The 111,210-nt window shown below is 38.5% G+C and overlaps 2 protein-coding genes across 4 annotated transcripts; one reads left to right on the top strand and one right to left on the bottom strand.

The window, feature by feature from the left end:
* Positions 1-34,226: 34,226 nt before the first annotated feature.
* Positions 34,227-56,590, bottom strand: ZNF567 (zinc finger protein 567; the record flags this gene model as incomplete). The annotated part of the gene is made up of 4 exons (XM_079118681.1): positions 34,227-37,321; positions 40,513-40,599; positions 40,858-40,984; positions 56,378-56,590. Coding segments are annotated over 4 exons (2,148 nt in total), but the record flags the coding sequence as incomplete, so codon positions are not given.
* Positions 56,591-63,965: 7,375 nt separating this feature from the next.
* LOC306649173 (zinc finger protein 461-like) lies at positions 63,966-108,270 on the top strand. 3 transcript variants are annotated; one of them, XM_079119954.1, is made up of 5 exons: positions 63,966-64,118; positions 65,294-65,382; positions 68,141-68,267; positions 69,325-69,420; positions 88,266-90,177. In XM_079119954.1, exons 2-5 carry the CDS (start codon positions 65,374-65,376, stop codon positions 89,636-89,638), a joined length of 1,605 nt encoding a protein of 534 aa, XP_078976080.1. In that variant the 5' UTR covers positions 63,966-64,118; positions 65,294-65,373; the 3' UTR covers positions 89,639-90,177. The 3 variants fall into 3 exon arrangements, with proteins under 3 accessions (XP_078976080.1, XP_078976082.1, XP_078976081.1); XM_079119956.1 differs by lacking the exon at positions 88,266-90,177 and adding an exon at positions 108,145-108,270 and having other exon boundaries at positions 63,970-64,118; XM_079119955.1 differs by having other exon boundaries at positions 63,983-64,055.
* Positions 108,271-111,210: the final 2,940 nt, after the last annotated feature.

Below are 111,210 nucleotides of genomic sequence, written 5' to 3'. Positions count from 1 at the left end.
GGAAATACAGATCAACAACATTAAGTAAAAATTCTGTAGTCCTTAATATGAATTGGAAGTATATTATTTTGAACTCAAGCTCTATTTTATCTTTCACTATATATTATACAGGTTAAGAGATTTAGAGATATTATTTAGTCTCATACATAGACCTCATCTAGATCCTAATTTAAACAAACAGAAAAATACACATATATAATTATGCATTTGGGGAAACAGGAAATTGATTGGTATTTGATTTTACGTAGTCTGTGAATTTTTTTTTTTTTTGGGGGGGTGCTGGGGATCAAACCCAGAGCCCTGTGCTTGTAAGGCAAGTACTTTACCAACTGAGCTATCTCCCCAGCCCCATCTGTGAATATTTAGATATGGATATGATTATTATTATACTTTTGCAAAAAGTTCTTGTCTTAGAGATTCATGCTGAAATATTTACAGACGAAATATGATGCCTGGAATTTGCTTCAGTATAATCTGTGGAGTTGGCTATGATGAGTGGATGGATAAGATTGTCCTCAACTGGGTGCAGTGGCACAAGCCTATAATCCCAGCAGCTCTGGAGTCTGAGGCAGGATAATCGAGAGTTCAAAGCCAGCCTTAGCAAAAGCAAGGCACTAGACAACTCAGTAAGACCTTGTCTTTAAATAAAATACAAAATAGGGCTGGGGATGTGGCTCAGTGTTCAAGTGCCTGTGAGTTCAATCCCCGGTTACCCCCCCACACACAACAAAAAAAAAAGTGTCCTTAAGTTGATAATTGTTGAAGCTCAGTGTTATATTGGTTTTTCCTCCTTTCTTAAGGTTTTCTGTGGTGACCTATTTTAAATCTGAAAAAAAACTAGGAACTCAGTGAGGCAATGTGTGAATGGTGAGGAGAGATAACTGGTGTTAACTTTACGTAGCCCCTCTAATCTGTTATAATGCTCTGTGGGGAACGGGCATGTAGTTTTCTAGGAAGTCCACATATAGTGGTCTTAGAAAGGAGGGAAAAGGAGACTTTGAGAATGGGCATGAGAAACTATAGAAGGAAGACTGAATAATACTACACATTCATGAAAAGGCACCTCACTACAGTGGTTGAAATAAGGGTTAAAAGATAATTATGACTTTATATAAGTGGCAGTGATAGAGGTATATGGATGGATGGTTGGGTATATATATCATATTTTCATTTGCATCATTTAGTAATTTAGCTTTAGTTTAATCTACGTTTAGTTTTGATTTTTTTTTTAGTCTGCAAGAGATGAAGTAAAGAGCACATATCTTGTGAGTGATGTGGGAGAAATTAAACAGGAACACATGGTCAGAACTATTCTGTAATTGTGAGCACAGATGATTACAATAAATTTATATTTTATTTTATTTTAATTTTATTTTATGGTACTGGTGATTGAACCTGGGTGTGCTTAACCACTGAGTCACACCCCCAGCCCTTTTTTTGGGGGGGTGGCGGGTACCAGGGATTGAACTAAGGGCACTCAACCACTGAGCCACATCCTCACCCCTATTTTGTACTTTATTTAGAGACAGGAGTTACTTAGTGCATCGCTGTTGCTGAGGATGGCTTTGAACTTGAGATCCTCCTGCCTCAGTATACTGAGCTGCTGGGATTACAGGCATGCACCACTGTACTTGATCTTTTTTAAAGTTTGAGACAGTGTCTCACTGAGTTGCTTAGGTCCTTGCTTAATTGCTGAGGCTGGCTTTGAACTTGCGATTGTTCTTTATAATCAAGATGTTAGTAATTCTAGTAATTCTGTGTCTAGTGAAACAACCAAACCATTTTCCCTCTTTTTTTTTTTTTTTTTTTTTTTTTTTTTTTTTTTTTTTGTGGGCCTGGGAATTAAACCCAGGGACTCATGAATGCTTGAATGCTAGGCAAGTGCTTTATGACTGATCTACATTCCCAGCCATAGTCATTGTTCTTGCTCTTTAAGATAAATAAAAGGTTACATATCAACAAATTAATGATTGTAAGATTTTCATTTTTATTATTTATTTGAACCCAGAAGTGATTCACATTTGAGTCACATTTCCAGCCCTTTTAACTTTTTTTATTTTGAAACAATAGTTTTGCTGAATTGCTGAGGGGCTTGCTGAGTTGCTGAGGCTGGTCTTGAACTTGTAATCCTCATGCCTTAGCCTCTCAAGTTGTGGGGACTGCAGGGATTGCAGTTGTGTGCCACTATTCCTGGAGATTGTGTGATTTTTAAATCCAGAAAATTGCAATAAGAGAGAAGATACTTAGATTAGATAGAGAATAAAGTGATGAACTTAGTTAGTTAGTCTAGCCTAGACTTTCTAAGGAAATAACTTTTCATCTGAGACATGAGATGAAACCAGCCAGGCAAAGAACTTGGTTTAGAGAATTTCCAGCAAATTGAACAGTTGATGGAAAACTTTGGAAAGGTAAAAGACTTGGCTTATTTCAGATGTTTGAAGAATAATATTTGGTCTATAATGAACAGTGGGGAAAGCAAGTCAAGAAATGTTGGATAAGATTTTGACTGGGATATGCTGAAAGGAAAGGTTATGGACAATATCATAAATTATGGTAGTGTTTGGATTTTATTCCAAGTGCACAGAGTACCTAAATAGTCTGGCTATTGCACACAGCCTCTGCCAGCAAAACCTTGAGTCCAACTGTGCCTATGTATCCAGATATAGGACTATACTGATGACTTTCTTAGGTTAGGAGACTCACTAGATACCGACATAGTACAGATTACTTATCACTGTACTTATTTCTGCAGTAGTCTTTGAGAACCTCTACTTTTATTGTTGAGTCCACCCTTGGGCAGCTTCTCATCACTCCTTGTAGCAGCAGATAGGTTTATCTGTTTATCCATTGTCCCCTCACTCATCCTTCCTTACTGACAGCTCCAATTTTAATTGAGACATCCACATTCCCGACTAGAGTATATTTCCTTACATAACAGTCTGGCCAGTGAGAGGGAAACCAACATGCTATGTGCAACTTCCAGAAAGGTCCCTCAAAGTGAACACTTTGCCCTGATCACCACCTGCTGCCTTTGTGAAATAAGGAAACGAAAGCCTGAACTCCACCTTGGGCCATGAGGTGACCTTGGGAACACAAGCCTCACAATAAGTGTGGCAAATAGGAGTGGGGGCCCTGATGCTCACCAAGAAAAAGCCCACCTTCAGAATTCTTATGTGCAGGAAGAACAGGCCCTTGTATTTTAAGCAATGCACGTCAGGGGGGTTTGTGTGTCTGTATCCATTCCTAACCTTGCGTATCCTGACCCTGTGCCTGGCCCTCTGGCAAACTCTGTGTGGGCATCACTGCAGATTCCCTGAGCATGTTCAATGGAGTCAGGACTTTTATTAGCCAATTTTGCAAATGAGACCTCAACACAGGAAGTCCCCTGCCTAAGGTGATTCAAATAGGGCAATGTTCTGACCACTAAGTCAGTGATTCTCAGTTCTGGCTGCACATTAGAATTTCCCAGAGAGTCATACTAAGTTATTTGGAAGTGTGGTGAACATAAAAATATATACCCAGTCTCAGAGAAGACTCCCTTACCTTAAGATGCTTAGAAAGGGGAAAAAGAGACTTTGCAGTGAAGTCTGGCAGACACCCCCTTAACCTAGAGCTCCACATGAACACCAGTCATGGGTGACATAGGATGCTGCAAGTACACAGCCCTCCTGTGGTGTTCCTGCCAAAGATGCAAGACCTCACCTACCTATGAGGAAACAGTGGAAAAATAGATGGAAGAAATACAATAGTACTCAAATGGGATCTCCATATGTATATGGAAAGAGATAGTTCACACAGATGAACTATCTTTTAAACAAAATATCTCAAGTCAAACCATGGAGGCCAGAAAGAAGTGGCACATTTTTTGAGTACTGAAAAAGAACATTTTCCATCCCAAATCCTATATCCAGCAAGAATAGTCTTCAAGAATGAAGCAGACCTACACTGTTAATTATTAGGGGACAGGCAAATCAAAATCACAGTTACTACTTTACACCTATAAAAATGGCCATAATAATAATTTACCATGCGTTGTGGTGTGTATCTGTAATCCCAGTGACCTAGAATACTGAGGGAGGAGGATTGCAAGTTCAAGGCCAGTCTCAGCAACATAGTGAGACCCTGTCTCATAAACAAACACAAAAACAGAAAATGTGAGGGCAAGGATGTGGAAATTTGAAACTTGGTGCATTGGGACAGAATATAATAAGCTGCCATGGGAAACAGTATGGTGGTTACTAAATAAATCAAGTGTAATCACCATATGATGCAGCTCCAGATAGTTTTATAAGAAACTGCTTCACAAATTTTCTAGGCAAAGGACATCTTAAAGCTTAGAACTGTAGCTGGGGACTGTGGCACATGCCTGTAATCCTAGTGACTTGGGAGGTGAGGCAGGAGGATCTCAAGTTCAAAGCCAGCCTTAGCAACTTAGCAAAATCCTGTCTCAAAACAGAAAATTTAAAAAAATGGCTGGGTTGTGGCTCAGTGGTAAAGTGCCCCTGATTTAATCCCTGGTACAAAAACAAACAAAACAAAAAATAAGACCAAACAAAAAAACTTTAAACTATAGGTATATGAGCTGGGGTTGTAGCTCAGTTATAGAGAACTTGCCTAGCAGTGTGATGCCCTGGGTTCAATTCTCAGCACTGCATATAATTAAATAAATAAAATAAAGGTCCATCAACAACTAAAAAATTTTTTTAAAACTATGGGCATTTTAAAAAATGATGATTACTACAGAAATACTTTTTGTTTACATAACCTATTGTGGGTGTTCTCTTAGAGAAGACATCCTCAGTCATCTCTGAGCTCACCGTTGGTTCATCAGTGCACCGCACCTTCTAGTTCTTCATATTAATGTTATAATAAAAATAAAATGAACATGATACAATGTTTTACTTGAAGAGAACATGTTTATATCATTATATAATCAGTAAATGAGGAGGCAGGGTAGTACACACAAGGATGCCATGAATACATTTATATTTCTGTGGCAGCCCCTGAAATGTTTGGGAAAGCAGAAACAAGGACGAGTAGAGTGTCCAAGCAAATGAGACTCCATTTTCCGAGACCTTTGGTGGATTGAGAGAACATTGTTGGACCATCCTCTCCACTTGCTACTCACCTAGGAAACCAAGGCAGGCTTGGGTCCCTGCTTGAGTGCACAATTCTTTTATTAGTCACCACTGTTAGCATATAACAGTATTTATTAACCTACAAGTAAAGTTACTTTAGACTTAATCCCTAGGTCCTCATGTGTCTGAACAGAAGTTCTATAACCTTATCTAACCTGTTCCAGTTATTTTACTCTAAAGTTTATCCTGAATGTAGTCTAAAAACCAACCAAACAAAAAGCGAAGAAATTAAGCATAATTATTCAAGGCTACATTTCACAAAGTTCTGTTCAGATAAGGCCTGATATATTTTACTTTTATGCCCCTTTCAAGTTTAGATTTTTTTTTTATCATGTCTTTTCCCTCATCACCCAATACTTTTTTTTGCTCTGAAAGTATCTGCAAGTTCAGGACTGACAAGTATGATTACATGTACTGTCAACTAGCAACAGCTGTCCCTTTCTGCAGGCCAGAGGGGCTGCTTAATGTTTTCAGTGTCAGATGCTTGAACCATGAACTGTTTACCTGGCTACTCCTATGTTCAATGAGTAAAAAGGCTTTTAAAAATTTCTGAATTTTATTAGACTTCATACGTATAGTAAACGCTACTTATAAGTACTCCTTCCCAAGAAGGATCTAACATGGTTCAGATTGGCTATTGAGCTTCATATGTTCATGGATAAGATGCTATAACAGTTACTATCTTGGTAGATTTCTGATTCTCAAATATAAAAATCTTTCCAGTGATTTATCTTGTTTTTTTTCAGAGAACCACATTTCCTTTGAGATAGGTTAAGGTATAAGAGGGTTATTTTATATGAAAAATATTTTTCATAATTCTCTCTACTGTGATTACTGAATTCTCAAGTTCTACTCACCTGTTTCTCTAACATCCCGTTCTCCTGTGTGAATTCTTTGATGTTAAAAGTGTCCCTAAAATCATGACATCTATAGTATTCACCTGTAATTTGAATTTTTTTTTTGTAGGACTTGAGCAACAAAAGACCTTGCTACATTTACTGCATTCACACAGACAAAACAGCCTCTCACTATTATTAAATTATAAGGTTTTTATTTTTATTTTGTTTTAGCAAAAATTCTCTATTTTAATGACTACTAAAAACTTTTCTACATTGACTGTTGAAAAAGGTCTCAAATGTTTAGCAATATCTCCCATAACTGAAAAGACTTAAGATATTCTCCTAGACAAAATAATTCCAGTGTTGAATATACACCAAAAACATAACAAGAATAATTATGGCATTATTTTTATTATAACACAAAATTACAAAAATACAAATATCCATCAATAGGATAAATAGCAGTATATGCTTAAAATGGAATAGTATACAGAACGTATACTACTGCCACATGGAATACTATACCAATCTTAAAATGTTCAGTAAAACAAAGCAGAACCTGAATTCATGGTGTCTAAATAAAAAATATGTAAATAAGATTTGGAAGCATGCATAAACTAATTTAATGAGGCTATAAGCCAGGGAAGTGGTAATGTTCTTTTTTTTTTTTTTTCTTTTTTTTCTTTCTTTTTTGTAGAAGTGGTAATCTTTGGGGAAGTAAAAACTACTTTTTATTATATAGACTGAAAAAAGAATTCATATTTTTAAAAATTTTAATGGAGATCAATGCTGATACCATTTTGTAATTTACTTCTACATGTATTGTATTTTTAAATAAAGCCTTTGAGTCAGCAGGTAGGTACAGTTACAAACTAGAAATGTCAGAGATGACAACCCGATAACAATGATCACACTCATTTCTTTTGCTAGTAAACAGTAGATTTGTGGTGTGGAACTTTAAAGACTGTTATTACATTTGTGATTAAAATTACATCAACATGTTTAAGCATGCTTTTCTTTTTAAAACTAAAGGTTATGTTAACTTGGCACGACTTCATAAAGAAACCACTTTATTTATTGCATTTCCATGTTTTCTCCCCTATGCATTCTCTGATGGACAATGAGGCTTCTCCTGTAACTAAAGGACTTACCACACTCATTACAAATATAGGGTTTCTCCCCTGGGTGAGTTCTTTGATGTACAATAAGATTTGTCTTCTGGCGGAAGTACTTTCCACATTCATTACATTTATATGGTTTTTCTCCCGTGTGAGTTCTTTGATGATGAATGAGATAAGACTTCCTGCTAAAGGCTTTATCGCATTGAGGACATTCATAGGATTTCTGACCTGTGTGTATTTTCTGATGTAGTCAGGCTTGCTTTCTGGCAAAAGGACTTCCACATTCATTACAGATGTAGGGTTTCTCTCCAGTATGAATTCTCTGGTGTAGATTGAGATTTGTCTTCTGACTAAATGATTTCCCACATTCATTACATTCATATAGTTTTGCCCCTGTGTGAGTTCTGTGATGATCAATGAGGTATGATTTCATTCTAAAAGCTTTCCCACAGTGAGGACATTCATAAGCTTTCTCTCCTGTATGTATTCTTTGATGCACTACAAGGGTTGTCTTCTGGCGGAAAGACTTTCCACATTCATTACAAATATAAGGTTTCTCCTCGTTGTGAGTTTTCTCATGAAGAGCAAGGGTAGTCTTCTGGGAGAAGGATTTACCACATTCATTACAAATATAGGGCTTCTCCCCTGTATGAGTTCTCTGATGTACAGTAAGGTTTGCCTTCTGGTGAAAGGACTTTTCACATTCTTTACAAATATAAGGTTTCTCCCCTGTATGAATTCTCTGACGTAGAGAGTTACCTTCTGGCGGAAGGACTTTCCACAGTCGTTACACTTACATGGTTTCTCTCCTGTGTGAGTTCTCTGATGACGAATGAGGTGTGGCTTCAATCTGAAGGTATTTCTACATTGTGGACATTCATATGACTTCTCTCCTGTATGTGTTCTCTGATGATCAGTGAGTGCTGTCTTTAGGCGGAAGGACTTACCACACTCATTACAAACAAAGGGTTTCTCTCCTGTGTGAGTTCTCTGATGATCAGTAAGATAGGACTTCCTTCTGAATGCATTCCCACACTGATGGCCACACTGATAGGGTTTTTCCTCTATGTGAATTCCCTGATGCAAAATCAAAACTGACTTTCTGCAGAAGTATTTCCCACATTCAGCGCATGTATGCTTTTTTTCAACATTGGCTGCTCTTCTCTCTTTATTATGCACAGGTGGGGTTTCCCCTTTGTACACTCTATTGATTATGGGATTTGATTTCAGCAGGGACTGTTTCTTGTTTATTATTAAGGAGTGATTTCCCATATCCATTGTACTTATTAAGTCTCTTTCTTACAGGACTTAGATTACTGATAATTAATACTGAAACATTTTCCAAAATCTTCCCATGAGTGTCATATTCAGGAGGTAAATTCTTTGAATCAACAGATTTTTTGACTAGATCAAATGTTTTCTCATATATGCCATTCTTCTCCTTGATAAATCTTTTGTGGTTAATGCACACAACTGATCTAGAATACTTATCTTGGTGTTCCTTGAATTTCATTAGCAAGTCTTCAGCTTTCCAGTTTTCTTCTAATAAAAATAACTTGAGACTTTACAAATTTGCTAGGGAAAGGGTCGACTGAATTCTAACATGAGGATATGAGACTGTAGAAAAGACCCAGGACAAATTATTCCCTGCCTGGGGAAGAGATATGGAACCTAAATAAAATCTCTGCTTCAGTGTGCTTCAGCTGGCTGTGGTGGCACCCACTTGCAGTCCCAGAGGCTCAGGAGGCTGAGGCAGGAGGATGGCAAGTTCAAAGCCTGCCTCAGCAACTTAGTGAGGTCCTAAGCAACTCAGTGAGACCCTATCTCTAAATAAAATACAAAGATAGGGCTGGGGAGGTGGCTCAGTGGTAGAGAGCCCCTGTGTTCAATTCCCAGTACAAAAACAACACCAACTCTGCTTCAATGTGGTAAAGAGTGAAAAAAACAAATGAGCAATGAACACTGTTATTAATACCTTTTACATCCTGCAGAACTTCATAGACAAAGTAAAAGAGAGAATGGTGGAAAAAGGGATTGATAGAAAAATAGATTCACAGACAATGAAGTAAGTGTATAAAGGGCATTATACTTTAAGCAAAATGGATAAGAAAGTATTTGTAGAAATATTTGTTCAGGGAAAATATTAAAGAAGGATTATTTTTGCAGGAGACAGATCACCGATACTTTAATATAGGCAATTAATGAAATAACTACTGAACACCTGACATGTTATATAATTCAGCAAAGATTAAACAGAAGGTCTTTTATTTGGAAGAAAAGAATCCTTAAGCATAAATCATATACATGCAGACTTCAAATTATATGATTGTATTCAGGAATTGTGTGTGTGTGTGTGTGTTCTAAAGAGTAGGCAGCACAGGAATTCAGATAAGAGGAAGGTAGATCTGATGTGAAGTAATGAAGGAATAGTTCATGGAAAAGGAATATAGCATATGGAAGGGAATACATAACATCAATAAAAGTACCTATGTGATGACAAATTCTCCATTTATGGAAAAACCTTACAGCCTAATTAAAAAAAAAAAAAAAAAGACAGTTTTGTGTGTGTGTGTGTGTCTTTGCCAGGGTTTGAGCCCAGGGGCACTCAATCCCTGAGCCACATCCACAGACCTTTTTATTTTTTATTTTGAGGCAGGGTCTAAGTTGCTTAGGGCCTCACTAAGTTGCTGAGGCTGGCTTTGAACTTGCAATCCTTCTGCCTCAGCCTCCTGAGCTGTTGGGATTACAGGCAGCAGCAGTGTACCTGGCTGGAAACTGATTTTTTATCCATGCACTTTATAAAGATGAGTAAGAATTCTGGCTGGGGACATAGCTCAGTTGGTGGAGTGCTTGCCTTGCATGCACAAGGCCCTGAGTTCAATCCCTTGCACCACAAAAAAAAAAAAAAAAAAAGAAAAGAAAAAAGAAAAAAAAATTTAAAATAAAATTCTGTATGAGAGAAAAGTTGAAAAGACTAGATGAAGGCTTATTGAGGTAGTCAAAGAAGAGAACTTCCTATTTCAATAAGTAATGGCATATCTTGTTAGGAAAGTAATAATATAAATTGAATGAACTGGGACAAAAGTTATAACGAAGGCAAACTGTACTTGAAAGTAATGAAGAGATGACATATGAATTTTCATTTTGCATATCAGTGAGAAATGAAGAGTATAACAGAAAGTTAATATATTTCACAGGCTGATAAACAACTGTGAAGAGATCCAGAAGAAATGATGACAGAGAGAAGACTCAGGCTGATATGATGGCAAGAGTAAAATAACTAAGAAATAATAGAAAAGAATTTGAGAGCTGAGAAGTCGATAATTTTCATTTCTGACATGCTGTAACAAAACAGGTGAGAGGACAGACTACAGTACTTTAGAGGGACTGGAGTGGAGGTGGGAGAACATGCGAGTAGCTGACGCCAGAGCCAGCTACAGAAAATGAACAGCTGAAGTTCTGAGAATGGAGGAGTTGGCATGATTTAAAGGCAGATCCCTTGAAGATAAATTAGAGAATGAAAACTAAGAGTACAGTGAAACAGTATATATTTATTCTTTTAAACATGTGTGACTTTTATGCGTTAGGCACTGTTAGGAAGTATGGACATACTGGTGAAGAAAAGAGACTAAGTTCTAAAATAATCACTCAAGAAATCAGGATAAGAATGAGTTAGTGTTATTTACCCAAACCAAGGGTTGATTTTAGGAATGATGATCAGCCACATAAAATGAACCACAGAGATTTAATGGAGAACAACTGTAAGTAAGGAAAGTCTAAGCAGAAGCCAAGTGAGTTTTAAAGGTAACAGATTTGTAGTGAGAATGGGAACTAAAGCTTAGTGCAGGAAACAACCCTGAGGTATTATGAAGGAAAAAAACAACAGTCAAGTAAGACTACTTGCTGAGAATTTTCTCTTCTTAAAGGATAGATTTACTTATTTATTTAGGTACTGGGGATTGAACCTAGGGGTCCTTAATCAGTGAGCCACATGTCCAGCCCTTTTTATTTTAAGAGGGTCTTGCTAAGTTGCTTAGGGCCTTGCTAAGTTTCTGAGGCTGACCTTGAACTTGCAATCCTCTTGCCTCAGCCTCCCAAACTCACTGGGATTACAGGTGTGCACCACCATACCCCTCTTAAAAAACAGACTTAAGAATGCCTGAAAGAGATCTATCACAATGGAAAGGACTGAAAATGCTGGAGAGACAGAAATGAAAAAAGCAAAAAGAAAAATCTCACAGCACACTTTAAGGAGTAATATTAAACATACTAGAAAAAAAACTATTTTGAAAGAATGATAGAAGTTTGTTTTTTGGTTTTAGTTGTTTCGTTGGTTTTCTTAAAAATATATTTCTAGTCTTTAGGGTTTTATATGTATATATTTTTAGCTGTAGGTGGACAGAATACCTTTATTTTATTTTTATGTGATGCTGAGAATCAAAACCAGGGTCTTAGGCACAAAGTAGGTGAGTGCGCTATCACTGAACCACAACCCGAGCCCCGTTGATTGTTTTTTCTGAGGTGAGTCTTACTATGTTGCCTGGGCCAGCCTCAAACTTTTAGACTCTAGTGATTCTCCTGCCTCAGGCTCCCACACAGCTGGGATCATAGGAATGCAGTGCTGGGCCCAGCTCAGAAATCTGGTTTTAAGTTTTATGGACACAAAGGTCATTTTGAAAGTCAGGAGTCTTTAAAGAGATACTCCTAAGACATTCCAAAAGTACACCCAACACCTGATTCCTTTAAAATTTACTTTCCACTTTTCATCTGCTTATAACAATGACTTACCTAAGCAGGCTTGTCCTGCAAATGAGGTCCAGGGCTCTTCTCCTTGTTCTAATTTGAGGATCACATCAGGTTTGGTCATGTCACATCCTGATAAGGGAAAAGAAGACTTGCGTTGGTTGGGCTTCAATGCCTTTGAAAGATAAAGATGTATGTTCAATATTGCAAATTAAGGCTCTCATTCATGTAACAGTAAACTGAGAACCTTGCAACAGGCAAGGGAGACACAGTCACCCTTTCAATGAACCAAATTCATCACCTCTTTCTCTTGAAATTCAAGATTATACACTTTACGTGCTTTGAGGTGAAATATATGCTCATAACATTTTCAAAGAGTTTTTCTTACCCACGGAGATGAGGTGGCAATAGTTTTCTAACATCATATCCATGTATAGAGTCTTCTGAGGAGAATCTAGGTGCTGCCACTCCTCCTACAGAAGTCCACAGTCACATCTTTGAATGACACCGATTCCTGTACTGCATTGAAATTGTGATCACAACAGATTAATGAAATATTGAGGCCTACTCGGTCTTGCTTTTTTGTGTTATTCACAGGAAAACTTGTTAAAAAGAGTGTAATTTTTCCTGTTTTGTGATTTTCCTTCTAGGGAAACAAAACCCTCTGAACTTCTAAATGCCTTGTACAAACCTTGTAAAAACAATTACTGTGAAGGCGGTTTGTATCCCAAACCTGTATTGGTTTATTAGGAGACCAAAACAAAGAAAACATTGTTGCTGCTGAAGAGAAAGTAGAGCCTCAGACAAGAAAGTAACTGAACTTCACAAACTATAAATGCATATACTCATATGGATTTATGAATATGTCAAAATGAACCCTATTATGTTAAAGTATAATGCACTAACAAAATATTTTTTTAAAAAGAAAGTATTTGTGAACACAAATCTCCAATGTGTTCCAAGTACAGCATAGAAGTATATCACAAAGGCAGAACTAATTTCTCATTTTTCACTAAGGTAAACTTTTTCACCTTAACAATGAATGTTTTGGGCTGGGGTTGTGGCGCAGTGGTAGAGTGCCTGCCTAGCTCACATGAGGCACTGGGTTTGATCCCCAGCACCACATGAAAAACTAAGTTAGCAAAATAAAGGTATTGTGTCCATTGACAAATAAAAAACTTTTTTTAAATGAATGTTTTGGGCCTGGAGTTACAGCTCAGTGGTACAGCATTTGCCTTGCATGTGTTGAGGCACTGTGTTCCATTCTCAGCACCACATATAAATACATAAAACAAAGGTCCATTGACAACTTAAAAATTTGTTTTTAAATGAATGTTTTATGCAGGAAGAAAATGGTTCTAAGGTGCATAGTGGGATTTTCAATATCCAGCAATAAAGAGTAAACTGCTCAGGAAAACATTTTCTCAGACAGTAGTTATAAAATCTGTTCAAAATATGTAATAAACAACTAAAACAAAGTACTGGAAATTAATTTTATGACTTTTATGGGAATGCCTAAGACCCTATAGCCCTCCAGGCAGAAAAGCATCACTTCCCCAATCATGACAGAACAGAATTCAGGGCTGGTGAATGAGGTGGAAACTTAATTCTGAAAGTGAGAGAACTATACAAAGGATGAGACTCAATAACTGAGTGTAAACTCTGCTAAATTCCCTGGCTAACAGTTATATGATGGATGTGTTGGAGACATCACAGAGGGCTTAGCAAAAGCAGACAGAAAACCAAAACCAAAACCAAAAGAATCTTGAAAATCAGAAGTGTACCTAGTGATAGTTTAAGATTTCTGCTTTTGTGACTGGTGGTATTCCACAACCTGCTCACAAATCAAGCAAAAGAAAACTGAAGCTTTATTGGATTGAAGTGGGCTTAGGGTTAACAAAGCAAGAGGTAGTATTAGGGATATGGAAAACAGAATCCCAAAGATCTGGAGGTCAATTTCAAAGTAATCCAACACAGATAGAATTGGCATGACTGCTTCAAGTGGTGCTTGGTGACCCTTTTCTACTATTTTGGCATGAAAACAGCCACATACAATATTGTGTTTCCTTTCCCTCCCTCCCCATCCCCCTTCTTCCCTTCTTTCCCTTCTTCCCTTTCTTGCCTTTCCTTCTTCCCTTTCCTTCCTTCCTTCCTTCCTTCCTTCCTTCCTTCCTTCCTACCTTCCTTCTTTCCTCCCCTCCCTCCCTCCCTCCCTCCCTTCCTTCCTTTCTTGTACTGGGGATTAAACCCGGGAACATTCTACTGAATTATATACCTAGCCCTTTTTATTTACTTATTTATTTTTTAATTTTGAGACAGAGTTTTGCTAAGTTGTTGAGGCTGACCTTGAACTTGGAATCCTTCAGTTTCAGCCCGCAGAGTAGCTGAGATTACAGGCATGTGCCACCACACTCCATTTTGAAAATATTTTTGTTTCAGTAAAACTTACTTATGGATGCTGAAATTAGAATTTTATGGAATTTTCATATGTTGGGAATAGTTTTTTGAATTTTTCCAAACATTTTAAACATAAAAACTATTCTTAAGGTCTGGGCATGCAGCTCAGTGATATGAGTACTTGCTAATCATGTGTGGCCTTGGTTCAGTACCAGTACAGCCAAACAAAACAAAACAAACAAAAAACAAGCAATCTAAAAAAATCTTAGCTCATACTCTACAAAAACAGGAAGCTGGGCTGGGGTTGTGGCTCAGTGACAGAGCACTTGACTGGCATGTATGAGGCCCTGGGTTCAATTCTCAGTACCACATATAAATAACTAAATTAAATAAAGGTCCATGGACAACTAAAAAGATATACATTTAAAAAAAAAAAACAGGAAGCTGTTTGAATATCATTTATCACATACATGGCATATAGACCAAAGATTGGGGGGGGGCGGGAATCAGTAAATAAAACTAAAATGTTGCAAGATTGGTGCATTTTATCTTAAATAACTTAATATTAACCTTAAGTAAACCTTGGTAAGTTAAAGACTGCATACTTTAATGTTCAAGTAACCATTAAAAATGAAGATACAGCTGGGTGCAGTGGAGCACACCTGTAATCCCAGCAGCTTGGGAGGCTGAGGCAGGAGGATGGAGAGTTCAAAGCCAGCCTCAACAAAAGTGAGGTCCTAAGCAACTCAGTGAGACTTTTTCTCTAAATACAATACAAAATAGGGCTGGGGATGTGGCTCAGTGGTCGAGTGACCCTGAATTCAATCCATAGTACCCCTGCCAAAATGCAGATATAACTAAAATGTCAATAAAGGAATTAAAATTAATTATAGCAATGGAGTTAACACAAAATACAACAGGATATAGGAATAGATCACCAAAAGCTGGTTAGAAGAAACTAAATGCACATTACTAAGTGGAAGAAGCCAATCTGGAAAGGCTACCTTATGGATGATTCCAATGATATGACATTCCACAAAAGGCAAAATTTTGGAGTGGTTGCCAGGGGTCACAGGAAAAAGGATAATTTTTTTTTTTATTTTTTACCTTTTCAGTGCTGGGGATTGAACCCAGGCCTCATACATACCAGCTACACCCCCAGCCCAAGAGAAATATTTTATTTCAGAAAATTAACATGTATTTTAACTAAACATTACAATGAACTTCCTAAATCCTCAAAAGGCATTTGACAATATTGTATACTAACTCTATAATACAACAGTAATAATGAAAATAAATAGGAATCAATGTATAATTCCTTAACGATTGATACAGTGTGTACACACAAAGTCAATTTTCTTCCAAAGTTCAATGTTAAGGAAAGTTAAGCCTAATATTTTTTCTTTCCACACTTTTTTATTGGTGCATTAGAGTTGCATATAATGATGGGATTTGTTGTTGTATATTCGTACATGCACACAATATAACAATATAATTTGGCCAATGTAACTCCCCAGCACTCCCGGCCACCTGCCATCCCTTTCCTCCATTGATCTTCCTTTGATTTTCTTGAGATCCCAGCCCCCCACTTTCTTTTCCTCTTTCCTCCCTAGCTTCCACATGAGCGAAAACATGCAACGCTTGACCTTCTGAGTTTGTCTTATTTCATTTAACATAATAATCTTTAGTTCCATCCATTTTCCTAAAAAATGACATGATTTCATTTTTCCTTATGACTGAATAAAACTCCACTGTGTGTAGATACTAATTTTCTTTATCCATTCATTCACTGACAAATACCCAGACTGGTTCCATAGTTTGACTAGTGAGAACTCTGCTGGTATAAACAGGTGTGTGCATGTGTCACTATAGTATGGTGACTTTCACTCTTTAGGATAAATACTAAGGAGTGGTAGAGCTGGGTCATATGGTGGTTCCATGCCTAGTCTTTTGGAGATCCAAAAGACTAAGATTTCCCTGCTGGTTGTACTAATTTCCAGTGCCATCAACAGTGTAAAAGTATTCCTTTTTCTCCACTCAGAATGAATATTTTAAATACCAAAGATGCAAACAGACAAAAGGTAAAAGGATGAAAAAAGATATAATACACAAATACATATATGGGAAATACAGTGGGGAAAGATGAATTGATTATGGTAATCAAAAGACAAAATAGATGTTGAGTTGAAGAATATTATTAGATACAAGGGGCATTTCATGGTAATAAAAGAGTAAACATATCAGGAAAATAAAATCACAAATGTGTATGCATTGAGTTGCAAAATTTGACAAAATTTCAACAAGATTTTTTTTTGGGGGGTACTGGGATTGAACACAGAGGTGCTTAACCACTGAGCCACATCCGCTCCTCTTTAAAAAAAAATTTTTTTTAGTTGTCTTTTATTTCACTTATTTATATGTGATGCTGAGTATCGAACCCAGGGCCTCACACATGCCAGGCAAGCGCTCTACCACCGAGCCACAACTCCAGCCCCATATCATCTAAAGCATTGGTTGGTATTCATGTCAGTATGTGACACTTTCTGATGCTCTTAGTCAGAGGTATGGTGGGACACAGAATTCAAAGAGATCTGAGATCTTGCCAGGAAATCAGAGAGACATTAATATCAACAAAAGGTGCCAATTGTTAGCTGTTCCACGGCCGAAGGACCTACACTTTGTCCAAGAAAATAGGAGCTAGGGAGCACGCCCACGAAGCATTCTTTCCATTCAAACTGATGGAATTAACTGAAAGTAGCTTACACAAAACACAAGGAAAATGAACAGCCCACAAAAACCCCAACTTTTCCATATTATAAATCTGGAGGGAGTCACTGCAGCCTGCTGCAGCCTCTCAGTGACCTCACAAAGGACTGCTGTGATGTGAAACACTCTGGGCTGCCATCCTAGTGCCTTGTGTTACAGGAAGGTCACAGGATGTGGTGACTGAGCCCGAGGAGTGTGGAGAGCCTGAAAGCACTTGGCTTCAGTCACACTTCCTAACACATTTCCTCCCATCCCTCAGGCTGCCAGCTCAGCTTTCTCGTTCCTGATGACCACTTCCCTGGAGTGCCCTTTTGCACCTTTTCCATCAAAAATGCCTCCTCAGATTTCATCCCTCACATGTGTGTGTGCTTCAGCACTTGCTGATGCTCAGGAGTGCGGCCGTGGATTCCTCTCGGGAGTGGGAGAGCCTGGACCAGGGACAGCGGAATTCGTACAGCCCTGGTGCTGGAGAGCCAGAGCCACCTCATCTCCCTGGGTGAGCATCACAATTTGAACTTAGGAATTCCTGCTTGCTGGTACTCTCAACTTTTGGATTGTCTTTAAATATCTAGATGTATTGCTTTTTAAAACAATCTTTGAGTCATAGATAGACATATAATTTTATTTCATTTATTTATTTTATGTGGTGCAGAGGATGGAACTCAATGCCTCACACGTACTAGGCTAGTGCTCTGCCCTTGAGCCACAGCCCAGCCCTGGTTTGTGTTTTACTGGCAGCCCACATCATCCTCGGTGACCCAACTTCTCCATCCTTCAGGAATCTTGTGTGCCTTTTTCTTGTCCTGTCACTGTTTCTCTTCCTTAACAACCAAGGTTCCAGAGGGAAATTTTATTCATGTGACCATGTTTTAATATTTTGACTTCTGGGCAGGGCTGTGCATATCTCCGCCAGATGTGCTCTTATTGGAAAAAGGCCAAGAGCCCTGGATGGTTTTGAAGGATGAAGTAAGAGGACCTTACCCAGGTGAGCATGGGCAGAAGCGGCACCAGCCAGCCATCGTCACACATGATAGCTCGGCTGCTTGGTGAGGCAGCAGCACCCCTGGAATATCCAGCTGGAATATCACTTCACTGGCCAAAAATCTCTACTGAAGGCCTGCAAAACACACACACAGCCTTTTGCAAGAGAACTTTGTCTTCATTCCAGACGACTCTCCATTTCTATGCTCTCATTATCCCCTTGTGTTACAAAATGGAAAATGCCCTTCTATTTTTCTAGTGGTACTTATTTTATGGATGGTGTGGGTAAGCTCCTTTCTCTACCTTTTTCATGTATGTATTCGTTAATTTCTTCATTCTCTAAAACAAATTGTGCTTTTGCTTTTTATTTTACCTCTACCTCTTGAGGTCTTCCTATATTACCTACTTTTTCCTTGCTGTGTTTTTCCTGCACTCATTAATTCATGCTTTCATCTGACATTCTTTTATCTGATTTTTAAATTTTGTTTTGGTTTAGAAGAGTTAACAAAGAGTGTAAGATGTATTAAAAAAGATTTTATGCTTTCCTATGACAAGAACATGGCCACAAATCTGCATAATCGATTCTATAGTAAGAAAACACCCAATAGCCTGTGGTTTGAAATCACGATAAAACAGTGAAAACAGTTCTGGCCAGTAAGGAGGAAGGGACACAAGCGAGGTTAAAGCTGATGGAGGACAACCAGGGGAACACAGTGCAGAAGAGACAGCTGGTTTGTCCAGGTCCCAGGCCCCTGGATTCTCCATTTACTCCTCTAATGATGATGATGATTTCTTACTAGTTGTTGAGGACTTATTTTGTGCCAGGTGCTTCCTGGAAATAATGTATGTATTCCCTCAAAAGAAACTCTGAGAAAAGATATCTTATCCTCAATCATCATATAGAATATATGAAGAAAAGCGCTGCCAAGCTCACTGATTCTCTCAACACCAAAAGATGGTATCAGTAAAATAAAATAATCTGAAACCATGGTCTGTTTTCTTTCTGCTGTGTTTCACTGCTCATACCTTGTGACTGAACTGCTTTTGAACTCCGTTGCTTGTTGCTTGAGTCCATGCTCAGCTCCTAAGAAATTCTGTCCCAAGATAAACTCCCAAGTTCAGAAGAAAAATCATAGCACAAACAAATGCCATTTTTACTGAATCCTAGTTACATATGAAAAATTAGTCTCTAAAGAGTTAAGACTTTTACTTTATTTCTACCTCGTGCCAGATTCATGTTGCTTCAACAGAATTCTCAAATAATTTTCCTGTCTGAAATATCACCCATAACTAACTCCATCACTGTAAATAGAACATACCCGTGTTTTGGAGTTCCTCATATAGTGGTGATTCTGGACTACATTGCTTTCCATGTATCAGACTGATGCTCTGTTGTTTCCAACCTTTCTGTATTTTAGCTTAGAATTATATAAGATGTTCATCATAGGGTCTTACACATTACTTGCAGATTTGTAGGTATTTTATGAAATACTTTCCTTGGCCTTGTCTAGAAGGGATAAAGAAGATGTGGGGATGGCTTTGAAAGCATACAACAGCCACATTTTCTATCAAATGGATGAGCAATACTATGATTTAAAGAATAAATAAAGCACTCTGGGTGGAATTATATGACAAAAAGTGGTTTGGCTCGCAAGTGGAAGAAATGAGCAAGGTTCAGTATTTACATGTAGAATGACAAAAGGAGAATGAGAAGGCCTGATCACATTCCTTCACATTTATCTGTGACTACTTATGGCCTGGGTGTGCCTTTGTCTCCTGTTTACACAAGGCTTGGGGGAGCACCATGTGTAACAGTTTCCATAGAGATGGAAGGGGTGAAATGGTGAGACAGGTCACATGATGAGACTACTCCATTGGTGGACTTGGTCCCTAGTTTTGTAATGGCATCCTCTACTCCATCCTTTGTACCACTCACACTCCTTTTTTCTTGTAATGTGTTTATTCTAATTATATTCTAATGACTCACATGTGCTAAATATTCATGAGCATACTATCTGAAACACAGCCTTAGGTCTTTAGTTTCTTATGCTGTTTTTGAAGGGATATGCTGACAATCATTGTTGATCAAACTCCTGAGATGAAGATGACCAAAACAAAAGATTTTCTCTCATCACCTGCCTGAATTTTTATTACCACTTAAAAAGCTTGACTTCTTTCTGGCCCTTTTGTTGAGACTGCAGAGAATTTTTGAATTTTAAAACTCATTTCCTTCCCCTGAATCTTAGGATTTACTCTGTACCATTTCCTATCTCCTGCAAAAGCAGTTTCCAAATTGCACATGGGCATTAAAATTATGACCTTGGAGTGAAGGGCACAAGCGAGATTTGGGAGTGTTATGGCTTAGATGTTAGTTGTCCCCCAAAAGCTCGTGTGAGACAATGCAAGAAGGTTGAGAGGTGAAATGATTGGGTCATGAGGGCCTTAAACCGATCAGTGAATTAACACCATGGTAGGGATGAATGAATGGGAGTTTAGGCAAGGTAGGGTGTGGCTGGAGGAGGTAGGTCAATGGGGCAGACTTTGGGGAGTCTATTTTGTGAATTGAGCCCAGTTTCCCTGCCTCCTGATCGTCATGTCCTGAGGCACTTTTCTCCACCACACACATCTGCCATGATGTTCTCCCTCCTCTCAGGCCCCAAGGAATGGAGAGCTGACTGTCAATGGACTGACACCTCTTGTGTTTTATAAGCCCACAAATAAAATGTTTCTCCTTAGATTGTTCTTGTCAGGTCTTTTGGTCACATTGGCAAAAGAGCTGAATCAAATGGAAAATTATGTATTATCAAGAGATAACTCCCAATAATAGTTGAGAATTCATTTGATCCTGTTTGTGGAACCTTTCTACTCGCATCATTTCACCTCTGTTAGCCCTGCTGTGTCCTATACCCAGGAAGCCCCTGGGCAGAGAGTGAACCTGGGGTTGAAGCAATGCTTAAATCAACAGAAGCCCTTCATGAAATCGGTATGAAGCTGCTGCTGGAGGCCGCCTTCCACTTGCACCTCATTCCTGCTCCTGGGAGCACACATGCTCTTGTACTGAGCACAGGCCCTAAGGTTCCCTTAGGACAAATAGGAAACTGTTGCTGCAAGAAAGCGGAATTCCTTAGGGTCACATGGAAATTCATGTTTGTAATTAGCCTTGGAACCACTGTACAGCTTCTAATTAATTTTCCCGTCAACAAGCAGTTTCCAAATTGTACATCGGTTTAAAATCTGAGACAGTGGCCTAAAGGTCAAGGGAGTTATGCAAAGATCATTGTTTATCAAGGTGTGTCTCCCAAAGAGAGGATTGTGAATTCAGGCTGATTCTGCCTTTGCAATCTTGCTACTGGTACATTTTGTCTGTGTTCTTCTAGTTGTTTTTCTAAAGCAGATACTCAGACCAGTTGTGCAATACACCTACTAAGTTTCTAGATAGAAAAAGAACCTGGGGTTGACAGAAGAGTAAACTCAGATCCCTTGGTGAATTAAATTGGAAACTGCCTGTGGGAGAGGCTGCCATTTGTATTCCACTACTTCTCACATAAGCCTTCTTTAAACTTAATTTTCAAATCTGTTTGTTCCTCTTAGATATACATGACAGTAGGGAACTCGAGACCTCTAAATTTCCTACCCTCCTACAGAGGCACGCTTGATCTGTCTTTGCTAATATGATTACCCACCCTAAGTGCCAGAAATAAAGGGACCACTATTAAATAAACACAGAGGTTATGCCAATAAGAAGGTATTTTACAAAATTCAGGTGGCATTAGATATCTTAAGTACAACTTATGGGAACATCTGGGACATTATACAAACTAAATGCTGCAGTTACATTCCTGACAACTCTGGCAATGTAACTAATATCCTTAAAGATTCCCATTCCCATTAGAGGCAATGTCCTCACAGGCCTTGTCATGGTAACAACTTCTTAGCACTTGGTCATCCGACATCTCCTGGTGAAAAATATGCTGGTCTCTACCATCATCACCATCATCATCACCATCATCATCATCACCATCATCATCACCATCATCAACATCATTATCATCATCATCATCATCATCATCATCATGTTCATTGACGTGTTCAGATGCTGGGACATTTATTGTTGTATTAACCTCATTCCAGAACTCCTGTTTTCTTTTTTTCTTGTACAGCACCTTCCTCCCAGGTGACTTAACCTGTTTTCTCCAAACTAGACTCACCCCTCAGACTCATCAACACACCCACGACATTTCTAAAAGGGAAACCAAAGTGCTTGTCCCATGTCACCCTATCTCAGCCTGAAGCAGCCAGAGCAGTCCTTGCCCATTTCACCTTTCAGAACTGAGGGCGCCCTTACTCAGAGGGGGAACGAGACAGGAAAAAAAGACAGAGAGTAAATGATCAGGTGGGAAAGACGAGGAGGGTTATAAAAGAATAAGAAATGGGCCGCTGCAGTTGCAATTCCTACTGAACCACTTGCTCACACCTCCCAGATCTGCACTTTCCAACACAAATGATCACACCCTGGGCTGCTTCTTCCTGACATCATCCTGTACACAGGGAAGAAAAGGAAGGTGGGGAAGGAGAGGAAACCTGGGATCTATAAAAACATAAGACACACCACCTGCATGGGCACCCAGCTGTGGTCTACTATTTCCCTCTGGATACGTCTGCCACCTCTGTTCTCTTCCATTAAAAAAAAAAAAAAGAAAGAAAGAAAAAGAAAAAGTTGTTTTCTATGCTTGTGTTATGGTTTGGATATGAGGTATTCCCCAAAAGCATGTGTGAGACAGTAAAAGAAGGTTCACAGCAGACGTGATGGGGTGATAAGAGCCTTAATCCAAGCAGCGAATCCCTGGCTGAGAGCTAACTGAGAGTGGGCAGGGTCTGATGGAGGAGGGGGGTCATTGGGGGTGTGCCGTGGGTATATATTTGGTATCTGGAGAAAGGAGTGTCTGCTTCCTGGTCATCATGGGAGCTGCTTTCTTCTGCCATACTCTTGTGCCATGATGATCTGCCTCATCTGCAGCCCTGGGTGGGACATGGAAGCAGCTGTCTATAGAGACTAGACCTCTGAACTTGGGAGCCCCTAAGTAAACATTTCCTCCTCTAAAATTGTTCTATAGGAACTTTAAATCACAGCAGGGAAAAGGGTGACTACAACAGCTTGCCTCACCATTACTCAGGTGTTAATGTTGAAACAGGTGGAACGAGGAACCTATCCTGATTTCCAAGGTGGGTGTCAGAGCTTTATCCCTTCTCTGAAGCTCTTACTGTATTTACATTGTGTACACTTCTCACCTGACCTACTAGAAGAGTCTACATTACTTTCCATCCCCATCTTTCCTAATTATTTCCTTAATTAACAGGATTAACAGGATTATCTAAGAACTGAGAAATCTTGACTTTTTTCTTACAAAATCTTTGATGATTGAAATTTCCTTGCATAATACTTCTCTAGGCCAGCTGGCAAACCTTTGACCTCTTCCAACGTTCCCTCCCAAACCACCCTCAGCTTCTTCTCCACACTCCCTGTGTGTTGTATTTCTGTCCCAATGGGCTGTAGGGATGCACCAGATTCTATCACATTTGTCTCTCTTCTCTTTCCTCCTCTGGGAAGTCCTTATTCCTTCACAGGTTTGGAAACCCACGCACAGTACGAACTCAGCTTCCTTCATGACACCTTGGATGTGTTCCCAGCTAAAGATAATTCTCCTTTCTTCTACCCTTCAAATGGAGAAAATTCATAGATGAGACATGGAAAAAGGTTAACCCTCCAATCCAAATCCATTTCAGGATCATGTTGATGTTAGAGGTAATTTAGGATTCAATAAAGCAAACAAATGAGGGTAAAGAAAATAAATATTTATTGACTCATGTGTGCTTTTTAAACTGTTTAACTTTTTAAAGAATAAAAATCAAATATAAATTAAAACAAACTAATAAAACTATCAACTGAGTATAATGAGAAAATGTTTTTTTTTTTTTTTTGCAACAATACATGTATTTATATTTTAAACTAAGGGTTATTTTAACAGAATCAAAATGTCAAAAAACTTTCAAAGTAAATATGCTATAGTAACCTGGAGTTATGTTATTAATAAAATGAATTTTTTAAAGTAAAAGAATTAGCTCTTGTAACTGAAAAGTCAATATTTGAGCTGTTGAACACAGTGCTGGGGTAACTGTCCTTAAGGATCTCTCTTCCATTTGATGTCTGCTCTCATGTCCTTTGTGTTCATCACAGTCTCAAGGAAACCCTCCACCGAAGTATGGTGGAAAAGCAGTTCTCTGCAACCCCAGAATTTCACCGTGTGTATAGTCGTTGAGTCAGAGAGAGCCAAATTGTCATTTGCAGCAGTCAGCCAGTTGTGTAATGTCCATAGGAAGTATGTCTCCACCTTGAGACCGGTGTTCCCTTGCAGAAGTCTGAGTTATTTGCATGGCCAGTCTACATGGTAAGCTGACTCCTAAGGCATAGGAAGTGTGGCCACCTAATGAGAAGGGAAAAAAAAAACAAAACTAATTTAGAGTCAGAAAGGCACTTCCAGGAACAGTACATTTGGTTCCTTGTCAGGTCTGTTGGGTGCTTTCATCTTGCCCTCACTCAGAGTTAGCCACTCATGTGTGTCTCATGCTTAAGTCTAAGCTCGTTGAGGGCAAGCATCAAGAGAGGTTCAACCAGTCGGAGCCTAAGCAACAACAGTTAGCTGTGTGAAGAACCTTCATGGACAGGATGAGTGAAACAGAAACCAAGGTCAGCATGTACTTAAAGTAATGTTCTTTCAGGCCTTTCCAAACTCCATGAATGAAACTTGATATTTTTCAACAATTTAGGGAAATTGAACATCCCTTAAATGAAGAGACAGTGTTACTTCTTAAAATACAATCAGGAAAGGAAGGGATAGGGGCAAGATTTAAGATGCAACCAACTAATTTGAAATTTCTGACCCCAAATGAAGCTAGGATCCTACTAACATTAAGAACAAGAAGTTAAAAATTTTTCCTCATCAAAATTGTTGTATTTGGAAAGAAAACCTTGTTTTAATGTTTCGGCATTGCTAAGTGCAAACAGGACTTAAAGCTTGCATTTTTAAAACTGATCCCAATTTGGAAATGAATTTCCCTTTAAGGTCTTAAGAAGTATGCACCCTGCCAAGAGTTTTAAATCTTCAAAATGGATTACTAAAGAATATTTTCTTTTAAAATTTTCTTTCCTGAGTAATTTTCAATAATCCGTGAAAATATCCCTGCTTTGCATTTTATCCTCTCAATAGATTGGTTGATTTATTCCAACTAGTTATTTTATGGTCACAGTACTATAATACAGATGGCTCAAGGGATCACCACATGGATGGTGCCTAATTACTGATGTTTCCTATAACAGACTCTTTGTATGGAAGATTGTAAGCTTCTGTTCTCCAAGTCCATGTTGTAGAGTCTGTTTAGTATACAGGTTCATTATTATGGACTCAAATGAGATTTAAAATCCTATGCAATCACTTCTGCTCACTCTTATCACTGGGATCTTGGAAAAGGAATCAGCGTCCATTCAGCTCATTTTACAAACCTAAAATGGGGCTCATAATATGTGGTTCAGAGAATTGTGAAACTTGCAGAAAATGATGTGATGATTTGCACAGAGCATAAGACACACTATAAAGGCTAAAAGAATACAAGGACTCTTGGCAAAAGAGTGATTTTTATGCTAAAATTGGTATTCATTCTCTTGAGAAACAAAAACTGGATTTTCCTGTTGGAAGAACAGTCGATCAGTCATAGTTGAGTATTCCTGTGTAAAATGAAAAGTGTCGCTGTGTGGATGTAAATGACAGAACAGAGCAGGGCCCTCATTTCCCGGATGTGCAATGCTCTGCTCACGTGTGATGGGCTGAAGCCTCTGCTGCTTACCTCCCTAAGGGCACCTGGTATGTTTCCTGACAAATATCCCCACGTGGGGGTCCCTAGGCCAGACCCAGTGTGACTTCTCATCTCCCACATGATAGAAATATCTTACTCCAATTCAGACTCAATGTCATCTTTTTGAGCAAAGCAAAGCTGCTCTACTCCAGGCCTCTGAAATTAAAGAATGTGAAGACAAACAAGGCATAGTGTATGGGGAATCTCAGTGGGCACCTCAGGGATCTCACCAGGCCACACCTCATGGCACTGTGTCATGGTCAAAGTCAGGGTGCTGTCAGACTCTTGAGGACTTACATAACTTCATTGCTGGCTGGAGAAAATTGATTGAGTGCCTCTTCATGAGAATTATTTTGAGTTGCTAGGATGAGTTACCAACTTTTCACATTTTGTCACATATCAATTATCATTGACTCTTTTCCTAATTCCATTTTTCTGAACATTTTGAGAAGAATATTTGTGTCTCATACCCCTAACCCTTTAATTCCTTTACTGTGCTGTGACTTTTCTAGGAAACACATTGTCTCTCCTAACTCTGGAACATTTCTAAATTCAGGAAACTAACATAGATACCTTCCTCCAATGTCTAGCCCAGGTTTGTTATTTTGCATCCTCCATACTTGGTTTAAGTCCAGGGTCACCAAATTCCTACACTTGTCACATCTCTTTAGTCTCTTGATAGTCTTAGAAAATTTTCAAGTTTGCATAATTCTGAAATATAGAGTCAAAGACTGTGGCATTCCTCTGTGTGTGTGTGTGTGTGTGTGTGGTGGGTGTTTGTGTGTGCGGGTGTGTGTGCATGCAAAATGCTACCTTGGTGATTCTACGTCCAGCTATTATGTCAAAAACCCAGATTGGCAAAGCTCATTTCACCTCCAAAGTCACGCTGGGAGCAATCGGAATATCCAACACGTGCCACCAGGCCTGCGATCTAGAACTAGCTGTCAACGTGTGTGCCATGCTTACCAAATGGAGTGAGTATGAGAGCTTGGCAGGCAGGAGGTGACTAGAAGAGGACCGCCCACGAAGGAGGGGTGGTATCCATGGGTTCTTCGCGGGAGGCCTTGGAGGCTGAAGGGGCAGAGGCCCTGTGTGCCGGGGTGGAGGCCAGTGAATGCTTGACAAGTGGCAGCACGAGAAGCCTGGGGGCGTTGGCAGAGGCTCTGTTCTGTTGAGGGTTCCTGGATACAGGCTGAGGGGTGGGCTGTAGGACAACACCAGGGTAGAGATTGGAGTTGGGGTGGCTGACCTGAGGCACCAGGGGTCCAGTGGAGACAGCTGCGTGAGCTGGCTGCCTGTTCTTCCTCCGGCCATGGCCCTTGGGGTGAGGGCAGGAGTTGCCCCAGGAATCAGAAGATTGGAAAATCACTGCCATCGATTGAGGGGTTGTGTCCATGTGAATGTCCTCAGGCTTCAGAGTGGCATGGCCAGCAAGGGGAGCCGATGACTTGGCTATGCTGGTGGCAGAGATGCTGGTAGCAGGTCCATTGTGGCCCTGGCAATGGAGGTTGCAGGTGCAAGGGAGGAGAGTAGGGCTTGGGAAGGAATGGGGAGGAGGAGGAAGAGGAGCAGCGGGAGGAGCAGGAGGAGCAGCCCAAGGAGAAGGGGGATTAGGTTGAGGAAGAGCAGGAGGAGGAGGATAAGGAAGAGGAGGCAGAGGAGGATGAAGAGGAGGAGGAGGGAGAGGATGAGGAAGAGGAGCAGAAGGAGGAGCAGCCCAAGGAGAAGGGGCATTAGGAGGAGGAAGAGCAGGAGGAGGAGGATAAAGAGGAGGAGGATAAAGAGGAGGAGGCAGAGGAGGATGAAGAGGAGGAGGAGGTAGAGGATGAGGAAGAGGAGCAGCAGGAGGAGCAGCAGGAGCAGCCCAAGGAGAAGGGGCATTAGGAGGAGGAAGAGCAGGAGGAGGAGGATAAAGAAGAGGAGGTGGAGGAGGAGGGAGAGGAGGAGAAGGAGGAGGGAGAGGAGGAGGATAAAGAGGAGGAAAAGGGGGAGGAGCAAGAGCAGCCCAGTGAGAAGGGGCATTAGGAGGAGGAAGAGCAGGAGGAGGAGGAGCATAAAGAGAAGGAAGAGTTGGATGAAATGGAGGAGGAGGAGGAGGAGAGAGAGGAGGAGGAGGAGATGGGGGAGGAGGAAGACCAGGGGCAGGAGGAGGGGGAGGAGGAAGAGGAGGAGGAGAAGGGGAATCAATACACATGGGGATGGGGGAGATGGATCTGCAGTGGGTAGGAGAAGGTAGAGCAGGAGCAGGAGGAGGATAAAGATGTGAAAGAAGAGGTGGATGAAATGGAGGAGAAGGAGGGTAGGGAGGAGGAGTGGGAGGAGGAGAATCAATACACATGGGGATGGGGGAGATGGATCTGCAGCGGGTCGGGTTGGAGGGGAAAGGGACCTGGATAAGAGGTGTGGGGAGGTGGGAATTGGGAGGTGCCACAGGTCTTGGCTGGTGTGTAGGTGGGTGACAGTCATTGGGGTTAACTCCCACATTGCTTCCCTCTTTGCTCCAAGCAGGAGGAGTGTGAGTGGGAAGAGGCAGAGGAATTGAACTGAGGCTTTCCCCCTCATCTTTCTTTGGCACGGGGGAAGGTAGAGGGCCAGATGGGTTCAGGGGTTCAGCAAGCTGGAATTGGATCTGGTGGCTGGAAAGAATATGGGGCATCTGGGAGGGGTGACTGGGCGGGCTGACTGAGTGTGCCTTGTGGGCAGGCACTTCCACTCGGAAGAAGGAGTGGAGCGACTGAGTGGTGCGGGGGCCCCTCAGAGCCCCCCTTCTACCTGCCAAGGCCTGTGCATCCTCCCCCCTTTTCCTCCTTGCAGCCTGAGCTTCCCTCCTCAGGCTGCCTGAGTCCTCCTGGAAGCACAGACGTGGCCGCTTGGCAGGTGGGGGCAGCTCTTCCTCAGGCCAGGGCACCAAGAGTGGCAGGGCCGTTACCATGGGCAATTTTCTCTTCCTGGGCCTCCAGGTAGCAGCCCCTTGTGAGGGAGAGCAATGGGGTGGAGCCCAGGAAGATGTTTCGCTCGGAAGCCCCTTGATGGAGGCCCGAGGGCCTGGAGAGATTGTCCGGTGGTGTTCGTCTCGCCTCCCCTTGCTCCCTTCCTTTGGCAGTGAGCAGCAGCCCTGGTGTGGCTCGGGCCACACTGCTGCCTGGGCCTCGGCTGTAACCGGGACGCCCTGAGCAGGGCGCTGGGAGCAGCAGGTGGCAGGGCTCCCACCAGACGAGTGCTGTGGAGACACCTGGGCCCTGTCTGGATTGCTGTTGGTCTCCAGGGGCCCAGGGCTGGGCTCCAGGGCACTGAGATTTCCCTGAGCCTCCGCAGACTTTGCTGCTCTTGCTGCCCCTTGGCTCAGGGGCCCCGTATCCAGCTCCTCAGGCCTCCCTCGTGGCTCACCACTCTCTCCCTGGACCTCCTCCTCCTCGTCCTCCTCGTCCTCCTCCTCCTCATTGTCCTCGTCCTCCTCTTCCTCCTCTGGCTCCTCCTCCACAGGCTCCTCCTCCTTGTGCTCCTTCTCCTCGTCCTCCTCCTGTATGTTCTCCGCCTCCTCCTCCGGCTGCTCCTCCTTGTGCTCCACGTCCTCGTCCTCCTCCTCCTCCACGTCCCCCTCCTCCTCCTCCTGCTCCTCCTCCACGCCTTCCTCCAGATGTTCCTGGGCCCTGGGCTCTACTTCTTCCGAAGGAGCTCCAGGGCCCGGAGCCGGTGTCATGGGCTCCTCAGCCTGGTGGACTGGCTGACCAAGTGAAGGCGGGAGGACAGGTCTGTTCCGAGTTGGAGGAGGGATCCTCAGAGTTGTGAAGGGGCCCAAGATCCTCAGGGACCGAGATGTTAGCGCTGGTTTTGGGCCGGAGGCCCCCCAGGCCTGCGGCGGCAGGAACCCCATGGTGGCGCCCACTGCCTGCAGGACTGGGCCTCTCAAGCAGCCAGCTGTGGGAGGCGCCGGACGTCCGGGGTCTTGCTGGACGTTCCTGCAGGCAGTCCGGACAGGAGCTGCAGGGTGCTCCCTGTGACAAGAGGGAGCTTCGAGGCAGAGGCGGATGGGCGCCTGATGGGCACACGCCAGGCGGCGAGGTCCGCGCCCCCGTTTGCTAGAGCAGGTGCCCATTCTGGGCACCTGGTGTACTTGGATCCGAAACGAGTCCCTCGACCAGAGGAGCTCGGCCAACACATCAGCTCCTTGGAGACAAAGTGTACACCGTTGAGTTGAGCCCCTGTGACGTGGGGCTGGAACGCGTGACGGAGGAAGGACCGCGGGCCAAGCAGGGTGGGCAGAGGAAGGCCGCCCCACCCCCACCCGCACTGCTGCTCTCAGCCTAACGCTCCTCTGGACGCTGCTGCAGCTTTTCCCACACCGGCCACACCATTGTTCCCACCGCTTCAGGGTGTCCTTCTGAGGCTGCTTGCCTTCTGCTTATTCAGGCAGCCCTTCTCCATGGCTCCCAAGACTATCTGTATGGCTTCTGCTTGACAGGACTCCACCCACCTAGAGTGAAACCACCACCCATTGCCCCCAAATAGCTCTAGTTGATTCTTCCTCCATGGTTTCCCACCATACTATCAATTTAGAAAACCAGGAGAATGGCCCTGGAAGTGTCCCACGGGATTCTTTCTTTTTTTTTTTTTTTTCAGGAAGATTCTTACTAAGTTGCCCAGGCTAGCAGCAAACTTGCAATCCTCTTGCCTCAGCCTCCACAATCACTGGGGTTATAGACCTGTGCTTTATTTTTTTTGACCTTTTTTTTTTTTTTTTTTCATTCTTTAATTTTACTAACTCGCATCTGGAGCCTCAATTTTTCTTACATAATCTGTAACTTCTGCTTCAGGAGAGTTGCAGTTTTTAATTTATTTTTATTTATTTTTTTCTTCAGTTGTAGATGAACAGAATGCCTTTAAAAAAAAAAAAATTTAGGTAGTGCTAAGGATGGAACCCAGTGCCTCACAAATGCGAGGCAAGCAACAACCCCAAATGGACCTAGTGTTACCAAGGGAACCTTTATAGGAGCGTGGTGGTCTGATCCCCCTTGGCACATTGTGATTTTGCAGGAAGCCTATAAAATGTATATCTGTTCTCAAAACAAATGAGTTTTTAGTCTGCTCTCCACAAGCCTGCTTCCACCCAACTCCCGGAGTCTGGATTCTTGACTCCATGCCCTTACCTGCGTCTGAGCTAGCCTGGCACAACTACACATTGGGTAATGCCATCCCCTGAGGGTAAGTGAGACCTGTGCACTGCTTCTAACCAACGGAATATGGGAAAAGTTGTGGAATATCACTTTTTTTTTATGTTTTTTCATAGGAAAGTTGACGAAGATGACACCAAGCAGCAAAGATCCTCCCTCTGTTACACTGTTCAATGCTTTGAAACATTCAAGAAACAAACTGCCATGAATTCTATAGCCATAAAGAAATTATTTAATGCCAACCACCTGAACGCTGGAAGCAAATCCTTTCCTCCATGAGAACGGCTAACACCTTCACTTTGTAAGACTCTGGGGAGAGGACGCAGCAAACTGTACCCAGAGAGCAGGCTCTCTGCACCCTAAGAATCTGCCTCCTGTCCTTGGCACTGATGGATGCTGCCTCTTACCCTAGAGCTTGCCCACCACCAGGGAGGACAGAGACAGGTGGGATACTGTGACCTCCAGGACAGCACAGTTCTCCTTTCTCTTCCCACCCAGGCTCTACTCATCCTGCCACGGCCTGAGTGGGACGTAGAATCCAGGACAACTGGTGAATTGTTCCTAGTGGAGATGTGAGTATCCTGTGAACAGGTGACCTTGGAGCAGCTCAGGCCTACGGCCACCTCGCCAGCAATGAGCCTGTGGACAAGGTGTTCTCCCAGCCTGCAGCCTTCAGCCAGTTGCTCTCCGAGGCCCTGTCCCTGGTGGCTGTCAGTCTTCCTGGGTGAGGAGGTCCTGGAGATGCTGACTGAGGTGGAAGGAGGAACTTCTCCCTTCTTGTAATTTCTGGCTTAACTGAGCTAGTTCTTCAGACCAGGAAATAATATTTCCTAGGACCGGACAGAAGAAATTTTCAGAGTGGGAATGGTGTAATGATAGGTGATGAGGACTTTGAGAGATTCCTGTGAGAATATCGCCCAATGCCTTCCAAATGTAATTCTGGCTCATTTTTGGCTGAAATCTGACTTTTTCTTGTTACATTTGTGCTAAGTCAGTGATTCTCAGTTCTGCCCGCACATTAGAATTTCCCATAGAGCCATACTAAGACTAGTTATTTGGAAGTGTGGTGAACAGAAAAATATATACCCAGTCTCAGAGAAGACTCCCATACCTTAAGATACTTAGAAAGGGGAAAAAGAGACTTTGCAGTGAAGTCTGGCAGACACCCCCTTAACCTAGAGCTCCACGTGAACACCAGTCATGGGTGACATAGGATGCTGCAAGTACACAGCCCTCCTGTGGTGTTCCTGCCAAAGATGCAAGACCTCACCTACCTATGAGGAAACAGTGGGAAAATAGATGGAAGAAATAGAATAGTACTCAAATGGGATCCCCATATGCATATGGAAAGAGATAGTTCACACAGATGAAGAAAATACTGTCTTTTAAACAAAATATCTCAAGTCAAACCATGGAGGCCAGAAAGAAGTGGCACATTTTTTGAGTACTGAAAACACTTTCTATCCCAAGTCCTATATCCAGCAAGAATATTCTTCAAGAATGAAGCAGACCTACACTGTTAATTATTAGGGGACAGGCAAATCAAAATCACAGTTACTTCTTTACATCTATAAAAATGGCCATTATAATAATTTGTCATGCGTTGTGTGTATCTGTAATCCCAGTGACCCAGAATACTGAGACAGGAGGATTGCAAGTTCAAGGCCAGTCTCAACAACATAGTGGGACTCTGTCTCATAAACAAACAAAACAGAAAATGTGAGGCAAGGATGCAGAAATTTGAAACTTGGTGCATTGTGACAGAATATAATAAGCTGCCATGGGAAACAGTATGGTGGTTACTAAATAAAACAAGTGTAATCACCATATGATGCAGTTCCAGATAGTTTTTTAAGAAACTGCTTCACAAATTTTCTAGGCAAAGATCATCTTAAAACTTAAAACTGTAGCTGGGGACTGTGGCACATGCCTGTAATCCCAGCAGTTTGGGAGGTGAAGCAGGAGGATCATAAGTTCAAAGCCAGCCTTACCAACTTAGCAAAATCCTGTCTCAAAACAGAAAATTTTAAAAAATGGCTGGGTTGTGGCTCAGTGGTAAAGTACCCCTGGTTTAATCCCTGGTACAAAAACAAAACAAAACACAACAAAAAATAAGACCAAACAAAAAATAAGACCAAACAAAAAAACCACAAAAACTTTAAACTATAGATATATGAGCTGGGGTTGTAGCTCAGTTGTAGAGCACTTGCGTAGCAGTGTGATGCCCTGGGTTCAATTCTCAGCACTGCATATAATTAAATAAATAAAATAAAGGTCCATTAACAACTAAAAAAAATTTATAAACTATGGGCATTTTAAAAAAATTATGGAGGCATGTTCAATGATTGCTACAGAAATGTTATAATAAAAATAAAATGAACATATGATACAATGTTTTACTTGAACAGAACATGGTTATAATATAATCAGTAAATGAGGAGGCAGGGTAGTACACACAAGGATGCCATGAATACATTTATATTTCTGTGGCAGCCCCTGAAATGTTTGGGAAAGCAGAAACAAGGACGAGTAGAGTGTCCAAGCAAATGAGACTCCATATTCCGAGACCTTTGGTGGAATGAGAGTAGAACATTGTTAGACTAACCTCTCCACTTGCTACTCACCTAGGAAACGAAGGCAGGCTTGCGTCCCTGCTTGAGTGCACAATTCTTTTGTTAGTCATCACTGTTAGCATATAACAGTATTTATTAACCTACAAGTAAATTCACTTTAGACCTAATCCCTAGGTCCTCATGTGTCTGAACAGAAGTTCTGTAACCTTATCTAACCTGTTCCAGTTATTTTACTCTAACATTTATCCTGAATGTAGTCTAAAAACCAAGCAAACAAAAAGCAAAGAAACTAAGCATAATTATTCAAGGCTACATTTCACAAAGTTCTGTTCAGACAAGGCATGACATATTTTACTTTTATGCCCCTTTTAAGTTTAAAAATTTTTTTTTTATCATGTCCTTTCCCTCATCACCCAATATTTTTTTTGCTCTGAAAGTATCTGCAAGTTCAGGACTGACAACTATGATTACACGTACTGTCAACTGCTGTCCCTTTCTGCAGGCCAGAGGGACTGCTTAATGTTTTCAGTGTCAGATGCTTGAACCATGAACTGTTTACCTGGCTACTCCTATGTTCAATAAGTAAAAAGGCTTTTAAATTTTTCTGAATTTTATTAGACTTCATACATATAGTAAATGCTACTTATAAGTACTCCTTCCCAAGAAGGATCTAACATGGTTCAGATTGCTATTGAGCTTCATATGTTCATGGATAAGATGCTGTAAAAGTTACTATCTTAGTAGATTTCTGATTCTCAAATATAAAAATCTTTCCAGTGATTGATCTTGGATTTTTCAGAGAACCACATTTCCTTTGAGATAGGTTAAGGTATAAGAGGGTTATTTTATATGAAAAATATTTTTCATAATTCTCTCTACTGTGATTACTGAATTCTCAAGTTCTACTCACCTGTTTCTCTAACATCCCGTTCTCCTGTGTGAATTCTTTGATGTTAAAAGTGTCCCTAAAATCATGACATCTATAGTATTCACCTACAATTTGAATTTTTTTTTTTTGTAGGACTTGAGCAACAAAAGGCCTTGCTACATTTACTGCATTCACACAGACAAAATAGCCTCTATTATTAAATTATGAGGTTTTTATTTTTATCTTTTTTAGCAAAAATTCTCTATTTGAATGACTGCTAAACACTTTTCTACATTGACTGTTGAAAAAGGTGTCAAATGTTTAGCAATATCTCCCATAACTGAAAAGACTTAAGATATTCTCCTAGACAAAATAATTCCAGTGTTGAATATACACCAAAAACATAAACAAAGAATAATTATGGCAGTATTTTTATTATAACACAAAATTATAAAAAATACAAATATCCATCAATTGGATAAATAGCAGTATATTCTTAAAATGGAATAGTATACAAAATGAATATATACTACTGCCACACGAAATACTATATCAATCTTAAAATGTTCAGTAAAAGAAAGCAGAACATAAATTCATGGTGTCTAAATAAAAAATATATAAATAAAATTTGAAAGCATGCATGAACTAGTTTAATGAGGTTATAAGCCAGGGGAGTGGAAATGTTTTTTGTTTTTGTTTTTTTTTTTTTTTTTGGTAGAAGTGGTAATCTTTGGGGAAGTAAAAACTACTTTTTATTATATAGACTGAAAAAATTCATATTTTTAAAAATTTTAATGGAGATCAATGCTGATACCATTTTGTAATTTACTTCTACATGTATTGTATTTTTAAATAAAGCCTTTGAGTCAGCAGGTAGGTACAGTTAGAAACTAAAAATGAGTGTCAGCTGACTACCCAATAACAATGATCACACCCATTTCTTTTGCCAGTAAACAGTAGATTTGTGGTGTGGAACTTTAAAGACTGTTATTACATTTGTGATTAAAATTACATCAACATGTTTAAGCATGCTTTTCTTTTTAAAACTAAAGGTTTATGTTAATGTGGAAACACTTCATAAAGAAACCACTTTATTTATTGCATTTCCATGTTTTCTCCCCTATGCGTTCTCTGATGGACAATGAGGCTTCTCCTGTAACTAAAGGACTTACCACACTCATTACAAATATAGGGTTTCTCCCCTGTGTGAGTTCTTTGATGTACAATAAGATTTGTCTTCTGGCGGAAGTACTTTCCACATTCATTACATTTATATGGTTTTTCTCCCGTGTGAGTTCTTTGATGATGAATGAGATAAGACTTCCTGCTAAAGGCTTTCCCACATTGAGGACATTCATAGGATTTCTGACCTGTGTGTATTTTCTGATGTACAGTCAGGGTTGCTTTCTGGCGAAAGGACTTCCCACATTCATTACAGATATAGGGTTTCTCTCCTGTATGAATTCTCTGGTGTAGATTGAGATTTGTCTTCTGACTAAATGATTTCCCACATTCATTACATTCATATGGTTTTTCTCCTGTGTGAGTTCTGTGATGATCAATGAGGTATGATTTCATTCTAAAAGCTTTCCCACAGTGAGGACATTCATAAGATTTCTCCCCTGTATGTGTTCTTTGATGCGCTACAAGGGTTGTCTTCTGGCGGAAAGACTTTCCACATTCATTACAAATATAAGGTTTCTCCTCGTTGTGAGTTTTCTCATGAAGAGCAAGGGTAGTCTTCTGGGAGAAGGATTTACCACATTCATTACAAATATAGGGCTTCTCCCCTGTATGAGTTCTCTGATGTACAGTAAGGTTTGCCTTCTGGTGAAAGGACTTTCCACATTCTTTACAAATATAAGGTTTCTCCCCTGTATGAATTCTCTGATGTAGAGAGAGCGTTACCTTCTGGCGGAAGGACTTTCCACAGTCATTACACTTATATGGTTTCTCTCCTGTGTGAGTTCTCTGATGACGAATGAGGTGTGACTTCAATCTGAAGGCATTTCTACATTGTGGACATTCATATGACTTCTCTCCTGTATGTGTTCTCTGATGATCAGTGAGTGCTGTCTTTAGGCGGAAGGACTTACCACACTCATTACAAACAAAGGGTTTCTCTCCTGTGTGAGTTCTCTGATGATCAATAAGATAGGACTTCCTTCTGAATGCATTCCCACACTGATGGCATTGATAGGGTTTTTCCTCTGTGTGAATTCCCTGATGCAGAATCAAAACTGACTTTCTGCAGAAGGATTTCCCACATTCAGCGCATGTATGCTTTTTTTCAACATTGGCTGCTCTTCTCTTTTTATTATGCACAGGTGGGGTTTCCCCTTTGTACACTCTATTGTGTGTGATTAAGCCCCCCTTTTTAAGGAATGAATTCTCACACTCATTGTATCCAAATGACTGTGCTGGAGTTACCATCTTCTGAAACTGCATGAGCACATCATTATGATGGAAGGTCCTATCACTTTGATTATGGGATTTGATTTCAGCAGGGACTGTTTCTTGCTTTTTTTTAAGGAGGGATTTCCCATATCCATTGTACTCATTAAGTCTCTTTCTTGCAGGATTTAGATTACTGATAATTAATCCTGAAACATTTTCCAAAATCTTCCCATGAGTGTCATATTCAGGAGGTAAATTCTTTGAATCAACAGATTTTTTTACTAGATCAAATGTTTTCTCATATATGCCATTCTTCTCCTTGATAAATCTTTTGTGGTTAATGCACACAATTGATCTAGAATACTTTTCTTGGTGTTCCTTGAATGTCATTAATAAGTCTTCAGCTTTCCAGTTTTCTTCTAAAAAAAAATAACTTGTGACTTTACAAATTTGCTAGGAAAAGGGTCTACTGAATTCTAACATGAGGATATGAGACTGTAGAAAAGACCCAGGACAAATTATTCCCTGCCTGGGGAACACATATAGAACCTAAATAAAATCTCTGCTTCAACCTGCTTCAGCTGGCTGTGGTGGCACCCACTTGCAGTCCCAGAGGCTCAGGAGGCTGAGGCAGAAGGATGGCAAGTTCAAAGCCTGCCTCAGCAACTTAGTGAGGTCCTAAGCAACTCAGTGAGACCCTGTCTCTAAATAAAATACAAAAATGGGGCTGGGGATGTGGCTCAGTGGTAGAGAGCCCCTGGGTTCAATTCCCAGTCCAAAAACAACAACAACAACTCTGCTTCAATGTGGTAAAGAGTGAAAAAAACAAATGAGCAATGAACACTATTAATACCTTTTACATCCTGCAGAACTTCATAGACAAAGTAAAAGAGAGAATGGTGAAAAAAGGGATTGATAGAAAAATAGATTCACAGACAATGAAGTAAGTGTATAAAGGGCATTATACTTTAAGCAAAATGGATAAGAAAGAATTTGTAGAAATATTTGTTCAGGGAAAATACTAAGAGAAGGATTATTTTTGCAGGAGACAGATCACCTATACTTTAATATAGGCAATTAATGAAATAACTACTGAACACCTAACATGTTATATAATTCAGCAAAGATTAAACAGAAGGTCTTTTATTTGGAAGAAAAGAATCCTTAAGCATAAATCATATACATTCAGACTTCAAATTATATGATTGTATTCAGGAATTGTGTGTGTGTGTTCTAAAGAGTAGGCAGCACAGGAATTCAGATAAGAGGAAGGTAGATCTGATGTGAAGTAATGAAGGAATAGTTCATGGAAAAGGAATATAGCATATGGAAGGGAATACATAACATCAATAAAAGTACCGATGTGATGACAAATCCATTTATGGAAAAACCTTAGAGCCTAAGTCAAATGGAAACATTTGTGTGTGTGTGTCTTTGCCAGGGTTTGAATGCAGGGGCACTCAATCCCTGAGCCACATCCCCAGACCTTTTTATTTTTTATTTTGAGGCAGGGTCTTAGGGCCTCACTAAGTTGCTGAGGCTGGCTTTGAACTTGCAATCCTTCTGCCTCAGCCTCCTGAGCTGCTGGGATTACAGGCAGCACCAGTGTGCTTGGCTGGAAACTGACTTTTTATCCATGCATTTTAGAAAGATGAGTAAGAATTCTGGCTGCGGACATAGCTCAGTTGGTAGAGTGCTTGCCTTGCATGCACAAGGCCCTGGGTTCAATCCCTTGCACCACAAAAAAAAAAAAAAAAAAAAAATGAAATTCTGTATGAGAGAAAAGTTGAAAAGACTAGATGAAGGCTTACTGAGGTAGTCAAAGAAGAGAACTTTCTATTTCAATAAGTAATGGCATATCTTGTTAGGAAAGTAATAATATAAATTGAATGAACTGGGACAAAAGTTATAACAAAGGCAAACTGTACTTAAAAGTAATGAAGAGATGACATATGAATTTTCATTTTGCATATCAGTGAGAAATGAAGAGTATAACAGAATGTTAATATATTTCACAGGCTGATAAACAACTGTGAAGAGATCCAGAAGAAATGGTGACAGAGAGAAGACTCAGGCTGATATCATGGCAAGAGTAAAATAACTAAGAAATAATAGAAAAGAATTTGAGAGCTGAGAAGTCGATAATTTTCATTTCTGACATGCTGTAACAAAACAGGTGAGAGGACAGACTACAGTACTTTGGAGGGACTGGAGTGGAGGTGGGAGAACATGTGAGTAGCTGATGCCAGAGCCAGCTACAGAAAATGAACAGCTAAAGTTCTGAGAATGAAGGAGTTGGCATGATTGAAAGGCAGATCCCTTGAAGATAAATTAGAAAATGAAAACTAAGAGTACAGTGAGACAGTGTATATTTATTCTTTTAAACATATGTGATTCTTACGTGTTAGGTGCTGTTAGGAAGTATGGACACACTGGTGAAGAAAAGAGACTAAGTTATAAAATAATCACTCAAGAAATCAGGATAAGAATGAGTTAGTGTTGTTTACCCAAACCAAGGGTTGATTTTAGGAATGATGATCAGCCACATAAAATGAACCACAGAGATTTGAGAACAACTGTAACTAAGGAAAGTCTAAGTAGAAGCCAAGTGAGTTTTAAAGTTAACAGATTTGTAGTGAGAATGGGAACTAAAGCTTAGTGCAGGAAACCCTGAGGTATTATGAAGGAAAAAAACATCAGTAAAGTAAGACTACTTACTGAGAATTTTCTCTTTTTAAAGGATAGATTTACTTATCTATTTAGGTACTGGGGATTGAACCTAGGGGTCCTTAATCAGTGAGCCACATGTCCACCCCTTTTTATTTTAAGACAGGGTCTTGGTAAGTTGCTTAGGGCCTTGCTAACTTGCTAAGGCTGGCCTTGAACTTGCAATCCTCTTGCCTCAGCCTCCCAAACTCACCGTTGATTACAGGTGTGCACCACCACACCCCTCTTATAGAACAGATTTAAGAATGCCTGAAAGAGATCTATCACAATGGAAAGGACTGAAAATGCTGGAGAGACAGAAATGAAAAAAGCAAAAAGAAAAAACAGACAGCACACTTTAAGGAGTAATATCAAACAAACTAGAAAAAAAAAAAAACTATTTGGAAAGAATGGAAGAAGTTTGTTTTTTGGTTTTGGTTGTTTTGTTGTTTTTTTTAAAATTATATTTCTAGTCTTTAGGGTTTTATATGTATATATTTTTAGCTGTAGGTGAACACAATCCCTTTATTTTATTTTTATGTGATGCTGAGGATCAAACCCAGGGTCTTAGGCGCGAAGTAGGTGAGTGCGCTATCACTGAACCACAACCCGAGCCCCGTTGATTGTTTTTTCTGAGGTGAGTCTTACTATGTTGCCTGGGCCAGCCTCAAACTCCTGGGCTCAAGTGATTCTCCTGCCTCAGGCTCCCACACAGCTGGGATCGTAGGAATGCAGTGCTGGGCCCAGCTCAGAAATCTGGTTTTAAGTTTTATGGACACAAAGGTCATTTTGAAAGTTAGGAGTCTTTAAAAAGATACTCCTAAGACATTCCAAAAGTACACCCAACACCTGATTCCTTTAAAATTTACTTTCCACTTTTCATCTGCTTATAACAATGACTTACCTAAGCAGGCTTGTCCTGCAAATGAGGTCCAGGGCTCTTCTCCTCGTTCTAATTTGAGGATCACATCAGGTTTGGTCATGTCACATCCTGGTAAGGGAAAAGAAGACTTACGTTGGTTGGGCTTCAGTGCCTTTGATAGATAAAGATGTATGTTCAATACTGCAAATTAAGGTTCTCATTCATGTAACAGTAAACTGAGAACCTTGCAACAGGCAAGGAAGACATAGTCATCCTTTCAGTGAACCAAATTCATCACCTCTTTCCCTTGAAATTCAAGATTATACACTTTACGTACTTTGAGGTGAAATCTATGCTCCTAACAGTTTCAAAGAGAGTGTTTCTTACCCACGGAGATGAGGTGGCAATAGTTTTCTAACATCACGTCCATGTATAGAGTCTTCTGAGCAGAATCTAGGTGCTGCCACTCCTCCTGACTGAAGTCCACAGTCACATCTTTGAATGACACTGATTCCTATAATGCATTGAAATTGTGGTCACAACAGATTAACGATATATTGAAGCCTACTCGGTCCTGCTTTTTTGTGTTATTCACAGGAAAACTTGTTAAGAAAGACTCATTTTTCCTGTTTTGTGATTTTCCTTATAGGGAAACAAAAACCCTCTGAACTTGTAAATGCCTTGTAAAAACAATTACTATGAAGTTGGTTTATATCCAAAACCTGTATTGGTTTATTAGGAGACCAAAACAAAGAAAACACTGTTGCTGCTTAAGAGAAATTAGAGCCTCAGACCAAGAAAGTAACTGAACTGTAACAAACTATAAGTGCACATACTCATATGAATTTATGAATATGTCAAAATGAACCCTATTATGTTAAAGTATAATGCACTAACAAAATATTTTTTAAAAAAGAAAGTATTTGTGAACACAAATCTCCAATGTGTTACAAATATAGCATAGAAGTATATCACAAAGGTAGAACTAATTTCTCAGGTTTCACTAAGGTAAATTTTTTCACCTTAAAAAATGAATGTTTTGGCTGGGGTTGTGGCTCAGTGGTAGAGTGCTTGCCTAGCTCACATGAGGCACTGGGTTTGATCCCCAGCACCACATAAAAAAACTAAGTTAACAAAATAAAGGTATTGAGTCCATGTACAAATAATTTTTTTTTTTAAATGAATGTTTTGGGCCTGGAGTTACGGCTCAGTGGTACAGCGTTTGCCGTGCATGTGTTGAGGCACTGTGTTTGATTCTCGGCACCACATATAAATAAAAAAAATAAAGGTCCATTGACAACTTAAAAAATTGTTTTTAAATGAATGTTTTATGCAGGAAAAAAATGGTTCTAAGGTGCATAGTGGGATTTTTCAATATCCAGCAATAAAAGAGTAAACTTCTCAGGAAAACACTTTCTCAGACAGTAGTTATAAAATCTGGACAAAATATGTAATAAACAACTAAAGCAAAGTACTGGAAATTAATTTTATGACTTTTTTGAGAATGCCTAAGATCCTGTAGCTCTCCAGGCAGAAAAGCATCACTTCCCCAGTCATGACAGAACAGAATCAGGGCTGGTCAATGAGCTGGAAACTTAATTCTGAAAGTGAGAGAACTATAGGAAGGATGAGACTCAATAACTGAGTGTAAACTCTGCTAAATTCCCTGGTTAACAGTTATAGTATGTGTGTCTTGGAGACATCACAGAGTGCTTAGCAAAAAGCAGACAGAAAAACAAAAACAAAAGAACCTTGAAAATCAGAAGTGTACCTAGTGATAGTTTAAGATTTCTGCTTTTGTGACTGGTGGTATTCCACAACCTGCTCACAAATCAAGCAAAAGAAAACTGAAGCTTTATTGGATTGAAGTGGGCTTAGGGTTAACAAAGCAAGAGAAAGTATTAGGGATATAGAAAACAGAATCACAAAGATCAGGAGGTCAATTTCAAAGTAATCCAACACAGATAGAATTGGCATGACTGCTTCAGGTGGTGCTTGGTGACCCTTTTCTACTATTTTGGCATGAAAACAGCCACATACAATATTGTGTTTCCTTTCCCTCCCTCTCCATCCTCCTTCTTCCCTTCCTTCCCTTCTTCCCTTTCCTTCCTTTCTTTTCCTTCCTTCCTTCCTTCCCTCCCTCCCTTCCTTACTTACTTTTACTGGGGATTAAACCCAGGAACATTCTATTGAATTACATCCCTAGCCCTTTTTATTTACTTATTTATTTTTTAATTTTGAGACAGGGTTTTGCTAAGTTGTTGAGACTGACCTTGAACTTGGAATCCTTGTTTCAGCCTGCAGAGTAGCTGAGATTACAGGCATGTGCCACCACACTCCATTTTGAAAATATTTTTGTTTCAGTAAAACTTACTTATGGATGCTAAAATTAGAATTTTATGGAATTTTCATATGTTGGGAATATTTTTCTTTTGAATTTTTCCAAACATTTTAATCATAAAAACTATTCTTAAGGTCTGGGCATGCAGCTCAGTGATAAGAGAACTTGCTAATCATGTGTGGCCTTGGTTCAATACCCAGTACAGCCAAACAAAACAAAACAAACAAAAAACAAGAAATCTAAAAAATATCTTAGCTCATACTCTACAGAAACAGGAAGCTGGGGCTGGGGTTGTGGCTCAGTGATAGAGCACTTGACTGGCATGTATGAGGCCCTGGGTTTAATTCTCAGTACCACATATAAATAAGAAAATTAAATAAAGGTCCATGGACAACTCAAAAAATATACATTTAATAAAAAAACAGGAACCTGTTTGAATTTCATTTATCACATACATGGCATATAGACCAAAGATGGGGGATCAGTAAATAAAACTGAAATGTTGCAAGATTGATGCATTTTATCTTAAATAACTTAATATTAACCTTAAGTAAACCTTGAAAAGTTAAAGACTACATACTTTAATGTTAAAGTAACCATTAAAAATGAAGATATAGGGCTAGGGAGATAGCTCAGTTGGTAGAGTGCTTACCTTACAAGCACAAGGACCTGAGTTCGATCCCCAGTACCGAAAAAAAAAAGAAAAAAAAAAAATGAAGATATAGCTGGGTGCGGTGGAGCACACCTGTAATCCCAGCAGCTCGGGAGGCTGAGGCAGGAGGATCGAGAGTTCAAAGCCAGCCTCAGCAAAAGTGAGGTCCTAAGCAACTCAGTGAGATCTTTTCTCTAAATACAATACAAAATAGGGCTCGGGATTTGGCTCAGTGGTCAAGTGACCCTGAGTTCAATCCGTAGTACCCCTGCCAAAATGCAGATAGAACTAAAATGTCAATAAAGGAATTAAAATTGATTACAGCAATGGACTTGACACAAAATACAACAGGATGTAGGAATAGATCACCAAAAGCTGGTTAGAAGGAACTAAATACACATTACTAAGTGAAAGAAGCCAATCTGAAAAGGCTACCGACTGAATGATTCCAATGATATGACATTCCACAAAAGGCAAAATTTTGGAGTGGTTGCCAGGGGTCACAGGAAAAAGGATAATTTTTTTTTTTTTTTTTTTTTTTACCTTTTCAGTGCTGGGGATTGAACCCAGGCCTCATACATACCAGCTACACCCCTAGCCCAAGAGGAATATTTTATTTCAGAAAATTAACATGTATTTTAACTAAACATTACAATGAACTTCCTAAATCCTCAAAAGGCATTTGACAATATTGTATACTAACTCTATAATACAACAGTAATAATGAAAATAAATAGGAATCAATGTATAATTCCTTAACGATTGATACAGTGTGCACACACAAAGTCAATTTTCTTCCAAAGTTCAATGTTAAGGAAAGTTAAGCCTAATAATTTTTCTTTCCACACTTTTTTATTGGTGCATTAGAGTTGCATATAATGATGGGATTTTTGTTGTATATTTGTACATGCACACAATATAACAATATAATTTGGTCAATGTAACTCCCCAGCACTCCCGGCCACCTGCCATCCCTTTCCTCCATTGATCTCCCTTTGATTTTCTTGAGATCCCAGCCCCCCACTTTCTTTTCCTCTTTCCTCCCTAGCTTCCACATGAGCGAAAACATGCAACGCTTGGCCTTCTGAGTTTGTCTTATTTCATTTAACATAATAATCTTTAGTTCCATCCATTTTCCTAAAAAAATGACATAATTTCATTTTTCATTATGACCGAATAAAACTCCACTGTGTATATATACTAATTTTCTTTATCCATTCATTCACTGACAGATACCCAGACTGGTTCCATAGTTTGACTACTGAGAACTCTGCTGGTATAAACAGGTGTATGCATGTATCACTATAGTATGGTGACCTTCATTCTTTAGGATAAATACTAAGGAGTGGTAGAGCTGGGTCATATGGTGGCTCCATGCCTAGTCTTTTGGAGATCCAAAAGACTATGATTTCCCTGCTGGTTGTACTAATTTCCAGTGCCATCAACAGTGTAAAAGCATTCCTTTTTCTCCACTCAGAATGAATATTTTAAATACCAACGATGCAAACAGACGAAAGGTAAAAGGATGAAAAAAGATATAATACACAAATACATATATGGGAAATACAGTGGGGAAAGATGAATTGATTATGGTAATCAAAAGACAAAATAGATGTTGAGTTGAAGAATATTATTATTAGATACAAGGAGCATTTCATAATAAAGAGTAAACATCTGGAAAATAAAATCACAAATGTATATGCATAGAGTTGCAAAATTTGACAAAATTTCAACAAGATTCTTTTTTGGTACTGGGGATTGAACGCAGAGGTGCTTAACCACTGAGCAACATCCCCTCCCCTTTTAAAAAAAATTTTTTTAAGTTGTCAATGGATCTTTTATTTTATTTATTTATATGTGTATCGAACCCAGGGCCTCACACATGCCAGGCTCTACCACTGAGCCACAACTCCAGCCCATAAAGCAATTTTTTTGTGTGTGGTGGTGCTGGGGATTGAACCCAGGGCCTTATGCATGCGAGGTAAGCACTCTACCAACTGAGCTATATCCCCCCACCTCGTTTTTTATATTTTATTTAGAGACAGGGTCTCACTGAGTTGCTTAAGGTCTCACTAAACTGCTGAAACTGGCTTTGACTCACAATCCTCCTGCCTCAGCCTCCCAAACCAATGGAATTACAGACCAGTGCCATGGCATCTGGCTAAACAAGGTTTTTTTAAAGGTCCAAAACTGTGACTGATGCTAATATGTTTGTTGGTACCCAAAAGAATAAAGACTAAGGGAGAAAAATATGTAAGGATTTAGATTATCTAAAAAATACAATCAATCATCTAAACTCATTTGACAATGATAGAAAACTACTTTCAGTAATTCCTCAACATATTTCTCTTAAGAGCAAGTAGATCATTCACTAAATAATTCTCAATATAATAAAGATTAATTACATGTATTTTCTCTGACAAAAATGGAACGAAATTAGTGTTAGTCAGCTTTTCGTTGCTGTGATCAAAAGACCTGACAGGAACAACTTAGAGGAGGAAAAGTTTATTTTGGCTCATGGTTCCAGAGGATTCAGTCCATGGTTGTCTGACTCTCAGGCAGAACCATCATGGTGGAAGGATGCAGTAGAGGAAAGCTGCTCAGCTCATGGTAGCCAGGAAGCAGATGGGAAGGGGCTAGGAGAAAATAAACTCTTCCAGGATACACACCAGTGACCCCACATCCTCCAGCTAAGTCCTCACCTCCCATTGTCCATTTGGCTATCAATGGATTAACCCACTGATGAGGTCAGAACCCTTATGATCCAGTCACTTCCCAAATGCCACAACCTATGGACACTGCTGCACTGGGGATGATATTTTCAACACATGAGCCTTTGAGGGACATGCCAGATCTAAGCCATAACAATTAGTTGTTATTTTTTTTTTAAAGAAGATACATCTAGAAGTTCCAAACTTAAGACATCAAATGATATAACTAACCAACAGAGTGAAAGAATGACCAAAATGAAATTTTTATAATGTTTTGAACAAACTAAAACTAGATCAATTTGCAGATAAATTTAAAGCAGGCTCAGAAACTTATGTTTAAATGCTTATATTAGAAAATAAGAATCCTCTAAAATGAGTAATTTAAACTTCTATTTTGAGGCTGGGATTGTGGCTCAGTGGTAGAGCACTTGCCTAGCATGTGTGAAGCCTTGGGTTTGATTCTCAGCACCACATATGTATAAAATAAAGGTCTATCAACATCTAAAAAATATTTTTTAAAAAATATAACTTCTATTTTAAGAGGCTTGAAAAAAGTAAATTAAACTCAAAGCAAGAATAAGGAAATAGTCAAGGTAAAGGCAAAAATCACTCAAATGGAAAACAAATAATAGGGAAGAAAAACAGTAAAACCTGATGCCAAAACCTTCAAAACACTATTGCAATTAAAAAACCTCTAGTTAGATGGATAAGAAATAAAAGAGGTTGTAAAAATAGATCACTACTAAATCCTGCATCCCCAGCTCTTTTTAGTAATTTATTAGAGACAGGGTCAGGCTGAGTTGCTTAGGACCTCAATAAATTGCTGAGGTAGGCTTTGAACTCATGATCCTCCTGAGTTGCTGGAATTACAGGCATGCACCACTGTGCCCGGCCCTAGCCCCTTTTTTGTTTTGAGACAAGGTCTCACTAAGTTGCTTAGGGCCTTAGCCTCCTGGGTTGCTGGGATTATAGGTGTGTGCTGCCGCACCTGTGAACACCAAGCATATCTAAAACAAGTTTAAAAAAGGCAAAGCTGGAAGATCACATTACCTGATTAGCTACACTGATTAAGACTGTGGTATTGGTGAAAGAACAGTTGTACTGACTTATGAAACACTACTGACATATATTTTCATGTAGATAGCTAATGGTCAACAAAGGCTCCAGAATAATTCAATAGAAAAAAAAAAACTTTTTACAGATGATTCTGGAAAAGCTGAATATTCATTTAAAATAGTAATAATGATAAGGAACTTCAACTTTTACCTTATTACACAAAATTAATCAAAATGAATTGTACACTTAAATGGAAAATCTAAAACCATAATACTTATATATTAAGAATAAAATATGCAGAAACTTGGGGTATGCAAAGATTTCTGAGGTAAGCCACAAAAGTCAAGAACCATAAAATTTTTACAAAAACTGATCAATTGGATTTCTTCAAAATTTAAGATGTTAGCTCTGAAAGACAATTAAAAAATAAAATATCTGGGCTGGGGATATAGCTCAGTTGGTAGAGTGCTTGCCTCGCAAGCACAAGGCCCTGGGTTCAATCCCCAGTACCGCAAAAAAAAAAAAAAAAAGAAAATCATAGACTCAGAGATGATATACACACACTTTTATCTTATAGGACATGTATCTAGGAATATATCACACAACAGCACAAGAATTAGACAAACAATCCTTTAATTAAAAATTTCTGGAGGTGGGATTGTGGCTCAGTGGTGGAGAACTTCCCTAGCATGTGTGAAGCACTGGGTTCGATTCTCAGCACCACATGAAAATAAATAAAATGAAGGTCCATCAAAAACTAAAAAAGTAGGTGAAAAATCTGAACAAATTCTGAGACAATATATACCTTGGCAACTTAGTGAGACCCTGTCTCAAAATAAATAAAAACAGTGGTAGAGTGCCATTGGATTCAATATCCTGTACTACAAAAAAATTAAACTATGTATTTATATACATGGGGATAATAAGGGAAAAATAGCAATTTTTTAAACACCATTTTTAGTCATATCAGGGAAATGAAAATTAAAACAATGATGTAACACATTACACACCTGTCAGAATATTAAAATTAAAAAGTGACAAGTGTTGGTAAGGATACAGAGCTACCAGAACTTTCATAAGTTGATGGTAGAAGTACTGTATTGTATAAATTTGGCAGTTTCTTATAAAGTTAAACATACTTTCTATTACAATCCACAGATACCACACCTAGGCTATTTACCCCAAAGAAATAAAAATATAAGTGCAACACAAATATTTCTACACCATCTCAAAACAGTCAAAAACTGTTATAAAAAACACCTATTGAGGGCGGGGGATATAGCTCAGTTGGTAGAGTGCCTGCCTTGCAAGCACAAGGCCCTGGGTTCAAGCCCCAGCACCGCAAAACATAAACAAAAAACAAAACAAAACACCTGTTGAAAAGCAACTAGACAAATTGTGATATATGTACACACTGATATATGATTCAGAAACACACACGTGCTGATACACAGAACAACTATGAAAGAACAAAACATAATGTTGAGTTAAATAAGTCAACCCCCAAAGTGCACTTGCAGTAGTCCCTCCTCATCCACAGTTTTACTTTCTGTGGGTTTAGTTACCCACATGGTCAACTGTAGTACAAAAATAATAGATGCAAAATTCCAGAAATAAATGATCCATAAGTTTTAAACTGTGCATCATTTTGAACAGTATGATTAAATCTTAGTGTCCCATTCCATTCCACCCAGGACATGAATCAACCATTTGTTCAGTGTATTCACGCTTTATACACTACCTTAGTCACCTAGTAGCCATCTTGGTTTCCGGATCCATTACAGGCCTCACACTACTTGTTTGAGTAACCATTATTTTAATTAATATGACCCCAAAGTACAAGAGTACTAATGCTGGTAGACATGCCAAAGAGAAGCCATAAAGTGTTTCCTATAAGTGAAAAGGTGAAAAGTTCTCAACTTTATAAAGAAAGAAAAAATCATGCTGAGGTTGCTAACATCTAAGGTAGGAGCTAATCTACCAGTGAAATTGTGAAGAAAAGAAATTTGTGCTATTTTTGCTGTTGTACCTCAAAGTGCAAAAGTTAATATCAATGTGTGATAATATTAAGATGGAAAAATCATAAAGTTTGTGCATGTGTATATAGGGAAAACATGGTATACATAGGATTCAGAGTACTATCTGGTTTCAAGCATCCACTGGGGGGTCTTAGAAGATATTCCTAGAAATAGGGGCTATCTACTATATTCCAGGATTCATAATATGAAATTCTAGAAGAGAAAAATCTAAATTATAGTGACAGCACAGGAAAGAACACAAACAGAGCCAAGGAGCCTCCCTCAGTTGAAGAAACAAATTAGAGTCTGGAGAATTGAAGATGTCTAGAACTGCTATACTGAAAAGGAGAAAGCAAAATGAGGAAGAGCTCCAGATATTTGTAGGTTGTCCTCTTGAATCTATGGTAGAATATCAACCTGCAAATTTGTGGGAATGAAACTCTATGAAGTCAGGAAAAGAATCAGAGGAAAGTAATCCTCAGACCTCAAAGAGGCCCAGGAACAGCTGCATTTCTACCAGCCGTAACAGAAAGATCTGATAATACACAGGTTTGGGGTAGAACAGGGGTTGGGTAACTTTTTCTGAAAAGGGTCAGACAATTAGTATTTTAGGTTCCCTGGGTCAAACAGTCTCCATCACAATTACTTTGCATCTGTATTGTAATGTAGTTCATTTACATAGACAGCATGTAAATGAGCTTGGCTATTCTAATACTTACAAAACAGGCAGAGGCTAGATTTGGACCTCAGGGTCTATAGGTTGTTGACCTTAGTAATGGGACTAAATTAGCACTAGACCAAATGCTACTCGCAATACACACTAAAAAAGCTTAAAGGCAAGTCTCAAATATGTAAAAATTATCAGAAGTAACTTAATTCTTTGAAGGAACATACCAGAATCCAGCATCTGGTAATTTAAAATTTAAGTAATAAATATCCAAGCATGCAAGGAAGCAGAAAAACAGGCTCTCCCTCAGTGAATTGAAAACCCCTTATAAAAAAAGGTTTCACTCAATTTGGATCATTTGCACTTCTACTTCCCTCTGGAGGATGAAGCAGCAAGGCACCATATTCAAACCAGAAAGCAGCCCTTACCAGTCAACAAAGCTTACCAGCATCTGATTTTGAACTATAAGACATTAAATTTTGTTCTTTATAAATTACCACTCTCAGGTATTCTGCTAAAGCAGCACAAATAGGCTAAGACACCATACAACTGTAGTAAAATTAGAATAGCTATAAAAATATTAAGATAGACTTCTAAAATAAAAAATTATCTAGAATTAAGTTAGGCACTTTATAATGACAGAAGGGGTCAATTCATGAGGACATTAACAATCTCAAATACCAATGCACCTAAAAACAACTTCAAAATACATGAAGTAAAAACTGATAGAACTGAAAGGAAAATGGACAAAGCTACAATTATAACAAGTTTTCAACTTTCTTATTTCAATCACTGCTATAATAAGAACACAGCAAATCAATAAGGTTATAGAACTTACCAACCCAATCAACCAATTTGACCTCAATGATATTTAGAGAATATACCCAATCAAAACAAAATATAGATTCTTAACAAAAGCATACAGAGCATTCACCAAGTAAAACTATATTGTGTGCTATAAAAGAAGCTTCCATAAACTTAGGAAGATTGAAATCATATAGCGCATACAATGTGGTTGCAAGAGAATTAAACAGAAATCAGTAATAAAGCTATGTGAAAAACTCCCCAAATATGTGGAAATTAAACACTTCTAAACAATCAATGGGTCAAAAAAATCACAAAGGAAGTGAGAAAAAAAAAAAACTATATGTATGTGGATATGTGTGTGTATGTGTATGTTTTAGCTGTAGAGGGACACAATACCTTTCTTTCATTTATTTATCTTTATGTGGTGCTGAGGATCGAATCCAGGCCTCACATGTGCTATGCAAGCACTCTACCAATGAGCTACTACCCCAGCCCAAAAGAAAATATTTTCAACATTTGAATGAAAATAAAAATGCAATGCATCAAAATTTGTTGGAGGCCAATTAGGGACAATGAAAAACTACTGAGGGAGTAGTTCACTATAACACTTGCCTATCATTCAAAAGGCCCTGGGATTCAATTCCCAGCACTACATAAAGAAAGAAACACAAAAATAAAAACAAACATGCATGCACGCACACACATGCATGCGTGCGCACACCCACACACCAATTGAAAACAAAACAAAAATCCTTTAGTTACTATCACTTCTTTTCTTTTAATTAAAAAAAAATGTTTTTGTAGTTGTAGATGGACAGAATGCCTTTATTTTATTTGTTTTTCTGCAGTGCTAAGGATCAAACCCAGTGTCTCACATGTGCCAGGCAAGTGCTCTGCCACTGAGCTACAGCCCCAGTCCTACTATCACTTCTTAAAGTAGGCCCAAATGAAAGACTGAATGTTTTTTACTTATGTCACACATAAGGCAAAAATGTCTGTTCTTCCAACTTCTATTCAACATTGTACTGGAAGTTCTGACAACACAGTAAGGCAAAAAAGAAATTTAAAAATTTCCAGAATGAGAGGATTTAGAAAGGTTGCAGGTCAATATACCAAAAAAAATAATAGCATTTCATATGCTAGCAATAATAAAATAGAAAGTTGAAAGAAAAATTAATATCGTTTATGGTAGCATTTAAAAAAGAAATATCTAAGGAGTAATATAAAAAATATTTGCAGGACTAGGGTTGTGCCTCAGTGGTGGAGTGCTTGCCTAGCATGTGTGAGGCACTGGGTTCGATTCTCAGCAACACAGATAAATCAATAAAATAAAGGTCCATCAACAACTTAAAAAAAAAATTTGCAAGACAGTTACACTGAAAATAACAAATAATTAATGAGAGACTTTTCCCCCTTTCTTTCCTTCTTTTCTTGTGCCAGGGACAGAATACAGGGCCTTGTGCATGCATGTTAAGCAACTGCTCTACCACTGAGCTACATTTACTGCCACTCAGAGAATTTAAAGATGACCTAAATAGAATGAGATGTGCATCATGTACATGAATTAGAAAACTGGTTTATCATTAATGATTATTTGTTCTTGATTTAAACTACTGAGCATTTTAATATTTTCCTCTCTTCAAATGAATTATCTACATGTATTCCATTAGGGTGTTTTGTACCTGATGTTTTAAGCATAAAATAAGGAGTGTTACTGGTACAAGTTTGCCTATTTGTTGCCTGTTCTGGAAATAGTGGCAATAGTTATACAACAGTGAGAATGTAATGAATGGCACCAAATTACACACTTAAAAATAATTAAAATGTAAATTTTATGCTTTATATATTTTAACACAATAAGAAGTTAAATGAAAAAGCATAAGAAACAAGATATGCAAGCAAGCATTGGGGTGGGCACTTGGGGAACTGAAAAAGCAATGAAGATGTTAAATGGGAAGACAGTTAGCTAAGACTATGAGAGACGCACCCAAATAAAAATGGTATCATTGGGGAAGGAGGGAACTGTGGTATGATGAACAGAATTTGCCATGAAATGGTTTTGTAGTAGGAGACTCCTATCAGCTGTATTAGCAGGTGGGTAGAGGCTGAGGCACAAGCAGTTTGGAAAAACAAAAATGACAGGATAGGCAGGGAAAGTAATAAGGTAATTCAGACATGTGCATGAAGTATCTGTGGGACAGGCAGGCGATATGTATATAGTTTTGATTCTCAGGACAGAAGGGTAAGATAAACTTTATTTGAGTGGGCTGGGTTGTGGCTCAGCAGTAGCAGTCTCGCCTAGTATGCCTGAGGCCTTGGGTTCAATCCCCAGCACCACATAAAAATAAAGGTATTTTGTCCAGCTACAACTAAAAATAAATTATTAAAAAAATCATTTGAGCATCATTAAAATATGGTTCATTATGAATAAGGAACAGGAAACAAAAGAGAAGGAAATCAGCATATAATCTGGAGAATATCAGTATTTAAGAGAGGTCAAGACATAAAGGCAAATTCTCTGAATGAAACAGGAAAGGTTAGTGTCTTTGAAACAAAGAGCAGAATATTTTAAGAGTTACACACCTAGTTCAGTTGGTGGTCTATGCACTTACTTCTGTATTCAAATACAAAATTAGAAGAAATTTTAAAATAGGAATAAATCTATAACACCATCAGTATTTTAGAAATGGTGTTATTAGAGGACCAGAGGTTCTTCCTTCTGTGTTGAAGGATTTACAAGAGAAACACAGGATTCTCAGTTCTTTGTACAATTTGCCAATCATCTCCATCCTCAAAGCCTCAAGATGTCAGTGATTTCATTCCACTTACTGATACCAATTTTAACTCCATCTTTACTCAGATCTGTGAATGTGACAAAGATTTATATCTTTTTAAAAAAATCTGGAGCTGGGGTTGTGGCTCAGTGGTAAAGCACTCACCTAGCATGTATGAAGCACTGGGTTGGGTTCAATTCTTAGCACCACATATAAATAAATAAAAATAAAGGTCCATCAACAACTAAAAAATATTGTTAAAAAAATCTAGATAAGACACAGGTTCATTCACTAATATATTCTTATTAATTCAAGGAAATGCACTTCTGTCCCTGTACATCCTCTGGAATAATACTGAAAAAGGAGGAAATGGGGACCAGTTTCCTAAGAGGGAAGACAATTTAGGACAAGAAATATCCTTTGACAGGCTGGGGTTGTGGCTCAATGGTAGAATACTTGCCATGCCTGTGTGAGGCACTGGGTTTGATTCTCAGCACCGCATATAAATAAATAAAAATAAAGGTCCATCAACAACTAAAAAAAAAAAAAAAAATATATATATATATATATATATATGAAATATCCTTTGAAATAACAAAAAAATTTTCAGAACCATCATCTCACCTGAGCCATGGTTTTGAGATCTGCAAGAGAAGACCAATCTTTCCTTTGCACTCCTCTTTAGAAAATGGACAATTTCTAAAACAGCAAAGCTAAGAAAGGGGGGGAAAAAGCCACATTGAGACTACACATGCTTAGCAGCTCCCTATACTTACAAATCAGTTAAAATTACTTCCATTTTTTGTTTCTTGTCCACTCTGCACATCCTACATTGTTCATTTTTAACAGGATGGTAACTTAGAAATCTTTCTGCCTCAGTCTCAGCTGATATTCCAAAGATGGTGAGTGAAACAAAATTCTGAGTCCTTAATTCTAAAATACCATTTTCTAAAGCTTCTGACTATAATGTTTTGCTACCATTAATGTAACTTCTACCACAAGGGTCTGGAGGAGCTGAGAGGAATATGTCTTTAAAAGATTAAATTATAAGGAATTAAATTATTTTTAGAATACTTTTCCAGGGGGGGAAAAAGTGGGTGCTTTTCCCTCATAACAAACAAGGGTCTCCCACATTCAGATGCCATTAGAAACTGAAGTGGTGAGAAATTGTTAGCAAAAGTGTGCATATTTCCAGGATTTGTGAGGGCAAATAACTGAGGTGGATAATTCTCACCTTAGCACTAGATGAGAAATGGATGGAGGCTGCCTTGGGTTGTCCTGGATCCTATGCAGGAAGACTATGGACAATCAGGATCCACCACAGCAGGTGGACCATTGCATGCTCAAAGGAAGCACCAAGGCAGCAGCTGGAGAAGAGGCTGTGCCTATGAGAGGGAATTGTATCTGGAGGTTTCAGAAGCAGGTTCTCTCAAAAGGCAAGAGATGACTTACGCTAAATTTTCATGGCCTCATCTTGTCTTTGACTTTTTTCGTTCCCAGCTCCCATTCCATTGGAGCTGGAGAATACTCACCTAAGGGAATAAAGTGGAGAGACAAAACAGAGGTTGGAAAATTAGAGAATAAAACTTGGTCATGAACCTTTTCACACTGCAGGCTTCCATCACGTGGAAGAAAGTTTTTGCTCTTAAAACAAGTTTGAAGTTTGATTTTTAGTTTATTTAGCTAAATGACTATTATGAGATTGAGCTTGTGTGTAAATGTTTGACAGATTTTTTTTATTATCCTAAGAATATTTAAAATAATTCTTGAACCTTCCAGGAATTCATAGAGAAGGAAAAACAAATTCAGTCAAATAGAAATTTTGAGAGGACAGGTATGGGAGAAAGGTGTTTTCTTCTGTTTTGTTTTTTAAAGTTTGTGTTCCCAGGCTGGGGATATAGCTCAGTTGGTAGAGTGCTTGCCTTGCAAGCACAGAGCCCTGGATTCAACCCCCAGCACTGCAAAAAAAAAAAAAAAAAAAAAAAAAAAAGTGTGTTCAATGGTGTTCTACTCATTCCAACCTATCAGTCGTTGATCAATAGGGGGTTTCCTAACATACTGTCCTACTATCTCAAAATTATTTTATCTCCTCTTCATTTAAAAAAATCTCTACTTATTATACTTGTCTAATTGCCACAGTGTCAAAATCTACAGACATATAAATCTAAAGAGAATCTAAAGAGTGCACAGTCAGTACTCACTTTCTAAAGTACTCCATCTCAGTTACACAATAAGTCACATTCTTAGTCACCATGGGTTGTGTACACAAAATACTTCAGAAATTATACATATTATCCACTGCACAGTCATAATCTTCTAGGTCCCCTGTCATGTGCAGTCTGAAGCTGTAACATACTTCTATACAAAGTAACAAAATTTCACTCACAAAGGAGCACGCTCTTTGAAACACGAATCGACTCGCATCTGATTTAAAAGTTAGACATGTAGAGATCCCATCACTTTCACAAATAATCGGTTCCACACCACTGATACATTGCAACACACCCTCCCCGCCCCTGCCCACAAGAATAAGCATAAAAACCACAAACTGAATGCCAGTTGTGTGTCAAGCTGTTTCAGGCGCTCGGGTTTCCTGGCGGAGAGGGGAGGAATTAAAAAAAAAAAAAAAAAAAGGAGAATTCCTGCCCCTGCTGAGCTTACACCAGCTACCGGTTCGGTTCCTTCTTTTACATAGGTTCTCGCTTCCCTCCCGTCTTCTCCGGGGCCTGGACTCTTGCTTTCCTCCCTGGTCTCCTCGGCCCTGGTCCCTTTTTCCTTCCTTCCTTTCACCACCCTGAGCTCCCACCTTCCCTTCTCGACCCGCCAAAAGGTCCCCACCATCACCCGCCCCCTTCGCAGCCCGAGGACCTACTAGCCTCACCTTCGGCCACTGGCCAGCAGCCTGCGCCTGCGTATTTCTGCGCGCTGTTTCCCAGGGGTCTCCGCAGCGCGTTCCTCTGGGCCTCAGGCTAAGCGCGCCTTCTCGACATCCGGGCTTTTCCGGTCTTGAACTACATTTCCCACAGACCTCCCGGGCCACTTTCAAACTTTGAGCACAGACTCCTCTTCCAAGTCTAGTAGTTGTCTGTCGCAGAGAGGTGACCTGAGTCTGGGTGAGGGAGACGCTCCGGTTGAGGAAGTCAGCAGCTCCCTGGGCGCGAACAGACATGCGGAGCATGGAACTCATGCCTCTGAATGAGGGTGTGTGCGCGTGTCCGTGAGGAGGAAAGTGCAGTGAGGGGTTGACAGGTACGTGTTTGTGCTCGTGTCTATCTGCTCCGACGAGGGACCTTTTGGGTGACTTTTTATTTATAATGTGGGATGTGTGACACTGTGGGATTTAAAACTGTCCTTCATATGATAGTGCTGCTGTGACCTACTTGTGATATTGACTGTGTAACGGGGTAGAACTTCATTTTTGCAGTTCTAAGTATAATTTTTGGACAAAGGGGTTTGTTGAAAGAAGATTCCCGAGACGATGTTTGTGCCAGTGAAGAAAGACTACAGCCGTTCACAGGTTGAAGAAAGTAGTTTTGCAAGTAAGCATGGCCAGTCCACCCCTGCTTCCAGAGCTCATCCTGGTGTTTAACAGACAGGGTATCCGTGACTGCCCGCCTAGGAACCGGTTTTAGATTTGTTTCTTGGGATCAGTATCTCGAGTTCCTTGCTGCTTCTTTCCCCTCCAACTTTACAGCCATGTGGACTCCAGCTGCAGATATATGGTCATCAAAACGGGAGTCAGATATTTGAGTGGCAGACTATGAGACTTCAGAAACAAAGCCTCAGGAGGACTTGCAGCTTTTGCCCTTGCCCTCTTCCTGCCTTGAGTCCACCAAGGACTGAAAGCTAAGAACAGCTTGGAAAAAACCAATCATTTGAAAGTGAAGTCCATTTGGCAGCAACAAGTGCCAGAATCCCAGGGAAACAATCTTGACTCATCCGACCTCCACCAAGCTGACGACTGCTATCACATGAGTATGATCAGCAGAACCACTAAGGCATGCCAAGCTCAAACTGCCAGCCCCCAGAATAATGAGCTAATTGTTTTAAAAATACAAACTTTACATTCCCTTCCAGGACCTTATTGGGCACATGGGTGCCTGTCATTTCAGGAGGATGCAGACTCAGAAATGTGGCATTGACTTCTAGATGAAATACAGATGAGTCACTTCACTCCAGGTGTGATACAGGGACCTAAACATATATTAATTTTAACTTTAGTTGGGTCTCCTTGATTGCAATATCTCTTTCCCCTTTCTAATTCAAATTCTGCATTAGTTTCTTCATTGTGACTCATTAGGGAAACTTAACAGTGCTTAGCTAATTTTCTGATGGATTAAGATTCCTAGAACTGGAATTTCTAAAGTGTTATTTCTAAGGTGTCATCACTCACATCCATCAGAATATTTTCTCAACTTCCTTTCTGCCTGATGATTATGGGAGTGGTATCAGTTTTTGCACAGCTATGTCAGGCCTAAATTCCATTTCTTCTCCTTATTAGTATTAATAATAAGGTTTCTCTAAGGCTAATTATTAATTACTTCATTAATTATCTATTTTCAAGTCATATGTGATTTCCTTTTTGGGGCAAGGCTGGTGGAGAGGTCGTTTAGTAGGATAAATGAAAGGCAGCTGATAAAAGGAATCCACTGTGTTTAAAGTCTTGGTTTCTAGATTTAGGACCATCAAAGTAGTATTTGATTAATTACTCCGAAATGTCTGTGAAGAAAGTTTGAGCCTTTGCAGCAGAATTCAAACTGCTTCAATACTGTACTCCATGTTTCATACACATATCTCTTTGTATTGCTTTTTCTACTTTTATGGAACAGCAACATTTTCTCATTGTAAAATGAGGAAATTCAGAAATTTATAGAGTGCAAAAAAGCTTAAAATAAGGTTCACTTGGAAATAGTTATTTTGAAGATTTTTTTGTCAAATTATTCACCTGTTTTTCTTTAAGCACCTGGATGTAAGCATATAAGATTTTTTTTTTCAGTCACAACAGTGTATTTTGTGCATGTGCAACTTTCCCGTTTTTAATAATAGTTTTGTATAACAGAACACAAATCTTAAAATCGTGTTTGATGTTTTTTTAAATAAACCTATCCAATCAATATTAGATAAAGACATAGAAAGGAAGAGTCCTTCCTCTTACCAATCAGTACACCTCAAAGTTAATTATTTCTTTGACCTTCATCAAAATAGTTCAGTTTTGTCTGGTTTTGAACTTCATATAAATAGGGCACTTAAGTTGTTTCCAGTTTGGGGCTTTTATCAGTAAAACCACTATGAACTTTCTCATACCAGTCTCTTGATGTATGTATGAATTTAGTTATACTTTGGTTACGTACCAAATAGATATTTAACTTTAAATAGACATTGCAAAATAGTTTTTGAAAGTGATTATTCCATTTTGCAATCCCATCTGCCACATGAGAATTCCAGTTACTCTGCATCACTGGCAACATTATTCAGTCTTAAATTTTAGTCATTCTAGTGGGCATGAAGTGCTACACTGTAGATTTAATTTGCCTTTCCTTTATGACTAATATGCAGCAAACATCAATTCCAAGGGATTGGAAGAATTGCAGTTTGAGTCCAAGGGCAGTCTGTTGACACAATTTTCATTGTCCAGGGCGGTTAGAAATACTTCCTTTGTTTTATTAAGGAACTTCAGTTGATTGAAAGAGGCCTACCTCCTTATGGAGGATCTACATTATTCAAAGCAATTTAATTGTTTATTAGCAATTAAAATGTTAATCTCATTCAAAAATTGCCATCACAGAAACATCTAGAATGATGTTTGACCAAATATCTGAGCAAGGTGGCCCAGCCAAGTTGATACAGAACATTCACCACCACAAATCCACTTTTATGAACTTGGCACCCATAGCTATCTTCCAAAACTATACTTAGTCACTGAATACAGAAACAGGGAGTAACAAAGTAATAAGCAAGGTCATACTTCTGCTAATATGATAAAATTAGCCTGCATAAAACAAAAAATGTGCTAACCACTTTCCCAAGAGAGGATGTAAAGTCTGGGTAATAGTTACCTTTCATTTTGATATCCCATAACTTAAAAATGTCAAATGAATACTTAAATACTATGATATAAAGTCAATAATACATCTTAGGTTATGGTAAAGTGATGAGAGGGAAGAAAATAAAGTGTTGTTGTACACACATATTTATAACAAAATAAGGAAGAAATAATCATGACAATTATAGTTCTTGTTTCTATAACTGGTTACATGGTTGTAGTTGGCATTTATAACTACCTTCTCTCACTACCAACTGCACATATTTCCTTTGCCCTCACCTAGTCTTGATTCTTTACCTGGAAGGGTGACCTAAACCTTCATTCTTGGTGTAGGTGGTAGTTGTGGTAGAAGCTCTTCGTGTAAGGAACTCAAATCCATATCCATGTCTATTTCAGTAAGAAAACAATGCTGCTTCTCCCATAATGAGAGCAGTCCAATGTACTTGTCACTAGGGAATGGTGCCATCCTGGGGACTCAATTTTGATCGCTGCTGTTCGAGGCTCAGCAGCACTGGCTGTACTCAGGCTGGCCTTGGGTAATGAAATTCCATGCTGTTAAGCCTAGTGCAACCTCCATCACTGCATCATGGTCAGTCTGTTCGTGAGACAAATGGATGACAGAAGCGGGTGGCTGGGGAAAACAGCCTGACTGGTATCCACACAAGTGGTCATTCTCTTGGTTATTAAATCATTTTCTGATGAGGCCACAATTTGTGTTCATTCACATAAGACACAAATATCTTTGTATTTTTCCCCATTCAGAGATCTATACCTCTTCCTCAGACTTCCTTGTCACATTTTCCAGTTATGCTCCTTGCAAGCCCCTGACCATTTAGCCAAATCACTGGCCACAATGCCTGAATCTGGATATAATTTTATATCTAGCCATTCCTCCTTCAAAGAAAACCAACCAACCAGGTACACTGCTTGAAGTGTTGGCCACAGAGAGGAGTTTCCTTTACCACTATTCTTCAGGGATGTCCCAGAAAGGGACAATAATGCTGCAACTGTCTACTTTGAGAAAGTACCTGCTTATCATGTAACACCATCTGTGAAAATGGGCCCAAGTCTTCTTTTCCTCTGTTAACTGACTATAGAAAATCATGAGGCCACAGGTATAGGCTAGGAGAGACAAAGTAGTGTTGCAAGAGTGAGGACCATGGGCATTTTAGCAAATTCTTCATGTAACTTCTTTCTGCCTTCAGTTCTTACTCAGGCCTGATCACATATATACCACTTCCATTCAATGGTAGAGTGCTGTTGTGCAGGTAACTATTGTTTGGTGAGTCAGAAAACACCCAGTTCATAATGAGCAATAGTAACTTGGTCCACAGTTAAGTGTTCAGTCTCTATTAAGGCTCAGCACCAGGCCAAAAGGTGTTTCTCAAAAGAAAAATAGTTACCTAGAGGAAGAAAGGGCTTTGCTCCAAAATTCTAAGGGCCTGCACTATGATTCATCTATTGGTATCTACCAAAGACTACGAATAGCATCTATTCCAAAGGAGGTATTTATATGCCCAATAGAATAGAAACAGCAATAGAAAGGTTATAAAAACTGCCTAAGTTCCTAAAACCAGAGTTGACAGGCTGCCTGATGTGATCTCTTTCATATCAATCCTTAGTATTGGTAGTTTCATATGGTTATGGATTGTGTACTTACAAATGTCAAATATTTCAATTGTAGAGCTAAAAATGTCTCATATTTCAACTAAATTTATAATTTGCTAAAAACATCAGCTTACAATTGTGACTTCATTTTTTAAGAAACTAATTACTATATTTAACTCACTGCTCTACCCTTTGTCAGCATGTCTTCAACATTTCAATATTCTAATTTCACTGTGTAACAAAGTGGGCAATGTGAAGAATGTTTGATTTTCATACTGAAGACACATGAACATTACATAAATGCATAAAATCCACTTCCCCAAAAGGAAGTTTCATCCCTAAGAGATAAAATAAAATAATATACTATTGTACTAATTAAATCCAAAGAGGCCTGCTTGGCATTATGCCTCCTTTTTGGTTGCAGAAAGGGCCAAATGCAATAATTTATCCTGCACCTTAGAAGTGATATCTCACCATGCCCCATACGACAGGACCCCTAAAAATATCATTAAAACAGGAGTCTCCTGAATTCTTGTCAGAGTTATTTGTCAGTGCATATCACTTGCATATCAGTAGTCTTACCAATAAAATCTACAGTAGTTGCTACTTCTTGTTCACCAGGTTCAATAGCATAATGTCATCAATGTAATGGATCTGCATAGCAAGTACCAGAGGATATGTTAATGGATACGTTAATGTGCTCCACATCTGGTACAACAGCTGCAATTGGAGTCGTTACCTGGTTACACTTATGATAAACCCGTTATTCTGCAAGAGCCACCTGCCTTCCAAACAGGCCAAATAGGCAATTTGAATGGGGGGGAATATGATGGAATTCACTACCCTTGAATCTTTAAAGTCCTTACTGATGGCACTAATCTCTGTAATACCGCCAGGAATAAGAGGATGATACTGCTTTTAGTTTACTATTTTTCTAGGCAAAGGCAGTTTCACATGATCTTCCACTTGGCCTTTGCCCTAGAACAGCCCTTTCTCCAGAGAATCAATGCAGGGATTCTGCCAGTTACCAAGTATCTACTCTGGCACTGGGGAAATAAACACAAAATGGGTTTGGAGACCCACTGTGCCCACTGAGACAGACCAGATCTTGAACTTCATTTATCACCTAACCATGAGCCCCTACTCTGACTGGTAGACCACCGTGATGTTTTGGGTCTCCTGGAATTAGTGCCAATTCAGAGCCAGTGTCCAGGAATCCCTAAAAGGTTTTACTACTAAAGAAGACAGACTTTCTGGTATATGTGTGTGGTTCTGGGGATCGAACCAGGGCCTACCACTTAGCTACATCCCCAGCCCTTACTTTCTGTTTTATGATTCCAGTTAGGCTTTTGTTCACTTGACCTAGAATCCTTGCACTTATGCAAATCAAATAAGATTTTAGTATATTTCCCATATACTTAGTTTCCACCAAAGTACCAGCCGTACTTCCAGACGGCTACTCTGTGGTAGATATTTAACTTGAAATCTTTCATGGTCTGTTTGCATTCTTCACCACAATAAATTATTGTTCCATATTTTTAAAATGTTTTAAATTTAAATTGTATTTTAAATTTCCCTCCAAAATTTTAAGAAAATCCAATGCTTCAGGAAACTTTTTTTTTTTTTTTTTTTTTTTTTTTTGGTGTTTACTGGGGATTGAACCCAGAGCCTTGTGCATGCTAGGCAAATGCTCTGTCACTGAATTACACTCCAGCGCCCTATTACCTTTTATAGGTAAGGAAAGTAAGACCTATAATAGGTATTAACTCATCCTCAATTTCAAAACACTCACTGCAATCTCTTGCAGTTATTACACTTAGACAGCCTCACACGCTATCTTTCATCCAGACCTTAACTCATAGAAGTAACATTCAAACACACACAGTAACACCAAATTTCACGTGATCACCCACTTAATCATAATCAGTTAAAACACAAATTAATCTCAAGGTCACAACAGTATAATCACCTGTCCTATCACTATCATACAATGTAAATAGTTGGCTAAATTCACAAACCACATCCCTCATATATTTCACTCAGTGTCCACTCCAAGTGACAGTCTCAAGTGCATATGATCTCACAAATACATAACCAAAAATCAGACAGAGAAGCACAAGCACTTGTTCTCAAACAGAAGTAACATTTCCTCCGGGCAGACTTAGTGATGGGGCTACTGGATTCAGAAAGGTTGTCTTCCTCATGGATTTGACTCTCCTGCCCTTCTCAATTCCTAACACACAAAAAGCACTTCACACTGTTCCCACACTCAATCAGAACGAGCTCGCCCTGTCCCTGAGGTGTGTGATTTTATCCATCCTAGTTCCTCCTCGTCCCAACACCACCGTACGAGTGGCGACCACACCGCATGAGCCCACGCAGGCAGACCGCACAGTCACTCCCAAGTCATCTCGAAACCGTTCCACATCCAAATCTCACGCACAACACCCTCTGAATCAGGGTCACATCTACCCTCTCCCTCTCACTTTCGGGCACGCGCGCGTGCGGACTCACAACAAAACACACACACACCCCATAACCTCACAAATGGGGGCCCTGTCCCTCCGCACCAGTCAACAACAATTCTTTTAAGCCACCGCACAAGTCCACTTTGAGGGAGTATAGTTAGCCACCATGCCAGTTCCTAAATCAGTCCTCTCAGGGAACTCGGAAAAGTCAGGAATCCGGACACCAAAAGCCCACGTCGGTAGCGTCACTCCAACCTGAGTGAAACTGCGCAGGCGTAGCCCCAAGTCTGGGCCCAGCAGCCCAGATTTCCCCCTCGGACTACGTTTCCCAGAAGACACCACTGCTCGAACGTACTTCCGGTAGGAGGTTCTGTGGAATGGTCTGGCTGCCTTAGGCTAGTGAGGACGTCTGGGGACTGGTCCTGAAGTGAGGAGTGGGCGTGAGTCCTCTCTTAAAATATGAATCCGATCTTGGGCCAGCGCTCTCCTTGAGGATGCCGAAGGTGAGGAATTATGGATCCTCAGCATCATGGAAGAGAAGTGTCTGTAGGTTTAGGGCCCTGAGTGCAGGAACAGCCCTAGCAGTGGTGGGTTGTGTTGAGAACGCATAGGGAGTCTAGGGTTTGTCATTGGGCTGTGTGGCTGTTTCTTCTGAAGTGATTGAGTGCGTGATTGTAGTTACGTGACAGTGCGATTGTATGTGACCATTTGTGTGAATGGAGATTATATGACTCTGACTATGATTGTGGGGGCTATTTGTATCCCCTTACATGAAAGGAAAGTACGGTTACATAAACTGTTACACTCAGGCTCATATAATCAGGCAGTTAGGGAAACATTCCAGTAGTCAGCACAGCACAAAGCCTAAATCACGTTGTCCACCCCACAATATTTATCATATCGCCTCAGAAAAAGCAACATGTGCAATGTTTTTTTTTTTTTTTAATTCAAACATTAGACCCCTATACCCATTGTTCTGAAATTTCTTATTACAAGATACTTGGGGGGGCGGAATTGGGGAGCATAGCTCAGTGGTAGACTGCTTTCCTGGAATGCTGGAGGCCCTGGCTTCCATCCCCACCCCACCCCCACCAAAAATACCCTAGATCTTTTTGTATTAAAAGACAAACTTAAGATTTTCCAGGATGCTTCCAGGTGTGTTTTTTCTTTCATTCTTATAGTGTATAGACCTAAAGATTCGAGGATTTTCTTTGCCCTGGAAATTTTTGTTCTGTTTATTTCTTGTCTTCCATCTGTATTTTAGTCTTTTTAAAAAATGATTGTTATACATACTCCAGGTATTTTGGGTCTATTTCCTTGCTCTTTTCTCTTTATAATATCTCTCCTTTTCATTTTTTCCTCAATGTAGTGAGAATGTGCTAATTCAGTGCTCAGTTTTGAGCAGCTGGGTCAAGTCTATTTCATTTTAGTGATAGGACACGGGTTTGGCCTGACTAAATCCCCTCTGCTAAAGAGACCAGATTGTTTTTCTTCAGTCTAGTCTACTTTGAGTTCCCTCACAGTTTTTAGTAAAGATGGGATTTTTCCAAATTTTCTCTAGCCATTTACACATGTGTTTATGGGGCTTTTGAGTAGGATACTTGAAGGGGGAATAAATTAGCATTATTTGTGGAGCTCAAAGGCAATCCTCTCTTGTCTTTTCTGTCCTCTCATCCAGCAACATGTTCTTTGGACTTAATTTCATCTACAGTGGAACCAAGAAGAGGATTAATCAATACATTCAATTCTAAATAAGCCATGGCCAATGTAAGTTTACATTTTCAAGTTTCTAACTGAAATAATTTTTTCTTATAAGACACATGAATATTTGCATTCTTTATCTTGATATTGTTACTGAACTCAGAATTTTACGGTAACTTACTAATGAGTAAGTGATGGTACCAGAAGTACATGCCCTTCCTTTTTTGCTCCTCTCCTCGCCAACCACATACTCATTGAATAAATCATTCCTTATGTCCCATATGTTCAGTCTTCTATCAGTAACAAGGAGAGAATAGAAGTAGCATTCTTTTGAGGAAAATTGCCAAGAGTTGAGTGACTGAGCATGAAATTTTAAACTTAATAAGAAGTGGAAGAAGAAATATGAGTGGGGTATGTGACAATGGGAAGATGATCAGAGAGAAGAACACTTGATATTTTGGAGATATCATGGTTATTAATAGCAATAGGGTCTAGAGTACTAATGAGGAGTGAATGAAGTAGAGTGGGAGACAATATAATAGAAGAAGAAGAATTTAGGGATTGGAGAGACCATCATGTTAGAATAATTCAGTATGTGAATATTTTAAATTATTGAAAATTAAGATTAGTAATATTGTGATAGTGACATTAAGCCAAGAGTTAAAATTCCCTGAGGGGGTTGCCAGGTGTGGTGGCACAAGCCTGTAGTCCCAGCTACTTGGGAGGCTGAGGTGGGAGAATTGCTTGAACTCATCAGTTTAAGACCAATCTGGACAACATAGCAAGATCATGCCTCAAAAATAAAAAAATTAATTAAAAATAAAATTCCTTGGGCTGGGGTTGTGGCTCAGTGGTAGAGTACTTTCCTGGCATGTGTGAGGCACTGGGTTCGATCCTCAGCACCACATAAATAAATAAAATAGAGATATTATCTGTTTACAACTAAAAAATATTAAAAAAAAAAAAAAAAAAAGTCTGAGCCAGGAGCATCACAAGTTCAAAGTCAGCCAGGGCAATTTAGTGAGCTGTCTCAAAATAAAAGGGCTGGGGATGTTGCTCAGGAGTAAAGCAGCTCTGGGTCCTATCCCCATTACAGGAAAAAACAAAAACTGGAATATGTGCCTTAGTGGCACATATTAGTGACTTTAGTGGTAGTGGATACCTACAGTCCCAGTGATTCAGGAGGCTGAGGCAGGAGTGTCACAACAACTTAGCAAGGCCCTAAGCAACTTAGTGAGACCCCATCTCAAAATAAAAAATAAAAAGGGCTGGGGATATGACTCATCCCTAGTTCAAGCCCCAGTACTGAAAAGAAAATGCTTTAAAGACTTTACCTATCCAGAGTTTCAAGTTTAAGAGAATGATGAATTCTCTTAATCAGAAGATCAAATATTTTACAATCAGTTAGAAAAAAGACAGTTATTATTGCTGCATTAAAAACCAGCCCAAAATTTAGTATATGAAACCACAACAGTCATCTGTAGTCTGGGCAGGAATTGGTAGGGATTGTTTGTCTCTGTTCTTGTGGTATCAGCTGAGATGGCTTGATTGGGAGCTGAATGACCCACTTTCAAGATGGCTCTTTTACATGGCTTGCAAACTATTTCTGGCTGTTGCTTTGGGGGCTGTAGTTCCTTTCTTTAAAAATTTTTTTTTTCTTTTTTTTTTAGTTGGCAATGGATCTTAATTTATTTAGATACGGTGCTGAGAATTGAACCCAGTGCCTCGCACGTGCTAGGCAAGTGCTCTGCCACCAAGCCACAACCCCAGTTTTAGTTTCTTTCTCTATGAGTTATTCCATGGGCTGTTTAGGCTTCCTAGAAACATGGTAGCTGGATTTTAAGAACAAGCATCCCAAGAAAGTAAGGCAGAAGTATGAGCCATTTTTGAGATCTTGCCTCAGAAGTCATGTACTTGTTCTGCCATACCTCATAGTTAAATTACAAATGCCCTCTCAGCTTAAGAGGAGGGATCATAGATTCCCATACCTTTTGGGAGGGAACAAATTCAGGCTGCACTGAAGAAGAGCATACATGATGGGAGATACTACTGTGTCCATCTTTGGGAAGTATAGCTTACACCAGATGTTTACTAAAGCAATTGTGTGAAAGGTAAAAGTGTCTATGACATAATAGTCATAATGATGAAGGACTATCTTCAGGCTTTTTTTTCCCCCCAAATGGACATTTTTATGACATTATAGGAAAAATTTAAAGTTTTCAATTTTTTTTTTGTACTAGAGATGAAAATGGGCACTTTACCCAATCCCAATGCCTCCCCCCTGTTTTCAATTATGAGAGAAGGTCTCACCAAGTTGCTGAGGCAACCTCAAACTGGAGATCCTCCCACCTCAACGCCCCCAGTTGTTGGGATTAGAGGTGTGTACCACTACACCTGGAAGTTTTCAGGAATTGGGACTCTCTATGTATTCTTAATTTCTAGATGATTAATAGGAGTTTTCCACAATGCAAATGAATGTATCTCCAGAAACTGAACTACTTAAGAACCCATAGGGGTTTGGGGCCATAGCTTAGTGATAGAGCACTAGCTTAGCATGTGTGAGGCCCTGGGTTCCATCCTTAGCACAACATTAATATGAAATGAAATATAATGAAATAAAATTAAAAGTATTGTGTCAGTCTACAACAACAAAAAGAACACATAAGCGCTCTGCTTTAGTCATACTAAATTACTTTTTGACCCATTTCAAGACATAATTTATACACTCATTCTTTCCTGCAGTACCTTCTCTTAGCACCTCTCCTTGCTTTTCAAAAATGTTTCTTATAATTTCAAAAAATAGTACTGTGATTTGTCATTTTAGGGTTTGGTGTTGTTCAGAGATGTGGCTATAGATGTGTCTCAAGAGGAATGGGAGTGCCTGAACCCTGCGCAGAGGAATTTGTACAAAGATGTGATGTTGGAAAACTATAGCAACTTGGTTTCACTTGGTAAAGTTACCTAATGGTTGAGAATGTCTCTTCCAACTCATAATCTCTTAGAATGTCTGCTCTCTCCCCTGTGAATTTTTGGGATAGCTTTCAGTTAGCTAGATGAATATTTCCTTTGTGTCCAAATGAGCACAATTAGTTAAAGGTGAATTTTCAATTTCCCTATCCTTACGTGTTCTTCTGGTCCTTTCATATAGCAGTTTTTTTCCTTGATGAATTATGGGTAGAATTAGAATGCTGTAATGTGAAAGCATAACATTGTCAAAGAAGCCAGGCTTTGTTTTTTATTTCCACTATGCTAACCCTGCTAGCACACAGCCTAGAATACTAACCGCATGGATCCCAAGTATGAAGCTCTTTGGCTTTCCCAATTAATGTAGTGGTAGTCTAGGGCAAAGAAAGTCATTTACTATTTACAGCTCAAATGGACACTTTTATTTCCTGTAACGAATATACTCTCTTTTACAAAATTTGCCTTTGGAAGTTATATCCTAAGAAGTTTACATTCAATGTTAAAAAGATCTGGGGATAACCAGGCGCAGTGGCGCATGCCCGTAATCCCAATGGCTCAGCTCCCGAGGCTGAGGTAGGAGGATTTTGAGTTCAAAGGCAGCCTCAGCAACTTAGCGAGGTCCTAAGCAACTCAATGAGACCCTGTCTCTAAATAAAGTATAAAAGGGGCTGGGATGTGGTTCAGTGATTAGGCACCCCTGGGTTTACTCCCCAGTACCAAATAAATAAATAAATAAATAAATCTGAGGATTACTATCTCAGGAAACTTTTTTCTCATACCAAAATAAGAAGAGAGAAAGCTTATATAAATTTTAGGGGTTTTTTTGGTTTTGTTTCTTATGATCTTTTTTTTAAACTTTTTTTAGATTTTTAATTTTGTTCTAATTTGTTTCTTATGATCTTGAATTTATCTGAATGTAATATTTTTCATCCTTTAATTTTTCTTCTATAGACCTGTGATTTATTTTTATGTTAATCAATTCTGAGTCACTGTATTTGGGTACTGTCGTTTCCATCTCATTTCAATTTCTCTTCTTATAACTAGGACTTTCAGTTTCTAAGCCAGCTGTGATCACCTCATTGGAGCAAGGGAAGGAACCCTGGATGGTTGTGAGGGAAGTGACAGGAAGAAAATGCCCAGGTGAGTGAGCCATTATCAAGAAGTTATTGCAGAATGTTGGAAACTGGTCAGAATGTTGAGTTTTCAAGTTACTAGGAAAAATAATTAAGCAAATAATTAGGGAAAATCTGTTTCAAAAACCTATGACAGGGGCTATAGCTGAGTGGCAGAGCGCTTGCCTAGCATGTGTGAGGCACTGGGTTTGATCCTTAACACCACATTAAAAAAACCCTTTTATAAATCTACAGTAATGGAACAGGATGCTGCTGGGGTGGAGAGAGATTTATAGACCATTGGAATAGACAGAGAACTCAGAAACAAACCATGTATACATAGTCAAATGATTTTAGTCACGGGTGCCAAGACTCTTCAATGGGGAAAGAGACTTTTAACAATGTTCATGAAACTGGATATCCACATGCAGAGGAATAAAATTGGACCACATGTAAAAATTAACTCAAAATGGATTGAAGACTTAAATGTGAGAGTTAAAGTGATAAAAACTCTTAGAAGAAAATATTATGGAAAAGCTTCATCTCATTGGATTTGGTAGTGATTTATTGACTATGATACTAAAACATAGACAACAAAAGCAAAAATAGACAAACAGGAATCCATCAAACCAAAAATTTCTTTTCATCAAATAATATAATCGGGGCTGTAGCTTCAGCTCCATGGTAGAGCATTTGCCTAGCACATGTGAGGCACTGGGTTCAATTCTCAGCATCACATAAAAATAAATAAATAAAGGCATTGTGAAAAAAATTCTTTTTTTTAAGCTTAATTTTTGATGGAAACTAAGAGAAGCATAGAAAAAAGACAGATATTTTTCTGTGTGTTTTAATTTAAAGACACCATTCCTTTATCAAGGAAATCCTATTGCCTGATTATACTTTTCCTTTGGCTTGGATACATTGATTGAATTATTTTATTTTATTTTTTGCAGTGCTGGGGGTAAGCCCAGGGCCTGGTGCATGCTAGGGAAGCATTCTAACACTGAGCTGTTATCTCCAGCTCTGGTATAGTGATAAAAAAAAAAAAAAAAAAAAATTTTTTTTTCCTTTTTGCTTTGAAATAGAGGCTCACAGGAGGTTGCAAAGAAATGTACAGAAAGTTCCTATAGTCTCCCCCAGTGTTAATAACTTACACAACTATGGTATAATATCATACCAAAAATTTGACATTGCTACAATCTATAGAAATTATTCAGATTTCTTGAGTTACACATGCATACATTATAAATAGTTGTCTGTATATCATGTATAGCCTTGCATCACCACAATAGTCAACATACTCAGACCAATCACCACAAGACTCCCTTATGTTACCTCTTTATAGCTACACCCATTTCTTTTTCCTTCTCTCTAATACTTGGTAGCCATTCTGTTCTTATCCATCTTTATAATTATTGTTTCATGAATTCAAATTAAAACTACAATGAGATATCATTATCCACCTATGAGAAAGGTTAAGATGTAAAATGAAATATAACACCAAATGCTGCTAGGATTTAGAGAAAATGAATAGCTCATACATGATAATCAAAATGTAAAATGGTATGTATAACCATTGTGGAAAATAGTTGTATATTTCCTTTCGAAACTAAAAATAGATTTATCATACTACCCAACAATTAAATTCTTGAGCATTTTAGACAAATGAAGGCTTATTTTCATGTACCAATATATACATGATTATAGGGAACATAAACATATTATACATAAACATGTATAATATATATGTATATATACATACACATACCATATGTGTATGAAATATTAGAAAAAGCCAGTTGAATTTCCTTAATGGCAAATGGTGTTGAATGTCTTTTCATGTATTTGCCATCTGTATATCCTATTAAGTGAAATATCTCTTGCCCATTTTCTAATTTGATTGTTTTTTACTTTTAAGTTTTTAGTGTTCTTTGTGTATACCTTCTGTTTTTTGAGCCAGAGTCTCTCTTAATTTGCTCAGGTTGACCTTGAACTTTCTATCCTCCTCCTTCAACCTCCTGAGTAGCTAGGATTAAAGGACTCTGCATTCATTGTGTATTCTAGAAGGCCTTTGTTGGATTTTTTTTTTTTCCCCAGGCTATAATTTTTCTTTTCATCTCCCCCTACCCTGTCTCCTATATTGGAGATTGAACCTAGGAGTGCTCTACCACTGATCTAATTCCCACCCCTTTTTATATTGAGACAGGGTCTCACTTGAATTGCAGAGGGTGGCTTCAAACTTGTGATCCTCCTTCCTCAGCCTCCCAAGTAGCTGACATACGGCAGCCTTTCATCCTTTTAATGTTTTTTTTTTTTTTTTTTAGCAAAAACTTTTAATTTTCATGATTTCTAACTTATCCTTTTTTTTTTTCCTTTCTTAAAATTCTGTTATTGTCATGTGTGTATATGTGTATGTTTATGTTTGGTGTCAAGTCTAAGAATTCTTTGCCTCGTCCTAGATTGTGCAGATTTTCTCCAATGTTCTTTTCAAGAAATTTTTATAGTTTTGTCTTTTAATTTTTGTCTGTGGTCCATTTTGAGTGCATTTTTTGTAGAAAATGTGAGAATTTAGGTCAAGGTTCATTTTCCCCTGTGGATGTTTGATTGCTCCAGCTGTCCCTCCTTCATTGAATTTCTTTTTCACCTTTGTCAAAAACAGTTGGACACACTTGTGTGGTTCTGTTTCTGGGTTCTCTGTGCTGTTACATTGATCTTTGTGACAGTCCCTCCGCTAGTACTATACTTTCTTGATTACTGCAGCTCTGTAGTAAGCCATAATACTGGAAAGAGTGAGTCTTCCCACTGTGTTATTTTTTCAGAATTGTTTTGGCTGTCCTACATATAAATTTTAGAAGAAGCTTATCTATGTCTCTATGTCTGTAAAAATCTTGCTGAGATTTTAATAGAAATTATTTTAAGCCTATAGATGAAGTAAGATAGAACATCTTTACTCTTTTGAGTCTTCCAGTCTGTGAACACATCATACTTCAAGTATTTTGTTCTCTTTTATTATCATTTTAAAATTTTCATCACACAAAATCTATAAATTTTTTTTTCAAGTTTTATCCCTAAGGATTTTATTTTGTTTGGAGCATCTGTGATTGGTATTACATTTTTATCTTGAAATGCAATTAATTCTGTATGTAAAACCTGTATTCTTGTGACCTGACTCAAATCACATATCAGCTTTTATTTTCCTTGCAGATTCCTTCTTCTAAACTCAGTTTTATTTCTTTTTCCTCCTACATATGCCTTTTATTTGTTTCTCTCATTTTATTAAGGTGACTAGAATTTCCAGTACTGTGTTGAATCTGAGTGGTAACAGCAGATATGTTTGCCTTTACCCTATTTTAGAGGGAGAGTATTCAGTCTTTTATCATTATGATATAAACTATAGTTTTTTGTTTTTGTTTTGTTTTGTTTTTCAATACTCGTCATGAGATGAAAGAAGTATCTCTCCTTTCCTATTGCCCCAGAGTTTTTATCACGAATGGGTATTGATGTAATCAAGTTATTTTTCTTCTTTGTCATATTGATTTGATGTATTACATCAATAGATATAATCATAGTATATTATAGCATATTACATAGTAAAATATGTAGTATATATAGTATACTATATGATAAAGCAACATATTATACTTTTTTATTCATTTTTGGATTGGATTCATAAAATTAGTTGAGGACTTTTCATTTATGTTCATAGAGATATTGGTCTGTGGTTTCTTTTTTTTGTGCTGACTTTGCCCAGTTTTGGTATCAGAGTAATTACTGGTCTTGTTAAGTGAGCTGGGAAGTATTTCCTTTTATTTTGTTTTCTAGAAGAAATTGTATAAAACATATAAATGGCAAAATAAATTTTCCAGTGAAATTATGTAGACCTGGAGATTTCTTTGGGGGACTTTGTGTGTGTGTGTGTGTGTGTGTGTGTGTGTGTGTGTGTGTGTATTTTACAGGGTTTTTAACCCAGGGGCACTCTACCACTAAGCTGTACCCCTGTCCCTTCTTTATGTTGAGACAGGGTCTGGCTGAGTTGCCATGCTGGCCTCAAACTTGTGATCCTCCTGTCTCAGGCTCCCAAGTTCCTGGGATTACAGTTGTGTGCCATGGTGCCACGCTATTTCAGGGGCATTTTGAATTACAAATTCAATTTCATCAATAGTTATTAGACTATTCAGATGATCTCTTTCATCTTGGCTGAGTTTTGATAGTTAATTTTTTCAAGTAATTAGTCCATTTCTTTTTTTTTTTATTTATTTATTTTTTTATTATAAACAAATGGGATACATGTTGTTTCTCTCTTTGTACATGGCGTAAAGGCATACCATTTGTGTAATCGTAAATTTACATAGAGTAATGTTGTTTGATTCATTCTGTTATTTTTTCCCTTCCCCCCACCCCTCCCACCCCTCTTTACCCTCTATACAGTGCTTCCTTCCTCCATACTTGCCCCCCTCCCTAACCCTAACTCTAACCCTAACACTAACCCTTCCCTCCCTCACATTATGTGTCATCCTCCACTTATTAGCGATATCATTCGTCCTTTGGCTTTTTGAGATTGGCTTATCTCACTTAGCATGATATTCTCCAATTTCATCCATTTGCCTGCAAATGCCATAATTTTATCATTCTTTATGGCTGAGTAATATTCCATTGTATATATATACCACAGTTTCTTTATCCACTCATCAATTGAAGGACATCTAGGTTGGTTCCACAGTCTGGCTATTGTGAATTGAGCGGCTATGAACATTGATGTGGCTGTGTCTCTGTAGTATGCTGATTTTAAGTCCTTTGGGTATAGGCCAAGGAGTGGGATAGCTGGGTCAAATGGCGGGTCCATTCCAAGTTTTCTAAGGAATCTCCACACTGCTTTCCAGAGTGTCTGCACTAATTTGCAGCCCCACCAGCAATGTATGAGTGTACCTTTCTCCCCACATCCTCACCAACACCTGTTGTTGCTCATATTCTTGATAATCGCCATTCTAATTGGGGTGAGATGGAATCTTAGGGTGGTTTTGATTTGCATTTCTCTTATTACTAGAGATGTTGAACATTTTTCCATATGTTTGTTGATTGCTTGTAGATCTTCTTCTGTGAAGTGTCTATTCATTTCCTTAGCCCATTTGTCGACTGGATTATTTGAATTCTTGGAGTAAAGTTTTTTGAGTTCTTTATAGATTCTGGAGATTAGTGCTCTATCTGAAGTAGGATTGGCAAAGATATTCTCCCACTCTGTAGGCTCTTTCTTCGCATTGCTGATAGTTTCCTTTGCTGAGAGAAAGCTTTTTAGTTTGAATCTATCCCAGTGGTTGATTCTAGCTTTTATTTCTTGTGCTATGGGAGTCCTGTTAAGGAAGTCTGATCCTAGACCAACAAGGTGAAGATTTGGACCTACTTTTTCTTCTATAATCTGCAGGGTCTCTGGTCTGATTCCGAGGTCCTTAATCCATTTTGAGTTTAGTTTCGTGCATGGTGAGAGATACGGGTTTAGTTTCATTCTGTTGCATATGGATTTCCAATTCTCCCAGCACCATTTGTTGAAGAGGCTATCTTTTCTACATTGCATATTTTTGGCACCTTTGTCTAGTATGAGAAAATTGTATTTATTTGGGTTTGTGTCCGTGTCCTCTATTCTGTACCATTGATCTACCTTTCTATTTTGGTACCAATACCATGCCGTTTTTGTTACTATTGCTTTGTAGTAGAGTTGAAGATCTGGTATTGCAATACCCCCTGTTTCACTCTTCCTGCTAAGTATTGCTTTAGCTATTCTGGGTTTCTTATTCTTCCAGATGAATTTCATAATTGCTTGCTCTATTTCTGTAAGGTACATCATTGGGATTTTAATTGGAATTGCATTGAATTTGTATAGCACTTTAGGTAGTATGGCCATTTTGACAATATTAATTCTTCCTATCCAAGAACATGGAAGATCTTTCCATCTTCTAAGGTGTTCTTTAATTTCTTTCTTTAGTGTTGTATAGTTCTCATTGTAGAGGTCTTCCACCTCTTTTGTGAGATTGATTCCCAAGTATTTTATTTTTTTCGAGGCTATTGTGAATGGGGTAGTTTTCCTAATTTCTCTTTCTGAAGATTCATCACTTATGTATAAAAATGCGTTGGATTTATGGGCATTGATCTTGTAACCTGCTACTTTACTGAATTCACTTATGAGTTCTCAGAGTTTTCTGGTGGAATTTCCAGGTTCCTCTAAATATATAATCATGTCATCAGCGAACAGGGATAGTTTGAGTTCTTCTTTCCCAATTCGTATCCCTTTAATCTCTTTGGTTTGTCTAATTGCTCTGGCCAGAGTCTCAAGAACGATGTTGAATAGAAGTGGTGAAAGAGGGCATCCCTGCCTTGTTCCAGTTTTTAGGGGGAATGCTTTCAGTTTTTCACCATTTAAAATGATATTAGCCATGGGCTTAGCATAAATGGCCTTTACAATGTTAAGGAATGTTCCCACTATCCCTATTTTTTCTAGTGTTTTGAGCATGAAGGGGTGCTGTATTTTATCAAATGCTTTTTCTGCATCTATTGAAATAATCATGTGATTCTTGACTTTAAGTCTATTAATGTGGTGAATTACGTTTATTGATTTCCTGATGTTGAACCAACCTTGCATCCCTGGGATGAAACCAACTTGATCATGGTGCACTATCTTTTTAATATATTTTTGTATGCGATTTGCTAAAATTTTGTTGAGAATTTTTGCATCGATGTTCATTAAGGATATTGGTCTGAAATTTTCTTTCCTTGATGAGTCTCTGTCTGGTTTAGGTATCAGGGTGATATTGGCTTCATAGAATGAGTTTGGGAGGGTTCCCTCCTCTTCTATTTTATGGAATACTTTGAGAAGTATTGGAATGAGCTCTTCTTTAAAGGTTTTGTAGAACTCGGCTGAGAACCCATCTGGTCCCGGACTTTTCTTTGTTGGTAGGCTTTTGATGACTTCTTCTATTTCAGTACTTGAAATTGGTCTATTTAAATTGTTTATGTCCTCCTCGTTCAGTTTAGGCAATTCATATGTCTCTAGAAACCTGTTGATGCCTTCAAAATTTTCTATTTTGTTGGAGTATAGATTTTCAAAATACCTTCTAATTATGTTTTGTATTTCAATCCTGTCTGTTGTGATATTTCCTTGTTCATTCCGAATTTGGGTTTTCTCTCGTCTTCTCTTTGTTAGTGTGGCTAAAGGTTTATCAATTTTGTTTATTTTTTTGAAGAACCAACTATTTATTTTGTCAATTTTTTGTATTGTTTCTTTTGTTTCAATTTCATTGATTTCAGCTCTGAGTTTAACTATTTCCTGTCTTCTACTACTTTTGGTGCTGCTCTGTTCTTCTTTTTCTAGGGCTTTGAGCTGTAGTGTTAGGTCGTTTATTTGTTGAGTTTTACTTCTTTTATTAAATGCGCTCCATGAAATAAATTTCCTTCTAAGTACTGCTTTCATAGTGTCCCAGAGATTTTGATATGATGTTTCTTTGTTCTCATTTACCTCTAAGAATTTTTTAATTTCCTTCCTAATATCTTCTGTTATCCATTCATCATATAATAGCATATTGTTTAATCTCCAGATGTTGGAATAGTTTCTGTGTTTTACTCTTTCATTTATTTCTAACTTCAATCCATTATGATCTGATAGAATACATGCTAGTGTCTCTATCTTCTTGTATTTGCTAACATTAGCTTTGTGGCATAATATATGGTCTATTTTAGAAAAGGATCCATGTGCTGCTGAGAAGAAAGTGTATTCACTCTTGGTTGGATGGTATATTCTATAAATGTCCGTTAAGTCTAAATTATTGATTGTGTTATTGAGATCTATGGTTTCTTTATTCAATTTTTGTCTGGAAGATCTGTCCAATGGTGAGAGAGGCGTGTTAAAATCACCTAGTATTATTGTGTTATGGTCTATTTGGTTTCTGAAATTGAGAAGGATTTGTTTGACATACATGGATGAGCCACTGTTTGGGGTATAGATGTTTATGATTGTTATATCTTGCTGATTTATGCTTCCCTTAAGCAGTATGAAATGACCTTCTTTATCCCTTCTGACTAACTTTGGCTTGAAGTCCACATTATCGGAAATGAGGATGGATACTCCAGCTTTTTTGCTGAGTCCATGTGCATGGTATGTTTTTCCCCATCCTTTCACCTTTAGTCTATGGGTATCTTTTTCTATGAGGTGAGTCTCTTGCAGGCAACATATTGTTGGATCTTTCTTTTTAATCCAATATGCCAGTCTATGTCTTTTGATTGATGAATTCAGGCCATTAACATTCAGGGTTATTATAGAGATATGATTTGGTTTCCCGGTCATTTGGTTCATTTTTTAAATTTTATTTATTTATTTGTTTGACACAACTTGTTTCCTCCTTTATTTGACAATTCCTTTAGGATAATTCCTCCCTTTGCTGATTTGCTTCTTTGTTTTTCATCTCTTCCTCATGGAATATTTTGCTGAGAATGTTCTGTAATGCTGGCTTTCTTTTTGTAAATTCTTTTAGCTTTTGTTTATCATGGAAGGATTTTATTTCATCGTCAAATTTGAAGGTAAGTTTTGCTGGGTATAAGATTCTTGGTTGGCATCCATTTTCTTTCAGGGCTTGAAAAATGTTGTTCCAGGCCCTTCTAGCTTTTAGGGTCTGGATTGAAAAATCTGCTGATATCCGTATTGGTTTCCCCCTGAATGTAATTTGGTTCTTTTCTCTCACAGCCTTTAAAATTCTGTCTTTATTTTGTATGTTCGGTATTTTAATTATAATGTGCCTTGGTGTGGGTCTGTTGTAATTTTGTGTATTTGGAGTCCTATAAGCCTCTTGAACTTGATTTTCCATTTCATTCTTCAGATTTGGGAAATTTTCTGATATTATTTCATTGAATAAATTGTTCATTCCTTTGGCTTGTTTCTCTAGGCCTTCCTCAATCCCAATAATTCTTAAATTTGGCCTTTTCATGATATCCCATAGTTCTTGTAGATTCTGTTCATGATTTCTTACCATCTTCTCTGTTTGTTCAACTTTGTTTTCAAGGTTAAATATTTTGTCTTCAATGTCTGAGGTTCTGTCTTCCAGGTGTTGTATCCTATTGGATATGCTTTCTATGGAGTTCTTAATTTGGTTTATTGTTTCCTTCATGTCAAGGATTTCTGTTTGGTTTTTTTTCAATATCTCTAACTCTTTATTGAAATGATCTTTTGCTTCCTGTATTTGCTCTTTTAACTGTCGATTGGTGCGATCAATCAATGCTTGCATTTGCTCTTTCATCTCATCATTCAGTGCGTGCATTTGCTCTTTCATCTCATCGTTTGCTTCTCTGATCATTTTAATTATGTACATTCTGAACTCCTTTTCTGTCATTTCTTCTGCCATGCTGTCACTGGGTTTTATTGATGTAACATCTAGATTTGTTTGCAGCATTTTCTTTCCTTGTTTTCTCATATTGTTCAGGTATCAGAGGACCGCTGAGATATTGCAGATTTCCTCTATTGACTTACAATGTCCCTGAAGATTTCTATATATATCCCCCCTTAGCCTTCAGTAGGCTGAAGTCTTGGAGGAAGTTGATAATGCAGTGTGCTCCACAAGGAAGCTGCCTCTCTAGGAGTGGTGGCCTTCAGGTGGGGTATAATCCCTGCTAGTGGGCAGAGGTGCCTCCACTTGTTGACCAATGGTCATCCAAAGGGGACCTAGGCTGTGGGCTGAGGCAAGGCCTGTTTGGGCCTGAGTCTCTGGTTTTACCATCCTTGTGGGGAAACCTCACCCAGCAGGGAAGACTCACCCGGTGTGGAGGTCTCGCTGGTCAGTTCCCTCCTAGAGGTTCCCCTCAATTTACAGCTACCACCTGGGCTGGGCTGCCTTCCTCTGCAAAGTTCCCAGGGGCCCGGCCCTACCTCCTGGGCCTGGGAGCCTCACCCTTTGCAGATGACTCTCCTTAGGCTGCCCTTCCTCAGAGAATCTGCCCGCAGGCCTGGAACCTTCGCTCCGCCCTAAGCCTGTCTCTGTGCGGCTCTTCCACCAAGAAGGCTCCTAGATCCTGGGACCCTGCTCTGCACCTAATCGCCTGGCTATGCGGCCCCTCCTCTGAGCTGCCACCTGGGGCCCTGTACAATCGCTCTGAATCCCAGAGACCCGCCACATGCCTCTTCCTCCAGACAGCCGCCCAGTATTCCGGCGCGGTCACTAGGAGTCCAAGAAACTCACTGCGTGCCTCCACCTCCACCAACCACCCGTAGCCCTGGGCAATCAATCACTCCGAGTCGAAGTGACCCTCCCCGTTCCTCCTCCTTCTCCAGATAACCCCCCGGGTGTTCAGGAGCGGTCGCTCTGAGTGGCTCTGAATCCACGTGACCGCTGCACGGGTCCTCTGGGCAACCGCCCGGAGATCTGGTGCGGCCACTCAAGACCAAGCGACCCACCACGCTCTTCCTCCTGGAAGCCCCCCTGTGTTCAGGAGCTGTCACTTTAAGTCCAAACAACTCACCACTCGCCTTCTCCTCTGAGCAGCCGCCTGGAGCGCTAATGCAGTCACTGCGAGTCCAAAGGACCCGCCGCGCTCCTCCTCCTCCTCCTCCTACTCCTCTGGGTAGGCCCCGGGTTTCAGAAGTGGTCTGAGTCCAAACAGCTCGCCACGCAGCCCCTCCTCTGGCAAATTATTTTTAAATTAATTAACTTTTAAATTGACAAATAAAAATTGTACATATTTATGGTGTACAACATGTTTTTATATATGAATACATTGTGAAATGATTAAATCAAGCTAATATATCTTTTATCTCACATACTTGTCCTTTCCTTGAAAAATCTATTTCCTTAGAAATTTTCAAGTATTATTTGTTTTAAGATAATTTATAATTGATTGTCAAAGCCTTTTTATGAAGGATGCTTTAAAATCCTTGTCAGGTAACTTCAACATTTGAGTCATCTTTGTGTTGGCATCATTTGATTGCCTTTTCTCCTTCATACTTTGGTTTTCCTGGCTTTTGGTATGACAAGTGATTTTCAGTTGAATCCTGGACATATTGTAAGAGTCTTGTTCTATTTAATCTATTTTATCAGGTAGTTTCCTTGTTAGTTTAGTGTATAGATTGGCCTACTAAGTTTTAGTTCCCGTGACAGCTTAGTTTTCAGTGCCTTAATTTACTTCATACCTCTGGTACTGCTAAGCCTCCTTCTCAATTTCTTTTTTTTTTTTTTTTTTTGGTGCTGGGGATGGAAAGTACTCTACCAACTGAGCTATCTCCCCAGTCCCCTTCTTCTCAATTTCTAATGGTCCTGTCTATAAGGACATAAAGCTTCCATAGGCTAACCATGTAACAGGGATACCTTCTGCATATTGAGGGAGATGGACATGAAGGCTACTGGATATTGGATTTCTTTATGTTACTGGGAAGAGGGCAGGGTGATACAGGGTTTTGCTAATGCTGCCCCTCTGAATTTATTGATTTGCCTGCCAGTGCACTGATTAAAAACTCATGCTGGTTTGACAAGAGAATTCCTTCTGCTGTTGCTACTGGTGGATTGAACACTATATTTTTTGCTGTTGCATCAACTGGCTGTTCCTGTCATTTAGTGCCCCTCCCTTCTTTTGTCATCACTTTATTATTTTTGGGGTGTATTAATGTACATATATGTGTGTGTGTGTGTGTGTATGGTTCTGGGTTGTAGACCTCTCGGTGCCCAGCAGGGGCTGTATGGGAAAATGAAAACCTAGAGAACTCATCATGTGGTAGTTTTCAAATCCAGAGGGTCCTAGTCAGTTTTCCTAGTTTTTCTTTCTTCCTTTCTTTCTTTCTTTCTTTTTTTTTTTTAAATAAGAGATGGGGTCCCACTATGTTGCCTAGGCTGGCCTTGTGTTCAAGTGATCCTCCTGCCACAGCTTCTCGAGTGGCTGGGACTGTATTCACGTGTCACTGTATCTGGCTGACCAGTCTTCTTTATCACAGCTTTCAAAGTTCTTTTAATGTTATCTAATAGATAACTTTTAGTATTTTTAGTTGTGTTTTGGGGTAGGAGCAGGGAAAAGTGAGTCTGCCATTTTTGTGATGGTGAGTTTAAATCATTGTTTCCTAAGTGAACCTTAGAAAAATGCATTTCAGTGGTATTTGAGTTGTTTTTAAAAAGGAAGATAACAAGGTGCAGTGACACATACCTAATCCTAGTTACTTGGGAGGCTGAGGCAGGAGGGTTGCCTGGGCAACTTAGTCCCTATCTTAAAGATTAAAAAGTCAAAAGGGCTGGAGATGTAGCTTAGTGATAGAGTGCCTGTGGGTTCAGTCCCCAGTATGGCACCAAAAAGAAGAGGAAGGTCATAAAAACAATGCGAGCACAGATTACTTCATTTTATCTTTCCCTACCATCAGGTACCTGGTAGTAGTTTTTAGTTTTGTTGTTTAAGTGGTTGCCATTTTCTAGACTTTCCAAGGCAGTTAGCTTAGTGAAACAACTGCTTTTCCTCCTGTTATAGAGAGACATGGAAATAAATACATTTGATTTCTGGCAGGCATACAACTTGACTAGTAGGAATATATGTAGCACAGAATGTATGTAGCCCAGTAGTTGGTATCCATGAGCTTGCTGGGTCCTTTCATGTTTTCCAGGTGGAATGAAATGTTTCATTTAATCTGAAGAATCTGTTTAGTGACTTAGTTTATGACTGCTATATTACCAGTGCAAGAGGAACTATCCATGTCCTTCTGCCTGACTTCAGGTAGGCAATTAGATTAATGTGGAGCTCAGGCAGGGTAAAGGCTAGAGGAATATGCAGCAAAAGATACAATGAGGATCCTTTGTGTGAGTAAAAAGGAATGGAAAATATTTATAAATCACATATCCCATAAGTGGTTAATATCCAAAATATATATAAAAAACTCCTACTCAACAACAACAAAAATTAAACAGTTCCATTTAAAATTTGACAGAGGACTATCTCTGCTTTCTTTCCACTCTCACATACTTCTGCCATGATGCTCTGCCTCATCTTGGGCCCAGAGCAGTGGAGTAGGCTGACCATAGACTGAATTTCTGACACTGAGCTCAAAATAAACTTTTGTTCCTCTAAGTTGTTGTGGTCGGGTGTTTTGGTCACAACAATGCAAAGCTGACTAGCACAACTGGATACAATGGGAGCAATGAGAACCAGACAGAAAATACCTGGGGTGCAGCCCAGGGAGTGAGCGCCTGATGTAGAGGCAGGAAAAAGGGTGACTAGAAGTGACCCAGAAGAACTGTGAGGCCAAGGTGCTGACCACTGCTCTGCATAGATGCCACAGTCATCAGCTCAGCTGGGAGTTGAGGATAGAGCAAGGTGCACAGTAGCCAAGGTTATCAGCAGAAGGAGTGGGCAGGGCATAGAACTTAAAGGACATGTGCTTCAGAAGACAGAAGTCTGATAGAAGCTGCAGAAACACAGACTTAGGAGAGGCAAGAGGCATGGGCAGAGACATGCAGTCTGTGGAGCACAGAGGATCAAGCAGCAGAGGGCTTGGTGCCCTTGGTGACTATGGTACAGAGTGAAATTGGGACACTTGTGGGTTTCATATTTGCACCACAGACCCCAGAGATGCTTGGTGCTCCATCCTGTGATCCTGCTGTTCCATGCACTGGGCCACAAGCACCAGAGCTGGTGTGGAAGTAAGTGACTCAGCGGTTAGCCCCGCTGCACAGCATGGAAATCATTTCTTAGTTGAGTTGCTTTCTACTTGATGTAATATCGATAAATACAATTACCTGTCTAAGTGGAAAACTTAAAAAGGAAGTGAGCTGCCAGTGCAGGAGGACAGACAAGATAAAGAAGCCTAATAAAAACAGTTGTATTCAGCTAGGCTGGTGGTGGTGCATGCCTGTAATCTCAGTCCTAGGTGGATGAGTAAAGGGTTAACTGTTGGAGGATGATGTTGGCTGTATATCACTGAATTACCCCCAAACTTATCTACTCAATAAACACACAAGAGCCAATACTCTTTTGAAATGAGAGGGGGCATGACAGGTCTGGCCATACCAACTCTAACCTCTTACAACAGCTCGCCCAACTCTCTTTTATTTATATACACAGGTAAAGGGTGCAGGTTCTGGGAGGAGCTTCTTTGCTGGACAGGATAGGGTAGAGTTAGGGGAGCCATCCTGTTAGGGGAAATATTCCAGAAGGAGACAGGGAACCACTCCCACGCAGTGCTGCATGCTTCCCGGCAGTTCCTAGAAGCCAGGCCTCTGTGTCCTGTGGCTCAAACTAGTCTGCTTCTGCTAAATAAGGATGGCTTCCCACACCCAAGGCTATTGGGGGCAATGACAGCCTAGCCTCTGGGCTAGAGGAAATACACATGACCCAGGATGGCCCATAACCACCTCAACATAGGTAGTCAAACAACAAACAAGGTATTTATCCACGTTAAAAAAAGAGTACACATTTATTTCCTAAATCTACTACTTTAGAAATGACTAGAACACACAAATATGTAATCACTCCATTAGATTTCCAAATATGATAATATAATATCCCACATCCAGTAGTCTCAGAAACTTTCCAGTACTAGTGAATGAGAGAAAAAGGCAAATAATAATTGGGCACTCTGGTATGCACCTATAATCTCAGCCTGAGATTGGCAGACTGAGGCAGGATGTTCCCTTCAGCCTAGGAGTTTGAGGCCAGCTTGGGCAATGTAGAAAGACTGTCTCTAAAAAGAAAAAAAAAAAAAAAAAAAAAAGAAAGAAAGAAGAGAAAAAAGAGAGAGGGGGGTGGTGGGAGAAGGAAAGAAAGTCAAAAAATTATCTGTTATTAGTATGAAGATAGCTTTGACTCAGACCCCGAAAGAGTCCCAGGTTCACTCCTGGGTCACTAGAGCATGATTTTCTGTTGCTATATATAATGAAAATTAATAAGTTACTTCTGTGTGTAATATAATATATGAGCCTCACACACACAGTACATGATAAAAGAAGATGAAGGAGAAACTACAAACTACATGATTCTTTTTATTGGAAATTCAGAAACAGACAAACTCAGTGTTAGTATAAGAACACAGGACAGTGGGCTGGGGCTGTAGCTCAGTTGTGGAACACTGGTCTTGCATGTATGAAGCACTTGGTTCAGTACTCAGCACTACATAAATAAACACTAGTAAGATAGAGGTATTGTGTCCATCTACAATTAGAACTATTTTAAAAAGTACAGGACAGTGCTTACCTTAAATGAATAAGAAGCCCTTCTGGACTTGAGGAGCCTTTCTGGGTTTCTGGTAATGTTTTGACTTTCGTTTAAGTGGTGATTTCAGTTATATTCACTTAGTAAAACAAATCTGTAAGGAAGTGATGTAGAAAAGGATGTGTGTGTTTATATATCAGTACATTCATACATATGTTCTGAGTGCTATAGTTGTTTTAAAACATGTCTTTAGCTGGGCACAGTGCCACACATCTGTAATACCAGTGGCTCAGGAGGCTGAGGAAGAAGGTTTGTGAGTTCAAAGCCAGCCTCAGCAAACTAGTGAGGCCCTGAGCACCTATGCAAGACCCTGTCTCTAATAAAATAGATAAAGGGGCTGGGGGGATGTGACCCAGTGGTTAAGCACCCCTGGGTTCAGTCCCTGGGACCAAAAAAAAAAAAAAAATAGGTCTTTAAATTCTGTGACAGGGACTGGAACTATAGCTCAGTGGTAGAGGGCTAGCTGAGCACACGTGAGGCATGGTTCAATCCTCAGCACCACATAAAAATAAATAAATAAAATAAAGGTATTGCATCCATCTACAACTAAAAATATTTAAAATAAATAAATATATCTTTTAAAAAACTGTGACAATCCTCCACCAAAATATAGAGTCTTCACCTATCCTCCAGAATTACTTGCTTCTAACAAATAGAATGCAGCAGAAGTGATGCTTTGTGACTTCAAAGGCTAAGTCATAAAGGTAGACAGCTTGTGCCTGGCATATGTTCACACCCTCTCTCCTGTGTCTCCACATGCTTTCGGAGACTTGAGCTGCCATGTAAGAGGGCATCTATTCCCTTGAAACATCTGTGCTGGACAGTTTGTAGAGAGATGCTACATAAAGACAGGGTTTCAGCAGACATAGCTGTTCTAGTCCTCAGCTTCTCATACTTTTCAAGCTAAGAACCAGACATGTGAGTGAGAAGCTGTTGAAATGACTTTGGCCTGACCACTATCTGATTACTATGAAAGAAACTCCAAGTAGGGAATGGCTGACAGAGCTCAGTTGATCTCCAGATCTAAAAGATAAGTTATTGGTACTGATTTAATCCACTAAATTGTAGTGATTTGTGATAGATAAGCAAATGTGTGATGTGTGTGTGTTTGTGTCTGCATATCAAATCACTGCAGTACACGTAAGGGTGAGGAAAAGTATGGGCACATGTTCAGTAGTTATTGAAAATTTAAATGATTACAGTTCTCAACAGTATCTTTGACTTGTTTTGCGTTTCCTCATCTTAATTCTATGTCTTTAAATATTATTCAGCAGTTGGTTATTCAGTTCTTATTGTATTCTAAAGGTTGGTTGTATCCTGATTTTCTGTCTTGATTAGCTTTAGGGGTAAGAAAAATATCATTAAAAAGATGAATAAATAAATGAATATGTAATTCCACTAATATTTAAGGCAAGGACTTAAGTGATAGTGTTACCTGGAATATAATTTTGAGGAAGAGACTTAATTTGAGGCTTGAATGAAATAAAATCAATCAATCTACAAAAACTCTAGTTGAAAGGATTCTTCGCAGATGGAACATCCTGTGGAAAGCTGTAAGGTAGGAAAGACTTTGGCCTGTCTTAGTTGCTCAAAGGTTAGGATGGCTATAATATAAGTAATGAACTCAAAATGAGGTCTTATTGGCAAGCAGAGGTAATATTCTCCTGGTGAGTTGATTTTTAAATTTTCAGTTCAATCAAAAGCAATATGAGTACAGATATAGGTTAGACTATGACAGACCCAAATTCATAGTGATTGCTACTATATAGACATTTGATTTTCTCTTGCATTAAAGTCCAGACTCAAAGGGTGTCTTGGCTCTGGAAAACCATCATGTGATAGGTAGGACACTAAATCCACATTGTTGTCAATTCTGTTGAAGAAGATGGAGAACTACAAATTAAAAAGCTTCTTCATAGCAAAGGAAACAAGAGCATGAAGAGGGAACCTAGAGAATGGGAGAAAATCTTTACTACCTGCACCTCAGATAGAGGATTAATCTCCAGGATATATAAAGAACTCAAAAAACTTAACACCAAAAAAATAAAAACAAAAAACTGAATGGCCCAATCAATAAATCAGCAAAGGAACCAAATAGGCAATTCACAGAAGAAGAAATATTATGATCAACAAATCTATGAAAAAATTGTTCATCATCTCTAGAAATTAGAGAAATACAAATTAAAACTACACTGAGATTCCATCTCACTCTAGTCAGAATGGCAATTATCAAGAATATAAGTAACAAATGTTGACAAGGATATGGATAAAAATACATTGCTGGTAGGACTATAAATTATTGTGACAACTCTGGAAAGCAATGTGCAGATTCCTCAGACAACTTGGAATGGAAACACCATTTGACCCACTTATCCCACTTCTCAGTGTATACCCTAAGAACTTAAAATCAGCATACCAGAGTGACACAGCCACATCAATGTTTATAACAGCTCAGTTCACAACAGCTAAGCTATGGAATCAACGTAGGTGCCCTTCAACAGACAAATGGATAAAGAAAATGTGATATATACACACACACACGCATACTTACAAAGGCATATTACTCATCCATAAAAAAAGAATGACTATATGACTTTTGCCAATAAATGGATGGAATTGGAGACTATTATGTTAAGTGAAATAAGCAAATCCAAAAATATCAAATGTCTGATATGCAGATGCACAACAATAGAGAGAGGGAAAGAACAGAAGTTCAGTGGATTAGACAAAGGGGAATGAAGGAAAGGGAGAAAGGATAGGAATAGGAAAGATAGTACAATGGTTTAGATATAACTTTTCTATGTTCACATATGAATACAGGACCCATATAACTCCACATCATTTATAACCACAAGAATAGAATCATAATTAGAATAAGTTACCCTCAATATATGTATGTTAAAATATATTCTATTGTCGTGTTTATCTAAAAAGAATAAATTTTAAAAATTGAGAAAGGAGAATTAGCAATTAGGGTTTGGGTCACCTGGATCTGATGTTACTATATAATACATTTAGATTTCTTTAGGGAGAACCCAATTACATGGCATACCAAGCTGCAAAGGAATTTGGGAAATGCAGTGTTTATAATGAGGAGATTTATTCTCAACTAAAATAAACATGGGTTCATTTAATATTTTTTAAAAGGGAAGAATAGATATTTGAGGACAACTTGCAGTTGCCACATAAGCCTCAGGTTGGTGGGGAGTATTAAACATAAAGACCTTCGTGGATTCTCAATTTATCTCATACTATAACCAACATTCTTAGATTTTGATTTGGTTGGTCTACAGTGTTTCCTAAACATAACATAATTATAGTGAACTCCCAAGGTGATTGATTCAGAAACAGATCAAAATTTTAGGAATATTGCTGGGTAGAGTGATGCATGCCTGTAATCCTACTAATTCTGGAGGCAGAATGATTGCCAGTTCAAAGCCAGCCTCAGCAACTGAGTAAGGCCCTAAGAACTTAGCAAGACCCTGTCTCAAAATTAAAAAATAAAATGGGCTGGGGATATAGCTAAGTGGCTAAGCACCCCTGGTTCAATCCCTAGTATCAGTATATTTTTTTCAACACTACTGAATTGATTATTTCCTTAATTATCTTATTATCTTTCTCTCGTAATACAAAACTAGGAATTGAAATATATTTCTTATTTTTCAGACTTGGCATTGAGAGCTGACCCCAAGAAGTTATCTCCAAAAAGGGACATTTATGAAATAGAATCATCCCAATGGGTTATCATGGAACAATTTAAAAGCCATACTCCTGAGAGAGCCATTTCCAGAGATATTTGGGAATGCAAATGTCATTTTGAGCAACAACAGGAGGGCTATTTCAGGCAATTTATGAGGAACCATGAAAAAATACCCGTTTTTACTCAACATACTTTACTCACTCAAGATAGAAAGAAAACCTCTGAATGTAAAAAGTGTAGAAAAAACTTCAATTATCATTTATTCTTTAGTCAACATAAAACTCATTCTAAAGAACTTTCTGAATGTAAGGAATGCACAGAAATTTTTGATACCCCACTTCTTATTAAACAACAGATAATGCAAAATGGTGACCAATGCAATGAATGTAAGGAATGCTGGAAGACTTTTATTCATTGTTCACAACTTAAAAAACATTTGAGAATTCATAATGGTGAAAAACGCTATGAATGTAGAGAATGTGGAAAGGCTTTTAATTATGGCTCAGAATTAATGTTACATCAGAGAATTCACACTGGTGAGAAACCCTATGAATGCAAGGAATGCAGAAAGGCCTTTAGACAGAGATCACAACTGACTCAACATCAGAGACTTCATACTGGTGAGAAACCCTATGAATGTAAGCAATGTGGGAAAGCTTTTATTCGTGGCTTTCAACTTACTGAACATCTGCGACTCCACACTGATGAGAAACCTTATGAATGTAAGGAATGTGGAAAGACTTTCAGGCATCGCTCACACCTTACCATACATCAGAGAATTCATACTGGTGAGAAACCCTATGAATGCAGGGAATGTGGAAAAACCTTTAGCTATCATTCAAGCTTCTCTCACCATCAGAAAATTCATTCTGGTCAGAAGCCTTATGAATGTAGTGAATGTGGGAAGGCCTTTTGTGATGGCTTACAACTTAACCTTCATCAGAGAATTCATACTGGTGAGAAACCCTATGAGTGTAAGGAATGTGGGAAGACTTTTAGACAGTGTTCACACCTCAAAAGACATCAACAGATTCATACTGGTGAGAAACCTCACGAATGTATGATATGTGGTAAAACCTTTAGACTTCATTCACACCTTATTCAACATCAAAGAATTCACACTGGTGAAAAACCCTATGAATGTAAGGAATGTGGAAAGGCCTTTAGCTATCACTCAAGCTTCTCACATCATCAGAGAATGCATTCTGGAAAGAAACCTCATGAATATGTCAAGGTCTTTAATCATGGCTTACAAATCAAGCTACGTCAGACACTTCATACTTGTGAGATACCAGTAAAGTTTCCTCTCCTTCATCCACATCCAAGTCTAGCTTCATAAAATTATTTTTGAAGAAAAAACACCTTTCTTTTCCTAATTTCTACATACAAGCAAAAACGTGGTCCTTGACCTTCTGAATTCGGCATATTTCACTTAACCTAATGTTCTTAAGTTCCATCTATTTTCCTGCAAATGATGTAATTTAAGTTTTCATGGCTGAATAAAACTCCCTTATGATATATACCATATTTTCTTTATCCAGTCATCCCCTGACAGACTCCTAAGCTGGTTCCATAGTTTGGCTATTGTGCATTATGCTGCTATAAACATGGGTATGCATGTGTCCTATAATATGATAACCTTAATTTTTTAGGATAAATACCAAGAAGTTCCATTCCTAGTGTTTTGAGGAAACTCCATATTGATTTCCATAGTGATTGTATTAATTTATCATCTCATAATTAATGTCTTCCTTTTTCTCCATATAGCCTCTCCAGCATTTATTGTTGTTTCCTTTTTTTTCCTTTTTTTTTTTTGGTACTGGGAATTGAACCCAGAGGTGTTTTATCACTGAGTCATATTGCCAACCTTTTTTATTCTTTATTTTGAGGCATGGCTTTGCTAAGTTGCTGAGGATAGCTTGGAATTTATGATCCTCCTGCCTCAGCTGCCTACATTGCTGGGATTACAGGTGTGTACCACTGCACTTGACCATTGTTTGTATTCTTGATTGATGCCATTCTGACTGGAGTGAGATGAAACCACAGTGTAGTTTTGATTTGCATTTCCCTGATTGCTAAGAGTGTTGAACCATTTTTCATATATTTGTTGGTCATTTTTATTTCTTCTTTTGAGGAGTTCTGTTTAGGTCATTTGCCCTTTCATTAATTGGATTATTTGTTGGCATTACATTTTTTGAGTTCTTTATATATTCTCGGTATTAATCCTGTCAGAAAAGTAACCAGCAAAAATTTTTCCCCATTTTATAGGCTCTTTCTTCACATTCTTAATTGCTTCCTTAGCTGCACAGAACCTTTTTAAATGGATGCCATTCCACTTATTAAATGGTATTATTTCCTGAACTTTGGGGGTCCTACTGAGAAAGTCATTGACTGTGCCTATGTATTGGAATGCTACCCCTACATTTTCTTCTAGGACTTCCATAGTTCCTGGTCTAATTCCTAGGTTTTGGATCCATTTTGAGTTGATTTTTGTGCAGAGTGCAATTCATTCTACATATGAATGTAGTTTTCTAAACACTATTTGTATAAAATGCTGTCTTTTCTCCAATGTATGTTATTGACACTTTTGTCAAGAATCAGATGACTATCTGTGTGGTTGTGTCTCTATATCTTCTATTTTGTGCCATTTGTATATACATCTTTTAAAAAATTCTTCTAATTAATTATACATGATAATAAATGCATTTTGACATATATATAAATGGAGTATAACTTCTCATTCTTCTGGTTGTACATGATGTAGAGTTACACTAGCAATCATATATGTACACAAGGTAATAATGTTCGATTCATTCCATCATTCCTATCCCCAGACCCCCTCTCCTCTGTCTAATCCAAAGTACCTCTATTCTTCCCAAGCCCCCCTTATTGTGAATTAGCATCTACATGTCTGTTTTTATGCCAATATGTGTTACTATATCTTTGTAGTATAATTTGAAGTCAGGTATTATGATGTCCCCAGCATTGCTTTTTTGGCTTAGAATTGCTTTGGCTATACTGGGTCTTTAATTTTTCTAAATGAGTTTTAGGACTATCTTTTTCTAGTTCTAGTGAAGAATGTCATTTGGTATTTTGATGGGGTTTGTTTTCAATCTGTATATTGCTTTTGGTAGTGTGGCCATTTTATTGATATTAATCCTGCCTATCCATGAAAATGGGAGGTCTTTCCATCTTGTGTCTTCTTCCGTTTCTTTCTTCAAGATTCTACAGTTTTCATTGTAGAGGTCTTTAACTTCCTTGGTTAAATTTATTCCTAGATTTTTTGAAGTTATTATGAATGGGATTGTTATTCTGATATCTTTCTAGCAGATTTATTATTGGTATATAGGAAAGCTATTGATTTTTGTATGCTGATTTTGCAGCCTGCTACTTTGCTGAATTTGTTTATTAGCTTTAGCAGTCTTTTGGTAGATCTTTGAAGTATAGGATTATATCATGGATCACTTCAAACAGTGATAATTTGACTTCTTCCTTTCCTATTTTTATCCCATTTATTACCTTCTCTTGCCTAATTTCTCAGGCTATAATTCATAATACTGTGTTAAATAGGAGTGGTGAAAGACATCCTTGTTTTGTTCTAGATTTTAAAAGGAAGCACTTTTAATTTTCCATATTCAATGTGATGTTGGCTTTGGGGTTTTCATATACACCCCTTGTGATGTTGAGGTGGGCTCCTTCTATCTCTAGTTTCTTCAGTGTTTTTATCATAAATGGGTTTTGAAGTTTGTTGAAGGCATTCTCTGCAATCACTGAGATGGTTGATTTTTACCTTAATTTTATTTATATGATGAGTTGAATTTATCAATTTGCATGTGTTAAAGCATCCTTGCATCCTGAAACCAACTTGGTCCTGATGTGCAATTTTCTCAAAATGTTGTTGAATACAGTATTATGCTAATTTTTTTTTTTTTCCCTGCAGTGCTGGGGATCCAACCCAGGGCCCTGTGTTTGCAAGGCAAGCACTTTACCAACCTAGCTATCTCCTCAGCCCCCCTAATATTTTATTAAGGATTTTTGCATCTAAGTTAATCAAGGTTACTAGTCTATAAGTTTTCTTTCCTTCATGTGTTCTTATCTGGTTTGGGGATGAGTGTGATATTGGATTCATAGAATTGATTTGCAAGTGTTCCATCCCTTTCCATGTCAAGGAATAATTTGAGGAGTATTGGCTACTTCTTCTTTAAAGGTCTGGTAGAATTCAGATGAGAATCCATTAGTCTTCAGCTTCTCTTTGTTGGAATGTTTTTTATTACTGCTTGTCTGCTTTTTATCTCATTGCTATTTTTTTTCTTTGTATGTTATCTTGATTAAATTTTAGCATGTTGTATATGTCTATAAACATATCCATTTCTTCTGGATTTTCCAGTTTATTGAAGTATAAGAGTATAAGTTTTCAAAATAGTCCCTAATGATCCTCTGGATTTCTATGATGTCTGTGGCGATTTCTCCTTTTTCATCTCTGATTTTATTAACTTAGGTATTCTCTTTTTCTTTTGGTTATTTGGCTAAGGGTATGTCAATCTTATTTTTCTTTACAAAGAACCAAATCTTTGTTTTATTAATCCTTTGTATTGTTTTTTATTCTCAGTTTCAGTCATTTCGGCTCTGATCTTAATTATTTCATTCCATTGGTTTTGGATTGGTTTGGTCTTTTTCAGGGACCTGGAGATACATCATAAGTTTGCTTATTTGGGATATTTCTGATTATATTTTTTAGGCACTCAGCTATGAACTTTCCTCTTACCACTGCCTTCATAGTGTCCTAGAGGTTTTGGTATACTATATCACTATTCTCATTTGATTCTAAGAATTTTTAATTTTTCCCATTTTATTCTATCACCCATTCATCATTTAAAAATGTGTTGTTCAATCTCCATATGTTTAGTTTCTGTATATTTCTTTGTGTTGTTTTCTAATTTCATTCCATTACGAGCTGATAATATGAAATCAACTTTTTGTATTTGCTAAGAGTTGCTTTGTGGCTTAAAATATGTTCTGTTTTGGAGAAGGTTCCATGAATCACTAAGAAGCAATTGTATTCAAGTGTTGTTGAATGAAATATTCTATAGATGTCTGTTAAGCCCATTTGATCTGTAGTATTTTTCAGGTCAAAAGAGTCTTTACTGAGTATGTTTGGATGACATATGTATTGGTGGGAGAGGTGTGTTGAAATCACCCAGTATTAATGTACCAGGGTATATCTGAGGTTTTAATTCAAATAATTTCTCTTTTATCTAATCAGGTGCACCAAAGTTTGGGGCATAAATATTTATCTATCTTCTTGTTGGACTGTTCATTTTAGGAGTGCGAAGTGACTTTCCTTGTCTCTTCTGATTTTAACTGAAGTCTGCTTTGTCGGATATGAGAGTAGCTATCCAGCTTGTTTTGGAGTCCTTTCACATGATATATCAATTTCCATCCTTTAACCTTCAGCCTTTGGCTGTCTTTGCCTATAATGTGAGTCTCTTGCAAACAGCATGTAGTTTTTTGTTTTTTTTTTAAATCCATTCTGCCAGCCTATGTCTTTTAATTGGAGAGTCAGGACCATTAACATTCATTGTTATTATAGAGATGTTTGTTAATTCCTGCCATTGTTATTTCTTTTTAAAATGTTTTAGATGTTGATAGACCTTTATTTTATTCATTTATTTATATGTGGTGCTGAGGATCAAACCCAGTGCCTCACACATGCTAGACAAGTGCTCTACCGCAAAGCCACAACCTCAGCCCCATTGTTATTTATATCTAATGTTTAATTTGGTTCTGTTACTCATTTGCTTAGTTATACTTCAAATGAGATTTGTTCATTTGTGAGCTATGGAGTTTGTTTTTAATTTCTTCTGTGTGGAGTATTTTCTGTAGTGCCAACTTATTAGTCATGAAAATTCCACCTTTGTTCTTTGTTCAATTTCATTGATTCTTAAATTTTGTCTCTTAATGTTGTCCCAGGGTTTTTGTAGATTCTGGTCATGGTTACTTATTTTCTTTAATACTGTCCAAATGTTCAAGCCTGGTCACTTTGTTTTCTAGCTCTGAGATGCTGTATTCATTGTGGTCTACTCTATTAGATTGTCAACTGGTCATTTTATTTAATTTATTATGTCTTTCATTTCCAAGATTTGTTTGGTTCTTTTTCAATATTTCTATCTCCTTATTGAATTTCTCTTTCATATTCTGGACTAACTTTCTTAATTAATTCAGTTGATTTTCTGTATTCTCTTGGATTCGTTGATCATTTTTATAATCATTCTTTTAATTTATTTATCTGATATCTTATACACTTAAATATCTTTTTAGTCAGTTGCTGATGAATTGTCAACTTTAGGAGGCATTATGTTATTTTGATTTTTTCATATTATGTTCCTGTGTTGGTTTTATGCATCTGTTGGGATGAATTTCTCTTCTAATACCATGTGTGTCTTTTTTTCTCTTGACAAAGTACCCAAGAGTGATCTAGATTGAAACCCCATTATAGATGTGGTATCCAGTCTTTGTGTTAATTCTATTTTTGCTGTAGGAGAGGATGTCCATGAATGAGACCTGAAAGCCTATACCTAGCCTTTCCTATTTGGGGCCTGGTCTTTAGTTTGGGTTTTTGTCTATTCTATTCTTTGTATTAAAGTACAGTTGAAGTTTGAGGTTTGAATGTGCTTAATTTGTGGAGTAAAGTGTGCTATCTTTTGGCTGGGTTTAGTTCAGCAGCAGAATCTCCCTTGTGAACTTGTGTCCCTGTAGATTCCCAGCACCTCACAGAAAAGGGGAACAAACAGTAATAAATACCAGTTCCTACTATGATTTCTGTAACACTAATTACCACAAAAATAGGAATTCCGGGATCAACAATTGCCAACAGCAAAATAGAAATTATCTGTGAACCAGATCTGGCATTAAAGTAAAGAGCATGTGTCAACTATATCACAGTGTCAACTATATCATCACAGCACTAATAATTTCAAGAACATGAATGGTGGGGACCAGTTATATAAACTGAATAGTTCTAAAAATGGTAAAAATACAGTTCATTAAAAGAAAATGTGATAGAAAGGTAGGAGAGAGTTTAGAATGTTCAAAATGTGAACAGAGAATGCAGAAGAGATGTAACAAGTGATGGCTATAAAAAAGGAGGAGAAAGAATAGTAAACACTAAAGGGAGAGAGAAAGAGGACACAAGAATTTGGCTGTTAACCAGAGAAGGAAAGAGAAACAAACAAAAACACTAATCCTCAAACTACAAGACAAGTAATACCTATCATAAAAAGATGCTAAAGAGAAAAATAAACATATGTATACATATATGTATTATTTCTATGAACCAATCAGCACAGCAAGAACACCAAAAAAAGAAAAAAAAAAAAGGAAAAACCAAAGAATCATATCCACTGAGCAGTTAAACTGCTCGATGAGAATAGATGGTCATTACCTAAGTCCAAGTGTTCTCCTTTCTATTTCTTCTTGGGCTATTCATTGAGAGAAAGGAAGAGCAGCTGTTGTTAACCTATTTTTCCATGTTGCTCACTGGCTGCCATTTGGAAGAACCTCAAACTGAAGATGGTTGCAATAGCTTTAATGTTCCCTTCTCAACAGTATAAGGTTGGATGGGATGGGTAGAATTGTCAGTTGGTGGATTTTCTGCATAGACCAGATTTATGCACTATCAGGGTGGGGTTGCTGCAGAGTTCTATGAGGGGAGTCTCTGTGACTGGGTCTGAGGTCTAATCAGGCCTTAGGGATGATACCTTCACTGGAGAGATTAGATCGACATACTCCTAGGTTTGGCAAATGCTGATCTCTGCTGGGAGTTTGGATCTCTGGGGCCTCCCAAGAATTCTACTCATGGGGATGGGGATCCAACCCTCCATATACTCTGCTGCCCATTAATACAGCCTTCACATCCTTAGTCCCTGAATGTATTCACACCCACCTGTTCAGTTTCCTGGACTTCTTGAGCTGGTCACATTAACCACCAGACTCAAATTGAAAGGGAATTTGACTTTCCTTCATTTTTATTACTTGAATCCCCCTGGGTAAATCTCTGTGCCTGTTTCATTCACATTCTGCTAGGTACACTCTAGGTCATACATTAGGCACTTGCCAGAGCAGTATGGCAATGTTTGCTATTGATATAGCTCCCTGGCTGCCAAGCCACACAGCTGGCCTACTGGTTCCTGCCAAGAAGTGGCAGCAGAGTGGCACTGCCATGGAATGGCCACCGAAGCAGGTTGGAGTGTGGGCAGCAAGTGTGGCCTATAGTCACATAGAGTCCACCATGTAGGTCTGGCAGGCCTGAGGTGCACAGAGGCAAGGTGTGCCAACCTATCACCCTTTTCCAGCCAGGCCTGGGCACAGAACATTCACCTGCTGCAGAAGCCCACTCCACACAGCACTACAGTCCAGAACCTGTGAGCATAGGCCATCCAATGGCCAGAAAATGGAAGTAGGATAGACCTGAATGGAAGCTGGGACTCAAGAATTGACCAATAGCATTAGTACTTTTCCAAACCCTAATTAGCCTAAGTTTGGACCAATAGCAATGACCATGTGCTCTATAAACAAGACAAGGACACTCAGATGGAGAAAACTTGCTATTGGGTCGCCTCTTATACTGCAAGAGTTCTGTCCCTGTTTTGATTCTTCAATACATCCTAATCTTACACTCATCCTGATCTGTGGTTTCATTCTTAAAATTCACAAAACAAGAACCCAGAAAGAAGAAGAAATTGATGGTGAACTTCTGGGGTCTTCTGCAACCCTGGAGAGTGTAGCCCACCATGAAGAGCTGAAACACTTCCCAGCTGCAGAGGCCTGATAACTTATGCAGACCCCATTCACCAGCAGAAGCAGAGAAACTAGTCTCACTTGCCAGCAGAAGTGAGGAATCAAGTTTCATCTTTTTTTTTTTTTTATTTGAAAGAAAACTTTTATTTGAAATACAGGAATAAGGAGTTTTTAAAGAATAAGTTCAGACCGCTAAATTGTGTTATTCAGGGTCAGCACAGGAAACCCAAAATAATTGAGAGTAATTTTGTTTCATGGTGTCTGTTCATAGAACACCTATATTGTGCTTAAGAAATCAATACAAACACTATCCAAATGATATGGAGGACATATTATAATAAAGTATTTTTATTTACTTAAAATTGCTCTATTGCAATATGTCCTTTCCCCTGCCCCCCACTCTGCTTTTATTTCAGAAAGAAATTAGAAAACACAGGAACAACAAATCTAGGGAGCTGACTTATATTCTCCACAAACTTTGCATTAATTTATTTTTGTTTTTATAGGTCACATTAGTGTGTGGAATGGGAGAGTCATGTTCTTGGATGAGAACAAGTCACTACCACACAGACACCAATTCTATTTATTTATTTTGACAACCAATATGCACATTTACTGTCTCTATCATGGTGGAAGAACAAAATGTCCTGCAGACTACCATACATCAATAGAAATAGAGTTTCAGTATTGCTGGAATAAAGGAAAAACCTTTACTCCGCAATTTTCATTTTTTTTACTATTTTATAATGGTTTTATAAATAGTCTAAAGATTTTTTAAAATATTGAGAAAAATGTCTAAAAGACATTAGTTAAGCCAACATATCAGCAAGTACTAAAAACAGAAAAAGGGTAGGGGAAAGCAGTGAGACAGCAGCCAGCCGGGCTTCTCTAGGGAGGACTGAACGAGAATGGCATGAGTCAGCATTTTCCTCCTGATTGGAAATAAGTTGGATAATTCTTTGTTACCCACCCACAAGAAATATCCTCAAGGAAACTGCTAGATGTTAAATTGCCTCATGCTTCAGTGAAGTTAATAAACCTTTAACTTTCCTGGACTTTTTAAACAAAAACAAAAACTCTTAAGAGAAAAGAAGGAAGGAGAGGGGGAAGGCAGAAAGAAAGGAAAGACAGAAACCTTCTTAAGTAATTTGCGTAAAGGCCTATAGCTTTATTTCTGGATTTATTTAGCAGAAAAGCAGAGGTGGCAGAGGATTCAGTAGGAGACTTACTCTCCAGGGCATATCTGCCAGTGTTTTCCTTCCCCAATACATCTTATTTCAAACTACAGCATCAGTAAGAGACAAAGCCCTATTGTGCAAAAAGAAGAGTCTTTCAACATGCTCCTTTGCCACAGCGTCTGCCCAACAGCAGAATATAATTCCCTGGCCTAAAGAACATAGTGGTGATTCAGGAAACCTAACTTAATTCTTTCTGTTTTCCTGGTTAAAAAAAAAATAAAAGCACTGGTGAAACCAAACTGTTATTGAAAACAAAATCTCCCAACTCTATAATCCTCTCCACAGCACAATAAACTTTTAATGTTGAGTAAGCATCAAACCAAATGCCTAGCAGGCAATCCTACTAAAAGATGAAGACAAAAAAAAAAATCTCACCCTTTTTATACAGACAATGAATTGCATACAAGTTCTCCAAGTTCTCATAATAAACAATAATGATTGCTTCAGGAATAAGATGCAGCAACAATGTTCACACATAGTTCTTCCCCATACCCAGACACACCTGGTAATTGCAGATGTGTCTATGTTAGCTAACTGTCTTTACCCAGAGGAAAACAAAGCTCCCTTACCCTTTTTGACAGGAAGTAGTTTCATAGTTTGAAACAAGTTAGTCTCCTACCTACCAAAAATAGGTCTTTATTTACCTTACTGTTTATATTTTTAAAAGATGGGCCCCAAGTTCTTATGAACACACACACACACACACAGTCACCAAAGCAGAGTAGAGGATAGATAACTCAGGTCAAAGTGTCCTACCTTAAATCTATGAAATTAAGCATGAATTTATTTTTTTACAACTATCTCCTCTAAATGCTTCAGAGTTTCAGGTAAAACAATGTTTCAATCTTACAAAAAAATCTAGTTTTTAATAAAGATAGAAGACAACCTCAGAGGCAAACATATTTACAGTTCTTTTATATGTTTGAGCCTTTACATGGTACTATGGCTAATCAAATAGCAATATAAAACAATTTTATTTTGTATAACCAACAAAACTCATGCTCAACCCAATCAGAATAGAAACAAACACTATACTAAAAGTGTTTTGTATAAGATATAAAATAAATAGTATAACTCGAAACCTGTTTAAATGTGTGTACAAATTTAAGTATATAATTCTAAATAACTTCTTGAACCATCGAAAGTAAAATTATCTTAACAGCATAGGAACATTTTTCTGTACTAAAATAGTTCTCATTTAGGGATTCCCACCCGTTTTCCTCCAGGGGACATTTAACAATGCCTGGAGTGTTTTTGATTGTCACAACCGAAGTGGGGGAGGGTGCAGTATTATTAACATTTAATAGATGAGGATAGGGATGCTGCTCAGTATCCTACAATGCATAGGACAGCCCTCATCACAAAAACACATCCAGTCTAAAATGACAATTGTGCTGAGGTAAAAAATATCTGATGAATTGTAGTAAACATTGTCACAATAGCTAATTAGTAAAATTCACACACTCCCACATTGAGATATCTAATATGGTACTGATCTACTGATCCTAAATAGGACTAAAGTTGATGCTGATACTCACAGAAGGAAGCACAGAACTTGTATAAATAGATCATTATTCTAAGCCATAAGAAGTTTAACAAGTCTCTTCATTATTGAATACCCTGACACAAAATAAATTGAAGTTGACAAGATAATGAAATAACAGTTAAAAGTTAGCCCTGAAATCTTCTATCCTGACAGAAATTATTTGGTATCTAAAAAGAAAAATCAATAAAGTTTATGGGTTTCCAAAGTTTGGCAGACTACATCTGACATGGACAGTGTTTCAAGTTTCCAACAAAACAACATGCGCGCATTAATCACAGTATAACTCCACTGAAAGCTCGAAACAACGGAAAATGATAAAACTCTACAGAAAATAAATGTTTTAAGATAATAACATGAAAAAATAAAAGCTTAAATAATGTTTAAAGATAAAAATGTGAGACTTTCCTTAAAGTACTATTTGGAAAAAAAATGAAGAATTGTGTTTCAGACAATGAAGGTTTATATATTTTTTTAAATTTATTTTTATTGTAAACAAATGGGATACATGTTCTGTTTGTACCTGAAGTAAAGGCATACCGTTTGTGTAACCATACATCTACATAGGGTAATGGTGTTTGATACATTCTGTTATTTTTTCCTTCCCCCCCCATCCCTCCCACCCCTCCCACCCCTCTTTTCCCTCTATACAGTCCCTCCTTCCTCCATTCTTGCCCCCCTCCAACCTCCCATTATGTGTCATCATCCGCTTATCAGTGAGATCATTTGTCCTTTGGTTTTTTGAGATTGGCTTATCTCACTTAGCATGACAGTCTCCAATTTCATCCATTTGCCTGCAAATGCCATAATTTTATTATTCTTTATAGCTGAGTAATATTCCATTGTATATATATACCACAGTTTCTTTAATTGAAGGACGTCTAGGTTGGTTCCACAATCTGGCTATTGTGAACTGAGCAGCTATGAACATTGATGTGGCCGTATCTCTGTAATATGCTGATTTTAAGTCCTTTGAATATAGGCCGAGGAGTGGGATAGCTGGGTCAAATGCTGGTTCCATTCCAAGCTTTCTGAGGATTCTCCATACTGCTTTCCAGAGTGGCTGCATTAATTTGCAACCCCACCAGCAATGTATGAGTGTACTTTTTCCCCACATCCGAGCCAACAACTATTGTTGCTTGTGTTCTTGATAATCACCATTCTAATTCGGGTGAGATGGAATCTTAGGGTAGTTTTGATTCGCATTTCTCTTATTACTAGAGATGTTGAGCATTTTTTCATATATCTGTTGATTGCTTGTAGATCTTCTTCTGTGAAGTGTCTGTTCACTTCCTTAGCCCATTTGTTGATTGGATTATTTGTATTTCTTGGTGTAGAGTTTTTTGAGTTCTTTATATATTCTGGAAATTAGCGCTCTATCTGAAGTATGAGTGGCAAAGATTTTCTCCCACTCTGTAGGCTCTCTCTTCACATTGCTGATAGTTTCCTTTGCTGAGAGAAAGCTTTTTAGTTTGAATCTATCCCAGTTATTGATTCTTGCTTTTATTTCTTGTGCTATGGGAGTCCTGTTAAGGAAGTCTGCTCCTAAGCCAACAAGTTGAAGGTTTGGACCTACTTTTTCTTCTCTAAGATGAAGGGTCTGTGGTCTGATTTCAAGGTCCTTGATCCATTGTGAGTTGATTTTTGTGCAGGGTGAGAGATAGGGTTTTTGTTTCATTCTGCTACATATGGATTTCCAGTTTTCCCAGCACCATTTGTTAAACAGGCTATCTTTTCTCCATTGCATTTTTTTGGCACCTTTTTCTAGTATGAGAAAATTGTATTTATTTGGGTTTGTGTCCATGTTCTCTATTCTGTACCATTGATGTATCTTTCTATTTTGGTACCAATACCATGCCGTTTTTGTTACTATTGCTTTGTAATAGAGTTGAAGATCTGGTATTGCGATACCCACTGCTTCGCTCTTCCTGCTAAGGATTGCTTTAGCTATTCTGGGTTTCTTATTCTTCCAGATGAATTTAATGATTGCTTGCTCTATTTCTGTAAGGTACATCATTGGGATTTTAATTGGAATTTCTTGAATCTGTATAGCACTTTTGGTAGTATGGCCATTTTGACAATATTAATTCTGCCTATCCAAGAACATGGGAGATCTTTCCATCTTCTAAGGTCTTCCTCAATTTCTTTCTTCAATGTTTTGTAGTTTTCATTGTAGAGATCTTTTACCTCTTTGGTTAGATTGATTCCCAAGCATTTTTTTTTTTTTTTAGGCTATTGCAAATGGAGTTGTTTTCCTCATTTCCCTTTCAGATGTTTCATCGCTTGTATATAAAAATGCTTTAGATTTAAGCGTGCTGATTTTATAGCCTGCTGTTTTGCTGAGTTCATTGATGAGGTCTAGAAGTTTTCTGGAGGAGTTTTTTGGATCCTCTAAATATAGAATCATGTCATCAGCAAATAGTGACACCTTAAGTTCCTCTTTTCCTTTTCGTATACCTTTAATTTCTTTAGTCTGTCTAATTGCTCTGGCTAGAGTTTCGAGGACAATATTGAATAGAAGTGTGAAAGTGGCTGAGTTCTACAAGACCTTCAAAGAAGAACTCATTCCAATACTTCTCAAAGTATTCCAGGAAATAGAAAAGGAGGGTACCCTACCAAATTCATTCTATGACGCTAATATCACCCTCATATGCAAACCAGGCAAAGACACATCAAGGAAAGAAAATTTTAGACCAATATCCTTGATGAATATAGATGCAAAGATCCTTAACAAAATACTGGCAAACCATATCCAAACACATATCAAGAAAATTGTGCACCACAATCAAGTGGGGTTCATCCCTGGAATGCAAGGATGGTTTAACATCTGTAAATCAATAAATGTAATCCATCATGTCAGTACACTTAAGGATAAGAATCATATGGTTATTTCAATTGATGCAGAAAAAGCGTTCGACAAAATACAACACCCCTTCATGCTCAAAACACTAGAAAAAATAGGGATAGTAGGAACATACCTGAACATTGTAAAGGCTATTTATGCTAAGCCCATGGCCAACATCATTCTTAATGGAGAAAAACTGAAACCATTCCCTTTAAAAAAGGGAACAAGACAGAGATGTCCTCTATCAAATTTCATCTTAAAACTTGTTTTGCCCTGATCTCCCAGACTCTCACAGCAGCAAGCTGCAGCATGGCCTCCTCAAGATGCCTCCTGTCTCAGCTGTTTGCCAGTTGTAAAACAGCAGTTTTCAAACACTGATTTACAGTGCAGACTCTGGATCAGCTAAGGTCACCACTTTTCTGATCTTTAAGTTTTTCCATACCAAATCTGTCCATTGTGCTTTTCTCTGTTATCCCTTCCCTCCACAGTGAACCAGTACTGCTACCATTGCACAACCAGCTGGGTTCCCATGTTCTCTTTCGTGTTCTTTGTTCAATACACCTAAATTTCTGAGTCTCTAAAACACTGTCTGATATTCAATTTCAGTGAATTCCCTCTTTCACCCACCTTGCTGAGAAGCAATACTGTTGCTGCTTTAATCCTGAGCCACAGAGCAATTAAAAATGCCTTCCTCCAATCCTGTGTCTTGGATCTATTTCTTTTATTTCTATTGGGTAGAGTCCTAACAGTAGGACTAAAGACTGTCTGGAGTGTGTGTTCTGATACTACACTGATCTTTTAAAAAAAAATTTTTTTTATTTCATTTAGGTAATGAAAGTACATGTTAACAAAATTCAAAAATTGCCAAAAAAGTAAAGTGAAAATTAAATCTTCCCTAATATCCACTCCTGTAGCTACATCCCCCCACAGGCACAATTACTGCTGTTTCTTTTTTGTTCATCTATGAATATTCTAGATAAATTCCCTAAATTCTTTGGACAAAAGTAAATTAGTTATAATTCTTTTTTTATTTATTTATTTATTTATTTATTTATTTATTTATTTATTTATTTATTTATTGGTACTGGGGATTGAACTCGGGTGCTTAACCACTAACCCCAGTCCATTTTTGTATTTTATTTAGAGACAGGGTCTTACTGCATTGATTAGGGCCTCACTAAGTTGTTGAGGCTGAATTTGAACAAATGGTTCTCCTGTCCCAGCCTCCCAAGCTCCTGGAATTACAGGAATATACCACCACACCTGACTATAATTCTTGATTTAGGGCATATTCTCATTGTTGGTCCACATTTGAACCATTTCATTTATTTTTTATATGTTCTGAGAAATTAAAAACATTGTGCCAACAATCAATTAATTGACTCTCAGTTCCAAATACTTCATTGCCTGCTAGCTGGCGTAATATTAAGTTTTGTCAGTAGAGTGCTGGAGAGATAAGCAGAGGAGTGTTCTCCCATCTCCTGGTTTTGTCTCATTCTTGTCAGGCACCTGTAGTACATTGTTTCCTTAGCATCTGGCTTCTATAGTGTGCAACATCCAGCAGCCCAGCCTCTAGCAACTCCCTCTAATGCACACTCTGGTGGCTTTAAAGCAAGTTCTGAAGTATAGTGGCGTATCTCTAAAGATGAGTTCCCCCATCTGTCCAGAGAGTTGGTTTCAAGCAAATCCTACTTTTCCATTCACCAAACCATGGCTATAACCTTTTCAAGGAAGCCGGGATCTTGGCCCTAGGAGAGGGGGCTATTTTGAGTTATCTCAGTCTATTTTCTTCTCCTGACCAAGGTCAACAACTACTACCAGTTTATTTTATATTTCAGGAATATTATTGGTAAAAATTTAGAATTCTTTGGGCAAAAAAACCCTGCTAACTTTGTGTTATAGGATGGATTTATCTATATATTGTGTATACTAATTTTTGTGGGAAGGTACTGGGGATTGAACTAGGGGTGCTTTACCACCACTGAGATACATCCCCAGTTCTTTTCTTTTCTTTTCTTTGAGTCAGTGTCTTGCTGAGTTGCTGATGCTAACCTCGAACTTGCCATCTTCCTCCATCAGCCTCCCTGAGTCACTGGGTCACAGCATATAGCACTGTGCCTGACTGGAAATTAATTTCTTGCCTTAGAATAGCAAGCCCAAATAAAGAATATGGTGCAAAAAAGCTAACTAGATACTGTAGTTCTATTTTTGTTTTTTGTGGAGGCAAGTGGAAAAGTTTATTCTTCACTTTATAAAGGCTATCTCAAAATCACCACACTACTAACCCCACAGAAATTTTTGCCAGACTTCCCACCCTCTTACAAATGTCTCAGCAAGTTGGGCATACAATGGTGTACTCCTGTAATCCCAGCAACTTGGGCAGCTGAGACAGTAGGATTGCAAGTTCAAGGCCAGCCTCAGCAACTTAGTGAGATCCTGTATCAAAAATTAAATTAAAGAAAGAAAGTATTGGGGATGTTGTTCGTAGTAAAGTGCCCTGGGTTCAATCTCTAGTACTACCAAAAAAAAAAAAAAAAAAAAAAAAAAAGCCTTACCAATATGTCCAGAGTATTTGTTGTTTCCTGCTTACCAAGTCCAATCAGCATGATATTATCAATATAATGGACCATCATGGTGTCTTCTAGAAGGGAAAGCTGATCAAGGTCAAGGACTAGATAACAGGGTAGGACTGGAGAGTTAATATAGGACTAGATAATTGGGTAGGGCTGGAGAGTTAATATATCCTTGTCATAGTAAAACCTATATTTTGTCAAACATTATTCAGTTATTTCCATGTTTTTCTTAGATAAAATAAACTTTTAAATCAGGCTTTGAGTAAAGCAGATTATGCTCCATAAACTGAGTGAGAATCATCCAACCAGTTGAAGGCCTTAAAAGACCCACTTCCCTCAGAGGAGAAAATTCTGCCATCAAACTGCCTTGGGTTTCTTTTATTTTTTAATTTTTTTTAAGTTGTAAATGGACACAATACCTTTGTTTTATTTATTTATGTGGTGTTGAAGATCGAATCCAGGGCCTCATGCATGTGAGGCAAGTACTTTACCACAGAGCTACAACCCCAGTTTCAATTATAGCATTAATTTTTTCCTGAGTTTCTAGTCTGTTGAGCTACCTTGTAGATTTTAGACTTGCCAGCTTCCACAATTGTCAACTAACTTAAAAAATAAATCTCTTTCTCTTTGAGAGCATCAACTGATTATGGAATGTAGTCCATCTACAAAGTACCTTCATAGCAATGCCTTTATTTGTGTTTAAATTACTAGGAACTGTAGCCTAGCCTAGCCAACACATAACATTGGCTACCACAGTAATAGACTATAAGGTACAAAGGCAAATAGATGGACATATGAAATAGTGGGCATGATGCGTGAAGATCTTTGTATCACATTAATCTACTAAAGAGCATCAAAAAGTCACTAAACATCCAAAGACGTAAAATGACTTAGGTTGTTATTAGCTAGCCTTAATCACCTGCTCTCCAGTTCAGGCATTATGGCACATACACAAGTTGGTAGTAATTATAAATAATGAAGACTATGGATGACCTCTGTATTTTGAACTCTTGATGCTGCTGCCTCTGACTGTCCAATCTTCTAGTAAGAGAGATCAAAGATGAACCTTCATTGGCACTGTTCTTTAAGAAAACCAAGCAACCCTGTACGATCTAGTTGGGTTCATCAAATTGGGTCTCTTCTATCCTGCAAGAGCCTGCAGTTTGTTCTTAGGAACAACTATTCTGGGTATGATTTTGCCATTTCTGCCCACAAGTCCTCAGCCATCACCACTATTCTGGCACTTAAAGAATGCTTGACACGAAGGCATGGTATCTCACATATTGTAGTATTATTAGGAAATTCACTTTCCAGCAAAAAAATAATAGGGGTTGACCCAATACCAATGGGATGAACTGGTGGTATCACCTACTGCACTGTCTATAAATACCCCTGATAAAGCATTGGAATGGCCTTCTCTAATTACAGCCAACATGAAGGCACAAAGGATAGATTCTGCCAAGATGGAGTACCATCCTCTAGAATGCGGAACTTTATATGGCATTGTGTTATAAATATGCATACTGATGAGAACCAAGGGGTAGAAACAAATTGACCCCTCTTAATATTATTCCCAATGATTGCAAGTGTACTTCTGGGTATATTGGCTGGTGGATCATCTATTGTCATCTCTGTTGGAGAATGCCCCTCAAACACAGCCCATGTTACATCTTCCATAGGTGAGCTCTCTAACTCTCCCACCCCAGACATGGAACCTGCTATTCCAGCTGGGGGCTGATTATGTGAATGGAGGTTACAAACATGAGCCAAGTGCATTGTATTCCTTGTGTTGTAGTTGTTGGAGAAACAAGAAATGAGACCATGTAAGCAAGCCTGTGTGTGTGTGTGTGTGTGTGTGTGTGTGTGTGTGTGTGTGTATGTATACATGCATGCACATGTGCTTGCAGGCTACTGGACATGTAATTTAGAAGTCAATCTTTTGTGGGGCAGGGGACAAATCAGATATTCTGCTGTAATGGAGCTGGAGAACAGAGCTATAGTTTTAAAATTTATTTAGAAAACTTACAAAAGTACAATTCACTTTGTGCATTTATACTTACTTATATTGTTTTTAAAGCATGCAAAATTTTTTTATCTATGACCACAAGTAGGATACAAAACAATTCCAACACCTCAATTTCTTCATGCATGTCCTTTGTAATAAGACCCTTCCCTACTCAAACACTTGGCAACCACTGATTAGTTCTCAGCTCTTATATTTTTGCCTTTTCCAGAATGTTGTATAAAAGAATCAAATGGCATATAACTTTTTGGAGTGGGTTTTTTCCTTTAGCATAATGCATTTGAAGTTCATCCACATTGCTGCATATATCAGTAGTTCTTTTTTAAAAATTGGTGAGTAGCACTCCATTTTGTGAATGTTCTACAATATATCCATTTACGCACTGAAGCACACTTGGGTTGTTTCCAGTATTGATTAAAAGTGATACTCTAAACATTCATTCATACATAGGTTCATAGGTGAATATAAGTTTTCATTTCTCTAGGATAAATACTTATAAGTGAGATTGCTGGGTCATATGGGAAGTTTATGTTTAACTTAAAAGACTGGAAAATTGGGCTGTGGGTATAGCTTGGTGGTAAAATGCTTGCCTAGTATGCATGAGTTCCTGGGTTCAATCCCCAGTACCACCACCACCAAAAAAAAAAAAAAAAAAAAAAAAACACTGAAAATTGTATCTGGGAGTGGCTTAGCCATTTTGCATTTCTACTAGCAATGTTCAAACTTGGTATTGTTCATACCTAGAGTTTTGAAAAACCCGAGATTATATGTATTGTGTTTCATGATTGAAATAGGTGTATTTTTGTTTTGTTTTGCTGTTGTGACAGGGCACAGCAAGCTGACTCTTGCTGGACTGGAAACTGGGTGGAGGAATTCAAGCATTACCTAACAAGAAAGGCTCATGTTTAACATGCACTGTATACTGACACTGGGGCCACAGGGAGCGAGACAGGCTTAGTACTGTATTTAGAGGATGGAGTTGATTTAGTTGGACTGCAAAACTCAAACATTATCTCCCTGATGACTCTCTGTCTATATTTAATTCCTGGTAGAGATTAGGGTAGGGAGATATACAAGGTATTATTTAAAATCTGTTATTGCCCTGGAGACCCCCCCCAGAGGCGATTTGTTTACTGATGATTTTCAAATGACATAACTATCAGATAGCCTGGCTAGACTATGTAATCAGTGAACAGAGAACTCTTTCAGAGACCTTCAAGTGCTCCCAAAGCCAAGTTTCATATGGATCTTAGTAGTTGAGTCCAGAGGCAGTGTGCAGTATGTTTGTGAATAAGGACACTGGGAAGTTTGCACCTGGATTATTCACAGATACCCCCAACCCAGTGCTTACATACTCTTTCTTTTGCTGAGACAATTAAAGTAAATGAATGAATAATTATCCTTGCACATTTCTTATGATTTTGCATTTGGGTTTACAAAGTATGAATCAGCAAAATCATGTATATATATATATATATATACACACATATATATATACACACATATATATATATATACACACATATATATATATATATATATACACACACACACACACACACACACGAGTAAGTAGACTTGGATTCTAAAATCATGTTTGTGCCTCAGAGCTGCCCACATATAGCAATAGATCAATTACATGAAAAGTTCTTGGACTGGGGAGATAGCTCAGCTGGTAGAGTGCTTGCTTCACAAGCAGAAGGCCCTGAGTTTGATCCCTGGTACCACACACACAAAAAAAAATTCTTTCATATTTATAGTATTCATAAAGTGAAAATTCCTGAAAATTAATGTCAAAAATCCACCAACTTCAAAAGAAATCTTCAAGCAGGATTCTGGAATATAGTCTAATGCTGTTTCATGACAAAATAGAAACTTCTGGGCCAAAATTTTCTAAGGAGAGCAGCTTAAATATAAAGATTCAATAAGACTTTCTTTAAAAAATACCTCCTAGAAGATATGAGTGCATTTATCTCTGTTGTATTCCATATCTTTTATCCTCTGTACCTTTGTTTGGGGGACTTCATGAGAACTGACTCTGTATAGAACTGTTTGAAGACAGCCTTGATCCTCTGCATCATCCACAGAAAGTCATTTAGGGCCATTTCATTTTTGCAAAACTGGGAAGTATACATTTGAACAGGTAATTTAACTAGGTTCTCTTAATCAGATAGTCAAATTTAATTAAACAGCATCCATTCTTTACTTTGTTGATCTGAATTATTTGACATTATATTAAGAGCTATGGCTAAAGTCATTCTTACAGTCATTTCACTTAAATAGCTCCTATCAAATATGAATTCCCCAATGTATAAGATTTGTTTAAATTTTCCATATCCAACATTTGTAAATGACAAGTAATATATAGTACACCCACTCGCCAACTTTGATGGTCTCATAGGATTTTTTTTTCTTTTTTTTTCTTTTCCACATTCTGGTCAACATTTATAAGTTTTTCTTTCTTTTTTTTTATAGTAACCATACTTTTTTTTTTCTTTTCCATTTTTTTTATTAAACATCATAAATTTACATAGGGCAATGTTGTTTGATTCATTGTTATTTTTTCCCATCCCCCCACCCCTCCAACCCCTCTTTTCCCTCTATACAGTCCTTCCTTCCTCCATTCTTACCACCCTCCTTATCCCTAACCCTAACCATAACGCTAGCCCCTCCTATCCCCCATTATATGTCCTCATCTGCTTATCAGCGAGATCATTCGTCCTTTAGTTTTTTGAGATTGGCTTATCTCACTTAGCATGATATCCTCCAATTTCATCCATTTGCCTGCAAATGCCATAATTATATCATTCTTCATGGTGGAGTAATATTCCATTGTGTGTATATATATATATATATATATATATGCCACAGTTTCTTTATCCATTCATCAACTGAAGGGCATCTAGGTTGGTTCAACAATCTGGCTATGGTGAATTGAGCAGCTATGAACATTGATGTGGCTGTATCTCTGTAATATGCCGATTTTAAGCCCTTTGGGTATAGGCCAAGGAGAGGGATAGCTGGGTCAAATGGTGGTTCCAGTCCAAGCTTTCTGAGGAATCTCCATAGTGCTTTCCAGAGTGGCTGCACTAATTTTCAACCCCACCAGCAATGTATGAGTGTACCTTTTTCCCCACAACCTCGCCAACACCTATTGTTCCTTGAGTTCTTGATAATCACCATTCTAATTGGGGTGAGATGAAATCTTAGGGTAGCTTTGATTTGCATTTCTCTTATTACTAGAGATGTTGAACATTTTTTCATATATCTGTTGATTGTTTGTACATCTTCTTCTGTGAAGTGTCTGTTCACTTCCTTAGCCCATTTGTTGATTGGATTATTTGTATTCTTGGTGTAGAGTTTTTTGAGTTCTTTATAGATTCTGGAAATTAGCGCTCTATCTGAAGTATGAGTGGCAAAGATTTTTTCCCACTCTGTAGGCTCTCTCTTCACATTGCTGATAGTTTCCTTTGCTGAGAGAAAGCTTTTTAGTTTGAATCTATCCCAGTTGTTGATTCTTGCTTTTATTTCTTGTGCTATGTGAGTCCTGTTAAGGAAGTCTGCTCCTAAGCCAACAAGTTGAAGGTTTGGACCTACTTTTTCTTCTCTAAGATGCACGGTCTCTGGTCTGATTCCAAGGTCCTTGATCCATTGTGAGTTGAGTTTTGTGCAGAGTGAGAGACAGGGGTTTAATTTCATTCTGTTGCATATGGTTTTCCAGTTTTCCCAGCACCATTTGTTGAAGAGGCTATCTTTTCTCCATTGCATATTTTTTGGCACCTTTGTCTAGTATGAGAAAATTGTATTTATTTGGGTTTGTGTCTATGTCCTCTGTTCTGTAACATTTATCTACCTGTCTATTTTGGTACCAATACCATGCCGTTTTTGTTACT

This window comes from Sciurus vulgaris, assembly GCF_902686455.1.
Source record: "Sciurus vulgaris genome assembly, chromosome: 17".
Lineage (NCBI taxonomy): Eukaryota > Metazoa > Chordata > Mammalia > Rodentia > Sciuridae > Sciurus > Sciurus vulgaris.
Note: the sequence above shows the minus strand (reverse complement) of the source record. Positions and strands in the feature narration are given on the sequence as shown.

Excerpts from the sequence above, each read along its gene's own strand:
- LOC306649173 (XM_079119954.1), top strand. Across the intron at positions 68,268-69,324 it reads TAGCAACTTGGTTTCACTTG|GACTTTCAGTTTCTAAGCCA; the intron begins GTAAAGTTACCT and ends TCTTATAACTAG. Across the intron at positions 69,421-88,265 it reads GACAGGAAGAAAATGCCCAG|ACTTGGCATTGAGAGCTGAC; the intron begins GTGAGTGAGCCA and ends CTTATTTTTCAG.